Source organism: Gossypium raimondii, chromosome 7 (assembly GCF_025698545.1).
Source record: "Gossypium raimondii isolate GPD5lz chromosome 7, ASM2569854v1, whole genome shotgun sequence".
Lineage (NCBI taxonomy): Eukaryota > Viridiplantae > Streptophyta > Magnoliopsida > Malvales > Malvaceae > Gossypium > Gossypium raimondii.
In genome coordinates, this window is record NC_068571.1 from 4,110,946 (window position 1) to 4,255,124 (window position 144,179).

At 33.7% G+C, this 144,179-nt stretch overlaps 5 protein-coding genes and 2 long non-coding RNA genes across 9 annotated transcripts; 3 read left to right on the plus strand and 4 right to left on the minus strand.

The window, feature by feature from the left end:
- The first annotated feature begins 24,988 nt into the window (after positions 1-24,988).
- LOC128042432 (uncharacterized) lies at positions 24,989-28,468 on the plus strand. The gene is made up of 2 exons (XM_052633472.1): positions 24,989-25,089; positions 27,829-28,468. The coding sequence occupies exons 1-2, from the start codon at positions 24,989-24,991 to the stop codon at positions 28,466-28,468; spliced, it is 741 nt and encodes a 246-aa protein (XP_052489432.1).
- A 2,322-nt stretch (positions 28,469-30,790) lies between these two features.
- LOC128042457 (uncharacterized) lies at positions 30,791-31,629 on the minus strand. Its single transcript, XR_008197982.1, has 2 exons — positions 31,338-31,629; positions 30,791-31,230 (listed from the first exon to the last, which is right to left on the minus strand). It is a non-coding gene; the product is annotated as an uncharacterized LOC128042457 (long non-coding RNA).
- A 2,905-nt stretch (positions 31,630-34,534) lies between these two features.
- Positions 34,535-95,446, minus strand: LOC105766279 (desmethyl-deoxy-podophyllotoxin synthase). Of its 2 annotated transcripts, XM_052633470.1 has the most exons (3): positions 95,206-95,446; positions 35,372-36,132; positions 34,535-35,291 (listed from the first exon to the last, which is right to left on the minus strand). In XM_052633470.1, exons 1-3 carry the CDS (start codon positions 95,339-95,341, stop codon positions 34,668-34,670), a joined length of 1,521 nt encoding a protein of 506 aa, XP_052489430.1. In that variant the 5' UTR covers positions 95,342-95,446; the 3' UTR covers positions 34,535-34,667. The 2 variants fall into 2 exon arrangements, with proteins under 2 accessions (XP_052489430.1, XP_012441130.2); XM_012585676.2 differs by lacking the exon at positions 95,206-95,446 and having other exon boundaries at positions 35,372-36,310.
- Positions 89,497-91,083, minus strand: LOC105766296 (uncharacterized). The gene is made up of 2 exons (XR_008197827.1): positions 90,908-91,083; positions 89,497-89,580 (listed from the first exon to the last, which is right to left on the minus strand). It is a non-coding gene; the product is annotated as an uncharacterized LOC105766296 (long non-coding RNA).
- Positions 93,701-94,273, minus strand: LOC105766290 (cytochrome P450 71D10-like). The gene has a single exon (XM_052633471.1). The coding sequence runs from the start codon at positions 94,188-94,190 to the stop codon at positions 93,756-93,758; it is 435 nt and encodes a 144-aa protein (XP_052489431.1). The 5' UTR covers positions 94,191-94,273; the 3' UTR covers positions 93,701-93,755.
- A 5,608-nt stretch (positions 95,447-101,054) lies between the features above and the next one.
- LOC105764984 (protein MAINTENANCE OF MERISTEMS-like) lies at positions 101,055-103,977 on the plus strand. 2 transcript variants are annotated; one of them, XR_008198006.1, is made up of 5 exons: positions 101,055-101,165; positions 101,265-101,983; positions 102,073-102,154; positions 102,230-102,582; positions 103,298-103,977. XR_008198006.1 is itself a non-coding variant. In XM_012583841.2 (4 exons), coding segments are annotated over exons 1-3 (729 nt in total). In that variant the 5' UTR covers positions 101,055-101,156; the 3' UTR covers positions 102,074-102,154; positions 102,230-102,706. The 2 variants fall into 2 exon arrangements, 1 of the variants encoding a protein (XP_012439295.2); XM_012583841.2 differs by lacking the exon at positions 103,298-103,977 and having other exon boundaries at positions 102,230-102,706.
- A 27,243-nt stretch (positions 103,978-131,220) lies between these two features.
- Positions 131,221-134,263, plus strand: LOC105766267 (protein transport protein Sec61 subunit beta). The gene is made up of 2 exons (XM_012585666.2): positions 131,221-131,422; positions 133,792-134,263. Exon 2 carries the CDS (start codon positions 133,795-133,797, stop codon positions 134,038-134,040), a length of 246 nt encoding a protein of 81 aa, XP_012441120.1. The 5' UTR covers positions 131,221-131,422; positions 133,792-133,794; the 3' UTR covers positions 134,041-134,263.
- Positions 134,264-144,179: the final 9,916 nt, after the last annotated feature.

Sequence of the window (144,179 nt, forward strand, 5' to 3'; positions counted from 1 at the left end):
GGTTTGTTTGGAGTCGTGGGCATGACTTTTGCCACGACTTTCGACTTCTGATCACAAGTTAAACACGGAAGTTGATTATAACATTTAATCCATGTAGACTTAACCCTACTACCATTCTTTACTACTATTTACAATTATTTTGTAGAAATTAATTTTGATAGTTTCGGCGCTCATCAGTAAATTATTGATACGTGATGAGTTATCATATTACAGAAAACACAATCTATTCTTAACTTATACGCTTCCAATATTACGTTTAGATTGATGACAAAATATATATATTTAATTACCTAAATTAATACCAACAGAATCGTGAATTATTTTCCTTTTATTTTTACTCTACATTTTCTAATAAAGAAAAATATTTTAGCTTGACTAATAATGGAATTTATTACTGTTAAAGTAATTAAATTTAGGAAACAAATATTTAAAATCATTTAATAGTAATTAAGTTGATATTGTATCATTACTAGACTTCATTATGGGCTGGGTAACTCGAAAAGTGGGAGGATTTGGATAAAAATATAGGCTTGAAAAATAGGCTTGAACAAAAAGTAAGACCTTTTAAACAGGTCGAGCCTTGGGTAAGACTTTTTTAGCTCGGGTCTGGCCCAAATTTACCTAAATTTTTTCACTGTTGTTTTGTTGCTATTTACTATCATTTTGCTATTATATTAATACTATTTTGTTGTTATTATTTGGATATTAAATAACTTTTATTTTATTATTAATTTGCTACTAGTTTAGAGTTATTTGCTTGCTAAGTTACAACTATTTTAGTGTTATTTAAGTATAAAAACTTTTTTACATGTATTTTCAATTTTTTGAGAAACATTTATTTTAATGTTTTGAGTGTATTTGAAAATAATATAAAAAAATTTAATATGCGGGCCAAGTTGAGCTCGAGTTTAACATTTTTTTATTTGTGTTGGGCTTGGACAAAATTTTAGACCCATTTTTCGAACCGGACCTAAAAAACAGACAAAAAATTTTGCATTGACCCGACCTGAACTGTACCCAACTTGTGATCAAAATTAATCATTACTGCTCAAGAAATTAATTTAAAAAATATTAATAAAATATTACTTAAATTACTAGTATATATATTATCCGGACTAATAGTTAAATGACTTATAAATTAAAATATATTTATGCAGTTCTACAAAACAACAAAAAAAAAACATATCTCAAAGGAAAAAATAAATTAAAATTTTGATAAATCTTTCATACCAGAAAAAGATGATACCTTTCTAAAATTTTAAAATTTATTTTATATACTTTAATAGAAACAACATTAGAATATTGAAAATTATTTATGTTTGAAATGGATTTTAATATTACTCATGAAAAGAAAAGAAAAGGAATTTTATTTTTCTAATGCATGGCAAAATGAAAACTAAGGAAAGAAATTTCAAGTATTAAGGTTGAATGGAGGAAATTTTACAAACTAAATCCTCTGCACTTTTTTTTAAATTTTTGACATTTACTTTTGCAATTTAAAATTATTCATTTAGCCTCAAATTTCCTCCTTCTTTCAATGATTTAAAATTACAATAGTAGAATTAGTACATTAGTCATTATACATAATAAGTTTATGTTGGAGTTTTCTAATTTGACAAATTTTTTGAATTTATATGAAATTTATTTTAATAACCAATTTTAATATCACAAAACATATTAATAGTGATTATTGTACAAGTATATGTAATATGACAATTTAACTTATAAAATATTCATAAATTTAACAACTTTAAACATTTGACTACATTCATTTTAATTTTAATTTTAATGCAATTTATTTTCAGAAATTACATTGAATTTTAAATACAAAAATTATATATACACAATCGAGTCATGTATCACATGGGAATACAATCTAATTAAAAAAATATTTCACATGAATAAGACTTTTTCTTTTCAAAATAGAGCATATATAAGTCTAATTTGCATGCTAATGCTTCTTTACTTATAGATGTATTAAAAAAAAACAAATTCCACAACAACGGTAATTTAATAAAATGTGCTTTTAGATAATTATATATTCCGTTACTCAAACAACTAAATTTTATATTTCAATCAAATTAACCAAATAAAATAACCTAACATACCTCATAATTTGCTAAGTAATTTTACATTTCAATAATATATTACAAAAATAATCTTATATGTCGCAAACTAAATGTCGTACCAGGTAATTTGAAACAAAAGGCTTTTATTATTTCTTTAAAAGATTAAATCATTGTTTGGAACATGAATTTGACAAATTTTCTCACACTAGGGTTTGAATTATTATTATTTGTTCATGTTAGGTCCTAAACTTGACAATTGTTACTACATTGGGAGTTGGACTTGGCAACTTTTCACACATTGAGTCCTGAAATTTACTTTGGTCTAAGTGAGGCCCTGAATTTGGCAATTGTTCCTATGTTGAGGCATGAACTGTAACGCTCCAAAATTTTAATTTTGGGTATTGTGAATGTGTGACACAAACATCTGTCAGCTTTAGTGGTTATGTGTTCTGGGAGTGTTTGGGAAGTCCCAAGTTCAAGCTAGGACTTGGGCAAATTTTGGTATTTTTATGAATAAGCCCTATCTTTGGTCAATAGGCTTTTAAGTAAAAGTTGGCAAATAATTAATAGAATGGGCCCGCTAGTCTAGTGGATAAGTGGAGTGTTGGTGTGAGGGAGGTCATGGGTTTAAATCTTTGGGACGGCAAAGGTTATATTTTTGCTCCTAATTTCGGCAAGAGTTGTGTTGACCTAGGTTTCTGAGTGGTGGATGTGTAGTGGGAAGTGAGGGAGTGATTTTAGGAGTGAATTAGAGGATTATGGAGGAGAATATCTAAAATCTGATCACTTTTTCCTTTTTTGAAAAAAAAGAGAGTCGTTTTTCTCTCCATCTTTCTGACGTTTTCTCTCCCCCATCTCTACCAATTTTTTTCTTCCTTGCTTCTTACTCGATTATCTTTTCTTTTCTTTCCTCTATTGCCGAAATCCCTTGTTCCCCCTAAACCATTCTTTCCTCTTGATTTCATAGCGTTAAGCAGAACTTGTGCAAATTCAGTAAGTTGTTGGGTATCATTTTAAGAGATTATTTTGTGTTCAATAGTCTAATTCTAGGGTGTTGGCAGTAGCATTTCATGAGGATTAAGGCTCTCCTCGTGATTTTCGTAAACGTACCGATTTGAAGTTTTTGCGGTAAGTGTTCATCGTTTTATGAGTAAGTATTTTGGTTTCGAGACTTTGATTAATCACGAGATAAGACTGATTTGATTAATCACGAGATAAGACTGATTATGGTGTTATTTGTTCAATTATAGGCTTTGGAGTGCTCGAGGACTGTTTTAGCATCAAACAAAACCATGTGTGTACCTGAAACACAAAAATAAGGGATTCGGCGAAAAGCTGAAATTGCTTGTTGTTTAGACAACAGCAGTAGGCTAACTTTGAAAAATCACCATAAATTATGGAAATCGAATTAGAGGATGAAAAAAAAATATGGGATTAAAGATATTTGAGTCTAGTTTCTCATAGAAGAAATGAAGTAAGCAAAAAAATTTCATATTATGAGATATTTTAATTTTAGTGAGACAGGGACAAAATGATTTCGAAATCCCCTATCCTGACTTTGGAAAATTATTAAAAATTGCATAAAAACAATGGGTTAGAATTTATAAGTTTAAAATTCTGAATGAGTCTACTTTCAAGAGAAATAAACGGGAACATCATCCGTATTCTGTATGAGAAGATAATTAATTTTTAATGCAGAAAGGTTGAAACTATCAGACAGTAGAATAGGGGGAACTTTAAAGAATAAACTGTACTTATTGGCTAAACCAATAATTCTAAAAATTTTATGATAAGAAGATATGTGAGCCTGGTTTCAAGGAAAATTTACGGATCTTAATTCGAAATTCTGTAGCTTAAGATACAAATAATTTAGTAACAGTGACTCAAGTAGACAGCTTTGAAGGATCATATGAGTAAATAGTGGAAACACATATGAATAATTAACTAGCACGGGTTACATTAAAATGGATCACGAGGCTAAGGCCAATTTGGGTCATGTGGGCCACACGGGTGTGTTGGCTTACACGGGTGAACATCATGGGCTTGTAGGCCCATGTTCACTATTTGACTAATAAGGTTGCACGGGTCGCCCAAGTCGACTGTGAACCTACTGTAGGGTCGGTAAGCTTACCTAGACCCCTAATTGATTGAAATAACTGTATGACTGATATGATTAAGCATAATGATGTCCCACTGATTTGATACTGTATGCCCTGTTTACATGCATGATATTATGTTATAGCATGTCATATCTGTACATTGCATTACATTGGGTTGGGGGATTATAATGTTCGAATGAAGTGTACTGAAAGACCTCGAGCCTAATTTACTGGCAACTCAGCTGCAAACTACTGTCTAGTGCCGCATTCGGTACTACTTGGAGTGTAGGGATGGGTGAGTTGATTATATCCCCACATAGAGTGTAGGGTTGGACGGAGATGGTGTGTAGAGGCTGGATGGGTAGGATTTTGTAATCGCATATCATATCGCCATCGACATCGTGATGGGCTAAAGCCCTACTGCATGACTGTTTTTGTACTGAGATGGGTTATGGCCCAAACTAGACTGATACTGATACTGAAAAGGGCTTAAGCCCAAACCGTAATTATCTGTTTACTGTCTGTTCATTTGTATGGGGATTACAAATTGAGTTTACATAAACTCACCCCTTCTGTTTAATCTGTACAAGTAATCCCCAGATTTAGGCGGATAGGTGTGGCGGAGGACTCAGTGGTGGCCACACGACTTTTTTTACACTGTTTATTACCTATTTATGATCTTACTTTTATTTGGAAGTATTTTGCTGTAATTATGGCATTTACAGATTTTGGTTTAAATTTGGTTTTTATACGGTTTTATGATTTAAATATGTTAGTGTTAGGTAAAACTCGGGTTTTCAAATGAAATTAATGTTTTATAAAAAATACCACGAATACGCAAACTATTTAAAAGCTTCTGCAATAAGAAAACGTTTTGAAATTGAATAACGATTTGTAAATGAATAATGTTTTGAAAACGAGTGACACGATTTGAAGTTAACATAAGATAAAAAAAAGTTAAATAGAAAAGAGGATTTAGCGACAACATATTTTTCGAAAAGTACTACCATGTGACGTCGTCAGATTCAGCCATAGCGTCTAGGCCGGGTTTGGGGTGTTACATGAACTTGGCAATTATTAGACTGTACAAATCAAGAACTAACTTGGATAAAGAAAAGTTGAACTCCGAATATGGGAAAATTTACCAAATTCAGAGCCTAATTTAGACCAAAAAAAAATTCAGACTCTAATATATATGAGAACAATAATCAAGTTTAGGAACTAACTTGAAAAAAAGAATTGTAAAGTTTAAATTACGCTTTCTTTAAAACAAAACAATCAATATTGTAGCATTTATTAGACCATACAAATCAAGTCTTATCCATCTTTTATTTAATTAGTTGGTCTCTTAAATAATTATTTAATGAATAATTTTCATTTTGGAGAGGGGAGAATTTTTTTTAACAATTTCATTATAGGAAATAATCATATCTGGTTTTTTTTTTATACAAAGTTTAAAACTACTTATAGCCCTCCTCAACCTATAAATAAGAGAATAATAAGCTTCAGCACACTCGAACCTACATCCTCCTGCATTGACAACAATAATCATACCAATCAAACTAAGACTCAATTCACAGTGGAGAACATTCTTAGACTTTTGCTTTGATTTTGATTGAAATTTGAAAGTGAAAAAGAAAGCATTAACACTATACCTTGATGTTGTAAAGAAAATGCATTACAACAGAAAGCACGTTCTCTTGATCCAAACACTATTTGAAAGAATTTTTTTGTGAAATAAATTCAAGTACGTGAATTCTTCCTTTCCTTTCCAAATTATGTATAATCATTAAATCATTCACTCTAATATTTATATATTTTATTAATTTATCAAATTAAAAGAAATATATTTTATTGAAAGAATTACGAGAACAATATTATCAATCGTTATAATTATATTTGACAATGCGTAATTTTCGTAATTTACCTTATTTAAAGTTAATTATTTTTTTAACAAAATAGTTGTGTCATTATCTTTGATGTATGTTACCCCCATCATTGAAGATTGATTCTTAAGAAGGAACACATCCTTAAGATTGGGTCAAATTGAATTCCTTATTTTAAGGAGATTGGATTGAATGACTTGAAAATCTTATCTTGAAGATGCATGACTTAGACTCGATTAGAATGTTCTCAATATTTTTTTTTCTTTTTTGCTACTTTGATGGGGTTTGAGACAGAGTTGGCAAATAGTCGGGCTTAGGTAGGGTTTACTTCAGACTCGGATTTTTTTGAGCTCGAGCCCTTTCGAACTCAAATTTTTTCGAATTTGGACTCAGGTCATAATAATTCATTTTACTTTTATACAATGACAACACGTTCAAATTTTCCTTATAAAAAACATAAATTTTATATATTTAATAAAATTATTTTATCTAAAATAATTAAAATGCTTATTGTAGGTAAATTTTATTATTTTATGATATTATATGAATTAACGAAAATATCTTTTATTGTTCATTATTATATTATATTGACAATTGAATATATTTTTTATCTTTCAGATTAAATTTATAAACCTAATACTCATATTCTAAAATGTTTATTCTAAAATTCAAATATATTATACCAAACCCTTACCCAAATAATATATTCATTATTATCCAAACTCAAAATAAAATAGTTATAGCCCAAATACTAGGTCCAAAATAAAAAGAAATAAACCCAATTCAAAATCTAATTTTAAAAATAATATTTTATTAATATGTTAATTTTAATAATATTTTATGTATTGTTAGTTATAATCATAAATATTTATTTTAATATACTAAATTACATATGATTATTAATGCTATATCTTTTATTATAATCTATAATATAATAATAGTTATTATATTAATACTCGTAAAACATATTATTTCACTATATAATACTATATCACATACTATAATAGTAGAGTAATACATAGTATATTAATTATTATCATATATTATTGTTTATTATAATGGTTGAAATATGCTTTAAATCCTTATACTTTTCATACATTTGAAAGTTGACCTTCCTATAATGTTATATCATATCATATAGTATATAATATATTAATAGTTTATATATATGCATCAATGATTAAACATTATAATATGATGTAATATTATATATTTTAGTATAATCTATAATATAATAATAGTTATATATAATAGTAGTACATTATATATTATTGTTTATTATATATCATATTGTAAAAATAGAACGTCGGTAATGACAATATATTGCAAAGAAAAGAGAAATAAAAATAAAAAGCACACATATTTTTACATGGAAACCCTTTCGGGAAAAAAACGACAGGCGGAGGAGAAAAAAATTCACTATGTCAAATTCGAATGATTACAAGAGGAGTTTCGACTATATCTATTTATAGGTTGAAAAAACCTAATTCTAATCAAAGTCAAATATATTATGCTAATAAATGCTAAATATATTATACTCATAAATACTAAATCTTCTAGAAAGAAGATATATTTTATTTAACTTGACTTGCAAACAATCTCTTAGAAATTGGGTCACACAACTCTAACAATCTCTACATTGACACGAATTCTCAATGAACAAGTTTTTCACCTCTTCCATTTATAGGAAGTGACTTAGTCATCATATCTGCAGAATTTTCATGAGTACTAAATTTGCTCACAACAATATCACCACGAGCAATAATATCACGAACAAAATGATACCGAACATCAATGTGTTTTGCTCTCTAATGAAACATTTGATCTTTTGTAAGAAAGATGACACTCTGACTGTCACAAAATACTGTACTGATTTGAAGGTCTTTATTGAGTTCACTAGAGAGTCCCTTCAACCAAATAGGTTCTTTACAAGCCTCAGCAATTGCCATATACTTAGCTTCAGTGGTAGACAAAGCGACTGTAGTTTGCAAAGTGGCTTTCCAACTGATTGCACAACCTCCGATTGTAAAGACATAACTTATGAGAAATATTCTACTATCAAGGTCTCCAGCAAAATCAGCATCAACATACCCAATGACTCCATCTCTAGTTCTTCCAAACTGTAAGAAAACATTAGTAGTACCTCATAAGTATCTTAAAATCCACTGAACTGCCTTCCAATGTTCTTTACCGAGGTTCGTTATGTATCTGCTAACTGCACTGACTACATATGATAAATCTGGACATGAACAAATCATAGCATACATGAGAGATCCCATTGCACTAGAGTATGGAACATGTGACATGTACTCAATCTCATCATCTGATTATGGAGACAAAATCAATGAAAGTCTGAAATGGGCTGCTAAATGAGTACTAACAGACTTAGCACTCTGCATATTGAACCTGCAAAGAACTTTCTCAATGTACCCCTTCTAACTTAGGTACAATTTACTTGCTTTTCTATCTCAGAGAATCTCCATACCAAGTATCTTTTTTGCTGGACTCAAATCTTTTATCTCAAATTATTCACTTAGTTGGCTTTGACCTTTCTTATCTCTCTTTTATCTTTTGCTGCTATCAACATATCATCAACATAAAGGAGTAGATACACAAAAGAACTATCACTATTTTTCTTAAAGTAAACACAACTGTCAAAACTACTTCTTTTGAAATCATGAGAAGTCATAAAAGAATCAAACCTCTTGTACCATTATCTTGGTGATTGTTTCAAACAGTAAATGGACTTTTTTAGCAAGCAAACATAGTCTTCTTTTTCTGATATTGTAAAACCCTCTAGTTCTTGCATGTAAATATCCTCCTCAAGTTCTCCATGCAAAAATGCAGTTTTTACATCTAACTACTCAAGCTCCAAATCATGCATGGCCATAATACCAAGTAAAGTTCGAATCGAACTATGCTTCACAATTGGGGAGAACACATCTGTGAAGTCCACTCTTGGAATTTAACTGTAACCCTTTGCAACTAGCCTTGCTTTATATCTGAGTTCTTCAACTCATGGAGTCTCTTCTTTCTTTTTAAACACCCATTTACAACGAACAACCTTTTTACCTTTAGAAAGTTTTACAAGATCTTATGTTCTATTTTTGTGGAGTGATTCTATCTCCTCTTGCATATTAAGCATCCAATTTTCTGAGTCTTCACAGCTAACCGCCTCAGAATAATTAGATGACTCTTGGTTTGCATCTATATCTTCAGCCACATTTAAAGCATAAACAACTAGATCAGCCTCGGTATACTTATTTAGAGGTTTAATTTCCCTTCTAGTTCTGTTTTTGGCGATAGAGTATTGTGGTAAAAAAACAACTCTATTCTGAATTTTTGTACTGGCTTGAGGAGTCGACTCTGTTGTAGATTCTGGAATGATCTAATGCTTCACCTGCTTTTGATTTTCTTTATTGGAAGAGTCTTTAAGAGATAAGTTAGGTAGCATAGCAGTTTCATCAAAAACAACATCTTTGCTAATCACAACTTTTCTATTTTTCAGGACATCATAACTTATACCCTTTTACACTAGCTTTATAACCAAGAAAAACACATTTAATGGATCTTGATTCCAATTTTCCACTATCAACATGAGCATACGCAGGACACCTAAAGATCTTTAAATCAGAATAGTCAGCAGGATTACCAGACCATACCTCTTGTGGAGTCTTTTTCTCAATGGCAACTGATAGAGATTGGTTGATCAAAAAACATGCAGCAGAGGTTGCTTCGGCCCAAAACGACTTTGGTAAGTTGGCATTTGACAACATACATCAATCCTTCTCCATGATCATTCTGCAATGTCATTTTTCTGTGGAGTATGACGAACTATCAAGTGTCTCATGATCCCTTCTGACTTGCACAATTTATTAAACTCATCAGAATTGAACTCTAAGCCATTGTCTGTGCGGAGTTATTTTATTTGTTTTCCCGTCTATTTTTCAATCATAGTTTTCCAATATTTAAATGCGAAAAACACATCGCTTTTCTGCTTCAGGAAGAATGCCCAAACTTTTCTAGAAAAATCATTAATAAAAGTTAGCATATAATTAGCTCCACCTCTCGAAGGTACTCTGGATGGCCCCCATATATCAGAATAAATATACTCCAATATTCCCTTAGTGTTATGGATTCCTCCGGTAAATCTAACTCTCTTTTGATTCCCAAAAATGCAGTGCTCACAGAACTTCAATTTGCAAAATCCTTGCCCATCAAGAAGTCCTCTTTTGCTCAATTATGCCATGCCATTCTCACTCATATGCCTTAGGTGCATATGCCAAAGTTTAGTAATATTATCATCTAACAAGGAAGAGGATGCAACAATGCATCACCAAGAATGTGAGAACTCAGAAACATATAACTTGGCGCTTTTCTCGCCTTTCATTACAACGAGGGAACCTTTGGAAATCTTCAAAACCCCACTTTCAGCTACGTATTTGTACCTTTTTGAATCAAGAGTACTCAACGAAATTAAATTTCTCTTCAATTCTGAAACATGTCGCACGTCACTAAGTGTTCTGACAACTCCGTCAAACATCTTAACTTTAATCGTTCTAACACCTGTAATTTTACACGAAGCATTATTTACCATCAAAACAACACCTTTAGATACTGTTTCATAAGTTGTAAACCAATCCCAATTAGGAATCATGTGGAAGTTGTAGCCCGAATCAATGATCCACTTCTCGCTCACTTTAGAATTGTTGACAGAAGCGACTAGAAGTTCACCATCGTTATAGCCGTCTACAACATCAGCTTCACCGAAATTTCTAGTTGTTTTCGCTTTTGATTCGTAGCCTCCCTTTTGATCTTGTTTTGTAGCTTATAGGACTCAGATTTAATGTGCCCTTTCTTCTTACATAAGTTACAAATTTTACGTTTGTTTGAAGACTTCGATCTACCCTTAGATTTACCGCGAGGATTCCGTTCTTGTGTCCTTCCACGATCATCATCAGCATTCCGTTCTTGTCTCCCACGAACAATGTGACTCTCTTCTTAGAGTCGGGTTTAACCTCAAGGTGCTTCATCTTATCATACGAGGTCAAAGAATCATAAACCTCATCAATTGTGAGAGACTCGTGGCTATATAAAATCATGTCTCTAAAGTTTGAATAAGACAGGGGAAACGAACAAACTAGAATCAACCCTAGATCTTCCTTATTATACTGAACCTCCATGGTTCCCAAGTTTGAGAGAATTTCTTTACACACTATTAAGTGTTCGTGCACAGACGCACCTTCCTCCAAACGATGAGCATAAAGACGCTGCTTCATATGCAACTTGTTGGTTAAAGTTTTCAATGTACATATTTGTTCCAGCCTTTTCCATAATGATGCGGGGTCTTTTCCTTCATCAAATACTGCAAAATATCGTTAGACAAATGCAAATGTAATTGTGTTAACGCCTTTCGATCCTTACGCTTCTTTTCTTCATCTATTAATGTCGAAGGCATCTTATCTATCCCTAGCAAGTCATCCTCCAAATCCATCTGCGCAAGAACTACTTGCATCTTAATCTGCCACAACGCAAATCTGGTGTTGCGATCCAACAGCGAAATTTCATACTTCAAATACGCCATTACCGTGATCGTGATGAATAACCCAAAAACTCAGATACCAATTTGTAAAAATAGAACATCAGTAATAAGAATATATCGCAAAGAAAAGAGAAATAAAAATAAAGAACACACAAATTTTTAGGAGGAAACCCTTTCGGGGAAAAAAACCACGGGCAGAGGAGAAGAAAATTTACAATGTCAAATTCGAATGATTGCAAGAGGAGTTTCGACTACATTTATTTATAGGTTGAAAAAAAACCTAATTCTAATCAAAGTAAAATATATTATTCTAATAAATACTAAATATATTATACTCATAAATGCTAAATCTTCTAGAAAGAAGATATATTTTGTTTAACTTAACTTGCAAGCAATCTCTTAGAATTTGGGTCACACAACTCTAACACATATCATATCATATCATATCATATCATATCATATCATATCGTATATTAATAGTTTATATATATGCATAAATGATTAAAAATTATAATATCGTAATATTATATATTTTAGGGTAAAATACACAATTGGTCACCCAATTATAAAAATCCAGTTTAGGCACCCAAAATAAAAAAATTTTAATTTAGGCACCAATGTTACATAATTTTATTTTGATCACTCCGTTAAAATCTCAAATGAAAATCTGACTTGGAATTATTTCTAAAATTTGATTTTTTACATAATTTAAGTAAAATAAGAATTATCATTTCAGTTCCCAATATTTTAATATAAATGAGGTTTAACCCTTAAAAAATTGGGACATTTGCATTGCTAAGCCTCTTTTCTTTGGTGTACAAAAATCATTCTTAGCACGAAGTTGCTGATATGAAAGCTTTCATTTCAGAGGTTGGTGAGGGAATTTGCTCAAGATTTTAAGATCGATTTGAGGTTTCAAGGCAACCATACAATTTTAAAGATAACAGGGCTTTTTTCTTTTTATTTTCAAGGAACCACAATTTTACTATTGTGAACAAATAATCTTTTGCCAGAAAATAGTTGTAGAGGAATCAAAAGGAAACTAATTTTTTGAAAGAAAAGTTTGAAGAAAATAGGCTTTATTTAGAAAACTAGCCCTATAATATTAAAAAAAAATATGAAAATGACCCAAGTACCAAATTATTTAGGAAAATGACCTAAAATCTACAGTAAAATTGGATGCAGCCACTTTCCAAGACAGGACCACCCCAAAAATGCCCTCAATCATTTCCTCATAGTTAATTCAATCATTAGTTGAAAAAAGAAATAATTTTTTTGGTGTCGCCGCTTCCCAAGGCGAGACACCCATATCAGTTTTTTCAAATGCTATATTTTCATGGGTGTTCTCGGAGTAAAGAGATAAAAAAAATTAAAATTTTGATTAATTTTTGGTGTCGCCTCCTTCAAATAGATACACCAAATTGGAAATTTTTTTGGTTACATGTTTGTAAGTGGCGACACTAGTTTAGAATTTTCTTTTATTTGTTGGTGTCGCCTCTTTCAATGGAGGCACCAAATATTAGTAAAAAAAGTTTTTATTTTTATTTTTTTGGTGCCGCCTCCTCCAATGGAGGTACCCAATCCAGTTTAAAAATTTTTCTCTGGTGCCTACTCCAGATGTGGCGGCAACATCAACTATATATACCCTAGCACCAACTTAACAAGTAAAGGTTTTATTATTATTTTGTTGTTGTTGTTATGTTGAAAAAAAAAAAGAGAAATAGATTTGTTATATTGAAGGAATGGGGGATATTTATTATTATGGTGGTGTTTTATGGAGAAATTGTTACGTCATCACCCTTATAGATAAATGACTCGTAAAACATAATATCATTTTTAGGGTATTAATTACGCGGTTAAGAGTTTTTATTGGTAGTGGTTACGCGGTCAAGAGTTCCTATTGGCAGTGGTTACGCGGTCAAGAGTTCCTATTGGCAGTGGTTGCAAGGTCACGACTGTAAATTGGTTATGTTGTCAAGGGAGAAGTGTCTGTGTGGGAAGTACTCTCAAGCGAGGGAAATGCCAATAGAATGTTGTACCATGAGAGCAACCAAAGTTGAATATTATGGGGTTCTTGATTGACCTGGTGCAAATAAAAGTTGAGGGAACCGGGCAAAATATTGATTTAACTAGATTATCAACTCTGTAATGTGATAATTTTAATTGAATTATTATTATTGTAATATTTGAAATGTTATTGTGTTAAGCAATATTTAATCATTAGTTATGTATATAAAAATACGATCAATGAAAGGAAAAATATTTAGATGATGATAAAATAAATGTATTGTTCCATATAACCGAATACACAAATAAAAATATGTTTGCTTTTGCGTTATTTTTTGCTTTAAAAAATGCAATGTTTCATATAATCGGATGCAAAATAGTAAAAGAGAAAAAGTATACGGTATATGATGGGAGTTTAATAAAATAAATCCAGTGAAATAAAAAAATTTAGATAAAGATAAAAGAAATGAGGAAGAAAATAATATTTGAAGATAATAAGAATACAAAATTTAGGGTTTGTTTGTTTCATTGAAAATGACTTCAAAAATAATTTATGAAAATGACTTATTTTACTGAAAAAGTTAATATTTTCTAGTGTTTGGATGAATCCATGTAAAATATTTACCGTTGTTTGATGATTTCTTAAAAATATTTCATAAAGCTATTTTCAATTAAACAATCATACATTTACGATTTTCTTATATTTTCATTGTTTAATTGAGTTTATTTTATATCTATAAATTTATATTTTACATTGTTTTGCAAAGTGAGGATTTTTATTTAAGATTGTGACATCAACAAAATTAACAAAAAATTAACAATGTCAACAATTGGACTTGATTTTAAATATGAAAAGTAGAGGGACTAAATTCTTGAAAATAAAAGTATAGAGACTAAATTATAAATTTGTAAAGAGTACATAGACTTATGACATATTTTAACTTTTATACTACAAAACATTTATTATTAATATATTTATAATTGTTATAAAGATTTATTATTAAAATATTAACATTGAATATTTTCAATAATACGTGAAGAATATTATTTAAAATTATTATTTTTAAAATTTATTATTAAAATAAAATTGAAATATTAAATAATTTACTAAAATAATAAATTATATTAATTATATTAATTATATTAATAATTTATTATATGAAAAAATATAAATAGTTAACTATGCATGATTAATAATATTGAAAAATATAATATTTTATATTAATAATTTTATAATTTTAAATATTTTAAAATAAAATAAAATTCATAATTAATATAATAATATTAAGTTTGATTTAAGTTAATTTTATATAAAATAAAATTTCGAAGGGTAAATCATTTTACAAGAAAATAGCTTATTTTATGTTGACTTGTAAGTAATTTTCTATATATTAAGTCGTTGTTTTCGTGAAACAAACACGAAAAATGTAAAAATATTTTTGTAAAATATTTTACATGTAAACAAACGGATCCTTAAATAAAAAAATTGATGTATTAATAATTTTTCTTTAAGAAGAAACAAATAAAAAATAAGATATTAATGACTGAAAAAAATTACTTTTGTAAGGAAATCTGAAAAAAATGAATACAAAAAGAAGTAAAAAAAAAAGAGTGATGGGCTTGTGACCGACAAATAACATCGGTGCAAGGCTATTGAAAGAAAAAATAATTGGTTTCCCACTTGGCCACAGTTGAAAGACTTTTGAAAGGTAAAAGAGTTATTTTATTTTATTAAGTTTAAGTTTGTATTAAAAATATGATTTATTTGTTTTATTATCGCTTTTATGATATATTATATCAATTTTCTGTATTTAAGAGAAATAATATTTAAACTCGAACTCGACATTTAAATTCTCAAAACCTAAAAATCGTAAAAACTTCTCTTTTTTCTCCAAGTCGTTTATTTCTTATATTTTGTTTTGCCTAGCGACAATACCAACCTCTGGGTTGGCTATCGCCCGCCTTTATCTCCCTTCCACCAACCCTTTCTTTCTTTCTTTTTCTCATTCACTCTCCATGTCTTCTCTCTTTTCAGTTTACAGATATATTTTGTGAGTATCTTTATTGTCTTCACAAGTTGTGATGGGTAGATAACGATGCCTGTCGTTCGTAAAACTCCACCAGCCACCAGTAATTTTTCTTAGAAAGTGGGTGGCTATTAGTCAATTCTTAATATGTTTTTATTTTGAGAGTATTTCTGGATAATAAATGATTTCATAAGTCGATTTGGACCTGTGTTATCTTAAGTTTTATATGCTTTTTTTGTTTGTTTTTCCATTGTTTAATAAGTTTTAAGTTGAAAAAGTTTTTGTCTGCTCTTGTAGCACGTTTTTTAGTCTACTTATGCATGTAACATTAGTTTTACAAGTGATTTTAGGGATGGTTTTGTTGTCGTCCTCTCTAGTTTGGTAAATGCTCGATTCTTTTGTCGATTTTTGCTTGAAGCTTTGGACCATCTGGGGTTAATTTTCTTATCGTATTAAGTGCTTGCAATCATTCCAAATATATCATGCTTCAGTTGTGACAAAGCCAACCATCAACGTGTCACGATGTTCTATTGATGCTAAGGCTAAAGCCTTTGTTATGTTGATGGAGCTTTTCCTTCACCATCTACGACAAGTATTTGTTATTTCCCCTCCGTAAATTGTATGGTTCCATTAATTGAATCAATTAATGAATTTACCTTTCAATTAATGAATTTACCTTTAAAAAAAAAGTTTTTCTTTAGATTGGATTAATTATAGGATAATGATTGGGGGCATTTTTAGGTGGTGCCACATTAGGAAGTGGCTGCACCCAATTTTACTTTAGATTTTAAGTCTTTCTTCTAAATAATCTGATACTTAAGATAATTTTCATAAATTTTTTAATATTATAGAGTTAGTTTTCTAAAACAGCCAAAAAAAAAAAGTTGCAGTGTAGATTTCGTTACATACCCACATGTGTAGCATGTTGTATAAATTTAACACTAATAAATAGAAATCAACAAAGAAAACAAAACCATAGAAAAAACCAAAATAGAAGTTAAGTCTTCATTGCAAAAGCTTGAAGACAATAGCGAATATAGCATACCAAACTATTGGGGAGAGCGAGAGATATTGAAAGTGAAGCTTTTACGGCTAAGACAGCAAATAGCAAAGAGAGAAAAAAAAGACAAAAATGACGAGGATTTAAACTCAGCCAATAGAGTTGGAGCTAGGGGTGAGCATTCGATCGAATCGAATCGAAAATTTTCGAGTTAATCGAGTTTTCGAATCTCATTTTATCATCCTAACTTTATTTGAAGTTTTCTCGAATCGAGTCGAGTGTGATGGAATTCGAATCGAATTGAATCGAATATATTTGTTCGAGTTAAATTTTAAAAAAATAATTTTGGGTCTTTGTAACTATTGTCACCCATCGTAATAAAATTTGTCCACCTTAATTAAATTTTTTATTAACTTTCATCACCTCATAATTTATTTATTAATTTTTTATATACTGGTTAGCTTCTTTGCTTGCTTAGTTTTTTCAATTATCTTCATATTCTTGTCACTATGTATTTTGGAATTAAAAATATATTAAATGTAAAAATATATTTTTTAATAAAATTTATTTTAAAATAAAATGTGAAATTGATACCAATATAAAATTTTAACACGAATATTTTATGACATAAATAATAATTCAATTTTAATATAAATATTCAATACGACTAAACAATTCAATAATATAAATAATATAAAATGTGAAATTTAATTTAATAATATAAATTGTAGATATAAATAAAATTATTACTATTTATGTTTAGTGATTTTTTGGATAATTTTGATTTTTATTTGAGAGTAAAAGGTGAGAAGTAAAAGTTTAGGGGAAAATAAAAAGTTTTGGGGAATAAAAGTTTGAGGGAAAGTAAATAGGGAAGTAAAATTTTGGAGGGAAAATATTAAAAAAAATTGGAGGGGGGAGGGTTTGGGGTAGATGGGAGGTGGGATGGGAAGGAAATAAAAGTTTTAGGGGAAAAGTGGGAGGGAATAAAAATTTTGGGGGAAAATAAAAGGTTTTGGGAGTAAAATTTTGAGAAAAAGTAAATGGGAGAGTAAAATTTTGGTGGGAAATGGATTTTGGGTAGATTGGGGGGTTGGGAGGGGAGAAGAGTAAAAGTTTTGGGGGGAAAGTGGGAATGAGTAAAAGTTTTGAGGGAAAAGTAAAAAGGTTTGAGAGTTTGGGGTAAAAATGTAAAATATTATAGTTTGATATTTGAATTATTCGAATTATTCGAGTTATTCGAATTCGAAAACTCAACTCGATTCGAACTCGAAATTCGAAAAAAAATTCGAGTTGATTCGAATAACTCAATTCGTTTAACTTGAAATTCGAATTTTTTTCGATTTTTCCGAGTCGAATCGAGTTTTGCTCACCCCTAGTTGAAGCTTCCAGTCATCTCCTTCCAAATTCGGACGGTGGGTTCGACATGAAGACCAAGAAAAATAACATACCTCAGAATTGAGGCAATCAAACAGTTAAAAAGAAAGAGATTGAAAGACATTACCTCTTAATTTCAAGGCAAGATTTGAAGATTTTGTGGTCGATTCACACAAAACTAACCTGAGATTTGTTACGAGAGAGAAGAGAGGAGAGTTTTGGTGTGCTTAGCTGCAAGAGAAGGTGGCAAAGACAACAAGTTGGAAACGACATTTTTGTTTGGGAAGAAAACAAGCCCTTCTTTTTTTTTTTCCATTAAGAAATTATTATTTTTTGGAGAGGTGAAATTACAAGTTAGATTTCCATTTAAATTTTACTGGGAATGACCAAAATGAACAAGCCATGTAACATGAATGCCTAAATTGTAAAATTTTTTATTTTAAGTGCCTAAAATGAATTTTTTTATAACTGGGTGACTATCTGCGTAGTTTACCTTATATATATTATAATAATAGTTATATATAATAGTAGTACATTATATATTACTTATTTTATATATCTTTGTTTATTATTATACTAGTTGAAATATGTTCTAAATTACTTTTGTACATTTAAAAGATAGTCCTCTTACTATATTCTATAATGTTATATCATAAATATATTAATAATTTATATATATACATCGATGATTAAATATTATAATCTCTTGTAATATTATATCTTTTATTATAATCTATATTATAATAATTATATATGTATTAATATTTTTAGTAATAGTTATATATATTATATTATTAATAGCATATAGGGTAATTATTCTATCCACTTCCAGTAAAATAAAAAAACTTCACAAATGGGTTTAGGAATATACCAAATATCTTTTTAATTATTTTATTATTATTCTAATACACCCTAAAAAATGGCATTAACCCAAACCCGCTTGTGGAGGTTTTTGCTTCACTAATAGTGTATAGGATAATAATCCTAGTATATATTATATTACTATTTTATGTATTAGTAATATACTAATTTAGTATATTGATTTAAAGTCAGGTTAGGTAATTGGTTTAGGTTTCAAATTAGTTATATAATATGTTATTATATTATCAATAAAGTTTAATTTTATAGATTTGAATAATAATTAATTTTATATATTACTTATACATATAATTATAGTATTAAAAATATTTTATATTAAATTAACATTTTTAAAAATTTATTTCACTTTATAATTTAACATAAAAATAATTTTAACTACTTTCCCTATTAATAGAATTTTAATATAAATATGCAATCCTTATGAATACATTTTCAAAAAAAATAAAGAATCATTATTTATATTTTAAGTAATATCATAAAATTATATTAATTATTAATATTTATTATGGTTGTTCAGTTATAAAGTCAAACTTTTTCAGGCTTTGAGTTGGATTTATCTTGGGCTCGGGCTCAAGTGGTCTCGAGCTTTTTTAGACTCGAGTTCTTTTGGGCTCGAATTGTCTTGGGCTCAAGCTTTCTCGAACTCAGATTTTCTTAGACTTGAGCTTTTTTGGGCTTACATTTTCTCAAGCTCGGATCTATTCCCAAACTTAAATTGTTACAAGCTCAAATCGGCATGGGTAGGCTTTTGGGCTCGGGCCTATTTTTCTAGCTTTAGTTTGAGATTGTAATTAATCTAGTACTCTTAAGGAAGCAGATAGCCTACAATGTGAATCTTGTTTGGAAGGTAAGATAACTAAGGGATCTTTTAATGCAAAAGGTACGAGGGTTGTTCAACCCATTGAATTTGTACACATTGATGTATATGGCACCATGAACATTAGTGCATGGGGTGGTTACGGTTATTACATGACCTTTATAAATGATTACTCCCGATATGAGTATGTGTACCTAATGCACAACAAAAGCAAAACTTTCGATAAATTTCAAGAGTATTGTGTAGAAGTGGAGAAACAATTAGGTTTACCCATAAAGACACTTTGGTTTGACCAATGAGGGAATATTTATCAAATGAGTTCTTAGGATACCTCATAGAGAATGAGATATTATCCTAATTAATCATGTTAAGAACTGCACAATAGAATAGTGTGACAGGGAGAAAGAACATGCCCTTGTTAGACATGGTTCATTCAATGTTAAGTTATTCAAAATTGTCAATATCCTTTTGGGGATATGCATTACAAATGACTTACTATATTCAGAATGATATACCAAATAAAGTTGCACCTAAGACTCCATACGAATTGTAGCATGGTAGGAAGCTAAGCCTATATCATTTTAGGATTTGGGGATGTCCAACCCGCTTATTGGATAAGGATACGAAGAAGTTGGATTCATGAACAAAATAGTACATGTTTGTTGGTTAACCTAAAGGGGAGAAGGGGAGTTTGTTCTACAACGCAACTAATAAAAGTGTTGACTTATAATACTTTCCTTAAGGAAAGCTACATGAACAACTAATAAATGATAAAACTAACATATTTTAATATCATTCTTAATGCATTTTTAGATGATTATTCATGCAAATTGGTGAATTTGATGCTCATAATCCTTTTAATTCATGTTCTTAAACTTAGGTGAGCATTTGGGAGCAAAATAAGCAAAAATCAAAGAAAAAGAGCAGATTTTAGAGGCCACATGGGTGGGACACAAGCCCATGTGAGCTACACTGGCTGGACACATGCCCATGTGCCAACCCGTGTCGATTTCGCAACTTGCTTCCCAAACGCAAGAAAAATATAATTTTTAGGCTTTCTGAGCATTCTGAAGTCTATAAATACCAAAAAGAATAAGGGATATGAGGGCAATCAGAGAATATTGAAGAAACAGCTTGAAGAACACCATTGGAGCCAACTCTGAAACAAATTTCCATCAAAATCGAAGACCTCCTTTTAATTTCTTTTGAAGTTTTTATGAGTTTCTTTGTGTAACACCCCTTACCCGTATTCGACACCGAAATAGGGTACGAGGCATTACCGGAGTTTACTAATTAATTTACAGACATTTCATTTTTATCTAACGTTCATATTTATAACCAATCAAAATCAAAACATTAATGAGCTAACGTTAACCAATTTAACTTATACACGCCATTATAACCAGAATCAAATCATCCAAAATTACCGATAGAACCAATGGATAATGTGATATATCTCCAACAAGCTTCCGATAATCATTTCAAAGCATCTAATAATTATACATATTACCAATAATAATTCAGGCCCAATATAAAACACACATATATATAATATTCATTGCCAAATAGCATTCACTTCAATTGAAATTAAACAAAATATAGTTCATACGAACTTACTAGGCTAAATTGCGTAAATACCAAAATTTAGGGACATTTTAGAAATTTTCTATTTTCTCAATTTCTACCCAATCTTGATCTAAATTAATATTTCATTCAATTTACTAATTTAAATAATAAAACAATTCATTTCATGCAATTTAGTCACTTTTGACATTTTTACAAATTTACCCTTAAATTTTTACATTTGTTCAATTTAGTCCCCAAAACATATAAATTGGTCATTTTAATAAAAACTCATGCTAGTTGAATAATCATATATTTTCCTCCTCCTCCTCTCCATTCCACATCCTTAATATATGTAACATGCTTATATGTAACATTATCTATAATTTCACATTTATTTATATTCATTCAAAGCTGTCCACTTGAGTCATAGTCACTAAATTATTTATATATTGAGCTAAAAAATCCAAATTGAGATATGTTAATTTTATATAAAATTAGACTCACATATATTCTTACCATAAAATTTTCAGAATTTTGGTTTAGCAAATAAGTACAGTTTATTCTTTAAAGTTAACCCTATTCTGCTATCCGACAGTTCTGTCCCTTCTTTACTAAAAATTAATTATCTCCTCGTAAAAATTAAAATGATGTTACCATTTATTTATATTGAAAATAGACTCATTTAGTATTTAAACATATAAATTTAAGCCTCTAAGTATTTTTCTCCAATTTTTGATGATTTTCCAAAGTCAGAACAGGGGAACCAGAAATCATTCTGACCATATCTTGTAAAACCTATTATATCTCATAATCTACAATTCCATTGCTTACACCGTTTCTTCTATGAGAAGCTAGACTCAATAAAATTTAATTTCATATTTTTTCATTCTCTAATTCAATTTATACGATTTTTGGTAAATTTTCAAAGTCAGACTACTGCTGCTGTCTCAAAACTGTTTTAGTGTAAAATGTTGATAACTAAGTTTATAACACTTTCCTTTCCTTTCTCTTCAATATTTTCCATCACTTTCTCTTATTTCCCCTTACTAACATAACAAGAATATAGAACCTTATATAATAAAACTCTACCTTAACATTAATTTCCTACTTTTTCAATAATATCAAACTCAAAAGTATATAAAAATCTTGATGTTATTACCTTTGTGCTATTGATTTCAATCTTTAACTTGATTTTCTCTCTCCGCCAGCTTCTATTTCTTGAATCTAACTTGATATTCTAGCTTCCCATAGTCTCCTTGTTATCTTTCTCTCTTGATGGATATGGAAATTCTTTTGATTTCTAAGTGAAAATGGTGAATTTTTGGTAAAAGGACCAAATTGTAAAGAAAATAAAACTTTCTTTCCTCTCTTTACTTCAACGTGAGATGCATGAAAAAGATGATGATTTTCTCATCATCTTTCCTCCCTTTTATATTAATCACTTAATAATAAAATAATACTAAAATCTTAATAAAATATTAATTAAATAACATTTATCTAATTAATTAATTAAAATATCACAAACATCATCATTACCTTCTAGAATTCTCTCTCTTTCTAATTGACCATTTTTACCTTCATAATCTTTTGAAATTCCATCCTTGAATCATCATTTAATTTGGTAAAATTGCAATTTAGTCCCTCAAAATTTTCATCTTTTCAATTTGGTCCTAATTTATCCATTTTCCTTAGTTTCTAGATTATTCCACCCTTAAAATATTTACACTATTGGTCCTTCAAATTTTTCATATTTACACTTTAACCCTCAAATTTTGAGTATTTACTCTTGGGTAACAAAACTTTTCTCACTTTTGCAATTTAATATTTTCTTGAATTAATATGTCATAATATACTTTCCAATGTTGACATAACTCAATTACCCTTTTTATCAGTTTATTTCCTTATTTTACCATATCAGTATTTTCATGCAACCTTCCTATCATAATGCAACCCATGTCATAATTTTAAAATAAATTTTTCCTTGTCGGATTTGTGGTCCCGAAACCACTGTTCCATCTAGACCCAAAATCGGGCTGTTACACTTTGTTTCTTATGGTTTTTCTAACTTTGAGATGTTTTTATTCAGGATTATGAACTAATTTCCTAGAAACCTAGGAAAGATGAAACCTATAATGAATTTTATTATTTAATTTCTGCTTTACGCGATAAATACTTGATTCTTGTTCTCAATTATGTGTGCTTATTTCTTATTTTAATATTTTTGGGATATTAATTCATGTTTAATGTGCTTAATTTAGTGGAGAATAATTCTCTTTTTAAGAGTAGATCTAGCATAATTGAGTGGAGTTGCATGCAATCCTAGAAATAGGACAACATAAATCTACTAGATTAGAGCCAAATCTAATAAGGGAATTCATAGATCGAGTTAATACAACGATATGGGTTTTAATTAGAAAGAAATTTCAATTAATCAACCTAGAGTCAGTTGACTTACTCTTGAAAGAGATATTAACATAATTTAGGGATTTCTACGGATTAAGATACAACTGAATAAATCGTTTAATTTAGATTCATAATAATAGATGAAGTCTAGTCGGATTCTTTTCTGGGTATTATCTCTCTCATTGGTTATCTTTCGATTACTTTCCATATTCATTCTTTGTTGAGTCCTTAGTTAAATTAGTTTAGTAAATTTAGTTTAAAACACATCACTCCAATTTGTCGGCTATATAATAAGAAAATAGCAATTACTAATACTTTTAGTCCTCGTGGATATGATATCTCTACTCACCACAGCTGTACTATTCATTGATAGGTGCACTTGCCTTAGTTGTATTTTTAGTTAGTCATGTGAGAAACATCAACAACTTGAACCCTTGAAGTAAAATAGTACTAGAAGAACTTTCGCGAAATATAGGGTTTGAAAATATTCGTTACAACGAAGTCACAATTCCCATAGGCATATACAAATATTTTAGCATCTCATCAAGTTAAGATTCCATGCAAACTATTATGCATCATGCAAAAATTGAAAGAAAAAAAAAAGAACAAAATAAGAAAACATAAAAAAATTTGAACAAAATAAGAAAACATAAAAAAATTTGACTTAAAATCATGACTAAATTGATTTCACTCCACACTTGAACTGAACATTGTCCTCAATGTACCAAAAGCAAGCGAAAAATTAGTAAATTTTTCTATTTAAGTTCACAAAGTGTAGATCGACATAAATCAGTCATTTGCTCCTCTTGAAGCATCGAAAACTTGTTCTATCAAAGTATGATGGTACCTATAACATGAAAACACAAAGAAAAGAAAAACAATCAAAAATAACAAAAATAAAAACAACAAATTTGACTAAGTGTAGTTTAAGAATTTGGTGGCTTCTATCTCACATTTTCGTATGTTCAAAAAACAAGTCCAACAACAACGAGAATTTAACGAGGATAAAAATTAAATCATGGATTGGAACGGTCTCACTAGATTGCCGAAGTTGCTTCATTGATCTATTGTTGAAGCTTTTCTATTCTTACTTTTGAATTCAAAGAAAAATAAAAACAAACTAAAGCTAATAAAATGAATTTTAAGAGGTTAGATTTAGGGTTATATCATTAAATATAAAATTAAAAATAGTAATATATCTTTAAACCTCGAGTTTGGGTTGTCCATTTTGTAAATATATGGAGAAAATTTGAGCAAGGATGTCTTTGTGTGTCCACGACTTGCTAAGGGTGCTGCAGTGCGTGAGGAACTAACAAATGTTGGGTGCTGGGGTGCTTATGCCACGCTGGAGCTTGCAACTTGAGATTCCAGGGTGCAACAACCAGTGCAAGGGTGCTAGGAGGAAACAGGAAAGCGTGTAGGCGAGGAAGACCTAGAATGATCACACTAGGGCATAAGGGAGCTTGCATGGGGCACAACACTAGGACACAACTGTAGCTTTGAGGCACATGGACAAAAAGTAAGGTCTGATGCCATGTAGCTAATTAGGGTACAAGATTGCACAGTTGATTCGTGTCATGGTGCAAAGGTTGCATTGGGGTGCCAATGTTACACCCAGTTTGCATTTAAGTGTCGAACTTTAGGAAAGGTAGGGAGTTAATTGAATGAAATATTAAGTTGGCAAGCTCTACTGGAAAACTTGTAAATCTTTGTGGTTGATTAATACTTAATTGCATTTCAATTCTGGTTCGGTTAGGATAGAACCGACTGGTCCCTTGGCAGGGTACAAAATGATTGTCCCGACTGGTCCCTTGGCAGGGTACAAAATGATTGTCGATGGATGACTTAATTGGGCCTTTTGTGATCGTGTAATAAGGGTTATATATGTGGGAAACCTTAACTAGCTGAGGTAATTATTTTCAATTTTGTTCTGTATTTTATTATTCGGATGCATTGAAGGAAAAGAAGTTGATAAAAGCTTTGCATGGTGTATTGATCATAAGGATTGAGACTAGGAAGTGGAGAATCCGAGAATTGGTAAGCCCTTTTATCTTTCTGCATTCATGAAATTTGGGGAAAAGAGAAGTAAAGATTTTTTAAATTGTCAAAAAATTTTATAAGATACTGGATTTTTGGGTTTTAAAGTTAAATACCTTTGGTTTGACTTGAATATGGGTTGTTATGCCTAGCTAATGCCAAAATGAAGGAGGCTCTGGAAGTTGGGCCAAGCGAAGTTGGCGAGGAAGAAGAATTTCAAGTGAGTTTCTGCGCTTTGGGTGTTGTTGTTGATTGTATTGGAATGTTTACTTGTGTGTCTGTTATGGGTGAATGAGTAAGATATGCATGTATAATGTTGTGAAAATAAATGAATGATTGAGACATGTTATTAGAATGCAAGATGTGGATAAGTATGGATGTATTGATATATGGCGTACTACAAGTCATAGAAATAAGTGAATTGTTATGTTTGTTATGTATGCTCTTAAAATGCGGGGGTAGTTGAAGATAGGAAAAATTAGCTTGATGGAGGAATGAGCGGATTGTTATGGGATACAAAGAAGTTTGGTGACATCACGGAACGGATATCTACGAGTCCTTCGGGGCCACAACGTGACGACGGTATCTGCTGGTCCTTCAAGGCTACACTATGATGATGTTTATTTACTAGTGCTTAGGGGTAACACCGTGTAAATAGTGTATAGTTCATTCAGGGTGACATCGTGTAAACGATATGTAGGTCCTAAAGGGTAACACCTCGAAAGGGATTTACAGATTCTTCAGAACAAAAAGTCTATGTATAGCCATGACATGATCTAGTGGTGAACATGTATACTTATAGTGAATTGGAGATGCCAGATTAGTAAACATGGAATCATATAAGGGCATAAAAAAGGAAGTCACTGTATGACTCGCGCGATGAGCAGTTTGATGTATCGCTCAAGGTGTGGTTGAAAACGCGAGCAATCATGTTAATGAAAGGATCTACCAAATTAATAATATAAGAGAAATTGGTAGAAGCGTCTAAATGCGATGGAAGTGAAAAGAATGGGTATTTTCTTCAATGTACATAAGTATCTACCATTATGAGCCTGGCAGTGTTTGGGCATTAAACCAACATTGAATGTGATAAAATGAGACGATGGGTGGAAAGTCCATCGGGGATTTACACAAAGAAAATATGCCCGTCAAGACTATCTAGCACAGAAAAGTCCACTTGGGACTATCAAATGTGGAAGTCCATTAGGGACAATCTAAGAAAGGGGTAGTTGCCGGGAACCATCTGTTAATAGGAGTTCCAAGTAATTGTTCTAAAGTGGGAAAAGTCTTATGGCACTGTCTTATAACTACAAGTCTACAAAAGAAGGGGTGCCTAATCATCAACTAGCTCTCATATTTTGGGCCGAGAATGAGGTTATCATTAAATGAATTTCCTAAAATGAGAGTCTCATGCAACATATTAAGCTAAGAAGATAATTTCTAGGGTTATGCAGTAAGTCCATATTAAGTCAGTATGGAATGAAGAGGCTAAGGTAAGAATTTGCAGAATGGTGAGATATCTGCTAATCTACTAATAGTAGCTACCGACTAGTAGCATACATGGTCATTTTCAATGAGTCAAACTAGGAACGATAAATTGGGAATCTGAGATGAAGTAAGAGAAGGTTGAGTCCCAGAAGGAGTTGTTATTGGAAGAGCACGCCTATGTCTAAATCAGGGGATATGTCCACCATCAACTAGCTCAGAGAATGCAATACATCAGCTACGCCAGAAAGTCAGCAAAATTGCCTAAGATACTCAGGGAGTTTTAAATGTTGTGCTATTTTTTTTATTCTCGAAAAGATATAGAGCCTTTATGAATACTGTGTTACAGAATCTCACTACGTTCACCTGAACTTATATGAGTTTTACCTTGAATATAGGGTTAATGACTAACTCAAAGGTCATGTGGAGGGGTCAAGCCAGACATCGTAAGGCTCGTGCAAATGACGCTATATTTGTATCAAGCATATAGAGGGGCACCCCTAGAGGCTAAACACGAACTAATTTCCCCGAAAGCTTCTAATGGACATCGATTCATCTTTGTGGTTATAGATTACTTCACAAAATGGGTAGAAGCCACTTCGTTTTCTAATGTGACGAAGACTGCAGTCTGCAGGTTCCTAAAAAATGAGATCATATGTCGATATGGTCTACCTGAAAGAATCATTTCAGATAATGCTTTGAATCTGAACAACAAGATGATGAAAGAAGTATGTGAGCAATTTCAGATAAATCAACATAATTCCTCACCTGATTGCCCGAAAATGAACGGAGCAGTAGAAGAGGCTAACAAAAATATTAAGAGGATTATCGGGAAAATGACTGAGACATATGAAGACTGGTACGAAAAGTTACCATTCGCTTTGTATGCGTACCGTACCTCTGTGCGGACATCTACGGGAGCAACTCCTTTCTCTCTGGTCTACGGAATGGAAGCTGTTTTGCCTATCGAAGTTAAAATCCCATCCTTACGCGTTTTGATGGAATCAAAATTAGAAGAATTAGAGTGGGTTTTAGCTCGATATGATCAGCTAAACCTTATTGAAGGGAAACGCTTGAAGGCAATTTGTCATGGACAGATGTACCAGAAGAGAATGATCACGGCCCATGATAAAAAGGTGTGGCCAAGAGAATTTCGCGAATGGGAGCTCATTTTAAGAAAGATCCTCCCGATACAAAAGGACTTTCGAGGAAAATGGTCACCAAATTGGGAAGGGCCATATGTTGTAAAAAGGCATTCTCGGAAGGGGCTTTGATTCTCACTGAGATGGTCGGGAAAGAATTACCTAATCCAGTGAATTCAGATGTTGTGAAGAAATATTATGCCTAAAAACAAAAAAAAATAAAAACAAAAACAAAAAAAGATTAGGATGAAAAAAAAACAAAAAAAAAATAGAATCAAGATGAAAACCCGAAAATCGTGTCTTGATAAACAAAAGATTAGAATGAAAACCCGAAAGGGGATTCTAATGAAGCAGATTCGGACTTAAGGAGCAAGATATCTTGAACGGGGAGTCGAATGTCGAGGTTGCAACATTTGAAGCATTTTCAGAAGCTTGGAATCTTCTACACAAGAAGCCGTGCTCGAAAAGATCCAGGATGAAGAAACGTGGAGAAGTTCATGCATTGGATATCTAGAGCATTTGTGGCCATTGAATTCGCTTTCCTTTCTTTATGACGATTTATTTATTTGAACTTTTCCTTATCAATTTTCTTTGTTTGTTGCTTTTGAAAAATATTGAATGTGAGGTATTTCTTTCATGCCTACTTTGCCCTTTTGTTATGCATCTCGTGTTTGGTTCGTTTAAATGATAAATAGTAAAATGACATACTCTAAACAAAAGGAATATTGAACATTACCTGGATGAGAATTTGTCAAGTACAAAGGCCCCAAAGTAAGAATAAAGTTCAACAAGGGGGCAAGAAGGTGATATACGAAAATGTGGGTTATTCATAGAACTTGAGGATGAGTACAAAACTGGAGAGAAAAGTCAAGAATTGAGGAAATGAATGCGGACCCTCACGAAAATCAAAAAGTGAGGCACGTGACAAACAGCCCAGGGTGCATAGCATGATCATGTAGACACGAAAGCATTTAGGACAAACACATTCATATCATAATAACATCATACATGACATATACAGGTATACCAGTAGAGCAAGGAATACTAGGAGAAAGCTGCACAGAATCAATGAAGAATAAGGCTTTTGGTTTTAGCTGATTTTTTTGAAACCCTGTTTCATTCAAGAAATACTTTTCAATTTCGTTTTTTTCAAAAATCAACTCATATTGCGAGATGTGAGTTGAGCCTCGGGTCACATACCGAGGTATTTTTTAAATTCCTGTTTTTCAAAAATCGACTCATATTGCGAGAGGTGAGTTGAGCCTCGGACACATGCCGAGGTATTTTTTTGATTTTTTTCAAAAACAATCAACTCATATTGCGAGAGGTGAGTTGAGCATCGGGTTACATGCCGAGGTATTTTTTAATTTCTATTTTTCAAAAAAATCAACTCATAATGCGAGAGGTGAGTTGAGCCTCGGGTCACACGCTGAGGTATTTTCAATTTTTGTTTTTTTTAAATCAACTCATATTGCGAGAGGTGAGTTGAGCCTCTGACACATGTCGAGGTATTTCTTTTAAATTTCTATTTTTTAAAAATCAACTCATATTGCGAGAGGTGAGTTGAGCCTCGAGTCACACGCCGAGGTATTTTTTAATTTCTGTTTTTTCAAAAAAAAATCAACTCATATTGCGAGAGGTAAGTTGAGCCTCGGGTCACATACCGAGGTATCTTTAATTTCTGTTTTTTAAAAATCAACTCATATTGCTAGAGGTGAGTTGAGCCTCGAGTCACATATCGAGGTATCTTTAATTTCTGTTTTTCAAAAATCAACTCATATTGCAAGAAGCGAGTTGAGCCTTGGGTCATGCTGAGGTATTTTCAATTTCTGTTTTTCAAAAAAATCAACTCATAATGCGAGAGGTGAGTTGAGCCCCGGATCATGCCGAGGTATCTTTAATTTCTGTTTTCCAAATATCAACTCATAATGCCAGAGGTGAGTTGAGCCTTGGGCCGCATGCCGAGGTATTTTCAAGTCCTGTTTTTCAAGAATCAACTCATAATGCGTGAGGTGAGTTGAGCCTCGGGTCGTACGCTAGGGTGTTTTTCAATTTATGTTGAAAAAAGGAGTTTTTGGAGAATTGAACAAAATTCAGTGCTTTTAAGTCTTTGCTCTATCCCTATTTCACAACGATGAGCAAAGAGGGGCAGCTGTAATCACTGAATTTTGTTCGGTCTGAATTTCATGTTTTATTTTATTTTATTTTATTTTATATATATCATATGGGCCTAATGATTGGTCCCAATGGTTGGGCCTGTGGGGGTTGGATAATTGGGTTTTAAATAATTGGATTTTAGACTTGTTTGGGCTTTAGTCTATTTTTAATATTTATTTTTATAATAATTTTAAATATTAATAAAATAGTAATAATAAAATTTTGAAAAAAAACAATATATATATATATTACATTTTAGCCCCTAAACTTTTCAAAAATTACATTTTAACCCCTAACTTTTCCCAAATTTGCATCTTGACCCATTGTATTTTGTAAATTACATTCAAACCCCTAAAATTTCTAAAAATTACATTTTGGCCCTATATTTTTCTAAAATTGCATTTTTACCCCAGAAATTTTGCATCTTCTACAGTTTGGTCCTTCTAGACATGTCAAATTAGCCAATCGGCAGCCAAGCGTGCTCCTCCCACCCCCAGCTACTCCAGCAGCCTCCCTAGGCTATGATTGCTCCATTGCCACCTGAAAACAAAGAAGAAGAGGACAAATTGGTGAGATTAAAAAGAAAAAAAAATGAGAAAAAGGGGGATTCGGGTTTTGCAGCAAAGAAAATTTTTTTGAAAAAAATAGCAACAAGATATTTAAAAAACAGCAGCCCAAAGCCTCCTTCTGCAATCATCACTGTCGCACCGCCACCGTGACACCTCCACCACCATCACCTACAACCCAAACAAGCCAAACAACAAAGGAAAATATAAAAAAAACAGCAAGTAAAAGAAGGAAAAAATAGCAACCGAAAAGAAAAAAAGAAGGGAGAAAAGAGGACATGAAGAGGAGGAGAGGACCACCACGCCACTGTCGGCCGTTGCACCAGGCGGAGGAAGCGCCGTCGACTGCGCAAGGAAGAAAAAGAAGAAAAAGAAAGAAGAAAAAGAGAAAGAAAAAAGAAAAAGAGAAGAAAAAAGAAAAAAAATAATATCACAGTCGGGTCAACCCGACCCGACCCATCTTACCTGACCCGACCCGTTGCAGCAGCCCCCAGCAGCAACAGTAGCCCAGTAGTCTCAGCAGGCCAAATCTCCAGCAGCAGATCAGGCCCAAAACTGCAGCCCAATCTAGCACCCACAGCAAGCCTAGCGCAGTAGTCCAGCAAGCCTGTCCGGCAGCAGGCCCACGCTTCCAACAGCCCAGCAGACCGGTGCCAGCAGGCCAACAAATTCGGCCCAGTCCCTGGCAGCCCACTAAGGCCCAATCCGGAGCAAAAAAAGGGAAAAAGGGCCTATTCTTCAAGCCCATAACTTTGGGCTTTTGGTAATTTTTTAATCCATTTTAATTTAGCTCATGTATTTAAATGGTGTTTCAGTTAATTTAAATTAGCATTTTTAAAATAAATTTTTTAAATATTATTATGTCATTTTATTTGCATGTTTAAAATTAAAAAAATATTTTAATGCATAAGGCAACGAACGATTTAGCATCAAGCCATTGATTTCATCGCTATGTTGGGTGAATATCGATGGCTCGTGTTAAATACGGGACGCTCTTTTAGAAATCGAAAACAAACAAAAGGGGAAATTCTCGTGTTTTAGAAAAAATTCTCGTGTTTTAATAAGAATCACGATTAAATATTAAATTGAATCGATTTGACACTAATTTGTTGATTTCATCGCTACGTTGGGTGAATATCATCGGTTCGTGTTAAATACGATACTTCTTTTCAAAAATTTTCGTGTTTCAAAAAAAATCTCGTGTTTTAAAAAAATTTTCGCTCTTTCAAAAATTGTTCGTGTTTTAAAAATTTTCGTGTTTTCAAAAAAATTCTCATGTAAAAAAAAATTTCGCGTTTTCAAAAAAACTCGTGTTTCAAAAAATTTCATGTTTTCAAAAAAATTCTCGTGTTTCAAAAATTTCATGTTTTCAAAAATTATTATAGTGTTACAAAATTCTCGTGTTTAAAAAAATCTCGTGTTTTAATCGGATCACGATTGAATATTAAGTTGGACTCGTATTTTTGAAAATTAAGACAACGCGCGTTTAATGAGATACCAATTTTGGGTGTCGTGAGGGTGCTAATACCTTCCTCGCGCGTAACCGATTCCCGAACCCTAATTTTCTCTGGATTTTGACGTGGACCTAAAATCGACTCTTTTTTTTTTAGAAAATTTGAAAAATAATTTTTCTTTTAAAAAAGAGAATTTATTAGGTGTCCGATCACACCTAGAAAAAAGATCGGTGGCGACTCCCTTTTTAAATAAAATCGAAACTCCATTTTCAAATTTTCAATAATTACTTCGACTAGCGCCCGTGCCTAAATTTTTATGTCGCTACAGTATGTATTAACTTCGAAACAAAGACAACCCTTTTTATTTTCTCTTCTCTTCTCTTCGTCTCTTCTTCTATTTCAAAAGTTTGAGGGGGAACAACCCTACCCTCCTTTTTAAAAGAAAATCAGCCAACATCCTCCTTTTAAGTTTTATTTTTTCTTTTCTTTTTAAACATTAAAACCTAAAAAGTGACCATGACCATTCACGCCGCTGACGCGATGTGACCGATCAATATATTTATTTTTAGACTCTTTAGTTTTTTATTTCTTTTAAAAATGCCTCAATTTGTTTTTTTTACTAATCAACCATTTTTTTTCTTTTTTCAGTCAATTTCCTCTCCAACTTTCTTTTTTTTTCTTTCTCAAAATTTCCCAAACTATCTTTATTTTTTGGTCCTCTATTTCTTGATTTTTTATTAAAAATGCCCCTTATTAAATGATTAATTCACATTACATAAACGATTTACATGAAAATTATTTTACATTGTTAACATTTCAAATAACTATAAATTTACATAATTCAAAAATTTATTTTACAAAATATAATTTTACATTTGCAACATTCCAAAATAATTTCACTTAACTTACAATATATAATTTTACAACAACAGCAACTTTCTCAATACTAAAAAAAAGATTAAACGGTTTTGTTCAAAACCGACAATATTGTGTCTTACAAATTGAAAAAAAATACAATGTTTAACCGCAAAACGAGCAAATTTCTCGATGCTATTATCTTGTAGCTCAGATGTTATTGATATTGATGATTTCACCTGTGAGGTTCGATTTGGGATTCCTTAAAACCTTCAAACATCTTGTTGACCTAGAAAATCCTAGAGAATTCCAAATAATCTACCCGTTGGCTGCGTAACCAATTTAAATTCATTGTCGTCCTACCATAACCAACGAAAAGACTTACATAACCAATTTGAACCCATTACTGAATAAATAATTGGCAAACAAAATCACCATTAAACATAAAAACATAAAAAAACACTCATCTCTCTCACATTCATCCTCTAACATGATATAATTAAAAAAAATCTTCAACTTAAACTGATTTGTCATTGAGGTTATATATAGCTATTTGATCACGCTAAAAAGAATGAATCCACCAAATAAAACATCATTTTTAATTTTAAAATTTAAAAAAACCACATTTTAAAATAAAAAGTTGGCAGATTATACACTGGTGACACCATTCTCTTTGGCTTCACCACCATTATTTATTTTTTGACCTCCCAATGTTTTCTTAGCATTTATACAGGTGCCGCTATTTATTATAGCTCCACAAAAAAATTAATTTTTTAATCCCATGACTGACGTGACATGTTGGTGGGGCCAATCTCTTTTGCTATATCAACTTTTATTATTTATTTCAGGTCATTTATATACATAATCAAGAAAGTAGGTTATTGTCATAATTTATTAAAATTTTAGGATCAGCCTGCAAAATTTGATATTTACAAGCTAAAATTCTGGGAATGGAAAAGGTTTGACCCACGTGTCGGGCATTGCGTTGGCGCCAATGGTCCAACAAAGAGGCGAATAAAGTCAGTGTACCGCTTATTTTTTAATGGAAAAGACGAGGTTATGACTTATGATATAGCTTACGTAAACTTGAATACTTAGATTCAAAGAATATTACAGCTTTAATTCAAAAAAAAAAAAAACCATAGCTTTAAATAAGATCAAAGTCAGACGTTCAATTACATCATTAATTCATTATCTTGAAAATAAATTTATGGGAGCACCCATCATGAGTCAATAATAGATGATAAAATGAAAAAAAAAACATATTTATTTATATAACATTATACGGAAATAAAAATGTTAGTAGGCAGATAAATGACTATGAGTGGTCGGAATTAAGACAAGGTCGTCTTTCCTTCTAGCAGTCAAGCCAAATGTTTCAGACATATCCAAATTTTCATGCGGTAGTCCACTTGGAAGCTCCCAATCAAAATGGTAAAGCAATTTTGCGAGAGGCAACTCAATGTTCGGAAGCGCAAATGATATGCCTGGACACATCCTTCTTCCTGCACCAAATGGGATATACTCCAAATTTGTTCCTTTGAAATCACAGGAACTATTGAGGAACCTTTCAGGATAAAATGTCTCAACTTCACTCCAGTACTTAGGATCTCTTCCCATAGCCCATGCATTGATTATGACTCTGGTCTTGGTAGGTACTTGGTAGCCATTGATTTCGCAATTCTCTCGACTTTCTCTTGGAACTAACAGAGGAAACGGAGGGTGTAACCTCATGGTTTCTTTGATAACTAATGCCAAATATTTTAATTCTTTAAGACTTGCTTCATCCACATCTCTTTTTCCATGACAGACCTGTCTTACCTCATTTTGTGCCCTTTTTAGCACCTTTGGATTTCTCAACATTTCTGCCATTGCCCAGTCTACGGTTGTTGATGATGTTTCGCCCCCTCCACCGAAGATATCCTGAGATTATATGAGCCAACATTACTTCAAGCTGATGGTAGATTTGCTTTTCAATAAAGTTATAAGCTATGAATACTAACCCAAATGATTGCTTTGATCTCCATATCAGTAAGGGAAAATTCAAGATCACCATGTTGTTGAGCCTTTAAAAGAACAGTAACCAAGTCTTCCTTGGCTTCTCCTTCACCTATTCTTCCTCTCTTCAGGCTGGCTCTGTTTTCATTAATGATGCCTTGAAGTATCCCATCACTCTTCTCAAGGAGAGCCTCAGCTTTCTGTCTCACTCCACTAATTAGCTCAAGCAATCCAAAAGAAGGGTACAGATCTGCTAGACCGAATCCAGAAGACAACTTTATTATTTCATCCACAACTATTATGTAAGAGTCTCGGTCCTTGCATGTGTTACCGAATGCTGCTCTTGATGTAATATCATATGTTAACGAAAATATCTTCTTGGTGAGATTGATTGGCGACCCTTGGTTTGAAGATATATATTTCACAAGACCTGAGACTTCCTCTTGTCTGATTGATTCAAAGGATTGCACTCTTTTTGCTGTTAAAAGCTCCACTGTGCAAAATTTTCGTAGTTGTCTCCAATAGTTTCCATATGGTGCCATGACAATATCCCTGTAACCATAAGTAATCACATCTGCAGCAATCATATAAGGTCTATCAACGAAGATAGTGCCATGTGTTACCAAGACCTCTTTGGCAATTTCTGGTGATGAAACAACGATGGTGGAAATTTCACCAAGCTGTAGGTGGATTAAGGGTCCATGTTGATTGGCCAAATCTCTGAGAATTCGATGAGGTAGTGAGCCAACTAGCTGATGTAAGTTGCCTATAAAGGGTAATCTCCATGGCCCTGGTGGCAGTTTCTTGTTCGAATCAATGGCTTTGATTTTCTTTACTATTTTAACTATGACCGACAAGAAGAAAAAGGAAGGCAGCAAGATAAGCAAAGAGGGAAAAAGAAGCAGCTCCATTGATATTGGAGGATAGGATTTTTAAGGAGGTCTCTAGTTGTTTTAGAGGGATTTATAGAAAAGGATAAAGATTTGTGGTTGTAATAGTTGAGGGTTCTTTCTTACTCCAATAATAGTATGCTTGCCACGTAATCTGCTGTTCTAGAACATTTTGTGTTTTCTAGACACCAAAACAGGTTTTTAGCGGTGCTTTTTTAGGCCTTTAGCGGCGCTTTTTAGTGCCACTAAAGATGTTTGCGGCGCTTCCCCAAGCGCCGCGAAAAAAGCCGCTAACGACAACGTCGCTAACGTTTGCAGCGTTTACAGATAAAAACGCCGCTAAAGGTCATGTTCTTTAGCGGCGCTTAGAAAAAAACGCCGCTAAAGGTCATGTTCTTTAGCGGCGCTTTAAAATTAAACGCCACTAAAGATCATGTTCTTTAGCGGCGCTTGAATAAAAACGCCGCTAAAGAACATGTTCTTTAGCGGCGATTAAATATAAACGCAGCTATAGATCACAAACTTTAGCGGTGCTTTTTCACAAATGCCACTAAAAACATGACTTTTAAACTAATATTTTAATTAAATAATATTTATTTCTGTGATAAATATTATATTATGTTTTATTTTGAAATTTAAACTTTAAACTATATACTTTTAAGGATAAAAATATTAATTAAATTAAATTTTCTATTAAAATTTTAACTTTAAAGCTAAATATAAAATTAATGAATTTAAATTTAGAATTAAAATATTATGTTTAAATAATCGAACAATCTAACTCACAAGCTCATCGATATATATTAACTCGGCCAAATATAAAAGAAGCTACAAAACACGTAATAATTAACAATCATGGTTAAAGAAGCTAATACACAAGGTAGCTACAAAACCTGTTTCAATAACATCAAATTCAAGTTCACTAAGATAAACGACCATGGAATGCAACATTAAATAACACTCCTTTGAAAGAAGTGCTAAGCCTTGCAGATACCTATCTCCACCAACCACGGGGCTTGCATTCCATTTGTAACATCACATTCGGCAAATGCTAATTCACAAGCTTGCATGAGTAGTGGTTTCTTCATAACATGAGCTACCCCGAATAAAAGCGCCAGGAAGAACACAAAAGCAAAGACAATGAGCCACAACATTAAATAACATATGCAATATGAACAAAATAAAATATGTAATATGTGTAGGTGAAAACTTTTGTTTAATAATATTAATATGTACAAAAAATTTAAAATAAAGTCTAGATATTCAACCTACTTTATATGTACAAAAAATTAATATGTACAAAAAATTTAAAATAAACCACATCAATCTTATTTTGAGGAACAAACAATTATCCATTAAACCAGAACAACAAGAAACTGTAGCTCACACATTATAGATGGAGGTCTTTAGCAAACGGAAAAATCATTTATAGAAAGTCAAGAAAGGCAAATACTACCCAAATTTCATCCATCCATGCAGCAAGTAAATTATATATGGTAAACAACAACAATTTGTTTCAAAGACCAACTGTATTCAAAACAACAACAGTTGGTCCAAGTGCCCCAAAAATGAGGAGGTCAAATGGTATTGTTCTCTATCGATCTCTGCCGCCACAATCAAATTTACACAAGAAAATCACTAAAAAAGCTGATCCGAAATAGTAATAGAACTCACGATGGACAAGAAATAAGAAAAAGAGAACTGATTAGTAGGTTACCTCTTTAGTTGTCAAAATATTTGCACCCTTGATATCCCGATGGATAACACCCTATTCATGTAGATAAACCAAACCTTCCAAAACACATTCAACAAGTAATTAGCATATCGAAATGATACTTTAATAGGAAATGAAGCAATAAATTGCGGTAGAAACAAACACAGGCAATATAAACGACCACCAATGATTCGAAAAAGGCCCAAATTTATTTGGCTTGATAATGTTTGCAAGTGAACCATTCTCCACATACCTTCAAACATGTAAAGCAATAAGTACAAGTTTCAAACAGCTAAAAGTACACTACAGTCACAATGTAAGGTTTCTTACTCAAGAATTATATGCAGGTGAGCTTTCTATTAAGGACAATCTACTTTTTTCTTACTCAAAGTACACTACAGTCACAATGTAAGGTTTCTTACTCAAGAATTTTTTGCAATCTGTTAAAAGTAAGGGAGGTCACGCAAACCAACCTCACAGATGAGCTTTCTATTAAGGACAATCTACTTTTTCTAAGATACATGGACTGTGAGCGATAATAAAAATAAAGAAAATAATAACAATAAACATCTAAATCAAATGCATTATTCAATTTAAGGTAGTGCCTTTGCATCTACCTTTACCTGAAAAAGCAAGTGATGATTCCATATACTAATTTACTACATAACTAATTTAAACCTATAAGACATTAGGCAAGTTCATCCCACAAACAAATTATTTATCATCACCATAGAACTGCTTTTTATTTAAAATAGTCTCTGAATTTAAATAAGAAACGCACATTTATCATCCCACAAACAAATTATTTATCATCGACATAGAACTAACATAAACTTAAATTCAACTTCATTTCTTAACTAATTAGTAACAACAGAATCATAATAATAATAATAAAACTAGTGTACCTCACTAGAAAAGAAAAAGTGATCCAAAATGAGTGTATTGATGGTCCTTGTCATGATACCCAATGGGTGGCCAACCGATAACTCCTCCATTTGTAGGACCCACCACTCTTTCAATGGAAACCCTTTTGAGAAAGTAAGAGTTATCCAAAACTTCATGTAAGGGTCCAATTTTTCACTTACAGAAAGAGAGCAATAGTTTGGCCGAAAGAAATTCTAAAATATAGCTCATCTATTACATGCTAAAATAGCCAAAAACAAATCATGACGATTTCCATATTCCCCTTTCCTTTTATTTTATCTTCTTCCAGTTTAAGGCTAACTCATTTATCAAATCATTTTGCCACATATATTCTAATCTAATTTTAGTAATGACACAACATAGCATCAGTTTTGTGTAGGAGCTACTCAAGTAAGAAAAAAAATGGCACCACCGCTAATTGTATTGATCTATCATGCACGTAACAGTTCAAAAACATACCAACCAACACATTCAGGTTGCAAAATACAAACATGAGAAGTTGTATAAAGAAAAAAAGAAGAGGTAACATGCCTTTATAAATTACATCTGCAGTCAAAAACCATGGCCCATCTGCAAGGTTAGAATTTTAGCAGTCAAAAACCAAAATTACATCACGGAAAAGAGAACCGACATTATCCATCAAGTGGCTATAAAAATTCGGACATGCCTTTATAAATCATTTAACTATTTAAGCTAGTCGCTTAAAATTAATGCACCTTACAAGAAAATTTGTAACATAAAAGTTTTCAAGGTCATTGATTCCATGTGAACCATCTTAATAATGTTTGATATGCCTTCACTATTGACTGAATCAAAACAAATATTCAAGAAGGGTTAGCCAAGAATCAACTAACCCCTTCATTTGCCAGTTCCTAAAACACCTGCTGTAACCAAAACCTTCCTCCTATATCTTCTCCAAAGATCCCTATATGCAACAAGATAAAAAAAAGGACTAATTTATCAACAAACTATTGAAAAAACACTAAAAGAAAATCTGAAAGACCCAATATTAAAACTGAAGCAGAGCAAAGTATAAAGTAGTAATTAAATGACAACAACAGAAAATTAGCAATCAACGTATACGATGCATAATATTAACGAAAGCAACTTAGTAAAAAAAATGTAATTGAAGCACAAAACAAGCTACGTAGCAGAAAACCCAGAGATAAAATCGAAATAAACAAATAATAGGGGAAAAAACTGACCTTAAATAAAGCATATTTGCTACTATTGGCTATCGAAGCGAAACATCCATTTGGAGTAAGCAACTATGGAAGAGGAAAAAATAAAAAAGAGAAAACAAACCCTACCACTACACCAAAACAGGCTTTTAGCGGCGCTTTTTAGCGCCGCAGATACTTTTAGCGGCGCTTTGAAAAGCATTTAATGACGCCGCTAATGAATGCGCTTAACTTTAGCGGCGTTTTAAAAATCGCCGCTAAAGACCCTGATCTTTAGCGACGCTTCTAGCACAAACGCCGCTGAAGACTAAGACCCACTAAAGCGCCGCTAAAGATCAGGGTCTTTAGCGGCGTTTTTGGGACAAGCGCCGCTAAAGATCAGGGTCTTTAGCGGCGTTTTTTTCTCAAACGCCGCAATAGACCTTGATCTATAGCGGCACTTTGACCACAAACGCCACGAAAGAACCTAATCTTTAGCGGCGCTTTCCCCTCAAACGCCGCAATAGACCCTGATCTATAGCGGTAACTCGACAACAAAATGCCACTAAAGAACCTAATCTTTAGCGGCGCTTTCCCCAAACGCCGCTAAAGACCCTTATCTTTAGCGGCTTTGACCAAAAACGCCACTAAAGGCCAACACCTTTAGTGGCGTTTTTTAAAACGCCACAAAATTTGGCGATTTGTAAAATAAATTTTTTATATTTTCACCCTCTGTAAAAACAAATCAAGAAATCATATCTAAACCAACCAAAAGTAATAAATCTATATAGTAAACAAATAAAATAATAAATATCAAAAATAAAATAAAATTAGTATTATTCTTACAAAATGTTAAAAGTTAAAATGATAATTAAAAGTCAAAATCAAGTATATTTACACGATAGTTTAAGACGGCTATTGTTATCTCTTGAAACATCTTCATCATACTCAAGGCTGCTGGAGTTCATCGAACTTTTGACGCTGCTCGGCTTCCCTCGCCGCAGCCTCTACTTCCTCGCTTTAGCCTCTGCTTCCCTCGTTGCGACTGTACTTCTCTCATTGCCGCCTCTGCTTCTCTTCTTGCCAGATTGCTTTAAGCTCTTCTTGGAGTTCTTCATACTTTCGTTGAACCTCGCCTTCTCTCATTCTTGCATCGCTTTCGCTTGTAGCCGGAGTTCTTCATATCTTTTGAACCTCGACTTCTCTCGATGTTGCCTCCGCTTTAAGTTGTGTAATTTGTTCAATTGTTGTCGCTTGCATCTGAGCCATCTGGTCTCTTAACCTCTAAACTTCAGCTTCGGTTCGACTCCTCGAAGGCATATATTGTTGCGAGCTAGATCCAAAATATTGGGATGGGTTAACAAAAGATCCTTGAAATCGAACCCGACCATACCTTTCAGGACCCAAAACTTCAGTGATAATCCGATTATCAATGTCGTCAATATGAACAGAACTATCACTGGAAGCAATCGCTTCAGACTCGCCTTTTTATCCTTTAATTTTTCCTAAAAATAAATCAAATAGTTAGGAGCATAATATATATTAAAAACCCAATGCAACATAACTTAACAATATTTGCATTACAATAAATGAAATAAATCATTAGAAAATAAACACTATAAATTATTAAAACAAGTGAAATTGTATTAATTAAGCAAGCGTACCATAATTTACGCAACTTCAGAGTCATAGGGTTTCCATCTTTCTTCCTATGTGTAATGTCAAAAGTTGAAGGCGTCCAACTTTTGACCGGACGACGATTCCTACAATACAATAGTAAAAGTATTAATGTAAGTAAGTAATAAATATCGCCAATATTAAAAATTGAAAATACCTCTGCATGAGCTACACACGCAAAACTTTTCGACCCAGCTGTGTGAGTGAATTTTTGTTGCTGCCTACTTTTTTTTCCAACTTCTTCACGATCATACATTATGAAATTATTAGTACGTTAATTAGGAAATACTATACACCAAAATAATTATAAAATTTTATAAGTTACACATACCTCTCCTTTCTTCGAAGTCCAAAATCTAACGACCTCTTCCCACTGGTACCTCAGCATTCCCGACGGGACATTTTGTAATCTCTCGTCGAGTGTTGTTTTTGTCTTAAAATAGTCTTTCTTTAAAGTGCTCTTATGGTCTCTCCATCTTTTTCCCAATGCCTTCTTTACATAAGCATCGGAGACCTCTAGAGCAAATCTACCTACAAAAACACAACTTAAGAAAGTAAATGTAAACGAAACTTAAACCCAAGTATTATAAATGACATACACGTTTTGTTACCTTAATGTTATCGAGCTTGGTTCTTGTTACTCTCGGGCACTTTATGCCATGACTCGAAGTTAATTGGCAACATATTTGCATTCCGTGCTAGAATGCCCATGTATCCTGCTAAAAGGCGAGCTTCTGATCCAACAGGCTGACCAAAGCTATTACTGGATACTTGGACACGCTCGACTGGATCTAGGTCGTATAAATCGCTCAGTACCGTACGTCCGCGACCTCTCCGCGTCCCACCAGTTTCATCTGAAAAATAAAAGTATTGTAATATTTAACTAATTAAAAAAAAAGAAGTCAACACACATGTAAATTAAATGTTAAATTACTTTGAACTTCTATAGGTTCCTCAGGTGTAACCGGAACATTCGAAGATCCAATAGCAGTCTGTTGTTCAAGTCTTTGTTTGTTTCACGAGTTTGGAGTACCTTGAACAATGCGGTGCGATCGCACTTTTCTTCTAGGCATTTTATCTGCAATACAAATAAATTAGTTGAAAACTTAGTATACAATTACAACAATAATATCACATATAAAATAGTTGAAATATCATCATTCGTAGATGTAATTAGATAATCGTAAAAGCTTACTACATTATAATTCAGTAAATCTCTTCATCCGTATCTGGCGGACCCATTGAAATTGTGTACTAGTAGTAGGTATGTTTTCGTTTAAGTTACGCTCGAAATGGAAAAGTTTGTGTTCGTCGTCAATGTCATCTTTACTTCCACCGCCCATGTCAAAAAGTCTCTAGGGATGTTACGAAGTACAACGTACCAACCCTCATCAGTTGGGTCTTTTGAGTAAAAACTTGTTTGACTTGAGAAGAAAATACATCTGGCTCATCAATCAATTGTTGTCTGTGTGAATCAATCGGCGAAGTTTACCATTGTGAAACCAAATTGATCTTGCTTGATTCCACGTGCAGATTAACATCGCCCAATCACCTCGAAATAAGACAACTTTCCATTTGCCGTAGTAATCCAACTCAATTATGTCGAAGAAGTCCAAAATATTCCACATTTCCTCCACAGATTATTGTCCCTAGCACTAGCATAACTTGTAATTGAGGAATTAACCACTATTCCACAATTTTGCGTTCTCCTCAATCTCTCGCGATATTTTATATGAAATCGAATCCGTTTATGAGGAACGACTATATCTTTTAACCACCGATTTGGACCTTGGGAAAGCCATTTAACTTCGTCGGTGACGTTCTTCCCACTCAAACCTATTGAATGGAAAGTAAACCGAGTAATTAAAATGTTTTGAGTAAATATTATTATTTCTAGAACTTAAAGCTCTAATTACATACCGTTTGGCTTAACCATTCATGAAAAGATTCTGTAAACAACTTATTGATATCTCGATGTTGTGTTCTTCGAGAGCGTGAACGAGATCTCAATATTTGTTTGTACTCACTATGTTAAAAATATGTTCAGTTTGTTAGACTATAAACAATTTTTAAATGATGAATATTTATCAAATTTCTAGAACTTACTTGCGTAAAGGTTCAATTGATTCGTGGTGAAACAGAACATATCGATGTGCTTGAACCCACGATAAATCATCTAATTCTGCAATTTCAACTTTACCGATTGGTTCTCCAAAACTTTTAAACAAATAAGTCTCGGCAAAGTTATGATCCATGAGTCCAACATTTTTATTTGGTCTGTTCAACCTTGTTTCAACATCTTCCAAATATCTTGAACAGAATGTCATACATTCCTCTGCCAAGTAGCCTTCAGCAATCGATCCTTCTGGATAACGCTTGTTGCGGCAATAAGACTTTAATTTGGATAGGAACCTAAACACGGTATACAACATTATCAAAAGTTGTAACTAAAGGCATATAGGTGAATGAAGGAAAATTTTAAAAATTGAAATTAACACCTTTCTATGGGATACATCCATCGATAGAAAACGGTCCGCCAAGAATTGCTTCATGCGGAGATGGATTATCAAGTGAACCATAATAGTGAAGAAGGAAGGTGGGAAGATTTTCTCCATGTTGCATAAAGTTAAAGCGGCTCGATCCTGTACCTTCAAGTTCTTGAACATCCAAAACTTTGCCACAAATGGCTTTCATTATGTTGGATAGTTCAATGATACAAGACGTCACCTTCTTGGACATACAACATCGTGAAACAATCGGCATTAAATCTTGCATCAAGATGTGATAGTCATGTGATTTTAGTGAATATAATCTTGATCTTTAACACTAACACATCGAGATATATTTGACGCATACGCATCCGGAACCTTTATATCCTTCAACACCATGCAAAACAGTTCTTTCTCCGTCTTTGACATTGAGAAAATTGAAGGCGGTAACCGATATTTCCCATTCGGAAGTGGATTAGGATGAAGATCAGGCCGAATTCCCATTTGGACTAAATCAAGTCGACTCTGAAGATTGTCTTTTGATTTTCCGTCGACGTTCAAAATTGTACCGACAATGTTCTCGCAGACATTTTTCTCAATGTGCATAACATCAAGATTGTGTCGTAAAAGGTGATGCTCCCAATAAGGCAACTCAAAAAAAATACTTCTTTTTTTCCACAAGTCCGCCTCATTAGGATCGTCCTCTTCGTCAGAGCTTTCATCGGCTTCATCATTTGATCTTCTGTTTCTCTGCGTGTTTGGCGGTTGGTTCATCTTCCCATAAATGAAATTCATACCTTCCAACATGAATAAGATTTCAGAGCCACTGGTCTGGGAAGGAGCTTCTCTAAACTCTTCAGTGCCGTCAAATACAGAACTCTGAAATCTAAATCTATGATTTTTCGGCAACCACCGACGATGCCCCATGTAAGAGAACTTCTTCCCATTATACAACCATTGGGAGCATGTTTGTGCAGCACAACAAGGACACGCATAACGACCCTTAGTACTCCAACCGGATAAATTGGCATAAGCGGGAAAGTCATTAATGGTCCACATCAAAGCTGCACGTAAATTAAAGTTCTCCTTTCTCAGCACATCGTATGTCTCGACACCAACCCATAATTGTTTTAACTCTTCAATAAGTGGCTGTAAATAAATGTCGATATCATTCCCGGGCCCTTTCTCTCCAGGGATAATCATAGATAAGATAAGGGAAGATTGCTTCATGCAAATCCACGGAGGCAGATTGTAAGGAACAAGAACTACTAGCCAAGTACTGTAGGCAGTGCTCATGATCTTGAAAGGATTAAATCCATCAGATGCTAGCCCAAGCCTCACACTCCTAGGATCGCTTGCAAAGATTGGAAATTTATTGTCAAATGCTTTCCAAGCTAAAGAATCTGCCGGATGCCTTAGTAATCCATCATCGGTTTGTCCATCATGGTGCCACGTCATTGACTCCGCTGTCTTCGACGACATGAAAAGCCTTTGAAGCCTTGGTATCAACGGAAAATACCGCAAAATCTTAACTGGCTTCTTCCTCGACTGTGCATCATTTTCACCGTCATTCCCATCTTCTGTGTTTCTATTTATCCAACGGGATTGGCCGCATACATGACAAAGATTTGTTGGTTTTCCGATCGCCCCAATACAACATGCGATCATTTGGGCAACTATGGATTTTGTTGTACCCAAGGCCTAAATCTTTTATCATTTTCTTCATATCTTTGCATGGTGAGGATTTTTGCAAGCGAAACATTTCTCTCAAAACTCTAGTAGCATTGTCAACGAGTTTCGGTCCACCCTCCCAAACATTTTAATCGAAAAAGACGAACACGAATGCCATTTTGAAAATTTTGATCCTCATACAGTTCTTCGTTCATGTCATTAAGTAGGCGTAGAACTTCGCCGCTTCTCCATTTGGCTCTTCATGAGGTACACTACTTCCGGTTCGGTAAAAGCAGTTCCACCGCGTTACAATCATCATATGCCATAAAATCCCACGGAACGATTGCACACCATGATTGTGCATATTAAATGCATCCCAAACATACCTTCCATGTCATCCCTCTATCGGTGATGGTAAGCGGTCCCGGATAAGATACATCCATCGTTGAAGAGGAAGTACTTCTAGGGCATTCTCCATGAAAAGCCATTGCTTATAACCCTTAACAAACCCATCAACAATTAGATGCTCGTATACAACCTCACGATAATGCCAGTTTATGTTGACACACTTCATACACGGGCAAAGAATCATGTTCTCTTGGCTTGCATATTGAAACGCAATATTTAGAAAACTCGCACCCCATTTCAATAACCGTAAACTACCCTTGACAAATTCATCCAAGACCGGTCCATTTCTTAATTCTTGAAGTCGGCGTTGACAATAAATTGCACGGTTTTAGGATTTGACAACAAGGTATACATTATGTAAGTTATGTAAGTTGTGTAAGTTGCGTAAGATGTGTATTATGAAACTTATGTAAGTTATGTCTTATGTAAGTTATGTAAAATATGTATTATTTACACATGTAAGTTATGTCTTATGTAAGTTATGTAAGTTGTGTATTATGAAAGTTATGTCTTATGTAAGTTATGTAGGGTATGTATTATTATGTAACTTATTTAATTTATGTAACTTATTTAATTTATGTAGGGTATGCATTATTATGTAACTTATTTAATTTATGTAGGGTATGTATTATTATGTAACTTATTTAATTTATGTAGGGTATGTAAGTTATGTAAGCTCAGTATTATTTACGCATGTAAGTTGTGTATTATGTATTATTACGTAACTTATTTAAGTTATGCAAGTTATATATTAAGTAGGTTATGTAAGTTATGTGTTACGTAAATGAATATATGTATAATATTAAAAAATAGTAATACTTATTTAAGTTATAAATTTATTATTAATAAAATTTAAATATAGCTTACATAAATAAATGAATATATGTATAATATTAAAAAATAGTAATACTTATTTAAGTTATAAATTTATTATTAATAAAATTTAAATATAGCTTACATAATGTAAATGAATGCTTTTAAACTAATCTTCCACTTGAATTATTCGTGGAGAGGTATATGTGCTACTAATTTGACAACAATATATGTTTAAATTTGATGCACCATTTTTACTTTGACTTATTTAAAGTATTAAAATAACAGTTTAAAGAATTTCTTCATACAACATTTTAATTGACTTGACATTTTGAAAAGCGAGCATAACAACTTATGAATTCATGTTTTAAGTAAAGCAATTGTGAAGATTTATATAAATCATAAAAGGAGTATTTTGTAATATTTTAAAAAAAGGTGAATCACATGAAGAAATATTAAACAGATGAAGACAATACTAATGCCACTGTCAAAGTGCAATTCGCGTTTTGACTGGAAAATAGAAGCTAAAGGTAGCTTGGTTTCACACTTAAGTTTTCTCCAGCATTTCCAGGCAAACTAGGTCAAAACAGTAAGACATTTGCACATCAAAATATCCTACATAAAAATTTGCACATCAAATCCTTTGCTAAAAGCAGAGTAGCAAATGATTCCACCGACAGCATTTTTGCGCAAAAAACAGAAATTTTCCTACATATATACATTTGCACATCAAATTTTCGTAAATATATATTTGTACCTTTAGAACCTTGCAGCAAACAGAAATGAAGGCAATGAAATTGAATGGACTGAAACCCTATAAAAAAGCAGTATTAACATCAGTTTGTAAGAAATGAAACCATTCCAATCACTTTCGAACCATTACACTACCTTCAGGACGGTCCAAAAAAAATGAAGCGGAAGACCGAATAAAATTTACAACAGAGGATACAATTTTTTTTAATTTCAGGATCAACAAACAAATACAAACCAAGAATAAAATTAACAAGAGAAAACCCAAATGAATACGGATTGATAATGGGGAAAGCGAACCTTGAATACTTATTACCCCGACGATCGATTCCGACGATGCTTCGCGACGTTCTCCGTCAACTATGTGTGTTGACTGAATGTACGAACCGGAGATTTTAATGTTTTGCAAGAAATGTAAACACTTTTAACAATGAAAAACGGAACAGATGAAGATTGGGGATTTCGGTGACTTAGGGATTTCGGTGAAACACTTAGGGATTTCAGAAGTAAAAATTGGGGCTGGGGCTGGGTGAGAGCGGGGATATACCCCAAAACTGATCTGGTCAATGAAACGACGCCGTTTCACTAAATTAATTTGTGGCGCTTAATAAAAAACGCCACTAAAAATTAAATTCGTCAACGAAATGACGCCATTTTGTTTAAATTTTAATTGGATCCTTGCGGCGTTTTACACAGAAACGCCACTAATAATTCACTTCTTATAATTTTTTTTTCTTTTTATTTATAATTTTAATTTGTAATATATTTCTGATTTAATACATTATTTTAAATGATAAAATTTATTAAATTTTTTTAATTTTATACAGTATGAATAATGTATATATTAGCAACATTAAAATTTATAAATAATTGAAATTATAAAAAAATACATTTTCCAATTTTAAATTTTAATCAGAAAAACCTAAAATATAATTTATTTCCTTTGTGGCGTTTTTTTTAAAAACGCCGCTAATACCAATAAACAGTATAAAAACGATGTCGTATTGTCACACTTACAACCAAAAAATAAACGTAAACGACGTCGTATTACAGAAACATTTGCGGCGTTTATGTAAAACCGCTAAAGCCCGAACGTTCTATGCGTTTATTAAGAAGCGCCACTAAAGTTATTTCTCCCAATGAAAACGAAGTCGTTTTGGTTTAATTTTGCGCGTCGGCGTTTATACAATAAATGCCGCAAATTCAACTCTATAGCGGCGTGTTACAAAAAAAACGCCGCTAATTATTCAGTTTTTAAAAATGTTTTATTTCTCTTTATTTATAAGTTTAATGATTTTTAATAGATTTTTTATTTTGATAATTGTTATGAAATTATTATAAATTGACACATTAATATGATTGTTATGTAACTAACACAATATTAATATATATATATGTTTCATAATATATAATATATATCGTTGCATATATATCTTTTCTATAACCCTAATTATAATATTTAATTATAATCCTACTAATGACATATATAATAAGAAGTAAAAACACAAAGAATTTACATTTTTTTGGCTTTTGTTTTAGATGAGTAATTAAACCCTAAAACCCAAAGCTATTAATCCCTATAACCCGTAAATTTTAAAATTAAATTATAAACCCTAACTTGTATTCTTCATGCGAATCCAAACGCAAAAAACCATGCATTGCAACATTCAAATCATTAACGCTAAACCATAAACCATAAACAGTAAATTTGATCATTATCTTATAAGCGTAAACACCGACCTCACATTAACACTAACATGTAAACTGAAACTCTAAACCTTAAACCTCAATCCCCAAGCCATAATCTAAACTGAAAACCCTGAACTTAATACTGTAAACCTAAAATAACAAACATTATGTAATGAACCCTAAAACCCCAAACCGTACACGACAAAACTTAAATATTAATCCTGAAACCCTAAAATATAATTTATTCAATTTACGGCGTTTTCACAAAAAAATGCCGCTAATACCAATAAACAGTATAAAAACGATGTCGTTTTGTCTAACTTCCAACCAAATAATAAAAGTAAACGACGACGTATTAGGGAAATATTTGCGGCGTTTATGTAAAACCGCCGCTACTAAAGGTAAACATCATCAAAGCGACGTCGTTTACAATTTGGGCGCTATACCTACGACAAAACGTTGCGTTTCGGTTTCACATTTCTGGCTTTTCTCGGTTAAGCGCCGCTAATATGCGGATATAGCGGCGTTTTCCTCAAGCGCCACTATTGGCTCTATGCCTCAATACGAAACGCTGCGTTTTGGTCCACATATTTTGCGGTGCTTTTGCTTTAGCGCCGCTATTGATGTGCTTCAGCGGCGTTTTTGCAGAAGCGCCACCAACTCTACTATACCTCAATATTGTACGCTGCGTTTTGTTTAACATTTTTTGCGGCGCTTAGAAAAAACGCCGCTAATTGTGTTCTATAATGGCATTTCTATAATGCGCCGCTACTGCCAATATTCCTAAATATTAAACGATGCGTTTTGTCAGATTTATTACAGCGTTTTGTTTAAAAACGCCACTAATGATGCTCTTTTGCGGCGTTTTTGTATAAAACGCCACTATGTGTCTAACTATTTACGCCGTTTTTCCGGAAACGCCGCTATTTCCCAATTTTTACCGGCGTTTTAGTGTTAGCGCCGCTAATGCCTGATTTATAGCGGCGTTTTAAGATAAAACGCCGCAAGAAATGCCGCTGAAGCCCCCTTTTGGTGTAGTGTACCCTGTATTTTAAGATAAACAAGGGTAATCTTTTCCAGCACCTGATGGAATGCGAAATTGGAACTAAATTGAAATATTGCAGAAAATAAAATGCGAAAGTGAAAAATACCGAAGTACCTGAATATTTTTCAGTACTCTGAAGGGATCAGAAATTCAAAGGAAGAGATTTGAAAAATGGCGTTTGAAAAAAAAATACAAATATAAAAAGACAGTTTTTCATTTTCGTTGGAGTTGTTTTCAAGATGGCAAATATAAACTACATGGAATATGAACAAATAAAATGTCAAAATGGAAATTAGCATGGTCGGATGAATGGCCTGGGAAATCAACAAACTTGTAGGAGGAAACGACCATGAGTGATTGAGAGTCGGATGAATGGGGTGGATGCGGATCTGAAGTGGGAATGGGATCAGCAGAAGTGGTGGTAGAGAAGCACATGGACGGTGTCATCCTCCGAGGTGAAAGGCGCAAAAACCAGAGAGAGGAAATGGTGCGATTTTTTAAATGGGAAGATTAAGGATTTCAGGGGGGAAATTTTGGGGTAAATGGCGCGATTTTTTTAAATGCGATAAATGTTTGTGGCGTTTTTCATCAAAACGCCGATAATGTCTACCTTTTGCGGCGTTTTTATAAAAAACGCCACTAATAATTATCTATCCAAACGGTTCCATTTTTTTAAAGTGAAATTATTTTTGTGGCGTTTTTTATAAAAACGCCGCTATTTCTTACCTTTAGCGGCGTTTTTTGACAAACGTCGCAAATTTTTCATTTTGAACAAAACACGCCGCTTTTGTTATTCTAATTTTTTTATTTTTTATAAATTGATTTATTTTTTGCGGCGTTTTATAAAACGCGCTATTACTATCTTTTTTGGCGTTTTTATGAAAAACGCCGCAAATTTTTTTCATTTTGAACAAAACGACACCGTTTTGCCATTCTAAATTTTTTTTATTTTTTATAAATTGATTTATTTTTTGCAGCGTTTTTATAAAAAACGCCGCTATTTCATTTTGAACAAAATGACACCGTTTTGCTATGCTAAAAATTTTTTATTTTATTTTTTATAAATTGATTTATTTTTGCGGCGTTTTTATAAAAAAACGCCGCTATTGCTTATCTTTTGCGGCGTTTTTCATAAAAACGCCGCAAATTTTTTTCATTTTGAACAAAATGACGCCGTTTTGCAACTCTAAATTTTTTTTATTTTTTTAATAAATTGATTTATTTTTTGCGGCGTTTTGCGGCGTTTTTATAAAAAGCGCCGCTATTGCTTATCTTTTGCGGCGTTTTTATGAAAAAAGCCACAAATTTTTTTCATTTTGAGCAAACCGACGCCGTTTTGCTATTCTAAAATTTTTTTATTTTTTTATAAATTGATTTATTTTTTGCGGCGTTTTTTATAAAAACGCCGCTATTGCTTACCTTTTGCGGCGTTTTTATGAAAAACGCCGCAAAGGTTTTTCATTTTGAACAAAACGACGCCGTTTTGCTACTCTAAAATTTTTTTATTTTTTTAATAAATTGATTTATTTTTTGCGGCGTTTTTTATAAAAACGCCGCTATTGCTTATCTTTTGCGGCGTTTTTATGAAAAACGCCGTAATTTTTTTTCATTTTGAGCAAACCGACGCCGTTTTGCTATTCTAAATTTTTTTTATTTTTTTATAAATTAATTTATTTTTTGCGGCGTTTTTTATAAAAACATAAAAAACGCCGCTATTGCTTATCTTTTGCGGCGTTTTTATGAAAAACGCCCCAAATTTTTTTCATTTTGAACAGAATGACGTCGTTTTGCTATTTTGGTTTTTATTATTTGCGGCGTTTTCATAAAAATGCATAAAATATTATTTCATTTTGAACAAAATGACGCTTTTGCTATGCTAAAATTTTTATTTTGTTTTTATAAATTGATTTTTATAAAATAAAATAAAAAGTACTCTCAAAATAAATATTATATATTTTAATAAGAAAACAAATGATAAAATGGTTGTAATTAATTATTAAGTTAGAATTATCTAAATTAAATAATTACCTATATATCCATATCATTTTATTTTTGTATTTTTTCTTATAATTTGGTCCTCTCCAAAATAAATAATTATACATAAATATCCATATCAATCTATTACTTTTTTAACTTATTTATTAATTCTATTTAAACTAATATTTAAATGTATCAAATGGTTTAGATAACATTTTTTTAAATATAAAAGCATTAATTAATTGTATAAAATAATTAATCTAAACTCAAAACCTTAACTCGACCCCTGAATCCCTAAACCTTAAATTCCTAACTCTTAACCCCTAACATCTAACCCCTAAACCTTAAATCCCAACCCTTAAACCATAATCCCTAATTCATAATCCCTAAATTCATATATACTCCCTAAACCTTAAAATATGAACTCCTAAACCGGCTTTAAATCTTAAATTAATCATATACCCTAAACTAAAAACCCTAAACAAATTTATTATTATCTCTTTTACAATTATATAAGAACATATTTAAAATATAAATTAAAAAATAATTAATTTAAACCCAAAACCCTAACTCGACCCCTGAATCCCTAACTTTTAATCCTTAATCCTTAAACCCCTAACCCTCTAACCCCTAAACCTTAAATCCCAACCCCTAATCCATACTCCCTAAACCCATACTCCCTAAACCTTAAAATATGAACTCCTAAACCGGCCTTAAATATTAAATAAATCATGTACCCTAAACAAAAAACCCTAAACAAATTTATTATTATCTCTTTTATAATTATTTTAAATAATAATATTTTAATTTTTCCATGTGTTTTATTTCAAATTATTTATACGTGTCATTATTTTTTTCTAAATATTTTAAATATTCAATTAGAAATAAATTGAATTTTATTTAATATGAATAAACCAATTAAGATAAATTATTTTTAGCGGCGCTTTTCTAAAAACGCCGCTAAATCCCCGAAAGCTCAGAAAACGGTGTCGTTGGGCTTAGGTTTTCTTGCGGCGCTTTCTCAAAAACGCCGCTAAAGCCCTAAGCATTAGTGGCGCTTTCTTAAAAACGCCGCTAAATCCCCGAAAGCTCAGAAAACGGCGTCGTTGGACTTAGGTTTTTTTGCGGCGCTTTCCCAAAAACGCCGCTAAAGCCCTGAGCATTAGCGGCGCTTTCTTAAAAACGCCGCTAAATCCCCGAAAGCTCAGAAAACGACGTCGTTGGGCTTAGGATTTTTTGCGGCGCTTTTGCAAAAGCGCCGCTAAAGCCCTGAGCATTAGCGGCGCTTTTTTAAAACGCCGCTAAATCCCCGAAAGCTCAGAAAATGGCGTTGTTGGACTTAGGTTTTTTTGCGACGCTTTCCCAAAAACGCCGCTAAAGGCCTGAGCATTAGCGGCGCTTTCTTAAAAACGCTGCTAAAGCTTATTTTCAGCGGCGTTTTCCGTAATGCGCCGCTAATGATCGATCTTTAGAGGCGTTTTTTATCCAAACGCCGCTAAAAACGCCGCTAAAAGCCTGTTTTGGTGTAGTGGTTTTACGTTTGCTTTTTTCAAAGTTTTGACGGAGATTTTTTCATTTTTGTAATTTAGCTTTTTCGTTTCTGTTTTGACTGGGATTTTGGATATGGAAAACGATTTGGCTGGGCTATCGTTGGAAGATGAGGAGGATGGGATTTTGCAGGCGCGGAAGGAACCTGATTCTACGTTAGTGGAGTATGAGTTTTGCTTGGTGGGATATTTTCTTATTGCTAGTGTTACTCACTTCCAGCAATGAGAAGTATGATGGCGAATCTATGACATCTTATTAAAGGGGTCTAGATATCATATACGGGGGAAAAGAGGTTCCTATTTTGATTTCATATCGGGTTATTAATGGGGCTCCAAGAACTTTCAATAATCATCTAATGATTCATCGTTTGGAGGCCGGGGACGATCCGTTTAAGGTTCCGTTAATTTATACGATTTTTTGGGTTCAAGTGCATGATGTCCTGCTGGGGTTTTTCAACGAGTCGTTAGCAAAACAAATTGGTGATTTCCTTGGAAGTTTTCTAGAATATGATAGCAAGAATGTGGGAAGGGGCATATGTGCTTATTTACACATAAGGGTTCAACTGGATGTTAGGCGCTCCCTAAAAAGGAAAAAGAAGGTGACGTTTTCATTTGAAAAGTGTACTTATGTCAATTTTAAGTATGAGTGGTTGTAAACTCTAATTTATATAGGTTTTTTAATAGTTTATATAGAGGTGAGTAAAACTCGATCCGACTCGAAAAAATTGAAAAAAATTCGAATTTCGAGTTAAACGAATCGAGTTATTCGAATCAACTCGAATTTTTTTCGAATTTCGAGTTCGAATCGAGTTGAGTTTTCGAATTTGAATAATTCGAATAATTCGAATATCAAACTATAAAATTTTACATTTTTACCCCAAACTCCCAAATCTTTTTACTTTTCCTTCAAAACTTGTACTCCTTCCCACTTTCCCCCCAAAACTTTTACTCCCCTCCCCTCCCAACCCCCCAATCTACCCAAAATTCATTTCCCACCAAAATTTTACTCTCCCATTTATTTTTTCTCAAAATTTTACTCCCAAAAACCCTCAAAACCTTTTATTTTCCCCCAAAATTTTTACTCCCTCTCACTTTTTCCCTAAAACTTTTATTCCCTTCCCATCTCACCTCCCATCTATCCTAAACCCTCCTCCCTCCAATTTTTTTTAATATTTTTCCTCCAAAATTTTACTCCCCCTATTTACTTTCCCTCAAACTTTTATTCCCCAAAACTTTTTATTTTTCCTCTAAACTTTACTTCTCACCCTTTACTCTCAAATAAAAAATCAAAATTATCCCAAAAAAAATCACTAAACATAAATAGTAATAATTTTATTTATATCTACTATTTATATTATTAAATTAAATTTCACATTTTATATTATTTATATTATTGAATTGTTTAGTCATATTGAATATTTATATTAAAATTGAATTATTAATTATTCAATAAAATATTCATGTTAAAATTTTATATTGGCATCAATTTCACATTTTATTTTTAAAATAAATTTTATTAGAAAATCATATTTTTACATTTAATATATTTTTAATTCCAAAATACACAGTGACAAGAATCTGAAGATAATTGAAACAACTAAGCAAGCAAAGAAGCTAACCAGTAGAATAAAAATTAATAAATAAATTATGAGGTAATGAAAGTTAATAAAAATTTTGATTAAGGTGGACAAATTTTATTACGATGGGTGACAATGGTTACAAGAACCCAAAATTATTTTTTTTTAAATTTAACTCGAACAAATATATTCGATTCGAATTCCATCTCACTCGACTCGATTCGAGAAAAATTCAAATAAAGTTAGGATGATAAAATGAGATTCGAAAACTCGATTAACTCGAAAATTTTCGATTCGATTCGATCGAATGCTCACCCCTAGTTTATGACACCTTTTTACTTAAAAATAATATTAATCCCGAGTATTTGATTATTAATTAGGCGAATTTTATTTATATTTCAATAATGAGCATGATTTAATGAAGAATGTGATTTTATGCTATTTTTGCCTTAAATTTGTACATAACTTAATTATTTTATGCTACATATTGATCTTGACATTTTTTAATGTAGTTGGACCAAGGAAATTATGCATGATTTATTTATCAAATAAAGCTGCATGGATATGCCCAATTTCACTCCATATGGACGACAAACACATACAAAATGGGTCAAGAAGAAGTTGATTTGATCCAATTGAACAAAGGTCAATTGATGGACAAGTCTGGTAAACAATTAGGTCACTAAACTGTCCAAACAATGGAGAATAAGCCCAGTTCGGAAAAGGCATTTGGATTGATCACAAATTCATTTTTGGGAGATTTACTGGAGGTCCCTACACTTGCAAATAAATTAGAAAATAGCACATCAACTTTGCCCAAAAAACTGTCCACCCCTTGCTTGATTCAAGCATGATATCATGCATGAATTAAACAACCAAACAACACCTTTTTCACAAATTATGGCCGGCCATTGGAAGGAGAAACATAAGGGATTCATCATACTATTTTTAGTAAACAGGCCTACCATCCTTCACCATAAATACCCACCTTTATTTCTCATTTCAATCATCCCTTAATCATTTATTTGAACGATGTAACTATTTTCTATTTATATTGTAGTAAACATGTAACTGTTTTCTATTTATTTGAACGATGAATAAATAAAGTTAATTTCACATTTCACTATTATGTCTTTTGTATTTATGTCTTTTATATTTTGCATGCATATTGAAATTGTGACAAACAAATATTAGCTCATTGATTGTCTAAAGTTCAAATCGAAGATAAATGGCATTGTAAAGAACGTTTACATTGCCGTAAAGACAATTTACTTGATGAGATAATTTCATTATATAAATTCATCAACCAATCATTAATTCATAATATGATAGCATATCACATAACAATAATGATTCAATTTCACATTATAACATTATATTATACTTTCGCATATATTCAATTTACTCCTTATCACTATCAACTTTGTCTAAATTGAATCAAGTCACTCATGTCACCAAATCATCACTTCATCACATAACATATCCTATTTCAGTCCAATTTAATGTCAATTTTATAATTATTTCAATTTGCAATTTATCGTATTCAATTTAATTCTCTATCTCACATTTTGCAATGAATCGTAAACAATTAAAATTTCAATTAAACATAATTACAATTATAATTATAAATGCATAAAATTTAACACAAACATGTTTGTATGAACTTACCTAGTCAAGACAACAAATAAACAACTCTTTGAGGACTAATCAATAATTTTGGTCATTTCCTTGATTTTCTTCAATTTGGTCCAATTTCCGATCTATTCAATTATTCAATTCAATTTATCAATTCCAAACATTTTATATAATCCTATTATAAGTATATTTCTATTTAAATTTTATTATTCAAATGCCCCTAAACTTTTACATTTTATTCAATTTATTCCATAAACCGAACTTATTATATCTTCTAAATTTGAACTCCAAATTTTAAAACCACTTCAAATATGTCCATATAAAACCTCCTATTATCACAATTTATAGAAAAATCATACCAATTTCAAGATATTCACAATCTAATCCCTAAACTCAAAATTAACAAAATTTAGTTAACAAATTAATCCTATTCCATTTCTAAGCATCAAAATATACCATCAACATTCAAAAAATTCAATTAACATCAATGGAAAATTTAGAAATCTTTAACATTTTTGAAATTGAAGATACGAGTTAACTGGACCAAATTTGAACAATCTCAAAGACATAAAAATTACGAAAAACAGGCTTAGTAAACGTTACCATGCGAAGACCCTAAGTTGGTCGAACCTTTGATATTAAAAAATGGTGGCTTTGTGTTTTTGTTTCGGTGAGAAGACCCAAAATGAATATGATGACTTCATTTTTATGTCTTATCCATTTTTTTAACTTTAACAATAAAATTTAAGTAAAATTTTAATTGTAAAATTCGAATAAAACATATAAAAATCGACCACTAATCAAATAGAAGGGTAATTTGTAACTTAAAACCTTTAAAATTAATTAATTAAACCTTTTAAATAATAAAAATCAATACTGATTAATTTTTACTATGTTTACGATTTAGTCCTTTTTTAAATTAACCATCCAATCACTAAAATTTTTGGACCAAACTTCAATTTACCTGTATAAAAGCTCTGTAAATATTTAATAAAAATATTCACGTGCTTGATTTACAAAAACAATGTCTAAAAACCTCATTTTCCAAAACCACTTGGCTTTGAGTACGCACCACTTGTACATTGACTAATTGATCAATTAATAAAATATATTAAATCATGATTCAATATTACACTATATTTAACTCATAAATATTAATTAAATATATCTATGGACTCTCTCGTCAGAATTGTGGTTCCGAAACCATTATTTTCGACACCACCAAAAACGGATTGTTATGGGGTGTAGTGATCTATAAGAAGAAGAGAAATGCGGAAGGGAAAATGGAAACACATAAAGCTAGACTTGTAGGGAAAGACTACATACAGAAAGAAGGCATCGATTATGATGAGACCTTCTCTCCGGTAGCCATGCTCAAGTCTATCCAAATACTCTTATCCATTGTCACTACTCTCAATTACAAGATCTGACAAATGGATGTCAAGATAGCATTCTTGAATGACTGTCTTGATGAGACCATTTATATGGCTACTATGTTGTCAAAATGCAGGAGTAAAAATTTTGCAAATTACTAAGATCCATTTATGGACTTAAGTAGGCGTCCCACTCAAGGAATAAAAGATTTGATCAAACGATTAAGACTTTTGGGTTTGGGCAAAACGCTGATGAACCCTGTGTTTAAAAGCGTATAATATTGGAAAAACGGGTTTGGGAAATACAGTGGAAAATAAATTTAGGGAAAAATCAGAGTTTCAAAAAATTTTCCAAAACAAGATTTTGGTTGTGATATATAAAATAATAAACACTTAATCAAAATTGTACCTTTTCGATTTGTTTAGGATGAGTGCTTCGACCTAGTAGTCTTCTCCACTATCCTCAAGCTCACGTCTTCCGAGTGTGGGCTTGCTTCGAATCAAAATTTTTTTTTTACAAAAATTACCAGTGGGGTAATTTTACAATTTCTATAAACTTTTGGGTCAAGTTGTACATCTGAAAAATATCTTTAGAAATTTTCTCGAATAATCTCTTTAGAAAATTTTCTCTCTACAACTTTCTCTTAAATTCAAGTGTGTGTAAATAATGACCTGAGGCTCTCTTTATATAGGGAGAGCTTGAAGAGTTCAACTATGATTAAACTTAATCACTTCAATATTAAATTAATATAATATATAAATATTAGATTAAATTTAATATTAAATCATATTAAAATAATATATTATTTATCTATAAGATAAACAATAAATTATTTTAAATATTAAGATAATCATTTTAATATTAAACATTTAAAATAATATTATTTTTTGAATAATTAATCTGACACCAAATTTTTTGATAGAGTCCCAATAGGAATGTAACTCTTCCACTGCTCAACCATTGACGACCAACCGCTGCCAGCCACTGGGATGTTATCGTCATAGCCACCAGCACTGCCATGTCTAGTGATGCAGGTAGGACACTCTTTTGGTACCCGAGCCGGTTCGACTGCTGCCGATTCGATTCGGGTCAGTGACAAGACGACCGGTCCGTCTAGCCATCGGTTGGACCGTAGGCCCAGTTTCACATACCGAGCTTGATTCAACCAGTTTTTGGGTCTTGGTCTCGATTTTGGGCTCTCAGGCCCAATTTACTACCTCAAGTCCAACTTTCAAGTTCAATTACCCATTGAGCCTATTGTCTGACTTGAAAATTAATTTCTAGAAATATCATATTAATTTTAATTAATTTGATTAATTTAATTTTACTTGATCAAAATTAATTTTTTTAAATCACTTAAAATTTCAAAATTAATTTTTCAAGAAATTTCTTTAATCAAATTCTCTACTTGAACAATTCTCACGACCACCTAATTTAATTCCACATCGAATAAATTGACTCAATTAAATTATTCCCAAAGTCGTAGAATTTTCTTCTGATTCAAATATAGTTTGATCGAGCTATTTTTGAGCTACCGAAGGGACCAATCGAACATATACAATTAGGCTCTAATGATTGCAATTATGTCCAGAAGCACCATTCCAATAATTCGCAATTACTTAATCATGAAGTCACTCTACAAGAAGTACCATGATTGAAAACTCCTTATTGTATACTCTTTACGAAAGCAATTCATCCAACTGCTTTGTCCAATGATCTCGTCATGTGTGTGTTACCCTCATATGATATCATTGATTCCTTTGAGTTAAATTCGTTCACTTACTACAATTCTATTTTATCTCATTGTCACCATTGTGTTTTCATAATGATTAATATGACCACTGTCAACAAATAACTGTGATAAATTACTCGTTCAAGAACGAGCAACCCATGGCCATATTCCATATTTATCAATCTACACAATGCCAATGAGAGGATATCATTAACTCTTTAATTACGCTATGAATTCCACTGTTGCTAGTAAAACCATGCCATACACAAGTCATGTACCCAATATACCAGCTATAGGCTCGATCATCTTTAGAGCATAAGCCTCCACTTATATCAAAGCACATGAGTTGCATATGCATGGTTAGTGACTAACCCAGGATTTAGGTAAATCACACCATGAACGTTACAAGTGAATTAATTCGAAAATGGATTCAAGATTCATTCATCTTGGGTCTAGTCCAATGTATCATTCTACCAATGAATACATCTAGGTCTCTACTCGTGGAATCAACTACTCTGATAGCCAAGACTAGCCATCTCTCCAATTGGAATTGTAGACGACATAATAATCCTTCTTAGTATTTGAATCAAATGCTCACTTAGATTCTTTTAGGAGATTACAGACTCATTTAAATTATCTACTGAAGTAAGTTATCTTTCTCACAATATAAACATTCTTTACAATGCCACTTATCTTCAGTTTAAACTTTAGACAATCAATAAACTAATATTTTCTTGTCACAATTTCACTATGCATGCAAAATATAAAAGACATGAATACAAAATACTTAATAGTGAAATGTGAAATTAACTTTATTTATTTATTCATCGTTCAAATAAATAGAAAATAGTTACATGTTTACTACAATATGGGAAGATTTCCCAACATATAAAGGACATAAATATGGTCTTCCTCATTACGTATATTGATGATATTCTACTTATCGAAAATGATATAGAGGAATTATCATCAGTTAAACTATGGCTAATTCAACAATTTAGCATGAAGGACTTGGGTAAAGCTAGTTATATTTTTGGAATTTGAATCATTAGGGATCAAAAGAATAAAAAGATAGCTCTATCACAAGCTTTATATATTAATAAGGTACTAGAACGGTTTGCAATAACCGACGCAAAGCCAGGCACTCAGCCGACTGCATCAAGTTTTCATCTTTCTTTGAATGGCTGTCCTAAAATAGCAAAAGAAAGAAAGCATATGAGTAAGGTTCCATATGCTTCGACAGTTGGAAGCCTAATATATACAATGCTTTGCACACTTCCAGATATTTTTTTCCTAGTGGGAATGGTTAGTTGATATCAAGTGTATCATGGTCTTAGACATTGACGACCTGTAAAGCATATATTATAGTATCTTAAAAGAACCGGAGATTATATACTTGTGTATTATGGGGAGAACCTTACTTCTATTGGATACACAAACTCGGACTTCCAAACTTGTAAAGATTCGAGGAAATCGACATTGGGAAATTATTCGTCCTAAGCAGTGGATCCATTGCATGAAGAAGTGTAAAGAAAACTTGCACTACTGACTCTACTATGGAGGCTGAGTATGTGGTTGTTTTTAAGGCAACAAAAGAAATGATATAGCTTCGAAAGTTATTAACCGATCTTGAAGTCATTCTTGGTATAGAAAAAGCTATAACATTGTATTGTAATAACAGTATTACAATAGCTAGTACTAAGGAAATGAGAAGTCATAAGAGGAAAAAACATATTGATCAGAAGTATTACTTGATATGAAAGGCGGTAATCAAAAGAATTATAGATGTGGTGAAATTAGCTTTAGAAGATAACCTTGCGAATTTGTTTACTAAGACTCTTTTAACTAGAAGTTTTAACAAACACATCGAGGATATGAGAATGTGAAACATGACATATTTACTTCACTAAGGCAAGTGGGATATTGTTGGGAAATGTGCTCATATTGTAGTAAACATGTAATTGCTTTCTATGTATTTGAATGATGAATAAATAAATTCAATTTTACATTTCACTATTATGTCTTTTGTGTTTTTGTCTTTCATGTTTTGCATTCATAGCGAAATTGTGACAAGCAAATATTAGCTCATTGGTTGTCTAAATTTCAAATTGAAGATAAGTGACATTGTAAAGAACGTTTACATTGCGAGAAGATAACTTACTTCAGTAGATAATCTAAATGAGCCTATAATCTCGTAAAAGAATCAAAGTGAGCATTTGATTCAAATACTGAGAAAGATTATTATCTTGTCTACAATTTCAATAAGGGAGATGGCTAGTCTTGGCTATCAGAGTAGTTGACTCCACGAGTAGAGACATAAATGTATTCATTGGTAGAATGATACATTGGACTAGGCTCAAGATGAATTAATTCTGAACCCGTTTGCAAATTAATTCACTTATGACGTTCATGGTGTGATTTACCTAAATCCTGAGTTAGTCATTGACCATGTGTATACAACTCATGTGCTTTGATATAAGTGGAGGCTTATGCTATAAAGATGATCAAGCCCATAGCTGATATGTTAGGTACATGACTTGTGCATGACATGACTTTACTAGAAACAGTGGAATCCATAGCTCAATTAAAGAGTTAATGATATCCTCTCATTGACATTGTGTGGATTGCTAAATATGGAACTTGGCCAAGGGTTGTTTGTTTTCTAACAAACAATTTATCATAATCATTTGGTGATTGTGGTCATATTAATCATTAAGAAGACACAACAGTGACAATGATATAAAATAGAATTGTATTAAGTGAATGAATTTAACTCAAAAGAATTAAAGATATCATATGAGGGTAACACATATGTACGGGCTCAATTTTACCCAGGCCTTGAAATCAAAACACAAAATAATAAACTAAATTAAAACAAAATCCATGGCCCAAATAAAAACACAATAGAGGCCCAAAATGGCAAAACCCTAGCCCAATTCGGCACCACGACCAGCAGCCTCAGTGTGCCGTACATCTCCTCGTGCCTTCACAATACTTTCGACCTTGAAGCTTACGACAATTTTTTGCACCAAAATGGTCTGGGTTATCCTTCCAACACCCGTTGACCTTGCCCAAAACCTGCAAATATGACAAAATGATAGAAGAAAGGAGTGACAGAAGAACAGTAGAATACAGTAAAAAAGAAAAACAACGTAATCGGCTATAAAAGCCGAACCTAATGTAATTCAAAGGAGGTTTTTTTTTCCTCTGGAATATTTGTGAACAAGAAAACAGAAATCAAAAGGTTTAGATTTATCCATTTACACTCCTTTTTAATCTATTTATTTTTTTGAGTTCATTATTTACATGCGAAAGTAGAAACGGAAAGAAAAGGGGATAATCGGACAAAAGCAGATCTAAAAATCTAAGAAAAGGGGCTGATTCCATTTCTTTTCTATTCGTTTTTATTTTTATTTTCTTTTATTTTTTCTGTTGTTTTCATTACTCTTTTCAAACAAAAACTAGGAAAAGAACGAAAAGAAAAGGAGAGTACCTTCCGTTTGAAAGCCATGGGAGATCTTCTCGGTGTTGGAATCGGACCGAAGAGGGTACGAAAAATCCCTCCTTTTTTCGGCTTATTGGGTCTAAAGGACATTTTTTAAGGATCGAGAATGGGGCTTTAAAACCCGCTTTTGAGTGACTCGGCCACCGTCCCACGGGCGAGGTGGTGATCTCTCACGGATTCTGGACAGCTCTCGGAGAAGGCAGAGAGGAGGAGGGAGAGCCTTCTGAAATTTTTGTAAAAAATAAAGGGGAAGTGCTTTTTTTTTAGGTTTTTTTCCATTTATAGGGTATCAAAACGGTACCGTTTTGGGAGGGTTCAGAAGAGTCCCAAAACGACGTCGTTTCGGGGCCATCCGACCGACCCGACCCAGACCGCCTAGGATCCGCATGTTTCTGCGGTGAGGGGATATTTGTGCGCGAGATCCTTCCTATTTTGCGCCTAGTGCAATCTGGTTCCTTTTTGTTTTTTAATTTAGCCGTATAACTTTACTTTTGTTCCATTTTAGTCCCGCTCAAAGTGATGCGTTTTGGAAGGAGGGATATTTACTGTTCTGGTCCCCTACCCTTTGCGCGCGTCACAATTTGATCATTTTCTTTGTTTCCAATTTCGATTTCAGCCTTAAGGTTTCGCTTAGTTTCAATTTAATCCTCTGCTGGATATTTTAGTTATTTATCGTTAAATTGATCATTTTAATATATTATTATTAGTATTATTGCTTGTTATTGTTAGTTTTATTTTCTTTCCATTTATGTATTCATTATCTTATTATTTCATGAGTTAACATATTTATTTCATTTGTTTATTTTACATGTACATATCATTTTGATCATTTATTATTTATTTCAAGTTTTTTTATACTTTCAAACTTTTCTTACTATTATAATTACTATTATTATTATTATTATTATTATCATACTAATTTTTATATTTGTTTATCGTTTTCATATATTATTTTATTTTATTATGTGCTATTATTTAAACTCTTTTATTATATATTATATTCCATAATGTATTAATCTATGTTTTATATTACTCCATTACTGCTCTATATCTATATAAATTGTAATAAACTTTTATTCCAATACACGTTCTCGATATACGTATATTTATATCTTTTATATTACTTTATAATTTGTACATGCCCATATCTACATACATGCTACTTCCATGAATATACATACATCTATATATATATTCTTTACATTTTAAGATATACCCTTTTGCATACATAGTTTTTATGTCTTGTATATACATACATTTTTATAGATTTTATAATTGATATATGTATATATATCCACATACATATTTTATACTTCATAATTTTAACACGTATATATATATATATATGTTGTGCTTTATATTCCTATGAATTTTATTTTATTTGTTTATTTACTTTTATTTTAAAAGAATATTGCAATTTTATTTGTTTATACTTGCTATTTTGCAATTGTCTCTTTTATCTATTCATTTTGATTACTCGTATTATTTTACTATCGCATTCAATATCGCTTTCTATACATATTAACCTCGTGTTTTATTTCTACCGTTAATTTATTTCGATGCATAAGTTTCGACTTTCAAATAAGCAACATTTCGTGTTTAGATTCAAGAAGATCGTACCCTAACTTACTGGGTTTCGATTTTCACGATAAATCTAAATGCGTGAATCTCTTCAAACTCAAATTTTAATGATCTCGGATTTATAAAGGATCGTATCCTAACTTCTCGGTTGTGATCTCATTCTTAAACCCGAGATGATTAAATATCTTTAAATAAGCATTTCTCATTCGCGTCGAGAATTCGAGATATTGTGTTCTAACTTACTGGATATGATTCTCTTTCTCGAATAACGTGAAATATTCTCATTTTCTCAAAAATTTTCAACGTTTTAATACAAGGATCGTATTTTTTAAAAATTCTTTAAAGTTTTCAATCTTCGGCATTAAGACCTTAACTAATCAACTAGGTACCAATTTTGGGCGTTATGAGGGTGCTAATCCTTCCTCGTACGTAACCGACTCCCGAACCTGTTTTCTGAATTTTGTAGACCAAACTCGTTGTTTTAATAAAATTAAATTGTTTATTAAAAACAACCGCTTTTAAAGGTGACCCGATCACACCTCATAAAAAAGATTGGTGGCGACTCCCGTTTCATTTTTCAAAACCCAAGTCGACCCCGTTTTTCATCCAAAAAATGGTGTCAACAGCTTGGCGACTCCACTGGGGACTTAAATAAGAGAGTCAAGCCACGAGTTGATTATTTCTTGTCTTTTTGTCGAAAGTTAAAAATTTGGTTTAAATATACGATCCTCTCATTGCATTTCATTTGCTTTGTGTTATAGTTTTTATCATGTTTTGTATTTTAAACTTTTATATCTCTGCACATTGCATTGCATGACCGTTGGTCACACCTTTTAAGTGGGAGTGAGAAACTACGCCTTCGTGAGGTTTTCACCTCTGCATGGGATAGTGAATCGCTTCCGGGATACATCCGTACCTATGTCTTCGTGAGATTTTCATCTCCGCATGGCCATAGGGAAATGTATTCCCCTGAACTGAACTCGGTCCATATGAGCCTATAAGGGGTGAGGATCGAGGAATCTGCTGGTTTAGGTACCCTTACTTTAGAACCGAACCACATGTAGTGAGCCATAGGAACCCACCTAGATGGAACTCCGCCAAACCTTAGTTCTTACCCAAATGGATGCTTTATTTATCATCATTTACTCTAGATCTTGGTCTATGTTTAATACTGATTTGTTTGTTTTGCATGGCATTTTCATTCTAAAAGAGGTGTCGATTCACGTTCAGTATCTAGATAGAAAGCTTATCATGGAAAAGGGGTTTCTTGATAAAGTAGAAGATAATGCGGCTGTGCGAATATGGGCTGAGACGACACAACGAGAGAAAGGCGATAGTCTTACCAAGGGACACATGTCAAAATTGTGGGATTTCGCCCGTATCAGTGTAATCCAGAATGACCTTCGAGAAATGAAAGAAGTTTGGGATCAATGGGATGTCGAGACCAAGCAACTGTTCTATTGCAACTACGGTGACCTGCCTTATCTGCTCAGTGTCAAGGTGGAGAAGTATTTATTTCGGGCTCTTGCTCAATTTTGGAATCCCGCCTATGGTTGTTTCACTTTCGGAAAAGTGGACTTGACGCCTACTGTGGAGGAGTATACGACCTTGCTTCGGTGCCCAAAGATTCAAGTCGACAAGGCTTATTCCAGAGCTGCTGGGGCCCTTCCGTTATTAAAGAAATTAATGAACATTACTGGGATGAGTGAGCAGTGGGTTGCTGCCCGAATCCAGCAGAAAGGCGATAGTAAATGCGTTCCTTGGAAAAGCTTACGAAATTTGGTACTGGTACATCCTGATGTAAAGAAAAGGGTCGATGTCTTCGCTTTAGGTATCTACGGATTAGTGGTCTTCCCCAAAGCATTAGGACATATAGACGAGGCCGTTTCTGATCTGTTTGATCGACTTGGTAAAGGGGCTACTCCCGTTCCGGCAATACTGGCTGAAACTTTCAGATCTTTGAACGCATGCCGGAGAGCTGGAGAGGGAAGGTTCATTGGATGTGCTCAGCTCTTACTAGCATGGTTTCATAGCCACTTCTGGAAAGTAGAAAAGATCTCTTATCGGGTATTCTCTGATAGCTACTCTCCTCTAGAAGAATTGGTAACCACGCCAAGACGGGATGACGTTTCAGAAGAAAAGTGGATGGCGATACTCCAGAATCTCCGAGATGAAGATATTGAGTGGAGGGCCCTTGGCTAATTCCTGATGAGATTTTGACTGGGTTCCTCTGCTCGGAATATGGGGAGCTATCGGATATGCTCCTCTACTCGTATCACGATAGTTTAGATCACGACAATTCATATCAGCAACACAAGGGTTGGCCCATTGTGAATTTTCCTATAAGGGGGACAATTACAAGAAAAGGGTTCGAGAAATGTCTAATGCCTGGAACCAGACTAGCCGAATGAAAATCCTAGCTGTGGCACCGGTGATGACCCCCGAGTATAGTCAGTGGCGTGATCAAAGGGTCAACGATAATATCCCAGCATCAAATCCAGAAACTGCTCGATCTTTAGAGGAGCACCTACAAATATTGCCCTCAGAGATAGAAATCATCAAACAAGAATTTGAAAAGAGGAGTTTAGAGTTAGGGAAGAAGATAGAGCAACTAGAGGAAGAAAAACTACAGTTAGGACTGGATGTGGACATTCAAAGACTGGAGGCCGACAAATTGAGAAAGGGAAAGAACAAGGCAGAAGAAGATTTAGATAGCCTGAAGACGAACTACAAGAAGCTGCGTAGGTCTATAAGAACTGCTGGTTTGGGTAAAACGCCAGAACAATGGCGACAGGAAATTCAGGAGGAAAAAACGAAAGCTAATCAGTGGGAAAAGAAATTTCAAGATACTCGAGCTCGAGAAGTTACTTTGGGAGAGAGTCTACTAGTCTGCCAAAATGAGAAGACGGAGTTGAAGGTCCGAGTAACAGAACTAGAAAGATCGCTTTACCAATACCGTAGTCGTAATTCTACGGTTGAATTAAAGGCAAGCTTAGACAAAATTGAAGGATTAAAAGGACAAGTAGGAGAGCTCGAGGATGCGTTGCAAAATAGTGAACTCCGAATAGAGCTTCTGGAAAAAAGTAATGAGCAGTGGCAAGGGTAATTTCATCGATCTCAAGATCAGGTCAGAGAAAGAGATTATATTATGGGCGAAGCGGTGGCTCAAGTGCTAAGTAGTCGATCATTTGCGACCCTAGCGCTTCAGTGATTTATTAAGTTTGAAGTACAGTCTGAGTCGACCGGCCGTGAATTAGCTTGGCTTCTTAGAAAGGTTAAGGCTTTGAGTGTGAGAGCAAAGCCATATATGTAACTGCTTTATGTAAAGAAACTTCTTTTCTAGTAAAGTTTTCTAATGAAGTTGAATTAGAATCGAGGCCTCTTTTGCATTCTTTTCATGCATTGCATCACATCATATGCATTAATGACCATTAAAGAACCCTAATCGAATAAAATTATTTCAGCTTAACTCGAAAACCGACAAAGTTACTAAGACTCGAGCTAAGTCAAAAATTATGGACCAAAGGCTGGAAAAGCTAGAGCGACTTCAAAAGGAAATGCAAGACCAGTTGCAGGCGCAAATGAAGGAGCAGATAGAAAAGATTCAGCATGACATAGAACAAAAGATGCAGGAGTCTCAAAATGATCTGATAACTAAGATGACACAATTATTGAAGGGAGTAGATAAGGGGAAAGGACCTGTGATTATTAATGAGGAAGAAAACAATAGCGAACCACTTTATCCTCCAGGTTTCACGCCTCCGCACGCGCAGGTTCAAACTGAGTTGCATCCACGAAGACCCTCTGTGTCGGTTAGGCCTCAGCAGTTCCAAGGCGATGCTTCAATACCAATGAATTTTCAACCCGGAGTGGGCTCTAATCCTGGAGATAGCCCGAATAATATTGCTATCTCAGATCTTGATGAGATGGCTGAAAAGGACAAGGCGAAGGAGGAACTTCCAAAACAACTTGAGGAGAAATGGAAATGGATAGAAGAGAAGTTTAGGGCAATAGAAAGCATTGAAAGCTATCATGGGATAGACGCAAAAGACCTGAGCTTGGTTCCGGACTTGGTGCTACCTTACAAATTTAAAATGCAGGAATTTGAGAAATATAATGGGACCAGTTGCCCAGAAGCCCATATTACTATGTTTTGCAGAAGAATGACGGGGTATATTAATAATGATCAATTATTAATACATTACTTTAAGGAAAGTCTTACAGGAGCGGTGTCAAAGTGGTATAATCAGCTGAGCAGAACAAAAATTACTACTTGGAAGGATTTGGCACAGGCTTTTATGAGACAATACGATCATGTCTCGGAAATGATGCCTGACGGGATAACTCTGCAGAATTTAGAAAAAAAATCGAACGAAAGCTTCGAGACAAGACGCTGCAGAGGTGGAGAGAGGTGGCGCTTCAGTACAACCACCGCTTTTAGAAAAGAGATGACGACGCTTTTATTAATACATTGAAGGCCCCATTCATTACTCACATGTTGGGAAGCGCTTCAAAGAATTTCTCGGATATAATCATGAATGGTGAAATGATTGAGCATGCCATTAAAAGTGGAAGAATAGATGGAGGGAAAATAATAGAAGGGCAGCCCCGAGGAAAAGAGAAAATGAAGTGAATAATGTGAATGCCTACGGTAGGTCAATTACTGTGAATCAACCAAAGAAAGTGGTTGGTAATCAACCGGGATCGTCAAGACAAGAGTCGAGAGCTAGGCAAACTACTGAAAAGCCCCAATTCACGCCAATCCCAATGTCATACAAGGAATTGTATCAGACTTTATTCAATGCACATGTTGTTGCCCTTCGTTACTTGAGTCCTCTACAACCCTCGTATCCAAAATGGTATGACATGAATGCACAATGTGATTATCATGCGGGAATTTCAGGGCACTCAATAGAAAATTGTACAGCTTTCAAGAAGGTAGTGGAAGGACTTATCAAATTAGGTGTTGTTAAACTTGACGACTCACCTAACGCAGAAAATTCGTTACCTAATCACGCTGATAAGGGGGTGAATATGGTGAGCGAAGGTACGAGAGGAGAAGTCAAGTCTGACATTGCTGAAGTAAAAACTCCGTTGAAACGGGTCTGGAAAGAGATGGCAAAGAGAGGGTTAGTTATTTCAAATTTTGAGGAAGGGTACGAGCTGGGAAATTATTGTGAATTCCACCATAAAACAGGGCACGAAATCCAAGAATGTGAAGGATTCAGGGCTTTGGTTCAAAGCATGATGGATAACAAGGAGATGACGTTTTATGAAGAGGCGGAAGAAAGGAGGAGCATATGCGCGACAGAGTCAGGAACAGGAACTCCGAAAATAAATCATCCTGTGGTCGTTATCTCACGCCATAAGGGTAATGAAACTAGGGCTCAGGTAACACCAAAAGTTGTAATTCAAAAACCATCAAATTTCTTGTATAAGGATAGCAAAATGGTGCCATGGAATTATGGGTGCAATGTGACCATCTTGGGAAAAGAAGCAGAAGAAAGCCAGGAAATAGGTTCTTACACACGCAATAGGAAACGATATGACACTCAAGCAGAGTCGTCTAGGGAAGAGAATTAGAAGAAAGAACAGAGGAAAGGAAAAGCAGCAGGAGTTGAGCCATTGGTTAATGAACCAATAAAAGAAGAGGAGGCAAAAGAGTTTTGAAGTTTCAAGCACGTGAATACAAGTGTTGTGGAGCAATCGCACAAATAGCCGACTCAGCATTTACGATTAGCTTTACTTCTAAGCTCAAATACATCGAATGCGCTCAAGGTACTAAACGAAACATATGTGGCCGACGATATATCGGTAAACAAGCTAGATCGGTTGATCAACAACATAGGCGCCGACAATTTTATCTTCTTCAATGATGACGAAATACCATCCGGAGGAAGGGTTCTACTAAAGCCACACGCGTTCGTCTCCGATGCAAAGGATACACACTCCGGAGCCCTGGTTGATAATGGATCTGCATGAATGTATTGCCTCTATCCACTGGGTCGATTCTGGGTGGATGTTCGCACATGAAAGCATGCCAGAGTATAGTAAGGGCATTTGATGGAACAGAAAAGAAGGTTATGGGGAGAATTGAGGTACCATTAAGGATTGGGCCAATCACTTATGAGGTGGACTTCTTGGTAATGGATATTAGGCCTTCCTACAACTGCCTATTGGGAAGACCGTGGATACACTCATCGGGGGCAGTACCTTCATCATTACATCAGAAGGTGAAGTTGGTATCGGAGGGTCGGTTGGTAACAATAGATGCAGAGGAAGATATTATCGCAATGATGACCAGTGATGCACCTTATGTGGACATCAACGATGAGGCACTGGAATGTTCTTTTCGGTCGTTAGAATTTGTGAACGCGATGTTTATTACGGAGGGAAGCAGAATTCCAATACCGAAAATATCCAGGACTACCAAAATGGGGTTGCGATTGATGGTAGGAAGAGGAGCCTCACCAGGGAAAGGACTGGGAAAATATCTTCAGGGAAGGATTGAAGCTCCAATGCTGAAGGAAAAGTTCGATAGTTTTGGCTTAGGATACAAGCTAGACATGAAGCAGAAAAAGAAAGAAATAGAGAAGAGACAAGAGAAAAGAAGGGCGCGTTTGAGCGGATATGAAGCTAAGTGGGAGCCTTTAACCTTTCCCCACATATCTACATCCTTTGTGTCGGGAGGATTTATTCATTCTGAGTGCGGTGTGTCCGGTAGCAAAGGCATTGAAGGAATGCTGGAAAATGTTCATGTCAACACTGTGGAAGCAGCGAAAAGAAGGGCCTTGTTGGAGATCCGCCCTTATGAGCCGGGGAGCGAGCTAAACAATTGGACTGCTGAAGAAATTCCTGTAGTCTTTAGGGCTTATTCAGAGTAATGCTCAAAACATTCCTGTTGTTTTGGCCTAGGAACGATATGAAATCCTTTGTGAAATAGGCTTTGGGCCTAAATATCATCATTTTAATGAAATACATATCTACATTCATCTCGATCAGTCACTTTTTTCCTTTACATATAAATAAATATTTTACATTTGATTAATTGTCTTACAAATAATTCTTTCATTTGTAACTCTTTTGCACAAATATTCATTCATAAATTTATATATTCTTGGTATATTCTTTGGTATGCCTTCATAGGTCTTCAGATATCAACGACATGAGTGATGCTGCTTCAAACACGGAGCCTATTTTTGAGCAAGAAATGTGTTTGGAGGGATCTCACGACTTTGAAAATGACGAAGATTATGGTGTGTCTCCGGACTTGCTAAGAATGGTGGAAGAAGAGGATAAACGGATCCTACCTCATGGGGAATTATTAAAAATCGTGAGCCTAGATGATGGAAAGGAGGTGAAAATTGGTACTGAAATCACTGCAAAGACAAAACAAGACCTCATTAATTTGCTCCGAAAGTTCAAAGATGTTTTCGCGTGGTCGTACCAAGATATGTCCGGGCTAAGCACTAACATTGTGGTGCATCGTCTGCCCATAAAAGAAGATTGTAAACCTGTTCAGCAGAAGCTCAGGAGAATGAGACCTGATATTGTGTTGAAAATAAAAGAAGAAGTCAAAAGGCAATTCGACGTCGGATTCTTACAAGAGGTCAAGTATTCGGATTGGGTAGCAAACATCGTCCCTGTTCCCAAAAAAGATGGAAAGGTACGAATGTGTGTGGATTATAGGGATTTGAACAATGCGAGTCCAAAAGATAATTTTCCACTGCCTCACATTGATACTTTGGTAGATAACACGGCGGGTTATTCATTGTTTTCTTTCATGGATGGCTTCTCTGGGTACAATCAAATAAAGATGCATCCTGAAGACATGAGGAAAACCACATTCATTACCTTATGGGGAACATTTTGTTACAAGGTAATGCCTTTCGGATTGAAAAATGCGGGAGCAACAATTCAAAGAGCTATGGTGACTTTGTTTCACGACATGATGCACAAGGAGATCGAAGTCTATGTGGATGATATGATTGCGAAGTCTAGAACGGAAGAAGAGCATGTTCAAGTCTTGAAAAAGTTATTTTTGAAATTGAGGAAATTTCAGCTCAAGCTTAACCCGGTAAAAGCACATTTGGAGCCAGATCAGGGAAGTTATTAGGCTTCATAGTTAGCAAAAAAGGGATTGAGGTTGACCCAGACAAAGTAAAAGCAATACGAGATTTACCTCCCCCACGCACGTAGAAGGAAGTTCGAGGTTTCCTAAGGAGATTGAATTACATTACTCGATTCATCTCACAACTGACGGAGAAATGTGATCCAGTATTTCGTCTCTTAAAGAAGCATAATCCGAGTGTATGGGATGAAGAATGCGAGAGAGCTTTCGATAAGATAAAGCAGTACTTAGTTAATACTCCAGTCTTATCACCACCAAGTCCAGATAGGCCATTGATATTATATCTAACAGTGTTGGAGAATTCCATGGGATGCGTATTAGGCCAACATGATGAGACGGGAAAGAAAGAAAAGGCAATATACTATCTCAAAGAAGAAATTTATCGATTGCGAAATGAGATACTCATCAATTGAGAAGTTGTGTTGCGCTTTAATGGGCAACCCAAGACTAAGGCAGTATATGTTGTATCATACGACTTGGCTGATTTCAAAGTTGGATCCTTTAAAGTATATGATGGAATCTACTGCTTTAAACGGGAGAATGGCTAGATGGCAGATCCTGCTCTCGGAATTTGACATAGTATATGTAAGTCAGAAGGCCATAAAAGGAAGTGCGATAGCTGACTTCTTAGCTAGTAGAGCCTTGGAAGACTATGAGTTTTTGAACTTCGATTTACCAAATGAGGACTTAAAGTATGTGGCAAACACTGAAGAGAAGCCTCAAATGGGTAGCGTATGGAAGTTAAATTTTGATGGAGCTTCGAATGCTACGGGTAATGGAATTGGGGCAATCTTGGTATCCCCAAATGGAGATCATTATCCTGTTGCTAGCAAGTTGGACTTCGATTGTACTAATAATATGGCAGAATATGAAGCATGTATTATGGGCATTCGTGCAGCCATTGAACGAAACATCAAAGTGCTAAGAGTATATGGGGATTCTGCATTGGTGATATACCAACTAAAAGGGGAATGAGAAACTAGGGACCCTAAGCTAATTGATTATAGAAAACTAGTTCTCGAATTGGCTGGTGAGTTTGATGATATCACCTTCTGTTATCTCCCACGAGAGGAAAACTAGATGGCTGACGCATTAGCTACTCTAGCTTCGATGATTCAGGTGAATAGACTCGAGGCAATGAGGCCTATTCAGATGAGTATCTATGAGACCCCAGCTCATTGCTGCAATATTGAAGAGGAAGGAAAAGATGATTGTCCTTGGTATCAGAATATCCTACAGTACGTGAAGGATCGGGAGTACCCCAATCAAGCGACAGAGAATGACAAAAGAACTCTGAGAAGAATAGCCATCGAATATGTCCTAGATGGGGAAGTGTTATACAAAAGAAGGAAGGATCAAGTATTATTAAGATGTGTGGATACCGTGGAAGCCAAGAAAATATTGGAGGAAGTACATGAGGGTATTTGTGGGACGCACGCCAATGGTTTTACGATGGCCAGACAAATCATGAGATTTGGGTACTATTGGCCCACCCTGGAAGGAGATTGCATAGATTACGCCAAGAAATGCCACAAATGCCAAATTTACGGAGACAAAATACATGCGCCTCCTTCATCTCTTCACGTCATGACCTCTCCTTGGCCGTTTTCCATGTGGGGTATGGATGTTATTGGGCCATTATCACCAAAGGCTTCTAATGGGCATCGCTTCATCTTTGTGGTCATTGATTACTTTACCAAATGGGTAGAGGCTGCTTCATATGCAAATGTCACGAAGTCAGCAGTTAGCAAATTCTTGAAGAAGGAGATTATTTGTCGATATGGAATGCCTGAGAAAATAATATCCGACAATGCGTTAAATTTGAATAATAGCACAATAGCTGAGGTTTGCAGCCAATTTAAAATCAAACATCATAACTCATCCCCATATCGTCCAAAAATGAATGGTGCAGTGGAGGCGGCTAATAAGAACATCAAAAGGATCATGGGGAAAATGACTGAAACTTACAAGGATTGGCATGAGAAGTTATCATTTGCTCTCCTTGCCTATCGAACATCTGTTAGAACTTCTACCGGAGCAACACCTTTTTCTCCGGTATATGGAATGGAGGCGATACCCATTGAAGTTGAAATCCCTCTCTACGGGTACTATCTCAACTACAGCTTGGACGAAGCCGATTGGGTCCAATCTCGGTACGATCAGTTGAACCTAATAGAAGAAAAGAGGCTTAGAGCTATTCGTCATGGGCAAATGTACCAGAAACGAATGATGCGAGCCTATAATAAAAAGGTCAGCCCCAGAGAGTTTTGTGAAGGAGACTTGGTGCTAAAAAAGATTCTCCCCATGCAAAAGGATTCGAGAGGAAAATGGATGCCAAATTGGGAAGGTCCCTATGTTGTAAAGAAGGCCTTTTCCGGTGGGGCTTTAATCCTATGTGAGATGGATGGCAAAAGTTTGCCAAACCCTGTAAACGCAGACTCCGTCAAGAAATATTTCGCTTGAAAGAAAAGAGAACCAAATTGAAAACCCGCAAAGGGCGCTTTGCTTCCCAAAAAAAAAAACTTTGGAGAGGCCAATGTGAAAACCCGCAAAAGGCACCTTGAGACCAAAGGGGGCTTGAGTCGAAAACCTGAAAGGGGCGGCTCAAATATTGATCGGATTGGGCCATGAGGTGATTTGAGCAGATCAAATTTTGATCAGGGGTATATGATGGTTTTGCTTTACCTGAACCAACAAGAAAGGATATGCGGCGTCTTGGAGCATTGACAGAGTATTGCAGATCTCCTAAACACATGTCAAACTCAGAATGGTCTTTAGAAAGTTTGTACAGAGAAATTCAAGCTGCGATAACTGGGGCACCTAGTTCTTATTCTATTTATATGTGTATTCTTGAAAATACATTTTTTATTTTCTTTCTTTTGTTTCTTCTTCTCGCTAAGATACACATTCTCGATCCACTTCTTTGTTATCCTTCTTTCACTATCTTCGATGTTTTATTTCTTTTGAGTTATGATCAGAACCAGTTTTATTCTTGTCCATTGTTATGATCTTTTTGCAAACATGTTGCATTGGAATAATGATTAATGGACTAATAAAACTTTCACGAAAGAAGTTTTGCATATTACTCTGAAAAGTTTCTAAATAATATAGGAACCCGAGACAAGACAATTGTTTAGAGCACCAAATTTAGGAGTTGAAAATTTGAGAAGGAAGAGTCTAAATTTAGACTTTCTCCTTGGATTATGCTGTCAAGTGCATTGATTGAACAAAATGACAAGATGTAGCATTAAAAAAAAGCTTAAATAAACAAGCAAGCAATGATCACCAGGCAATAGGAAGAAGTTTCCTTGGAGAAGGAATTTTTTATGAGCGTTTGGTGCGACATCATTAGAATGGTATAAAGGACCAAAAAAATTTCACATCATGTATCCTCAAATAGTGAAGGAGAAGATCGAGGAAAAGCCACATATTTTTACCCTTAGATTACAGTGAGAAAGTGATGGTACAAATTCTGGCGTCCCAGTGGATATAACTTTGAGGTTTACAGTGGGGGAGCCTGGCTAAATGTTTCTTCAGAAAACGCCAGTCGAGAAGGAAGGTGTTATAGTACTTCGATGGCAAAGCCTTAATAAACTTCGAGTAATGATAGCCTAAGCGAGATCATTCACGAAAAATAAAATTCTGCATTCATGCGAACACCATTCACACATGTCTAGTTAGGAGCATTTGATTCGTTTTGATCATGTCATCCTAATAATTAGGCATAATTAGGCTCATTATACAGGTCGTGTTCTCCGGGGAATAGACCGAAGAATTTCAGATCTTATCTCCCTGAGGTTACAGTGGAGCAGATTGAAGCCAGAGATCTTATCTCCCTGAGATTACAGCGGAGCAGATTCAAGACAATATCTTATCTCTCTGAAGTTACAGTAGAGTAGATCACATCAGATTGAAGCTGATAATCCTATCTCCCTGAGGTTACAGTGGAGCGGATTAAAATAGGATCTTATCTCCCTGAGATTACAGCGGAGCAGATTGAAGATAGTAATCCTATCTCCCTGAAATTACAGTGGAGCGGGTTAAAATAAAGGATCTTATCTCTCTGAAGTTACAGTAGAGTAGATCACATCAGATTGAAGCTGATAATCCTATCTCCCTGAGGTTACAGTGGAGCGAATTAAAATTTAGGATCTTATCTCCCTGAGATTACAGCGGAGCAGATTGGAGACACTATCCTATCCCCCTAAGATTTCAGTAGAATAGATTAAAATAAAGGATCTTATCTCTCTGAAGTTACAGTAGAGTAGATCGTGTCAGTTATTCTCTCCCTAAGCAGTAGTAGAGCAGATCGAAGGTGGCGATTTTACCTCCCTGTGGTTACAGTGGAATAAATTGAAGCCAGTAATTCTACCTTCCCGACGTGGCGGAGTGGGCCGAAGCGCCAAAGCCTATACCTCTGAAGTTGCGGCAAAGAAGATTGAAGCTACAAGTTAGAACTCGCTGCAGTGCGGTGCTGTGGATTGAAGCAACAAGACGCAATGGACTGGAACGAAGTTATTTGAAGAAAAGAAGCACCGAAAGAAGTCAGGACTCAATAAGACCGGGCAAAATTGCCCCTTTTGAAGTCTTTGCTCTGTTTTCGTTACACGACAACAAGCAAAGAGGGCAAATCAGACGGGCTCAATTTTACCCAGGCCTTGAACTCAAAACACAAAATAATAAACTAAATTAAAACAAAATCCATGGCCCAAATAAAAACACAACAGAGGCCCAAAATGGCAAAACCCTAGCCCAATTCGGCACCACGACCAAAGACCTCGCAGTGTCAGACATCTCCTTGTGCCTTCACAACAAGACTCGACGCTTGAAGCACACGGCGGTTTTGCACCAAAATGGTCAGGTTATCCTTCCAACACCGTTGACCTTGCCCAAAACCTGCAAATATGACAAAATGATAGAAGAAAGCAGGGACAGAAGAACAGTAGAATACAGTAAAAAAGAAAAACAACGTAATCGGCTATAAAAGCCGAACCTAATGTAATTCAAAGGAGGTTTTTTTTTCCTCTGGAATATTTGTGAACAAGAAAACAGAAATCAAAAGGTTTAGATTTATCCATTTACACTCCTTTTTAATCTATTTATTTTTTTGAGTTCATTATTTACATGCGAAAGTAGAAACGGAAAGAAAAGGGGATAATCGGACAAAAGCAGATCTAAAAATCTAAGAAAAGGGGCTGATTCCATTTCTTTTTCTATTCGTTTTTTATTTTTTATTTTTCTTTTTATTTTTTTTCTGTTGTTTTCATTACTCTTTTCAAACAAAAAACTAGGAAAAGAACAAAAAAGAAAAGGGAGAGTACCTTCCGGTTTCGAAAGCTCGTCGCCGGAGATCTTCTCGGTGTTGGAATCGGACCGAAGAGGGTACGAAAACTCCCTCCTTTTTTCGGCTTATTGGGTCTAAAGGACATTTTTTTAAGGATCGAGAATGGGGATTTAAAACCCGCCTTTTGAGTGACTCCGGCCACCGGCCACCGTCCACGGCGAGGCCGGTGACGGTCTCTCTCCGGATTCTGGACAGTTCTCGGAGAAGGCAGAGAGGAGGAGGGAGAGCCTTCTGAAATTTTTGTAAAAAATAAAGGGGAAGTGTTTTAGGTTTTTTTTCTATTTATAGGGTATCAAAACGGTACCGTTTTGGGAGGGTTTAAAAGAGTCCCAAAACGACGTCGTTTCGGGGCCATCCGACCGACCCGACCCAGACCGCCTAGGATCCGCGTGTTTCTGCGGTGAGGGGATATTTGTGCGCGAGATCCTTCCTCTTTTGCGCCTAGTGCAATCTGGTTCCTTTTTGTTTTTTAATTTAGCCGTATAACTTTACTTTTGTTCCATTTTAGTCCCGCTCAAAGTGTTGCGTTTTGGAGGGAGGGATATTTACTGTTCTGGTCCCCTACCCTTTAAGCGCGTCACAATTTGATCATTTTCTTTGTTTCCAATTTCGATTTCAGCCTTAAGGTTTCGCTTAGTTTCAATTTAATCCTCTGCTGGATATTTTAGTTATTTATCGTTAAATTGATCATTTTAATATATTATTATTAGTATTATTGCTTGTTATTGTTAGTTTTGTTTTCTTTCCATTTATGTATTCATTATCTTATTATTTCATGAGTTAACATATTTATTTCATTTGTTTATTTTACATGTATATATCATTTTGATCATTTATTATTTATTTCAAGTTTTTTATACTTTCAAACTTTTCTTACTATTATAATTACTATTATTATTATTATCATACTAATTTTTATATTTGTTTATCGTTTTCATATATTATTTTATTTTATTATGTGCTATTATTTAAACTCTTTTATTATATCTTATATTCCATAATGTATTAATCTATGTTTTATATTACTCCAATACTGTCTATATCTATATAAATTGTAATAAACTTTTATTCCAATACACGTTCCTGATATACGTATATTTATATCTTTTATATTACTTTATAATTTGTACATGCCCATATCTACATACATGCTACTTCCGTGAATATACATACATCTATATATATATTCTTTACATTTTAAGATATACCCTTTTTGCATACATAGTTTTTATGTCTTGTATATACATACATTTTTATAGATTTTATAATTGATATACGTGTATATATATCCACATACATATTTTATACTTCATAATTTTAACACGTATATATATATATATATATATATATATATATATATATATATATATGTGCTTTATATTCCTATGAATTTTATTTTATTTGTTTATTTACTTTTATTTTAAAAGAATATTGCAATTTTATTTGTTTATACTTGCTATTTTGCAATTGTCTCTTTTATCTATTCATTTTGATTACTCGTATTATTTTACTATCGCATTCAATATAGCTTTCTATACATATTAACCTCGTGTTTTATTTCTACCGTTAATTTATTTCGATGCATAAGTTTCGACTTTCAAATAAGCAACATTTCGTGTTTAGATTCAAGAAGATCGTACCCTAACTTACTGGGTTTCGATTTTCACGATAAATCTAAATGCGTGAATCTCTTCAAACTCAAATTTTTAATGATCTCGGGATTTATAAAGGATCGTATCCTAACTTACTGGTTGTGATCTCATTCTTAAACCTGAGATGATTAAATATCTTTTAAATAAGCATTTCTCATTCGCATATCGGGAATTCGAGATATTGTGTTCTAACTTACTGGATATGATTCTCTTTCTCGAATAACGTGAAATATTCCCATTTTCTCAAAAATTTTCAACGTTTTAATACAAGGATCGTATTTTTTAAAAATTCTTTAAAGTTTTCAATCTTCGGCATTAAGACCTTAACTAATCAACTAGGTACCAATTTTGGGCGTTATGAGGGTGCTAATCCTTCCTCGTACGTAACCGACTCCCGAACCCGTTTTCTGAATTTTGTAGACCAAACTCGTTGTTTTAATAAAATTAAATTGTTTATTAAAAACAACCGCTTTTAAAGGTGACCCGATCACACCTCATAAAAAAGATTGGTGGCGACTCCCATTTCATTTTTCAAAACCCAAGTCGACCCCGTTTTTCATCCAAAAAATGGTGTCAACAACATACATGACGAGGTCATTAGATAAAGTAGTTGGATGAATTGTTTTTGTAAAGAGTATACAATAAGGAGTTTTCAATTATGGTACTTCTTATGGACTGACTCCATGATTAAGTAAATTGTGAATTATCAGAACGATGCTTCTGGGTATAATTGCAGTTACTCAAGCATAGTTGTATATGTTCAGTTGGTCCCTTCGCTAGCTCACTAAAAGCTCGATCGAACTGCAGCTGAATCAGAAGAAAATTCTACGACTTTGGGAATAATTTAATTGAGTCGATTTATTCGATGTGAAATTAAATTATGCAGTCATGAAAATTGTCCTTAATGCATATGATGTCATGTAATGCAAATGCATGAAATAAATGCAAAAAGAGACGTTGATTCTGATTCAATTTCATTTAGAAAACTTTACTAGAAAACAAACTTCTTTACATAAAATAGATACTCCAACAGTCAACATTGATTTTTCTCTTCATCTGGATGTTTGAGAGAAATTTCACAAATTTCCAATGGATGCCACTACTAGCTCATTTTTCTTGATCCTGGTCGTGATCCATCGTCCACTCATCCTTGTAATGCTCATCAGCTTCTTTAAGGAAGTTAGAATGTCGAAGGCTCTTGAATAATCAGCTTGAATCCTCAGGCCACAAAGTAAAGTCATGTAGTCCTCCATCACCCTTCTTGTGTTTCTCAGGATATATTTGGGCAACCGTATTATCCTCCACTTTATCAAGAAATTTGTTTCCCATGACAACCTCTCTAATTTAGTAATCAAACTTGAATCAACACCTCTTTTCTAAGATGAAAATGCAATGCAATCATAATCAAAACCAAACAAAACAGGTTAGTACAAAGCAAACAAGAAACTAAATAGAGTACCTATTCGGGTGACCTCTAGGGGTTTGGAGTAATTCTACCTAGGGTGGGCTCCTAAGGTCTTCTACATGCGGTTTGATTCTAAAGTTGAGGTACCCGAACCAGCAGATTCCTCGATCATCACCCATTATAAGCTCATACGAATCGAGTTCGATTCAGGGGAATACATTTCCCTATGGCTACACGGAGATGAAAATCTCACGAAGACATAGGTACAGATGTATCCTGAAAGCGATCCACTATCCTATGCGGAGGTGAAAACCTCACGAAGGAATAGTTTCACACTCCCACATAGAGGGATAAAATCGTCCAACTTATGTAATGCAAAATACAAATACACTAAACGAACTTAGACCAACCAAATAAGCATACCATGATAAAAATAGTAAATGTAAAGGGGAATCGTGAATTTTAAAACAAAATTTGATTTTTCAACCATAAGACACAAATTAATCAATTCATGGCTCGACTCTTAAAATCAGTCCCCAGCGGAGTCGCCAAGCTATCGAAACCACTTTTTGAAAAGAAAAAGTTTGTTGCCGACTTATTTTAAAAAATGAAAATTGGAGTCACCACCGATCTTTATTGAGGTGTGATCGGATCACCTTGAAAATGATTTTGGTCTACGAATTCTGAAAAAATGAGTTCGGGAGTTAGTTACACATGAGGAAGGATTAACACCCTCGTATCACCTAAAATTGGTACCTAATTGATCATTTAATGTCTCAAGGTCGAATGTTTAAAAAAAGATTAAAATGCAATTCCCCTTTTAAAAAATCCTTACTGAAATTTATTATTTTGAAAACTAAAAAATTTGGTCATCTTGCTTCAATGAAGAAATCGAAACCCTGTAAGTTAGGGTGCAATTCTTTGAAGTTCCAATGACAACACACGAATTTGCTTTTATTGAAAACCTCGTCTCGAGATAACAAAATATCGTATCCAGTAAGTTAGGACACAACATTTCGAACTCCCGAGGTAAGCTTTGGTTTGAAATTTTTATGCTTTAATTTAAAAAGGAAGATTCGTTTACTTTAATTCAACGAGGAAAATTTGAGCCCAGTGAGTTGGGGCACAATCTTCTCGAGAATCTTGGATACCGAATATTTTGAAAACTTATGGATAAAACGATTTCAGTATTTTAAATCAAATGCAACCTTTTAAACAAACGTAATGCAATTGAATGATGGCGTACAACGCAAAAGGATAATTCAAAAATAAAATGTATACTAAATTACTAATGAATAAGGAATAATCAACAGACAAATACAAACAAGCATAGCAACATAAATCTCAATCATACATTATATAAATACCAATGTCAATATTCAAATGAAGTTAAATGAATTAATAATCAAATTTAAAAGATATACCAAAAAGTCAATAACAAGAGGAGAAATCACAATCGATAAATTATACATACAAAAGTCTCAAAATAAACTATATATATATGAATTTGGAATTGATTCAAAATAGATTTTTGAAAAACAAACACTACATAAAATAATAGTATTGTATAGGAAATATTATCAAAATATAATGTACAAAGTAATACATATATATTAATCTACATAAGTAGTATATGTAAATTGAAAAAACTTTATAATAATATATATACAAAAGTTTAAATGAACAAACTATGATAAAATAGAGTTTTTTAAAAATAAAAATAAAATAAACCACGTATATATAAAGGTAGCTAAAATATAATAATACAAAACCCACAATATATTATGTATGTATGTACAATGAATATAGTTTAATATAAATTATGTATATAAAATAGATTTTAATATATATATATACATTTAAAAGAAAACTCACAATTAATAATTATTATAATATGAAATCAAAAATAGATATAAAGTAAACATAATTCAATATCAATTATATATGCATATATATAAAATAGTATTATATTATATAAAAAATTTCATACAAAAAGATAGTAGTATATCAAAAAGTAAATTTAAAAAAAACTATACTAGAAAAATAAAAATAAAATAAAAAAAAGAAAGTATATAAACATATCAAATTTATATAAAGATATAAAAATGCAATAAATTTAAATAATAGTAATTAATAATAGTAATAATAATAATAATAATAATAATAATAATAATAATAAAGAATATTAAACTAATTAACAATAAAAAACAAATAACAAAGAGGATTAAATCGCAATTAAAACAGGTTTAATAGGAAATAAATCAAATCAAAACAAAATGAGGGATCAAAATGCAATATACGGATTATATGGGGGTTGGATCAGAAATAATTCCTTGCCCCCAAAACGTTGCACTGCATTGGACTAAAATGCCATAAGAATCAAAATACTTGGTGCAATTTAAAAATAAAATAAAATAAAAGATGATTTTGAAACATATTATAAAATCAAAGGGACTGTCTGTGAAAATAGACCAAATGACAAAAATGCGCGGATCTCCTTCGGGTCGGGTTCGAGCGCGAGTCAAAGGCTGATAAACGGTGCCGTTTTGGAGTCAATGAAACAGATCCAAACGACACCATTTTGTGAGTGCCATAAAACCCCCCAAAACCTAAGATATCAGCCCCACCTCCCTGTTTTCCTTCGCCACCGCGCAAGCCTGAAACCTCTACTCTCAACCCCGATTTGGAACGGAAAAAGCAGAGATTCCGACGGCGCACTCACCAAGGTATGGCTTACTCTATTTGTTTTTCTCTTTTCTCAATAAATAAACAAACAAAGAAAAAGAATCAAAAGATTGGAAACGAAAATAATCGAAAAGGAAAAAAAACTCAAATCACCTTGAAACTGCTATTCGATTCTCTTTTATTTCTTTTTTTTTTAAATCCCCATTTTACAGATTTTTTATGGCTTTTTATAGCCAAATAAAAGGAAAATAACATAATAAAAATCTATTCTACTTTCCTATTCTGTTTTTATTATTTGCTGTCAAATAGAGGTGTCCATGGGCCGGGCCATTGGGCCACAAAAAATTTCAGCCTGCCCGGCCCAAATATGGGCTCGAGATTTTGCCTGTGCCCGCCCGGGAAAAAATATGGGGCCGAGCCTGCACTGCCCGACCCATTTTAATTTTAATTTTTAAATAAAATTAAAACTAATTATTATTAAAATTAATTGTTAGTAAAATTATCAAATTATTAATTGTTAATTGTATTAATTGTTGTAATAAAATCTAACATTTGATTAGTAAAACAAACTTGATGTTTTATTATTATTATTTTGTAACACTATCAACTTGTTATTTTCGCATGTTTTATTATTATCATTTGATTAGTAAAGTTTGGTTATTGATATTTTGTTGTGATTTTATTTATTCCGATCAATGACGGGAATTGCAACTAGAATCGCAGATGAAAGAAACCTTCTTGACTCAAGTCGATCCTCTTCTTCACATTCATTGATTTTTTTAAAATCAGTGTATATGTTGATTAATTCTTAGGTTAAGGTAGTGAGTAGTGACTACTTGCAGAAGGCCCTCCATCTTTTTACTCTTTTTGTAGATTACAAAGCGCTATCTTTAATTTGATTTTGGGTTCCATTTTTATGTTTTGTTTGATGCTCCATATTGGTTAAAGTAGTGCGATGATTGCATTTTGGACTTTTCTTTGCCAAAGATGTTGTCAATCCTCAAATTAAATTAGGCAACAAAATATAATGAATTGCCATAACTCATAATAATCTATTCAAACTTGACAATACAATACGGGTTTAAATAATCATAACCAAATATTCATGCTTGCTACATCATATAATTACATCATAGTCTTGAACAAACCTTTGTAATATTAGTAACAATACTCTCAAATCTCCCATAGGTAGTTCATTGCTATAAGTCTAATTTTATCACTTGCCAATTCTATCCTGTCACCTAAATTTTATAACAAAATATTTAAACATACTTAATTTCATAGCAATAAACAACAAACCATACTATTCATACATTAATCCATCAACATATTTAATTTTATAACAAAATATAAATTGTTAGCTAAATTAAAATTAAAACATTTAGAAAGAAAATATCTTAAAAAGCAATGAAGAAACCTCGTCGTCATAAATCGTCATCGTCGTCATCTTCGTCATCGTCGTCATCGTCCTTTTTGCAACCAATTTCTAACATGAAATAAGAATGAATAATTAGATAATCAAATTGATGAAAAAATAATATTCATCATTACAACAATAAAACGAGAATAATAATTACCTGCTGAAAATCCCTTAGCTCTCATCCAATCATCCAAGCAAACAACGGCTTGAACCGTTTTTGGCTTAAGTGAACTCCTGATAGGTGTGATAACTTTCTTACCCATGCTAAAAGCTGATTCGGAAGCTACAGTCGATATTGGAATTGCCAAAAGATCACGAGCCAATAATGAAAGCTCATTGTATCGAACTGAACTTTTGCTCCAATAATCTAAAACATCTATTTGACTATTCAACTCAAGCTCCGGTTCTTCCAAATAAATGTCCAACTGTGACTTTTCACTCCTAGTGCTAGATTCACTTAAATACTGTTTATAATCATCACTCTCATCAAAATATCCCCCAAAATCAGCACTATTATCATCGTGTTCATCCAAACCAGAATCAACAGGATTTTTATCCGAAACATTAGAACTCCCAGCCAAAGAGGAAGACATGGATTTGGATTTCTTAACATACTCATCAAACAAGAGTCTAAGATTGCTAAGAATGGTCTCAACAAAATCTGAAGCATGAACACCATAGATTGTTTTAAAGCAATACTGCACATAATTCAACTTGTAACGAGGATCTAAAATTGCAGCACATGACAATATCAACGAATACTCAGCCCAATACTTATTAAATTTCTCTTGCATTTGCTTAACCATTGGAGTTAAAAACGAATAAGGGCCTTTAACTATATCAAGCAAGAGCTTGTGAACCTTCCAAACCCCTCTAAAATAAAGATTAGCCGTTGGATAATTAGAACCAGAAAAAACACAAGTCACATCATAAAATACTTTCAAAAATTTGCAAAGAATAGCAACATTTCTCCACTCCTCGCTAGAAAGTGCAAACATTTGATAATCTTTATCCCGTTGGCCCCAATAATGTAGCACATCTTTATAGTAAAGAGAAGATTCAAGCATCAAATAAGTAGAATTCCATCTCACACACACATCTTGACGCAACTTTTTGGTCACATTCAAATGAAAACTTTTGTCGGCCACATCATAAAATCTTTTTCTACGAATTCCTGACCTTTTTATGTACCTAATCCCATTTCGAATCTTACAAACAACATCATCGGCAAGCTCCAAACTAGCTTTAACTATAAGATTCAATATATGTGCACAACATCTAACTTGAAAAAAAGCACCATCACACAAAATAGCTCGGTTTGCACGAAAACGATTTTTAAGACAAGAAACCATAACATCATTATAAGAAGCATTATCCAAAGTGATGCTAAAAATTTTCTTATATATACCCCATTGAGATAAACATAAAACAAGTTCATCCGCTATGTTCAAACCATCATACGGAGGAAATAAAGCTCTAAACCTTATGATTCTCTTTTGTAGCTTCCAATCTTTGTCAACCCAATGAGCAGTAATGCAAATATATTCATCATTAGTGTGCTCCGAATTCCAATTATCAGAAGTTAGACAAATTAAACCAGGTGCTTTACCCAACTCTTCTTTAACATGATCTCTCTCTTTTGCATAATACTTTAGGACATCCCTAGTAGCTATTTGTCTACTTATATTCTTAAAATTAGGACTAGCAATTCTCATCATGTATCTAAATCCCGGTTCTTCAACTGTCCTAAATGAATGCTTGCCACACACAAGAAAAGTAGAAATAGCTTGACGACACTCATCAGCATCAAACTTGTAGTTTTTTATAGATGGAACACCTTCTGGTGATGGTTGAGTGGCTATGGTGTATTGAGTGATGTCCTTATTAACTTTTTTCAAACAGCTATTTAGATGACGTCTTAAATGAGAGGTTCCACTAGAAGATTTAACAGAGAAGATAGTCTTACAGTGATTACATTGTGCCTTCAATTCATTTTTGTTCTCGCATTCAAGCTTTGTCATTTCATCCCACACCTTTGAAGTGGTAGACTTTTGACGTTTGACAGCACTTTCGTACTCATTAAACCCATCGTCCACAGGTATAGGAGTGTTCGAACTAGCCATAGTCATAAAAATTGAAGTCTTGAAATCGAAAAATAATCTTATTTATAACTCGGTTACTGAATATATATATACAAATATTTTATTAAATATACAAATAGGTTAAAACAAAATGCATACTTGCTGTCTAAATTGTAACTTATATGCATACTTTGATACAAATAGGTTTATATTTTATTAAATATAAAAATAGGTTCAAACAAAATGCATACTTGCTATTTAAATTGTAGCTTATATGCATACTTTAATACAAATAGGTTTATATTTTATTAAATATAAGAATAGGTTCAAACAAAATGCATACTTGCTGTTTAAATTGTAGCTTATATGCATACTTTGATACAAATAGGTTTATATTTTATTAAATATAAAAACAAGTTCAAACAAAATGCATACTTGCTGTCTAAATTGTTGCTTATATGCATACTTTGATACAAATAGGTTCATATTTTATTAAATATACAAATAGGTTAAAATTGTAGCTTAGATGCTTACTTTGAAGTTTGAACTCTTTAAATGCTTACTTTTATAAAAATTAATTTAATCTTTTAAAACTTACAAATATATAATTTGTTATTAAATATTTTTAATAAAATTAATACTAACTTTTGAAATAATTTTAAGCTACAATCAATTATCTTTAAAATTACCTTGTATAAAAAAATTTTGAAATAATTTTAAAAGGATATCATGGTCTACAAATGAAAACTAGATAAAATAGTTTAACTTTGAAAGTTCGTTACCGTTATGTAGAGGAAAACATAAACAAAATTAAAATGCAAACAAAAAATGAATAGGAATTGAAATATTGAATGGAACAAAAACATTTATTAAATTTCAAATTTATATATAAACCATAGGCAAATTATTAAATATATAATATAAACCTAAACTAGAAAACATCCTTTGCGTTTAAACAATTGAGATATTCATACTTATTCTATAAGCTAAATTACATATGTACCAAAAAAGAAATTAATGAAATCTATTACAGTGAATAAAAATCTATTAGCAGTAAAAATCTATTACAAGAAAAATCTATGAGGAGCGAAACCTCATATACCAATACATCTAGCAGTAAAAAATCTATTACAGTGAATAAAAATGAACATGTGCCAATAAAAGCATCAGGCAACCATAAAGAGAAAAGCAGAAATGAACAAATTAACCTAAATTGCTTATTAGAAGAGAAATAAAAGTCAAATTGATAAACACCTTAGCCAATTGTTGAGTCTGGATGATATTTATGCACCTCTGAAATACAGGCTGTACAAATTGAGTGAATCTGGTACCTAATGCCTGAAAAAGTAAAAAACATTAATCTTAATGTTTACTAAAATCATGTACTGCAGATTAAAAAATCATGCGGATTGGACTGGTTCCAAAACTAATAAGAACTAGTAGTTTGTACACACTCCCATTTTCCAAGTTATTGCACAGAAGAAGAAAAAGGCAAAAATCATTAAGCCAAAAACAATACTCTGAAGAGACTTCAGATCTCAATGGGTAAAATAAAAGTAAAACCAGCAACAATTTAGGTCCAATTTAGTTACAGTACGCATTAAAACTCCTGTCAAAGGATAAAACAGTTTAGGTCCAATTTAGTTACAGCCAACTCTATAGCAGCTTGAAGTCTCTTTCCAAAATACTGCTAGATGTATTCCCTATTCAATTACTTGCTGACCTCAGAGTAAAATAAAAAACATGAAACTAAATACAAACCAATACATGCAAATTAGCTCATAGGACCGAAACCTCATATACCATATCAGACCATAGCAAATTACTTTGAGGACCAAAACAACAAGGTTAATGAGGACAATATAGTTCCATAACTGGAGAGGAAAAAAAACAACCATTTAGTCTAAACGTTCAATCAACTCAAACAATTTCGCTTTAGGCTTTTGTAAAAAAAAATGATTTAATGAGTGTTGACAGTTGAGACGCGTTTCACATCTATGGAATAGAGTGGGACTGAACGTGGCTGGCCATCTAATCTAAAGTTCCTAGCCCCACGCAATGGGGCGTTGAGTTTGATTATTCTTTTCATCTAATCTGTTGACTAAACAACAATCAATTTCCTTACAGACCCCTTCTTCATCATTTCAATGTTTCACCCAGTTTTCTTATGGGCTTTTTTAATTTTAAAAAAAGTTTCATACTTCTAATTAAAGTGTTCATAGGCTCTTCTTTTAAAAGAGCAAGTCTAACAGACATCCATCAAAATTGGAAGTTGGTATCGAAATATCAGGATTACCAATAAGTGGAGACAAATTCTATTCCTAGGTTTTTTGCATCTTCTAAGGCATTGCAAAAAAAATAAAAAAGAACAGTTGATGAGACATCATTAGGTTCGGACCATCAAGCAAAGCAGCTATTACGCATGGCATCAATGAACCCTGAAACGTCATCTTAGAATCTCAAAACACAAAAGGCGTTTATTATATTTCAGGCTAGCATTTTTATGTAACACAGAAAAATGAAGAAACAAGAAAAGAAATGACAAACAAAGAAGATTAGCAGGCAAACAAAGAAAAGAGTAACCTGAAGAAGAATAATCAGAAGAAATGAAGTATCTTAAAGAGAATGAAAACGAGGAAATCGAAGAAGATGAGCAAACTCGTACCTGTACCAAACTCCCTTGTATGCTTGCTTCTACTTGGCGATTCGGGAAGAAACGAACCCTTAAACGCTTGATTCTGGAAGTGGGTGGAGGACCGGAGGTGGATTGGTGGAGGTCTTGACGGTGGAGGTGGATCGACAGTCAAGGAAGAGAAGGTTAGGGATTTGGAATTGGAAGACAGACGGTGGATTGGGAAATGAAAACTAAAACTAAAAAGTAAAAAACTTAAACATAAAAATAAATATATATTTTTTAAACATAAAAAATTTAAACTATTATATTTTAAACATAAAAACTATATAATATATTTAATATATTTTGGTAAGGGGGCAAGTTGCAAAAATTACTGCCGAGGCCAGCCCATTTTTAAATGAGACCTCTTTTACGCAAGCCCATATTTCAGGCGGTTCGTCCGGGCCGGGCCGCCCGGCCCATGGACAGGTCTACTGTCAAATATCACTGTTATTGCTGCTGTTATCCATTTCGTTCTTCTGTTTGTACTTGCTCGTTTGTTTTGTTGTAGGAGCTAGCTGGCGTGGAGATGCACACGCGCTTGGGCTACTATTGCGGCGCTGGAACAGAAGGCTAGGGTTTCGGTCTAGTTTAGGTTGAGCTAAGAATTTTGGGTTTATAATGAATGTAAATGAACTAGACTTTTTTTGGTATTAATTTATTAGCATATGGGGCTCGAGGCAAAATTGGGTATTACAACAGTCTTACTACAGTGTTCAGTTTTGCTACTATTTTTAGTATACACTATCTACAGTGTTCTCAGTACTGTGTACTACCTATAGTAGTTTCAGAATATACTACTCATATTTTTAAAAACTTATCAGAGTTTTTAGAACACTTACAGAATTGGCGCCGGAGACTCGGTGTACCACATACTCAGTCAAAAATATTTCAAACCATTTAAAAAAATAATTTCTTTAAAACCAAATTTTAAAACCCAAATTCATAGCTGAGTTTTGCAACCTACTCTGATACCACTAAATGTAACACCCTAAACTCGGCCTAGACACTATGGCCGAATCTGGCGATATTACATGGAATAGGATTTGAAGACAAGATTGTCTAGATAAAACCGTTACAGTTAGTTAGCTTTTATTTAATTCAGAAAAAGGTACTAATTGATTTGCTTTAAAACTTGTCTCTTAGCGGAAGCTTTTGTAACCAATTAATTTAGGGAAAATTGTTTCTATTTACGAAAACCTTAGTTTCTAGAAAAACCGTGTTTTGTTGAGTTGTAGTTTTTTAAAAAATCAATAAAAACAGTATAAAGTCTCAAATTTAAAGCCAACCAGTCCATAGTAGAGGTGCTCATGGGTCGTCGGGCCGGGACCGAAATATGGGAGGGTTCGGATAAAAATATAGGTCCGAAATATGGGTTTGGGCAAAAAATGAGGCCCGTTTAGAAAACGGGCCAGGCCTCGAGAACCACTTTTTTGGCTCAGGCCTGGCCCGAATATAAAATAAATAAATATTTTTTATTTTTTAATTTTAAAATATTTTTTAAATACTTTTTTTTTATTTTTTTATCTTTAAAATAAATTTTTGGTGTTTATTTAAAAATGGGCCGGGCCGGGCCCGAGCTTAGGATGCAGGATGAACTTTTTGGGGCCCGACCCGGCCCATGAGCACCTCTAGTCCATAGTCCAAAAGTCACATCAAAAACCCCAAATAAGTAATAAATTCTAGACATTAACGGAAAACAGTCTAAAATTTACGTGTGGCCACCATCGAGTCATTTGCTGCACCGACCTGTCAAGTCTAAAATAGAGTTTTAATATAAATATGCAATCCTTATGAATAAATTTTCAAAAAAATAAAGAATCATTTATTTATATTCTAAGTAATATCATAAAATTATATTAATTATTTATATTTGTTATGGTTGTTCAGTTATTAGTCAGGCTTTGACCCCATTACCGAATAAATAATTGGCCACCAAAATCACCATTAAACATTAAAACATAAAAAGACACTCCTCATCTATCTCACATTCATCCTCTAACATGATATAATTTAAAATAAAAATCTTTAACTTAAACTGATTTGTCATTGAAGTTATATATAGTTATTTGATCACACCAAAGAGAATGACTACCAAATAAAATATTATTTTTAATTTTAAAATTTAAAAAAACCACATTTTAAAATAAAAAGTTGACAGATTACACACTGGTGGCACCATTCTCTATGGCTTCACCACCATTATTCATTTTTTGACCCCCCAATTATTGAGAAATACCAATATTTTCTTAGTATTTATATAGGTGTCGCTATTCATTATAGCTCCACACAAAAAAAATTGATTTTTTTAATCTCATGATTGACGTGACATGTTGGTGGCACTAACCTCTTTCGTTCTATCAACTTTTATTATTTATTTCAGGTCAGTTACGTACATAATCAAGAAAGTAGGTTATTTTCGTAATTTATTAAAATTTTAGGATCAGCCTGCAAAATTTGATATTTACAAGCTAAAAATTCCGGGAATGGAAAAGGTTTGACCCATGTGCCGGGCACTGCGTTGGCGCCAATGGTCCCACAAAGAGGCGAATAAAGTCAGTCTTGTACCGCTTGTTTTTTTAATGGAAAAGATAAGGTTTTGATATAGCTTACGTAAACTTGAATACTTAGATTCAAAGAATATAACAGCTTTAATTCTAAAAAAAAAATCCATAGCTTTAAATAAGATCAAGGTCAGACGTTCAATTACATCATTAATTCATTATCTTTAAGAAACTGACCTTGAAAATAAATTTATGGGAGCACCCATCATGAGTCAATAGATGATAAAATGAAAAAAACATATTTATTTATATAACATTATACAGAAATAAAAATGTTAGTAGGCAGATAAATGACTATGAGTGGTCGGAATTAAGATTAGGTCGTCTTTCCTTCTCGCAGTCATGCCAAATGTTTCAGACATATCCAAATTTTCATGCGGTAGTCCACTTGGAAGCTCCCAATCAAAATGGTAAAGCAATTTTGCGAGAGGCAACTCAATGTTCGGAAGCGCAAATGATATGCCTGGACACATCCTTCTTCCTGCACCAAATGGGATATACTCCAAATTTGTTCCTTTGAAATCACAGGAACTATTGAGGAACCTTTCAGGATAAAATGTCTCAACTTCACTCCAGTACTTAGGATCTCTTCCCATAGCCCATGCATTGATTATGACTCTGGTCTTGGTAGGTACTTGGTAGCCATTGATTTCGCAATTCTCTCGACTTTCTCTTGGAACTAACAGAGGAAACGGAGGGTGTAACCTCATGGTTTCTTTGATAACTAATGCCAAATATTTTAATTCTTTAAGACTTGCTTCATCCACATCTCTTTTCCATGACAGACCTGTCTTACCTCATTTTGTGCCCTTTTAGCACCTTTGGATTTCTCAACATTTCTGCCATTGCCCAGTCTACGGTTGTTGATGATGTTTCGCCCCCTCCACCGAAGATATCCTGAGATTATATGAGCCAACATTACTTCAAGCTGATGGTAGATTTGCTTTTCAATAAAGTTATAAGCTATGAATACTAACCCAAATGATTGCTTTGATCTCCATATCAGTAAGGGAAAATTCAAGATCACCATGTTGTTGAGCCTTTAAAAGAACAGTAACCAAGTCTTCCTTGGCTTCTCCTTCACCTATTCTTCCTCTCTTCAGGCTGGCTCTGTTTTCATTAATGATGCCTTGAAGTATCCCATCACTCTTCTCAAGGAGAGCCTCAGCTTTCTGTCTCACTCCACTAATTAGCTCAAGCAATCCAAAAGAAGGGTACAGATCTGCTAGACCGAATCCAGAAGACAACTTTATTATTTCATCCACAACTATTATATAAGAGTCTCGGTCCTTGCATGTGTTACCGAATGCTGCTCTTGATGTAATATCATATGTTAACGAAAATATCTTCTTGGTGAGATTGATTGGCGACCCTTGGTTTGAAGATATATATTTCACAAGACCTGAGACTTCCTCTTGTCTGATTGATTCAAAGGATTGCACTCTTTTTGCTGTTAAAAGCTCCACTGTGCAAAATTTTCGTAGTTGTCATATGGTGCCATGACAATATCCCTGTAACCATAAGTAATCACATCTGCAGCAATCATATAAGGTCTATCAACGAAGATAGTGCCATGTGTTACCAAGACCTCTTTGGCAATTTCTGGTGATGAAACAACGATGGTGGAAATTTCACCAAGCTGTAGGTGGATTAAGGGTCCATGTTGATTGGCCAAATCTCTGAGAATTCGATGAGGTAGTGAGCCAACTATTTGATGTAAGTTGCCTATAAAGGGTAATCTCCATGGCCCTGGTGGCAGTTTCTTGTTCGCTTTGATTTTCTTTACTATTTTAACTATGACCGACAAGAAGAAAAAGGAAGGCAGCAAGATAAGCAAAGAGGGAAAAAGAAGCAGCTCCATTGATATTGGAGGATAGGATTTTTAAGGAGGTCTCTAGTTGTTTTAGAGGGATTTACAGAAAAGGATAAAGATTGTAGCTAACTTCTGAAGAAAGTGGTAATAGTTGAGGGTTGTTAGTTCCGGACTAGATAAATTATAATTTAAACCCCACGTTGCAGGGGTGGGGCTGTTTTACCCAAATAATCCAAAAAAATATTATATTTACAAAAATAACTCAAGTTTAAAAACAATCACCAAAATAACCTAAAATGAACAGTACCTACTCTTTTTTTGCATCAATGATTGGCTAATCATTGTGTCAGACTTAAAAAAATTATTTTTTTGGGTTCTAGCCTGTCAACGGCCGGAACCCATGTAATTTTTTTTTAAAATTGTGTAATACTGAAATACGGATATACGAAAAAGAAAAAAACAAAAATTTACGGTCTTTGGCTGTCAATGGCGGCACCCAAGATCATAATACAAAAAAATTTATTTTTTTTTGTATCAGAATCAAATAAAAAAATACGAAAAAAATAAAAAAAAATTTTGGGTGTTGGCACATCAATGGTAGGCACCCGATACAATACAAAGAAAAAAAAAATTATTTTTTCGTGTCGAATCGAGATAAAAATACGAAAAAATAAAAAAATTTTGGGTCTTGGCACATCAATGGCGGCACCCAAGACACAAAGAAAAGAAAAAAATTTTAATTTTTTGTGTCGAATCGAGATAAAAATACCAAAAATTTTGGTCTTTGGCACATCAATGGCGGCACCCAAAGATCTGATACAAAGAAAATTTTTTTATTTTTTCGTGTCGAATCGAGATAAAAATCTGAAAAAACAAAAAAAATTTTGGGTCTTTGGCACATCAATGGCGGCACCCGAGACATAATAAAAAAAATTTATTTTTCATATCGAATCGAGATAAAAAATACGAAAAAATAAAAAAAATTTTGGGTGTTGGCACATCAATGGCGGCACCCAGATACAAAGACAAAGAAAAAAAATTTATTTTTTAGTGTCGAATCAGATAAAAATACGAAAAAATAAAAAAATTTTGGGTCTTGGCTTTGTCAATGGTGGCACCAATTCACATACAAAGAAAAAAAATTTTAATTTTTTTGTGTCGAATCGAGATAAAAATACCAAAAAATTTTGGTCTTTGGCACATCAATGGCGGCACCCAAGACTGATACAAAAGAAATTTTTTTTTTTTTTCGTGTCGAAATCGAGATAAAAATACTGAAAAAATAAAAAAAAACTTTTTGGGTGCTGGCTGTCAATGGTCGGCACCAATTACACAATCTACAAAGAAAAAATTTATTATTTTTTCGTGTCGAATCAAATAAAAAATACAAAAAATAAAAAAATTTGGGTCTTTGGCTGTCAATGGCGGCACCAGACACATATAAAAGAAAAAAAAAAATTATTTTTTTAGTGTCGAATCGATAAAAAATACGAAAAAATAAAAAATTTGGTCTTTGGCACATCAATGGTCGCACCCAATCTGATACAAAGAAAATTTTTTTTCTTGTCGAATCGATAAAAAATACGAATAAAAAAAATTTGGATCTTTGGCTTGTCAATGGTAGGCACCCAATCTGATACAAAGAAAATTTTTTTTAATGTCGAATCATATAAAAAATACGAAAAAATAAAAAAATTTGGGTCTTTGGCACATCAATAGCAGGCACCAGATTACAAGATACAAAGGAAAAAAAATTTATATTTTTTTTGTGTCGAATCAAATAAAAATACGAAAAAATAAATAAAAATTTTTTGGGTCTTTGGCTTCAAATGGCGGCACCCAATCTAATCATATATATATATATATAGGTGGGATACTTTAAATTGTCTAGTTTGAAAAGTTTTTCTCCCTCTGTTTAAAGGAAAGCAATTTTTTTTGAAAATGAGTTCTCAAATACTTTTTGTTTATGTTCATTTCGATGGTGAAATGATAAATACAAATGAAGAAGGATGTGTATTCCAAAGCCGGAAAAAAATAGGAATGAGGTTCAACAAACAGATTTCGCTGTCGGATTTGAAACGGAAAATCAGTACAAAGATAGCAAGCCGTTGCGGAAAGCAAATGTCGAGACTGTTTTATAGATTTCCGATTTCAACTGATCCGCTAAAGTTCTCAGAAATGGAGCTTGAAGATGATGATGATTTAGGTACAATGATAGCAATTTATTGCCCCCCTGGTATAGAAAATCCCAGTCCAGTTGAGTTGTTCGCGGAGATAACTGAACCGGATCCCATTCAAATGGTAATTCCAGCAAGCCAGCGCTTCGAAATTGATTTTGATCTTAACGTCCCTTGGGAAGATCAGTCAGGCTTTGTATTGTCGGCGCCAACTCTCAAAAATCCAAACACTGGTGGATGTTCGTATAACACCCCATACTCGAGTCATTGTCTAGAGATCCATCCAGAGGTGTTGGCCACCATAGAAGATTGTGATGAAGGGTTCGATAATGATGATCAGTCCCACCGTGATCCCAATGATGATTTTAGTGACCCTGATTTGGATGATATCCCTGAAGACATAGACGAGGAAGGGCCGGTAGAGGATGAAAATGCGATCCCCCATCCGGTTGGAAACACGGGCCCTGGTATAATTATAAGAAATAATCCAAGAACCTTCATGAGCGACGTGGATCTTGATGCAGCTCTTGCACGCGAGTTCTCGGAATACCCAGATATTGTGCCAGCTCACTTAGTTCACAATGAATTTGACGAAGAAAAGTTGTTTATTGGGCAACAATTTGATAACAAAAAAGACTGTTTACATGCTATAAAAAAACTTAGCTTGAAGTTAGGTGTGGATTATAAAGTAACGAAGTCGACGCAGTCTTTGTACGCAGGAGAATGTTGGAAAGCGTCAAGTGGTTGTAAATGGCGTATCCGGGCCGCGTTAATGCAGCGGACACAGATGTGGATGATAAGGAAACTAGAAGGTCCACACACATGCACGTCTGCTCGTGTGTCGCAAGACCATAGAAAGTTAGATGCAAAAAACTATATGCAACTGCATCATCCCTTTGGTGAAAGAGTCACCCACCATTCCAGTGTCGGTCCTTATTGCGGATATGCAAGCTCGATTCAAGTACAAAGTGTCATATCGAAGGCATGGTGGGCAAAGCAAATGGCGATCGCGAGAGTTGTATGGTGGTGGATGTGTCATACAACGAGCTTCAAGGGTGGATAGTGGAATGCATGAGTATGTCTTGGGGGCGATCAGCGATTTGCAAACACTGCCATATCAAAGCCCTGACGGGGAGATACAACCGGGGAAACGAGTTTTTCACCGGTTGTTTTGGACGTTCGAGCCGTGCGTTAGGGCCTTCCCTTATTGCAAGCCAATGGTGCATGTGGATGGGACGTGATTGTATGGCAAATACACACAAATCCTCCTGATTGCTGTTGCACAAGACGGCAATCGAAATGTACTTCCGATCGCTTTTGCCATCGTCGAGCGTGAGTGCTTCGAGTCTTAGGAATTTTTCCTCACAAATCTACGGAGGCACGTTGTCAGAGAAGACAATATTTGTCTTATATCAGATAGATCGAAAGGATTACTTGCTGCGATAAGGCGATCGGGGGTTCCGTGGAGGTCTGTTTATTGCATCCGGCACATCGCGGCAAACTTTCATAGAGATTACAAGAATAAAGATTGGAAAAAAGAACTCGTGAACATGGGTACAATAATTTGTTTATGTTTATTTAAAAAATTACTTTCCAAATATTGTATTGTTTTTAATTTGGTGGAGTAAAATTAAATATGCAGCCTATGAGTTAGAACCGAGAAGATTCAGGCAGAGGTTCGCAAGGCTTGAATCTCAGATGTCATCTTTACCAACAAATCTCCGGACATGGTTGGGGAGCATGGAAAACTGGCAATGGACTCAAAGTTACGATGAAGGGTTTCGGTATGGGCAGATGACGACTAACCTTGTGGAGGCGGTCAACTCTGTATTGAGGCGCACACGCCATCTCCCGATTTCTGCTGTATTCTCGGCAACATTCTATAGGTTGGCAACATTGATGCCTAAGATGGGGTCGAAACAAGCTAAGCAGATCGAGGCCGGGCACGTGTACGTAAAGGGCGTCCGAAAGGCCATGGCGGTATATAGTCGAAGGGCACAAACAATGAACGTAGAATTGTATTCACGTGACTTGGAGACTTTCCGAGTACAGGAGTACATCGGTCGCCGTTCGGGTCTTCCACCTAGGTCGTATGCAGTTGATCTGCGAAACAGGCGATGCGAGTGCGGGATATTTCAGACTCTGCGATATCCGTGTGCGCATGTTCATGCAGCGTGTGCGAGAGCAAACTTAAATGTTGAACAATTCATAGACGAGATCTACACGTTGCAACGCGCATTACGTATATGGGGGAATGAATTTCCTGTAATGCCCGATGTCTCAAACTGGGAAGTTCCACCGCCTGATTTCGAGATGCTGCCTGACCGTAGTCTCCGCCGGCATCCCAGAGGTCGACCTCAATCGACAAGAATTCGAAATGACATGGACGTTTGGGAGACGGGTGAACCGAAATTGTGCACTGTGTGTCGAACATCCGGACACAACCGATCAACATGCCCACATCGTGTCTATGTTTCTGGTCAATCGTCTCGTAATGCTGGACTCGAAGATAACGACTGATATATTATTAAGCGCATATTCTTGTAAAATTAAATTTACATTGGAAATAAATTTGAAAAACAATTTGAAAAAAAGGGTGTTAGATGTAGGAAAAACAATTGAAATAAATGAGATTGAATGAAAAAAAAAGTTTTAGTTGTAGGAAAAACAGTTGAAATAAATGTTAGATGTAAAAAATTAGATGTACGAAATAAATGTTAGATGTAATAAAAACATTTGAAATAGATGTAGGAAATAAATTAGATGTAATAAATTAGATGTAATAAATGAGATTGAATGAAAAAAAGTATTATATGTAGGAAAAACATTTGAAATAAATGAGATTGAATGAAAAAAAGGTATTATATGTAGGAAAAACATTTGAAATAAATGAGATTGAATGAAAAATAGGTATTATATGTAGGAAAAACATTTGAAATAAATGAGATTGAATGAAAAAAAGTATTATATGTAGGAAAAACATTTGAAATAAATGAGATTGAATGAAAAAAGGTATTATATGTAGGAAAAACATTTGAAATAAATGAGATTGAATGAAAAAAGGTATTATATGTAGGAAAAACATTTGAAATAAATGAGATTGAATGAAAAAAAGTATTATATGTAGGAAAAACATTTGAAATAAATGAGATTGAATGAAAAAAGGTATTATATGTAGGAAAAACATTTGAAATAAATGAGATTGAATGAAAAAAGGTATTATATGTAGGAAAAAAATTGAAACAAATGAGATTGAATGAAAAAAAAGTTTTAGGTGTAGGAAAACTGTTGAAATAAATGTTAGATGTATGTAAAAAGTTAGATGTAGGAAATAAATGTTAGATGTATTAAAAGTTTTACGTGTAGGAAATAAATGTGATAAATTAGATTTAATAAATTAGATGTATTAAATGAGATTGAATGAAATAAAGGATATTCAATGGAAAAAAATAAATGAGATTCAATGAAATTTGGTGCGTTGGAGAGAACATTTAACCACAACCTTATTTTTTTTTCCACTTTTGCCCTCATTTCAAAATGGTCCCCCACTATAAATAGGTCACTACCCCTACCACTTTCAACCACAGCTGCTCTTCACAAATTTGAAATCAATCACCGACGACTGCCGATCACTACATGGATCCCAATCCGAATAGTCTTTTAAATGTGACCATATTGCAAGCATTATGCACCAGGTAATCAAGAAATAAAATGTCTTCTTTAATTTAAAATGTGCTTTTCAATTATTTTTAAAACGATAAACATAACATTATATGTTTGCATAATAAATGTAGGATTTGTACAGACTTGTTAGACCCCGGTTGCATGATCCCGGTTATTTTCCCGACCAAAGAGTTATACTGTATTTGAATGTTGCGGGTTTTGGGGTTGCCGCGTACATTCAAACATCTGAGCTACGGGCCGATTTAATAACGGCATTAGTTGAAAGATGGAGCCCGGAGACACATACATTCCACCTCCCATGTGGGGAGGTAACCATTACGCTGCAAGACGTAGCAGTCCAACTAGGGCTGTCTATTGATGGAGAACCAGTGACCGAACTTGGAAAATTACGCGATCCGTGGGGCACTTGCGAGCGGTTACTTGGAAGGGTGCCCCCGAGCAGCGAAGATGAACGTTTAACATATATTAAATTTAGTTGGTTGAAAGAAAACTTCGAGCATCTTCCAAGCAGTCCAACGCAGATGGACATTATGTACGCTGCAAGAGCGTTCATTCTGCAACTTATTGGTGGGATACTTTTGCCTGAGGTAAATCAAAATAAAGTCTCGATAATGTATCTCTCATTGTTAAAGGATCTCGAGCATGCTGGAAGATTTAGTTGGGGCTCGGCAGTGTTGGCAGCCTTATACCGCGAGCTTTGTCGAGCGACAAAGCCGACTACGAAAACAATGGGCGGTTGCTGCCTTCTACTACAGTCTTGGGCATTATACCGAATGCCATTTCTTGCATCAGTGGGCCATCAACCCTATGTCTGGCCATTTGTTAATTGGTAAATATGTAGTTAAATATGTCTGGCCATTTGCGGATATTCTTTATTTTTTGCATGACAAAAATATTTTGCTAATTTCTTTTTTTTAGATGGGCAACTGTACCGGGAATTGGACGATCCAAGCCACTAACTATGTACCATATGATGATAGAGACTCATTCCGGCGATGGGGTAAATTACAATTCCAAATATAATTTTTAAAATCTAAATAAAAATATAGAGTAACGTGTTGTCTTTATTTTGCAGTTTATATGGATGCCATATACTCAAGAAGATCTCGCGGCACTCATACCGTCATGGGTGGTCGAGCAGCAACACGTGTTCGTGGCTAATGTGCCGTTGATTAATTTTCGTATGGTGGAGTGGCACGATGGAGGTCGGGTTTTGAGGCAATTCGGTTGCGCACAGCCTATCCCGAACCCTCCCGTTGACATCTCAGATGTCCACGGAATGGATAAAAAGGGACCGACTCGGGAGTCTTTAAATTGGGCAGAGAAACATGAACCATATATCTTTCTGTGGAATCAGCGACATTTGAGGCGCCCTCCCTTGTATGTCTTAGAGGGAGGGTTCTCTCCTACGCCCGAGTACGCAGCATGGTATATGGCCATTGACAGGCCAGCACCCAAAATTTTTTTTTCTTTGTACTGTGTATTGGGTGCCGGCCATTGACAGGCCAGCACCCAAATTTTTTTATTATTTTTTTCGTATTTTTTATCTGATTCTGACACGAAAAAAATAATTTTTTTATTATGTCTTGGGTGCCGGCCATTGATGTGCCAAAGACACCAAAATTTTTTTTTTTTTTTTCTTTTTCAGATATCCGTATTTCAAGATTACACAATTTTAAAAAAATACATGAGTTAGGCCATTGATGAGCCGAACCCAAAAAATAATTTTTAAGTCGACACAATGATTAGCCAATCATTGGTGCAAAAAAAGAGTGGGTACTGTTCATTTTAGGTTATTTTAGTGATTGTTTTTAAACTTAGGTTATTTTTGTAAATATAATATTTTTTTGGGTTATTTGGGTAAAACAGCCCAGGGGTGGTTTATAAAGTATTCATAATTTTGACATTAATTTAAATTTATTAAATAATACTAATAATGGAGGGTTCTTTCTTATTTCAATAATAGTATGCTTGCCTAACACGTAATCTGCTGTCCTAGCACATTCTGTGGTTTCCAGGTTTTGCGTTTGCTTTTTCAAAATTTTATCGGCGATTATTTCATTATTGTAATTTGGCTTTTTCGTTTCTGTTTTGACTGGGATTTTGGATGTGGAAAACGATTTGGCTGGGCTATCGTTGGAAGATGAGGAGGCTGGGATTTTGCAGGCGCAGAAGGAACTTGATTCTACGTTAGTGGAGTATGAGTTTTGCTTGGTGGGATATTTTCTTATTGCAAGTGTTACTCACTTCCAGCAATGAGAAGTATGATGGCGAATCTATGACATCTTGTTAAAGGGGTCTAGATATCAGATACGGGGAAAAGAGGTTCCTATTTTGATTTCATATCGGGTTATTAATGGGGCTCCAAGAACTTTCAATAATCATCTAATGATTCATCGTTTGGAGGCCGGGGACGATCTGTTTAAGGTTCCGTTAATTTATACGATTTTTTGGGTTCAAGTGCATGATGTCCTGCTGGGGTTTTTCAACGAGTCGTTAGCAAAACAAATTGGTGATTTCCTTGGAAGTTTTCTACAATATGATAGCAAGAATGTGGGAAGGGGCATATGTGCTTATTTACGCATAAGGGTTCAACTGGATATTAGGAGTTCCCTAAAAAGGAAAAACAAGGTGATGTTTCGTTTGGAAAGTGTACTTATGTCAATTTTAAGTATGAGTGGCTGTAAACTCTAATTTATATAGGTTTTTTTAATAGTTTATGTCACCTTTTTACTTAAAAATAATATTAAACCCGAGTATTTGTTTACTAATTAGGCAAATTTTATTTATATTTCAATAACGAGCATGATTTAATGAAGAATGTGATTTTATGCTATTTTTGCATTAAATTTGTGCATAACTTAATTATTTTATGCTACATATTGATCTTGACATTTTTTAATGTAGTTGGACCAAGGAAATTATGCATGATTTATTTATCAAATAAAGCTGTATGGATATGCTCAATTCACTCCATATGGACGACAAACACATACAAAATGGGTCAAGAAGAAGTTGATTTGATCCAATTGAACAAGGGTCAATTGATGGACAAGTCTAGTAAACAATTGGGTCACCAAACCGTCCAAACAACGGAGAACAAGCCCAATTCGGCAAAGGCATTTGGATTGATCACAAATTCACTTTTGGGAGATTTACTAGAGGTCCCTACACTTGCAAATAAATTAGAAAATAGCACACCAACTTTGCCCCATAAATTGTCCAGCCCTTGCTTGATTCAAGCATGATATCATGCATGAATTAAACAACCAAACAACTCTCTTTTTCACAAATTATGGCCTGTCATGGGAAGGAGAAATGTAACAGCCCGATTTTGACTCTAATCGGACAAAGTGGTTTCGGCACCACAAATCTGAGTCAAAAAAATATTTTAATATTATTTTGTGTGTTTATTATGTGTGAATTTTCTTGTGTGAAAGTTTCATGAATTAATTTTATTGTTTGTGTGCTTAATTTGAGTAAAAGGCTTAATCGCGTAAAATGAAAATTTGATGGTTAAAATAAGAAAGTGCCTAATTGTTGTTGTCTTTATAATTTGAAGGCCTTATGTTGAAATTTAGCCAATATTATAAGGTAGTGGACCGTATATTGTTTTATTATATGGTTTTTATACATTAAAAATAAAAGTTAAAATAATAATATTATAATATATGTTATAATCAAATAAAAGAAAAACATAGCCATTATCATATCATCTTCTTCCATTGTCGAAACTAGAGAAAGAATAAAAGATAAAAGCTTGTGTAGGGTTCGGCCATTGTTGAGTTAGATTAAGGTTAGTCTTTTGTTCGGTTTTTGATAATTTTTACGTTTTTGTAATCGTTGCTTCGTGTTCTAGCTAGCCAATGCTTTAATTTTAGAATTTGATGGTGATTTTGAGATATGTCATTGATGAATGTTTGAGCTTTTTGTTAGTTGATGATGAAATGTGAAAGATAGGTGAAAGATTAACATGTTTTGTCTTTAAATTTTGGGTGCAATTGAGTAATTAGGGCCAAATTGTAAAATTAAAATATTGAGGGACTAAAATGTAAAATAAATGAAATGTTTGGACTTGTATGAGCACTGTGAATATTCGGCCCTTGTGTGGTGTGGCCAAATTTTGTGTATTTTGTGTTTTATGCAATAGTGACTAAATTGCAAAAAGTGCAAATGTCAGGGGCAAAATGGTAAATTACCCATTTATGTGTTTTTGGACTAAATTGAATGTAATTATATTTAAACTAGCTTATTTTGAATATAGTTAGATCAAGAACCGAAAAAATCGGAGTTGGATCAGGGAAAAACTAAAGTTGTCGATTAATCGTCTGGTTTCGACTTTTGACCGTCCGAGGTAAGTCTATTAGCTATTTAATGTCATAAAATTAGTATAGCTATGTATATGTGCTGTATTTTTATGAATTATAATTTAAAATCTGTTGGTTGAAATAATTAAAAGTATGAGTGAATTATATGTATTATTGTTACATGTTGAATCATAGGTATATACTTATATAGTCATTTGAATTTAGTTAAAGTATGAAGGTTTATTAGGATATACAATTATAAAAGTTATCAAATTTAGTTGCAGTATAAAAGTTTTATATTTTATATTTACAAGCTTCAATTTATACATGTATATACAAGTATAAAGTATTGGTTTAATAAAAGGTATATATATGTGTGTGTACTTAAGATTCGAATTAAACGTAGGTTTATATTGGTATAAAACTTTGTATTGGATCTATAATATGTAAATATACATGTATATGTTCTTGTATTGAATTGGTATGCCATTTATACAAGTTTATATGAGGTTCGATTATGCAAATATGCATGTATATGTTCTTGTAATGAGTTTAAGTATGAAATTCATATATGTATAAGGGAGGTTTGATTATGTATGTACATTCATGTAAAAGTTCTTGAATGGAATTGAAGATATGAAATTATTAGCTTGGATTATCATAAGGTGTTCGAATGCATGATATTTGTAATAGGCTTTAATGTATTAAGTTATATATATATGTTCGGATGTATAATTAAGTTATTGAGCTAGATTTGATGTCTGAACTTTATATACCTATATGGTTTAACGATATTGTTTATAAATTATTGAGCTGAATTTTTATGTGGATAATATATACAAATATGAGATATAAATTCTGTGAATTGAGATTTTAGGCTCAGTGTCTATCAGGTTTATTGCTAGTGAAACATTTCAGACTTTACGTCTAGCAGGCTTGATGCCGGTGAAACATTTCAAACTTTACATCTAGTAGGCTTGACGTCGGTAAAACATTTCAGACTTTGCGTCTAGTAGGCTTGATGCCGGTGAAACATTCAGACTTTATGTCTAGCAGGCTTGACGCCGGTGAAACATTTCAGACTTTATGTCTAGCAGGCTAAGTGCCAGTGTATTGAATCAGGCTTTAAGCCTAGCAGGCTTTGTGCTGGTGAATCTGTTCATATTATGTGTTTACATGTATTGGATATGTATATGATTTAGTCATATGGATTTGAAGAAAATGTATATACATTCGGTCATTGTGTTTGATGAGCATATAAACATTCGTTTATATGTATTTGATGAGTATGTATCTATATATATTCAGTTTTATGAACTTGTTAAGTATATTCACATTCGGATAGATGTATGTGATAAATCTATATATGCATTCGGTATATTCATTTAATAAGTATCTATGTATTTGATGATATGCATTTTGGTAAGTATAATTGTATTCGGTTATATTCGTTTGATGTGTATATATATATATATTCGGTTATAAAATTTGTTAAATATATATATGCTTCGGTTATACTCATATGAAGTGTATATGCATTCGGTTTTAGGTATTTGATAATGATGTATGCATTTGTTTATATGTAATTGATATATAAAAGTATTAGGTTGTAAGTTTTCTATAAGTATTTAAATATACAATTGGTGGTATGCATATTGTATATATATATATTTAAATATTCATTGGTAAGCATTCTACAGTACATATATTTGATTATAAATAAGATGATTATGAGCAACAAATATTCAAATAGTAACATATGTGGTATTTGCGATTTCAATAAGTTTAATTAGGAATTTATATGATTCTTCTTTTTATATATATTTTAGTTATGCTATAGACTTACTAAGCTATGTAAGCTTACTTTGTTTGTTTACGTCTATCTGTTTTATAGATAAAAAATCAAGCTTCAAGCTCAAGGATCGTCAGCAAGTTCATCACCCTATCTATTGTCTCGGTATTTAAAATATTTAAATTCTAACTATGGCATGTACAGACTAGATATATAAATGTTTTGAAGGTCGTACTTTGTTATATTGTATATGAATATAATAGCCATACGAAAATGGTATATTTCTTTATGGATTTGTTAGTTTGTAATGTCTTTATTAGTTGGATTATAATGTATTTGTTTATTAAAAATGGTTAGAAGAGAAGTTTACATATAAAATGTATATGTTTTGATTTTGAGATGGTTGTGTTTTGTTCAGTAATGTCTCGTAACCCTAATTCGGTGACGGATATGGGTTAGGGGTGTTACAAGAAACATAAGGGATTCATCATACTATTTTTAGTAAACAGGCCTACCATCCTTCACTATAAATACCCACTTTCATTCGTTATTTCAATCATCCCTTAATCATTTATTTGAACGATGTAACTATTTTCTATTTATATTGTAGTAAACATGTAACCATTTTCTATTTATTTGAACGATGAATAAATAAATAAAGTTAATTTCACATTTCACTATTATGTCTTTTGTATTTATGTCTTTTATATTTTGCATGCATATTGAAATTGTGACAAGCAAATATTAGTTCATTGATTGTCTAAAGTTCAAACTAAAGATAAGTGGCATTGTAAAGAACGTTTACATTGCGAGAAAGGCAATTTACATCAATAGATAACTTCATTATATAAATTCATCAACCAATCATTAATTCATAATATGATAGCATATCACATAACAATATTGATTCAATTTCACATTATAACATTATATTATACTTCTATATAAATTCAATTTACTCCTTATCACTATCAACCTATCTAAATTGAATCAAGTCAGCTCATGTCACCAAATCATCACTTCATCACATAAAATATCCTATTTCAGTCCAATTTAAGGTCAATTTCATAATTATTTCAATTTGCAATTCATCGTATTCAATTTAATTCTCTATCTCACCTTTTTGTACCGAATCGTAAACAATTAAAAATTTTCAATTAAACATAATTACAATTATAATTATAAATGCATAAAACTTTAACACAAAAATTTTGTATGAACTTACTTGGTCAAGAAAACAAATAAACAACTCTCGAGGACTAATCAATTATTTTGGTCATTTTCCGATTTTCTTCAATTTGGTCCAATTTTCGATCTATTCAGTAATTCAATTCAATTTATCAATTCCAAACATTTTATATAATCCTATTATAAGTATATATCTATTTAAATTTTATTATTCAAATGCCCTAAACTTTTACATTTTATTCAATTTAGTCCATAAAACCGAACTTATTATATCTTCCAAATTTGAACTCCAAATTTTAAAACCACTTCAATTATGTCCATATACAGCCTCCTATTATCACAATTTACAAAAAAATATACCAATTTCAAGATATTCACGAACTAATCCTAAACTCAAATTAACAAAATTTAGTTAACAAATTAATCCTATTCCATTTCTAAGCTTCAAAATATACCATCAACATTCAAAAATTCAATTAAAATCAATGAAAATTTTAGAAATATTTAAAAATTTTGAAATCGAAGATACGAGTTAACTGGACCTAATTTCAACAATTTCAAAAACATAAAAATTACGAAAAATAGACTTAGTAAATGTTACCATGTGAAGACTCTAAGTTGGTCGAACCTTTGATATTAAAAAATGGTGGCTTTGTGTTTTTGTTTCGGTGAAAAGACCCAAAATGAATATGATGACTTCATTTTTATGTTTTATCCCTTTTTTTTAAACTTTAACAATAAAATTTAAGTAAAATTTTAATTGTAAAATTCGAATAAAACATCTAATAATCGACCACAATCAAATAGAAGGGTAATTTGTAACTTAAAACCTTTAACATTAATTAATTTGATTTTTAAATAATAAAACCAATACCGATTAATTTTTATTATGTTTACGATTTAGTTCTTTTTCTTAATTAATCATCCAATCACTAAAATTTTTAGACCAAACTTCAATTTACCTATATAAAAGCTCTGTAAATATTTAATAAAAACATTCACGTGCTTGATTTACAAAAACGAGGTCTCAAAACCTTATTTTCCAAAACCATTTGGCTTTGAGCACGCACCACTTGTATATTGACTAATTGATCAATTAATAAAATCTATTAAATCATGATTCTATGTTACACTATATTTGAATCATAAATATTAATTAAATATATCTATGAACTCTCTCGTCAGAATTGTGGTTCCGAAACCATTATTTTCAACACCACTAAAAACAGATTGTTATAGGGTGTAGTGATCTACAAGAAGAAGAGAAATGCGGAAGGGAAAATGGAAACATATAAAGCTAGACTTGTAGGGAAAGACTACATACAGAAAGAAGGCATCGATTATGATGAGACCTTCTGTCCGGTAGCCATGCTCAAGTCTATCCAAATACTCTTATCCATTGTCGCTGCTCTCAATTACAAGATCTGGCAAATGGATGTCAAGATAGCATTCTTGAATGACTATCTTGATGAGGACATTTACATGGCTACTATGTTGTCAAAATACAGGAGTAGAAAGTTTGTAAATTACTAAGATCCATTTATGGACTTAAGTAGGCATGCCGCTCATGGAATAAAAGATTTGATAAAACGATCAAGACTTTTGGGTTTGGGCAAAACGTTGATGAACCATGTGTTTATAAGCGTATAATGTTGGAAAAACGGGTTTGAAAAATACAGTGGAAAATAAATTTAGGGAAAAATTAGAGTTTCAAAAAATTTTCCAAACCAAGATCTTGGTTATGATATATAAAATAATAAACATTTAATCAAAATTGTACCTTTCCGATTTGTCTAGGATAAGCGCTTCGACCAAGTAGTCTTCCCCGGTATCCTCAAGCTCACATCTGCTGAGTGTGGGCTTGCTTCGAATTAGATTTTTTTTTTAAATTACCAGTGGGGTAATTTTAATTTCTATAAACTTTTGGGTCAAGTTGTACATCAGAAAAATATCTCTAGAAATTTTCTCAAATAATCTTTTCAGAGAATTTTCTTTCTACAACTTTCTCTTAAATTCAAGTGTGTGTAAATAATGACCCAATGCTCTCTTTATATAGGAAGAGCTTAAAGAGTTTAACTATGATTAAACTTAATCACTTTAATATTAAATTAATATAATATATAAATATTAAATTTAATTTAATATTAAATCTTATTAAAATAATATATTATTTATCTATAAGATAAACATTAAATTAAATTAAATATTAAGATAATCACTTTAATATTAAACTATAAAAATAATATTATTTTTTGAATAATTAATCCGAAACCAAATTCTTTGATAGAGTCCCAGTAAGAGTATAAAGTCCCAGTAGGAGTGTAACTCTTTCACTGCTCAACCACCAATGACCAACCGCCCCCAGCCACTGGAATGTTGTCGTCCCAGCCACCAGCACTGCCATGTCCGGTGGTGTAGGTAGGACACTCTTACGGCACCCCGAGCCGGTTCAACTGTTGCCGGTTCGATCCGGGTCAGTAACAACCCGGTCGGTCTGGTCTAGCCACCAGTTGAACCGTCAGTCCGGTTTCACATACCGGGCTCGATTCAACCAGTTTTTGGGTCTTGGTCTCGATTTTGGGCTCCTGGGCCCAATTTACACCTTAGGTCCAACTTTCAAGTTCAATTACCCATTGAGCCAATTGTCTGACTTGAAAATTAATTTCTAAAAATATCATATTAATTTTAATTAATTTGTTTAATTTAATTTTACTTGATCAAAATTAATTTTTTTCAAAAATCATTTAAATTTTCCAAATTAATTTTTCAAGAAAATTCTTTAATCAAATTCTTTAGTTGAACAATTCTCACGACCACCTAATTTAATTTCACATCGAATAAATTGACTCAATTAAATTATTCCCAAAGTCGTAGAATTTTCTTTTGATTCAATTGTAGTTCGATCGAGCTTTTTTTGAGCTAGCGAATGGACCAATCGGACATATACAATTAGGCTCTAATGATTGCAATTAAGTTCAGAAGCACCATTCCAATAATTCGCAATTACTTAATCATGAAGTCAGTCTACAAGAAGTACCATGATTGAAAACTCCTTATTGTATACTCTTTACGAAAGTAATTCATCCAACTACTTTGTCCAATGATCTCATCATGTGTGTGTTACCCTCATATGATATCATTGATTCCTTTGAGTTAAATTCGTTCACTTACTACAATTCTATTTTATCTCATTGTCACCATTGTATCTTCATAATGATTAATATGACCACTGTCAACAAATGACTGTGATAAATTACTCGTTCAAGAACGAGCAACCCATGGCCACATTCCATATTTATCAGTCTACACAATGCCAATGAGAGGATATCATTAACTCTTTAATTACGCTATGAATTCCACTGTTGCTAGTAAAACCATGCCATACAGAAGTCATGTACCCAATATACCGGCTATAGGCTCGATCATCTTTAGAGCATAAGCCTTCACTTATATCAAAGCACATGAGTTTCATACGCATGGGTAGTGACTAACTCAGGATTTAGGTAAATCACACCATGAACGTCACAAGTGAATTAATTCAAAAACTGATCCAGGATTCATTCATCTTGGGTCTAGTCCAATGTATCATCCTACCAATGAATACATCTAGGTCTCTACTCGTGGAATCAACTACTCCGATAGCCAAGACTAGCCATCTCTCCAATTGGAATTGTAGACGACATAATAATCCTTCTTAGTATTTGAATCAAATGCTCACTTAGATTCTTTTAGGGGATTACAGACTCATTTAAATTATCTACTGAAGTAAGTTATCTTTCTCATAATATAAACATTCTTTACAATGCTACTTATCTTCAGCTTGAACTTTAGACAATCAATAAACTAGTATTTGCTTGTCACAATTTCACTATGCATGCAAAATATAAAAGACTTAAATACAAAATACATAATAGTGAAATGTGAATTTAACTTTATTTATTTATTCATCGTTCAAATAAATAGAAAATAGTTACATGTTTACTACAATATGGACACATTTCCCAACATAGAAAGGACATAAATATGGTATTCCTTGTTCTGTATATCGACGTTATTCTACTTATCGAAAATGATATAGGGGAATCATCATCAATTAAACATGGTTAGTTTAACAGTTTAGCATAAAGGACTTGGGTGAAGCTAGTTATATTCTTAGAATTTGAATCATTAGGGATCAAAAGAATAAAACGATAGCTCTATCACAAGCTTCATACATTGATAAGATACTGGAACGGTTTGCAATGACTGATGCGAAGTCAGGTACTCAACCGACTGCATCGGGTTTTCATATTTCTTTGGATGACTATCCTAAAATAGCAAAAGAAAGAAAATATATGAGTAAGGTTCCATATGTTTCAACAGTTGGAAGCTTAATGTATGCGATGCTTTGCACACGTCCAGATATTTGTTTCACAGTGGAAATGGTTAGTCAGTATCAAGTGTATCATGGTTTCAGACATTGGCAACCTATAAAGCATTTATTAAGGTATCTTAAAAGAACCGAAGATTATATACTTTTATATACTTGTGTATTCTGGGGAGAACCTTACTTCTATTGGATACACAGACTCGAACTTCCAAACTTGTAAAGATTACAGGAAATCGACATGGGGAAATGTATTCATCCTAGGAAGTGGATCCATTGCATTGAGAAGTGTAAAGAAAACTTGCACTACTAAATCTACTATGGAGGCTGAGTATGTGGCTGTTTTTAAGGTAACAAAAGAAACGATATGACCTCGAAAGTTCTTAATCGATCTTGAAGTCATTCTTGGTATAGAAAAAGCTATAACAATGTATTGTAATAACATTATTACAATAGCTAATACTAAGGAAATGAGAAGTCACAAGAGGAAAAAACACATTGATCGGAAGTATTACTTGATATGAAAGGCAGTAACCGAAGGAATTATAGATGTTGTGAAAGTAGCTTCAGAAGATAACCTTGTGGATATATTTACTAAGACTCTTTTAACTAGAAGTTTTAACAAACACATCGAGGATATGAGAATGTGAAACGTGACACATTTACTTCACTAACGCAAGTGGGATATTGTTGGGAAATGTGCCCATCTTGTAGTAAACATGTAATTATTTTCTATGTATTTGAATGATGAATAAATAAATAAATTCAGTTTCACATTTCACTATTATTTCTTTTGTGTTTTTGTCTTTCATGTTTTGCATGCATAGCGAAATTGTGACAAGAAAATATTAGCTCACTGATTGTCTAAAGTTCAAACTGAAGATAAGTGACATTGTAAAGAACGTTTACATTGCAAGAAGATAACTTACTTCAGTAGATAATCTATATGATCCTGTAATCTCGTAAAAGAATCAAAGTGAGAATTTGATTCAAATACTGAGAAAGATTATTATGTTGTCTACAATTTTAATTAGGGAGATGGCTAGTCTTGGCTATCAGAGCAGTTGACTCCACGAGTAGAGGCATAAATGTATTCATTGGTAGAATGATACATTGGACTGGACTTAAAATGAATTAATTCTGAATCCGTTTGCAAATTAATTCACTTGCGGCGTTCATGGTGTGATTTACCTAAATCATAAGTTAGTCATTGACCATGTATATGCAACTCATGTACTTTGATATAAGTGGACGTTAATGCTCTAAAGATGATCTAGCCCATAGCTGGTTTATTGGGTACATGACTTGTGTATGGCATGGCTTTACTAGAAATAGTGGAATTCATAGCGCAATTAAAGAGTTAATGATATCCTCTCATTGGCATTGTGTGGATTGATAAATATGAAACGTGGCCACAGGTTGTTTGTTCTCTAACAAACAATTTATCATAGTCATTTGTTGACTGTGGTCATATTAATCATTAAGAAGACACAGTGGTGACAATGAGATAAAATAGGATTGTATTGAGTGAACGAATTTAACTAAAAAGAATTAAAGATATCATATGAGGGTAACACATACATGACGAGGTCATTGGACAAAGTAGTTGGATGAATTGTTTCCGTAAAGAGTATACAATAAGGAGTTTTCAATCATGGTACTTCTTATGGACTTACTCCATGATTAAGTAAATTGTAAATTATCAGAACGATGATTCTGGGCATATTGCAGTTACTCAAGCCTAGTTGTATATGTTCGGTTGGTCCCTTAGCTAGCTCACCAAAAGCTCAATCGAATTGCATCTAAATCAGAAGTAAGTTCTATGACTTTGAAAATAATTTAATTGAGTTGATTTATTCGATGTGAAATTAAATTAGGCAGTCGTGAAAATTGTTCAACTAGATCATTTGATTAAAGAATTTTCTTGAAAAATTAATTTAGAAAATCTTGGTGATTTTTGGGAAATTAATTTTGATAAAGTAAAATTAAATTAATCAAATTAATATGATATTATATTTTTGGAAATTAATTTTCAAGTCAGACAATTGACCCAATGGGTAATTGAACTTGAAAATTGGACCTGAGATCTAAAATTGGGTCTGAGAACCCTAAACCGAGATTGAGACCTGAAAATTGGTCGAAATTGACCTGGTATGTAAAACTCTTTAATTGATATATGAATCCACACAATGCCAATGAAAGGATAAAGATTACTTTAAAATTGAAAGGGATCTCAAATTCATAAAAATTACAAGAAAAATACTTGAAATTACCATAAAATTTAAGGTCGGATGCTTTTTGGACTAAAAACCTTTCTCCTTATATTTCAATGGCTTTGGACGGTTGAAGAGGTGATAAAGATGACAAGCTTCCACTATTCTAACCATTTATACCTTGATTAATATTTAATTAACCTAGATTAATTAATTTAACATAACTTAATTAGCATAATTAATCTTTTAGTTATCAATAGTGGAAGAAGCTGTAACACCTTCAACTCGATTCGATTAATCGAATCTAGATTTTGGGTATCCCACACAAATACAGACACAAACTTAATCTACTTTTAGAATTAACAGATAATTACAACTTTCTTAATTACAAAATTCCCAACTAAAATACATAAGTAAATACAATGAGTAAATATAACTACAACTCTAGTTAATTAAATTCCAACAATATTTAACTTGGAATCCTAATCTATTATAGACACCTCAAGGTATGGGATTCTCAATGACAAGTCAGACTTGAACACGCCACCAACACACTCTGTATGCATAATAACTTGATATGCCACTTATTGGTGTAGTCCTGGCATCGCCCATCCTTGCACAGACCCACATCAACATACATGTAACATATCACACCACACACGGGTAAGTTCAAGAGAACTTAGTGAGGAAAATGTCATTTTCCTTTTTCATTTTTGCACATTTCAACTGATAATTCATTTAGATGTTATCATCGTTCTAAACCTTCAAATTAATCAATAGCAAATACTCTCTCAATTCCTATCCTTGTTTGCACATCAGTTACCTTACCTTGCTCAGAACTTATCTCTCCCCCTCGATGCCTTCAATGCACCACTTACACTCTTGAATATGAACTTTTGTTAACCTTTATTCATTTCCTTACCAGAGGTCCATACCATCGAAACATTGTTACTCTTGTACACATAACTCCCAACCATTGTTTCATCATAATTCCCAAATCATCATGTACTCAGATAGCAGATACCTTCTTCAAATATAGAATGTAGATTCCTTATTTAGAATACACTTTCTAAAATTTCTTCAATCCTCATCATTCACAATCGAATTATAGTATTGTATAATACTTTACCATAGTCTTTAGATACACTGTGCCGTACTGGTCTTACCAATCACAACTTATGAACCATACTGAACACGCCAAACAATTTGATACAGAATCCGCCACAAAGGACATTCCTTATAGTACACCATTAAGAGCCTTATCATTACACACCAAGAGCATTTCCTTTCAAAGACCACCACAAATACTTTCATTTCGTGATTTCCCACAGAGGCTTTCTTTTCATAGTTTGCAACAAAGGCTTTCTTTTATATTACACCACAAAGTCTTCTTTTATCTGTCATATTTTTGTGATATGGATTTGCCTAAACTGACTTATGTGAGGTTTACCTATCATCGACTGGGACACGTAGAAATCCCCTATGGGTAATAACCTTTCTTTAAATTCCTTTAGAGAATGCCATGGCCATGGACTTTTCCTTTCAGAATTTGTGTTTAAAGTCCTGACGGACCCCTTTAAAAAATACCACGGAGATAAACACAGACTCACTTCACAAACCATTTGTTCACTAACACAAACCACGTTCTTCTTTTAACAGATCATACCCCATAGCATACATTTGAGACACACACATGTGACGGAACCTAAACTTCTCAGATTCTATATCATAACATGCATTTTATTCTCAACAATCACTCATACAATTACATAACCGTCATACCACACTTTTCTAGCTTTGGTTTCATTATTCAATCAATTTCTACAAAAATATTTCATATAAACAGTATCCATACAAGAGTCAGCTTGGAGACTCGCCGGATTCTTACCTGTTGCAATCCAAAACTCTAGATCAAGATTTCCATCACTCAAATCAGTAACAACTACATCTATAGAACATGGAAACCTATCAAAATCTATTAATATACCATTTTTTCCATCATTTCTAACACTGGAAATCCCCAAGTAAGGCCTTATTTATTTATCTTACTGATTTACCAGATCTAATAGACTTACTCTTTCATAACATAACAAGTAGAGTCATAAATCTTACCTTGACATGGAGTAGTCACTAGTGAAGATCTAGATCTACAACTCTAGCTTGAAGGAGAAAGAAATATTATAGATTCTTTAAGTTTCAGGTAACAATACTTCTTGAAGAAGGAAGAACTAAAACTTCTTCTTTTCTAACTTGAATATCTAAATATTTAACCTAAGCCCTTATTGGAAGCTGACACGTGTCACAAACTATCACCACTGCTTTTATAAATGGTTAACAACTATGAAAACCCAATATTTTTATATTTTTTTGTTCACCTAGTCAGTTAGTTCCTAAGCAATTCATTTACAATGTAACTAGCAAAATAACTCAATGAACTGAACGTACAATACCTTCGACGATTTTTAACACTCTAAACAATCTCTTCTTTTTTATGACTTAATACATTTTGAGAACAATCTTTATGTAATATTCTAATGTCTACTATGCGTCCGATCTATACGCCAAAGCAAAAATTGAGCGGATAGGCTGCGCCACACAGATATCTCTCATACTATTCACCTGCACATAGGACCTACCAAATTGGGTATTATAGATGCCATCATCAATCACTAACTCCTATTGAAAATAGTTAATTTACCATTTTGAACCTTTGGTTAATTGCAATTTAATTCTCTAAGTCTTTGGCCAATTAAAAACCTATAGTGATTGGATTGTATGATTTAGTCTCTAAGCTTTAATTAACAATTAATTCGACAAAATTTCTTGACCAAACTTTGATGTAACAATATATCATACACATAAATATTAATATTTAATATTTACAAACTCAATTTATGAAAATGGAGTTCAAATTGCACTTTTGGTACCACTAAAAATTGGGTCGTTGCATCTATATTTATAGATCTAAAAGTATAAATGAAATAAAACTCTACTTCTAATGAATATTAGAGTCCTAAAGTACATCAAACTTACCTTCATTTTGATAGATGTTCACTTAATAATAAAATATTCATAACATGAAATTGTAAGAATTAAAAACAAGTAAGTTATTTATTATGTAACATGAGAAAGTAGAAGTGTAAATTGTTGGAAAAAATCTGGTTTGAAAAAGGTTTTCTTACACAATGTAAAATTAAAATTTTGAAAACTGAATTGATTTATGATATTTATAGCAATAAACCTTTTACCAAAATCACACATGTGTTTTTGGAGAGAAGGATTCTTGTCATTCCCGGCTTTCAACAAAACAACCTTCTCCGTTATTCTCGTACAATGAGCTGCATCGAGTGTCGGCTCAAAAAAATTCGAATCAAACATAAAATCAAAAATATTTTCTTTACTTTTAGTGGGAAATAAAATCTCTCTTGAATAGAAACTGGTAGAATTGTTATTTTGGAAAATATAATTTATACTTAGAAAATAAGTTCTCATTATTTTTAGGCAGAATAACAATATTTCAAAGTTTTGTATTTAGCCCTCCTACCAGTGCCACTTATTCATAAAGAGAATAAGTGAAACTATTGTTGAATTAGTAGAAGTCTATTTCAATAGAAAAATAAAACCTTGTTCAACTAGGAGAGAGAGCGACAACCCTAGTTAAATAAAATAAGGTTTGTTGTCCTATGTATTAACATGAGGGGCTATTGGTATAAATAATTCTTTTGGTATAAATAATTACATATTTATTATTATTTGATTTTATAAATAAAGAAGTTATTGATTAAAAATAAAAAAATTAAAAACAATATATTTATTAATTATAAGAATTAATTAAAAATAAAAAATTGAAACAACATGAAGTAAAATGCCACGCCCTGAAATGAGGGTTAAATTTTCCAAGTTAAGTTTATAACTATTGAAGTTCTTTTAATTTTCTGATTGAGTGTGCAATTGAGCTTTTGTTTGGGCTTGATCTATCATACTGCCAAAAACCGTATCGATATTTATGCAAGTATTGATACCTTTCTAACGAGGATCGATACCTTCATAATTTTTAGTGCAGTAAACCCTAGTGTGCCACCCAACCTTAGGTATTTAAGCCTAATTTTGCTATGGTCGGCCCCCTTTGTAACGCCCCAAAATTTCTAATTTCGTTATTGTGAAAATATGACATAAATATTTGTCTGCTTTAGTGGTTATGTGTTCTAGGAGTGTTTGGGAGGTCTCAAGTTCAAGCCTTCACTTTGGCAAATTTTGGTATTTTGAATGAATTAGGCCTTACTCTTGTTTAGTAGGCTTCTATTTGATTGTTGGGTAAATTACATCAGAATGGGTCTACTGGTCTGGTAGTTAAATGGTGTGTTATTATGGTGGAGGTCTTGTGTTCAAATCCTTATGCAGACAAGAGTATTATTTTTTTGCTCAGATTTCGGGATAGAGTTGTATAATAGGGGGATTCTAAGTAGTGGATGTGTAGTGGGAATTAGGGGAAAAGATTAAGGGATTTTTGGGGTTATCGGGATTTTCTTTTTTCCCATAACCGAATTTTAACTCTCTTTTCTAAAAAAATTCTGTCGTTTATCTTCTCCCTCTCCTCTTACCAAAATTCTCTGAGTTTTTCCATCTTTCTATTCTTTTTCTTCTTCTTGATTTTTCATTAATCCATTTATTTTCCTTCCTTTTCTCATGCGGTTAGTGCTCGCTTAATTTTGGTAAGTGTTTCTCTCCGTTTCTGTCATGAATCTCCTAGCGACTGAAGTGGTAATGTTTTTCTCTGCAATTTGGGAGTAGGGGGAGGCTCGGACTAGTGAATTTAGTGTTCTCGTCTTAACAATAGTTAAATGGAGGGTTATTGTTGGTGGTAAGTTGGGTTTCTGTTCGTTCTTGGTTTTCAATTTGCTTGTAAATCCATTAAATTGATGTTGAGTATCTTGATTATAGGCTTTGGAGTGCTCGGGAACTGTTTTAGCATAAAACAAAACCAAGTGTGTACTCGAAACGCAAAAAAATGGATTCGGCGAAAAGCCAAAATTGCTTGTTGTTTGGACAGTAGTAGTAGGCTAAATTTGAAAAATCGCCATAAATTGTGGAAATCGAATTAGAGGATGAAATATGGAATTAAATCTTATTGAGCCTAGATTCTCATAGAAGAAACAGTATAAGTAATGGAATTGTAAGTCGTGATATATAATAGACTTTGTGATACAAGGTCAGAATGAATTCGGCTTCCCCTATTTTGATTTTGGAAAATCATTAAAAATTAGAAAAAATAATTAGGGGTTAAAATTTACATGTTTAAATTATTAATGAGTTTATTTTTAATAGAAACAAATGGGAATTTCATCCAAATTTTGTACTCAGAGATATTAATTTTTAGCAAAAAAGGGTCGAAGCTGTCAAATAGTAGAACAGGGGTAAGTTTTAAGATTTTACTGTACTTATTGGCTAAATAAAAAATTCTAAAAATTTTATGGTAAAAAGGTATTTGAGTCTAGTTTCAAAGACATCAAGCGGATTTTAATTCAGAATTCTGTAGCACAAGATATAAATAATTTAGTAATAGTGACTCAAGTAGATAGCTTTGAAGGAACACATAAGTAAATAGTGGAAACACATATATGAATATTTAGCTAGCACAGGTTACATTAAAAATGGATTACGCGGCCAAGGCCAATTTGGGCTGAGTGGGCCACATGGGCGTGTGAGCTCATTTTTCTGAAAAGTTCTGTAAGGTTGCACGGGTCGCCTAATTCGACTGTGGACCTACTGTAGCATTGGTAAACTTTACTTAGACCCCTATATGTGTGATCTATCTGACTGATTTCTTTACCGAGCATGACTTATGATATTTGAATGTATATGCTATTAATTGCATAATGGCATGACATATTTTGTATGTTGCATTGCATCGAGGTAGGTTGATGATATTTTGAGGAAGTGTCTGAAAGGCTATTAAGCTTATTATCTACTAGCTCAGCTGCAACCTTCTGATTATGTATCGCATTTCGGTACAGCACGGTGTGTAGGGATGGGTGGGTTGATTTAATCCCCACATGGTGTGTAAGGTTAGACGGAGATGGTGTGTAGAGGTTGGTAGGTAGGATTCTGGTTTACTGTACCTGCATTCTATATCTGATATGGGCCAAGGCCCTAATGTATTTCTAAGACTGTATCTGAACGGGCTAAGACTTAAACTGATTTTGTGATGGGCCTAAGCCCTAGACTGTATCTAACTGAACTCTGTTGATTATCTGTATGCATGTTTTTTGTAGGGATTACACACTGAGTTTGCAAAAACTCACCATTTCTCTGTTTAATCTATACAGGTAATCTCCAGACTTGACAGGTCGGTGCAGCGGAGGACTCGACGATGGCCACACGTAAATTTCAGGCTGTTTTCTGTTAATACCTAGAATTTATTACTTATTTGGGGTTTTTTGATGTATCTTCTAAACTATGGATTGGTTGGCTTTAAATTTGGGATTTTATACTATTTTTTATGGTTTTTTTAAAACTACAACACCACAAAACACGGTGCATGGTTTTTTATGGCCGAGTTTCTGAGATTGAGCCGCTATGCGCGAGGCATGGTGGCGATTGAATATGAGCATTGTGTCTGCTTCGAGGATGGACTCAGCGATAGTTTGAGAGTTCTTATAGCTCCATAGAGGGAGCGTGACTTTTCAGCACTGGTAGAGAATGTGAAGATTGCCGATGAGGTGAAGCGCGCTGAGCGTCAAAATCGGGATAAGAGGGATTCAGAGCCCTCAAGTTCTGCGATGAGGCCTAAGAAAAAGTTCAGATCTTGTGGGCCAGTTAGAGTTGGGGCTCTTGTTGCACCTACTGGGATCACCCTTTGTGGGTATTGTAGAAGACGCCATCCGGGAGAATGTTGGAGGACGATTGGGGCTTATTTAAGATGTGGGTCTACTAAGCACCGTGTTCGAGAGTGTCCATTAAGGGTCGATCAAGTGCAAGTTATGGGTTCTGGTACTGCATAACCATCGAGGGTAGCTCAGCAGCCGCTTAGGGGCCGTGGTCAGGCTAAGGGCGATAATGGTATGGGTCGTGGGCAGAGAACACTAGGTAGATGTGATGGATAAGCTGAGGCGAGACAGTCAGTTCTAGTTTATGCAGCTCGTCGCCGAGAGGATAGAGATGCTCCAGACGTCATCACTGGTACGTTTCTTATTTTTGATGTACGCATTCCTATGTTACCTGTTCTGTTTCTAAAAATCTAGGGGTTCTAGTTTAGAGTACTTCCAGTGAGGTGAATGTGCTGTGCCCGATAAGGCAATCTGTTAGAGTTAGCAAATTATACAGAGATGTTCCTTTAAAGGTTCAAGGGACGATATTTCTGGCTGATTTGATGGAGCTTTCATTTGAGGAGTTTGATATGATATTGGGGATGAACTGGTTGGTCAAGCATCGTGTAAATTTGGACTGAGCAACTAAGAAGGTCGTATTGAGAACTGAAGGGGTAATGAAGTAGTTGTGATTGGAGACCGTCGAAATTACTTGGCTAACATGGTCTCTAAACTGGTAGCTGAGAAACTGGTTCGCAAGGGATGTAAGGCGTATTTGGCCTACGTAAGTGTTTCTGCTTCTAAGGACTCTACTGTTAAGGACATAAGAACTGTGAGGGATTTTTCGGACGTCTTTCCTGAGGAGCTACTGGGTTTACCTTCGAATTTGGAAGTGGAGTTTTGGATTGAGCTTTTCCCTGGTACAACTCCGGTGTCTATCGCTCCCTATGGAATGGCACCGAAGGAGCTTACGGAGCTTAAGGCTCAAATTCAAGAGTTATTAGATCGTGGGTTCATCCACCCTAGTGTGTCCCCGTTGGGGGCACCAGTACTGTTTATTAAGAAAAAAGATGGATCCATGAGGATGTGTATTGACTACCGACATCAGTTTTGAGGGGCGTTTGTGTTCTCCAAAATTGACTTGCGTTCTGGGTATCATCAGTCGAAGGTTAAGGAGGTTGATGTGCATAAGACGGTATTTAAGACTCGTTATGGTCACTACGAGTTCCTTATGATGCCATTTGGACTGACTAATACACCGGTAGCTTTTATGGATCTAATGAACCGAGTGTTTCAGCCCTACTTAGATCGGTTTGTAGTGGTGTTCATCGATGACATATTGGTTTATTCGAGGACTGAGAATGAGTATGACGAGCACCTTAGAATTGTTCTTCAGATTTTGAGGGAAAAGCAGCTCTATGCTAAGTTCAGCAAGTGCGAGTTTTGGTTACGTGAAGTAACATTTCTGGGTTATGTGGTGTCTGCTGAGGGGATTCGAGTCGATCCTCAAAAAATTGAGGCTGTTTTGGACTGGATGCAGCCTAAGATTGTGTCTGAAATCCGCAGCTTTTTGGGGTTGGCAGGTTATTGCCGACGGTTTGTGAAATGATTTTCACTGATCGCAGCACCCTTGACTAAGCTGTTACGTAAATGTGTACCATTTGACTGGACTAATGCACAGTAAGAAAGCTTTGAGAAGCTTAAGACTGTACTGACTGAGGCTCCTGTTTTGGTACAGCCTGAACCTAGAAAGAAGTTCACGGTTTATAGTGATGTATCACATGTCAGTTTGGGATGTGTGTTGATGCAGGATAGTAAGGTGGTTGCATATGCGTCTCATCAGCTTAAGACATACAAGGCGAACTATCCGATGCACGATTTGGAGTTGGTCGCCATAGTTTTTGCATGGAAAATCTGGAGGCATTATGATTGTATCTCCTCAATCAGAAGGAGTTAAATATTAGGCAGCGTAGATGAGTTGAGCTACTTAAGGATTATGATTGTACCATTAAGTACCATCCCGGCAAGGCCAATGTGGTAGCCGATGCGTTGAGCCGTAGGGCTATGACTGATTTTAGAGCGATATTTGCTCGGCTTAGCCTATTCGATGATGGAAGTCTATTAGCAGAACTTTAGGTCAAACCGACGTGGATTGAACAGATTTGAGGTAAACAGTTGGGGGATATGTCTCTCAGGTTGTATTTTTGTCAGGTTGAGAATGGTGGCATTACTGATTTTAGGATAAACAGTGATGGGGTACTTTTTTTCTACGGTCGGATTTGTGTACCGAATGATGAGGATTTAAGACAGTTGATTCTGATAGAGGTGCATGGTAGTCCCTATACTATGCATCCCGGTAAAAATAAGATGTACCGAGATCTTCGGGAATTGTATTGGTGGCCAGTGTTGAAGTGTGAGGTTACCGACTTTGTTACTCGTTGTTTGACTTGTCAACAGTTTAAGGTTGAGCATCAATTACCTCGGGTTTGCTGTAGCTAGTTAAGATACCGCTATGGAAATGGGAGTGAGTAATGATGGACTTCGTTAGTGGGTTGCCTCTAACACCCACTAAGAAGGTTTGTGTTTGGGTCATCGTGGATCGATTGACCAAGTCTGCTCACTTTATCCTGGTAATGACAGACTTTTCTCTTCAGAAATTAGCTAAGCTCTACATATCGGAAATAGTGAGACTGCATGGGGTACCTATCTCGATCATTTCTGATAGGGATCTTCGTTTCACGTCTCAATTCTAGAAGAAGCTTCATGAGGCTCTGGGTTCAAGATTAGACTTCAGTATTGCTTTCTATCCTCAGACAGATGGTCAGTTGGAGAGGGTGATTCAGATTCTAGAGAACATGTTGAGGAGTTGTGTTATTGATTTTCGAGGCAGTTGAGAGGAGTACTTTCCGTTAGCGGAGTTTGCCTACAATAATAGCTTTCAGTCTAACATCCAAATGACACCTTATGAGGCACTATACGGTCGTAAGTGTCGCACTCCTTTATGTTAGACTAAGTGGGGCGAGCGAGTGTTATGGGTCCTGAGTTGGTCTCTGAGATAGAGGATAAGGTTAGATTGATTCAGGATCGTTTGAAAGTGATTTTTGACAGGTAGAAATCTTATGCAGATTTGAAGAGGCGTGAGATTGAGTATTCTGTGGGGACTTAGTTTTTCTCAGGATCTCGCCATGAAAAAAGGTTCTGAGGTTCGGCCGTAAGGGCAAGCTGAGCCCTCAGTTTATTAGACCTTACCGCAGTCTGAAACGTGTGGGACTTGTCGCTTATCAGTTGGAGTTACCTCCGGAGTTAGACTGGATTAATGATATTTTTCACGTCTCGACGTTGAAGCGTTACCGCTCTAATCCCACGCATGTTGTTTCTGTTGAGAAGATTGAGTTTAGGCCAGACTTGACCTTCAAGGAGGAGCTGGTTCAGATTCTGGAGCGTGATGTAAAGGTCATTCAAAAAAAGTCTATTCCCTTAGTGAAGGTTCTGTGATGTAATCATAGCACTTAGGAGGCCACGTGGGAGCCTGAGGATGCGGTGCGTCAGTAATATCCTCATTTGTTCTGATTAGGTAAAATTTTGAGGACGAAATTTTCTTTTAGGGGGTAGAGTTGTAACGCCCCAAAATTTTTAATTTCGTTATTATGAAAATATGACACAAATACATGTCTGCTTTAGTAGTTATGTGTTTTGGGAGTGTTTGGGAGGTTCCAAGTTCAAACCTTCGCTTGGGCAAATTTTGGTATTTTGAATGAATTAGGCCTTACTCTTGTTCAGTAGGCTTTTATTTGATTGTTGGGTAAATTACATTAGAATGGGCCTGATGGTCTGGTAGTTAAATGATGTGTTATTATGGTGGAGGTCTTGTGTTCGAATCCCTATGCAGGCAAGGGTATTATTATTATTTTTGCTCAGATTTTGGGATAGAGTTATGTAATAGGGGGATTCTAAGTAGTGGATGTGTAGTGGGAATTAGGGGAGAAGATTAAGGGATTTTGGGGGTAATCAGGATTTTATTTTATTTTTTCCCATAACTGAATTTTAACTTTCTTTTCTAGAAAAATTATGCCGTCTATTCTTCTCCCTGAGTTTTTCCATCTTTCTATTCTTTTTCTTCTTCTTGAATTTTTCTAATCCATTTATTTTCCTTCGTTTTCGCACGCGGTTAGTGCTCGCTTAGTTTTGGTAAGTGTTTTTCTTCGTTTTTATCATGAATCTCCCAATGACTGAAGTGGTAATATTTTTCTCTACAATTTGGGCGTAGAGGGAGGCTCGGACTAGTGAATTCAGTGTTCTCGTTTAATAATAATTAAACGGACGGTTATCGTTGGTGGTAAGTTAGGTTTCTGTTCGTTCCTGGTTGTCAATTCTCTTGTAAATCCGTTAAATTGATGTTGAGTATCTTGATTATAGGCTTTGGAGTGCTTGGGGACTATTTTAGCATCAAACAAAACCAGGTGTGTACCCGAAGCGAAAAAAAAAAAGATTCGGTGAAAAGCTGAAATTGCTTACTGTTTGGATAGCAGCAGTAGGCTAAATTTGAAAAATCTCCATAAATTGTGGAAATTGAATTTGAGGATGAACAAAATATAAAATCAAAGCCTATTGAGTCTAGTTTTTCATAGAAGAAACGATGTAAGTAATGGAATTGTAAATCGTGAGATATAATAAACTTTGTGAGACAAGGTCAGAATGAATTCAGCTTCCCCTGTTCTAACTTTGGAAAATCATCAAAAATTGGAGAAAAATAATTAGGGGTTAAAATTTACATTTTTAAATTATTAATGAGTCTATTTTCAATAGAAAGAAATGAGAACTTAATCCAAATTTTGTACTAAGAGATAATTAATTTTTAGCAAAGAAGGGTCGAAGTTGTCAGACAGTAGAATAGGGGTAAGTTTGAAGATTTTACTGTACTTATTGGCTGAATCAAAAATTTTGAAAATTTTATGGTAGAAATTTTTTGAGTCTAGTTTCAAAGACATCAAGCGGATTTTAATTTGGAATTCTGTAGCACAAGATATAAATAATTTAGTAATAGTGAGTCAAGTAGACAACTTTGAAGGAACACATAAGTAAATAGTGAAAACACATATATGAATATTTAGCTAGCACGAGTTACATTAAAAATGGATCATGCGGCCAAGGCCAATTTGGGCCGAGTGGGCCACATGGGCGTGTGAACCTATTTTTTTTGAAAAGTTCTGTAAGGTAGCACGGGTCGCCCAAGTCGACTATGGACCTACTGTAGGGTCGATAAGCTTTACTTAGACCCCTATATGTGTTATTTGTCTGACTGATTTATATACCGAGCATGACTTATGATATCTAAATGTATGTACTATTAATTGCTTAATGGCATGACATATTTTGTATGTTACATTGCATCGAGGTGGGTTGATGATATTTTGAGGAAGTGTCTAAAAGGCTATTAAGCTTATTATCCGCCAGCTCAGTTGCAACCTTCTGATTATGTGCCGCATTTCGGTATAGTATGGTGTGTAGGGTTGGACAGAGATGGTGTGTAGAGGCTGGTGGGTAGGATTCTGATTTACTATATTTGCATTCTATATCTGATATGGGCCAATGCCCTAATGTATTTCTGAGATTGTATCTAAACGGGCTAAGACCCAAACTGATTTTGTGATGGGCCTAGGCCCCAGACTGTATCTAATTGAATTTTGTTGATTATCTGTATGCATGTTTTCTGTAGAGATTACACACTGAGTTTACGAAAACTCACCCTTTCTCTGTTTAATCTGTACAGGTAATCCCTAGATTTGACGGGTCAGTGTAGCGGAGGACTTGATGGTGGCCACACAGGAATTTTAGACTGTTTTCCATTAATGCCTAGAATTTATTACTTATTTGGGGTTTTTGATGTATCTTCTGGACTATGGACTGGTTGGCTTTAAATTTGAGATTTTATACTATTTTTTTATGATTTTTTTTAAAACTGCAACTCCACAAAACATAGTTTTTTTCTAAAAACTAAGGATTTTCGTAAATAGAAACGATTTTTCCTAAATTAATTGGTTACAAAAGTTTCTACTAAGAGACAAGTTTTAAAGCAAATCAACTAGTTTTTTTTTCGGATTAAATAAAAGCTAACTTACTGTAACGGTTTTTAAACTCGACAATCTTGTCTTCAAATCCCTTTCCATGTGACATCGCCAGATTCGGCCATAACGTCTAGGTCAGGTTTGGGGTGTTACACCCCTCTTCTTCTTTTTCATTTTCCCTTTCTCTCTTTTCCCTTCCATTTTCTCCATTACACTGCCCCCTCCCTTTTCCTTTATTTTCTCTTCCCTTTCTCCCTCTTTTATTTTTTTCCTCTTCCTCTCGTTTTTACCACAGTCATCTTATCCATTGTCCTCGTTTTCGCCGCACCTTGCACTCCTTGAGCCGTCAATTTTTTTGTCTTGCTAATTCACCCTCTATTTGTTCGGATTCCATTGCTGTTTAGATCCATCAACAAAAAATATATGTTATCCTTTGCTGTAGGTTGGTAAGTGTGAATTATTCTAATGGTTAGATCTTGTTTTCTTATTGTGCAATTAACTTACGTTTATTTCTTTTCGTCATGCCTAATCAGTCTCTTTCGGATCTTACCGAAATCCATATCTCGATTTCTGACATCATGTGTTTTGTGTGTATTTGTCAATTGAATGGCCAAATCTGGGAGAATCAGATCAAATTTGAACTGAACTGGGAGAGCACTAGAGGAGTGAAGGAATTTGCACGGGCTTGTTGTGAATGTGTGTGTCTTAACCGCAATTTGTCGTGTGCGTACATGGTTTGGTTGAATTTTTAAGTATTCATTCTGGTGTTTTAGTTTCTGATTTTATCTATTATTGTTAGTGATGTTATTCTAATGGTTTCGATTGTGTTAAGTCACTTCAGATCTGGTTTGAAAATAATCTTTGATGCAGTACTGAGAAGCCGACGATTCGACTCAGTTGGTAACGAAACCATGTTTGGTAGATCTAATTGTGGCACGCTGCCATTTTTTGAGATGTTAATGTTGATTATGTGTGTGACGTTATTTTTGTATTAAGTATGCATATATTATTGATGCATGCCTACTGTTACTGTTTAATTAACAAATCTATACCGTTTGCATGATAATACTGCTATTGTTACCGTTACCACTATTGTTCTCTGACATTGATAACATGTCATATTATTGCATGAGATTTTGGATTTTGAAGGAGGAAGTGCAGACAATTAATGCTGGATCAACTTATCGATCAATTTACTATTTTACTAGCGGTTTATCCACGATCTACTGATATACTAGCAATTCATCTGCATATTTACTGGCGGTTCATTCGCAAAATATTGTTTGGTGTATAGGGTTGGACGAGTTTTAGGGAACTTTTAGTATAGAATGTAGCGGATGGTTGGGTAGGAAAACTGCACTGTCTTCCATGCATACTATATACTTACTGAAAATTATCGTGAGGTTGTTATTATGATATGATCTATTTTTTTGTGAGCTTGTATGCTATAATTTTTGTTTATGTGTTTATCTATTTTTGTGTTAAGACCATACTGAGCCTCATAGTTCACTCTTTAGTTTTTTCCAACTTTTCAGATAACTCGTGAGGTTAGGGTTCGAACTCGATATTCGGAGCACTGTCACTAGTTTTGATTAAACGTACTTTTTAAACTTTATTTTATAAACTTTGTTAGCTTTTGCATTGTTTTAAACGAACTGTAGCATGGACTTGGTTTTTCGTATGGATGTTTTACTTGGGATTTAGTAGTACATGTTTTAACATCAAACTCGAACATTGTCAAATTATCTTAAAACTATTTAAATATGATTTTTCTAACAACTTTAGAACTAAAATTAAAAGAACAAGATAACTTAATTAAATTGATATTTTTCTTAAAATGGGTTAAATTATTAAGTGTTTTTAAAACTAATTCAAAACAATTTTCTAAAAAGTGAATTTTACTAGCTCTGGCAAAAAGTATCGACACCCTAGCTTCAAGTATCGATACTCAGCCATATAAACGATTTTCGAAACAAACAGAATACCAAATTGGTGTTGATACTTATAAAAGTATTGATATCGATTGAATATGTTTTATAAACAAAAGGCTAAATTGGTATCGAAACTTATAAAAGTATCAATATCGATTGATAAAGTTTTTAGTTTTTAAAATCGGAAGAATGCCTAAACCATATTGATACTTAAATAAGTATCGATAATTTTCTAATTGGTATCAATACCCTCTGTGAAAACTTGAATAGTTTTATGAAAAGGGTTTTTCTAGATTTTCCAAAATCGGAACGTTTTATTGGGTCATTTCGGTGGCTAGTGTGACTTCCATGATTTGGCCATAATGTTTGAGCGGAGTTGAGGTGGTTACATAAAAAATACATATTAAAATGTTTATAAGAGGAACCAAACCTGAGACTTAAAAATAAAATCACAATTATCTAACCAAAAAAAGTTAATGTGTTAAAAATATCAATTAAAAATAAAAATAGCTTGAAACAACATGAAATAAAAAAGATACAAATGTGAGTAAGAGAGGAATTAAAGCTGAGATTTAAAGATAAAAAAACTAACATTTAACCATCTAACTAAAAAAGCTAAATTATTAATTTACCAACTGAAGACATATTAAAAATATTACCTATTCCGCTTGACACAGTGACGACACCAGAATTAAAAAAAAAAGACACTAATGATTGTGACATGATTGGGGGGAAGTGGGGGTGGCGTCGTCGATTGGTCAGGCGACACCGTTGGGGTACTGTAGCAAATGCCTATTTCAGTAATTAATTTTTTACCTATCCTATTTCAATATTTATTTATTTTATATTATCAGGGTAAAAAAGTCGGCTTATACAAAAATTAGAGAACTATTTCATAAGTAAACCTGATAATGGTGGCTTGGCTCGAAGGCCCACCCAAAAAGTGGAAGGATTTGGGCAAAAATATAGGCTCAAAAAATAGGTTTGTGCAAAAAAACGAGACCTATTTTTTAAATGGGTTAGGCCTTGAGTAAGCTTTTTTGAGCTCAGGCTTCGCCCAAATTTGCAAAAAGAAATTGCTGCTTTTTGCTGGTATTTTCACTATTGTTTTGTCATTGTTTTTGTGGCGTTTCACTATTATGTTGCTATTATTTTGTTGTTATTGTTTGGATATTGTATAACTCTTGTTTTATTGTTAATTTTACTACTATTATTTTAATATTTTTAGTGCATTTAATATATTATATTTTTAAAATTATTTTTATATAAAAATAATAATATAAAAAAAATTTACTACCAGCGAGCTGAACTTAAATAAAATTTTAAACTTATTTTGCAAGTGGAAACTAAACCTAAAAAACATACTTAAAATTCTATTAAAGCCAGAACTAAATTCAACCCGAACAATGATCAACTAGTGGGTATTGAAAACATACTCGACGAAAATGAAAAAAGAAAAAAGTTGATACCTTTACCGAAACGCCATCATATAAGTTTGTTTTCAAAAACGCTATAACCTCCGTTCATAAAAGCTCCAGTCTTCTTCACCTTCACAGATCCAAACCCTTTAAACCAACAGATCCGTTGTTGAATTTCAAAGGTACCCTTTTAGCCCCTTAATTTACTTTTTGTACCATTGATGTTCTTCAGTTTTTCCCCCTGCCTATTTCTTTTAGCTGTTCTTTTCTTATCTACTATACAATCCTTTTTCTTGATCTATGGTGGAACTTTTTTGACTTAAAAACCACTTTTTTCAATCTGGGTTTTTCTTGTTCTATTGAAATCCATTTTTTTTCTACCAAATCTAGCTCTGCATAACTCCGATATTACTTTTTTTTTTCCCTTTGACTATCTTGTTGGGTTCATTATAAAGTTTTTATCTTTTATGTTTCTTTGTCGGAAAGAGAATAAGTTTAATTTTATGTTAGCTCATTGTTATTAAGATTTGTGAGTTGTTTGCTTTGTTTTACATGTTGGGATTTGAAAGATCTGTGTGATTAGTATGATGTTCTGTATCTGATGCTTGTTCCTAATTATGAACTTCTAACCCTAGCTGAGTTAATATGGAATTCAACCATGTAATTCAGAACCAAGCATACTTTGACAATTCCAAATGCTCATGCTTAGCTCAAATGTAATGTTGAGGTAAAAAATCTGGTGCTACTTTCAATCATGTTGCTTAATTAGTGACCTGCAAGATAAATAGTGACAATGGATTGAATATCTGCAATTTTTCAAATCCGCTCCATTTATCCAATATCCAACTAAGTTTATTATCCGCTTGTTGTTCAAATATTACTATTCGAATCCACATCTGATTTACATAGCAATATCTACTGCATATCCAAATCTGAATATGCACCATGCGCACCAAAACCAAACAGATTTGAATGAAGGATATCCAAAGGTTCATGTCCAAATTCCCTTTGAATTTGTTGTGGATAGTGAATCTAATATCCAAAATTTATTTGAATCTGCTGAACATGAATTGGATAATGTTGGATATCTGGTTTTTTTACTATCCATGCCCATCCCTATATAAGGTTTAGTTGAGAAACATCATAGACTAAGATTTGTTTGCCTTTTTCTTTGGGGGGAGCAATTTATGTCCAGTTGAGGTGCCATGTCAAAAGATTCTTAAGGTTGGAAATCTTGGTTGATGCTTAGCAAAAATTGGTGCTAACCTATCTTTAAGCTAGTTTATATAGGTTTTTTAGCTGGACATGGTATAAAGTTTTTCCTTTCAAGGACCTTCCAAGTACATGTTAAAACTTTAGATATACCCTTTTCCGACAATTAATGGAGTCTGATTAACAAAACTAGCTACAGCAATAGGAAACGACATTAGTGATCAACCCTTTTAAATGCTGAATGCTAAAGTATATAAGGGTAATATTTTATAGGTAAGCTTGTCTGTGTAAAGTGGACCTGCACTTTACTACTACTAGACTCTCATTTTCTACATTCTCTATCTGTTCTCACTCGTTACTAAGAGAGTTGCAGTAGAGTTGAACTCCGACTTCCTTCCCCTTCTCTTTCGGCATTTTATTGATGCTACCCGATCCCTTTCCTAGACTGGAATTCCTCTATTAAGATATATAGACATCAGTTTAAATTAAATAAGTTAGCCGTTAGGCTTCGAAGGGAATCTGGTTCATAAGTCCGCATTCAGCGATGGTATTGAACTTTAACGAGCTCGAGTCAACCTTTCTTATAAAAAGCTTTGTCTACACCCACCGGCTTCCTTCCCTATTTGCTGGAAAAGCGACTACATTACATTAACAGTAAATATGACATTTGGTTACCTGGTATAACTCTTGGTTTTTCATAGCATTTGGATTCCCCATGCATTTCACCAGCATCGAAGCTAGCTATTTAAACAAGTTTTATATTTTTGCCGGTGAAAGCATCATGGAGGCCGTTAAATTAGGAGTCGGATTGAATTTTGCCCTCTTTACTCAAAAAATTGGTAAATTAATCCCTGTACATTAGATCAAAGAGCAAAAGTCCTTCTATTAGAAATTTCATCAATTTCTACTATTAAATTGGCCCTTGTATACCAAAATGAGGTACATGTGGCACGCCACGTGTAACATGTTCTATCAGCCATGCTAGGTTTTAATCATAAAAATGGATGAATTTTTTAGTTTGCTCTTAGTAAAGGGAGCAAAACGTAATCTGGCTCCTAATACAGGGGCCCTCCATTGTACTTTTACCTAATTTTGTTTTTAAGCCACCAATGCATAGCAATATGTTTTTGGAGAAGCTTCTTGGGGATAGACTTTGAATACATGGCTCGGAGAGGAAATTTGTCTCCTGAAGTTGTATCCATAAAGCCTAACAGTTAGCATTATCTCGGACTGGAAAAATTGTGAAAAGGAACAGAATCTATATTTCATTTGGAAAAGCTGTCATATCTGTGTTTTCTGGAAGTATTTACTGGAATTCCTTTGATGTTGTTTGTTACAGGAAATGGCTGGTGGAACAGCTCCCCCTAGAGGAAGTGCAGCAGCAGCCGCAAGCATGCGTAGGCGGAGAACCACAAGTGGTGCAGCCTCAGGAGGGGCTGCTGGGACCATGCTTCAATTTTACACGGATGATGCACCAGGTCTCAAGATCTCGCCGAATGTTGTGCTTGTCATGAGCATCGGTTTCATTGCTTTTGTTGCCGTTCTACATGTTATGGGCAAGCTGTATTTTGTTCGTAGAGAGGCTTGAAAGGAATTTGTTGGCCTGAAAAAGAAAATATCAACAGGATTTATTTAGGAGTCTGAGTTGCAAAGCAAAACTGTTTTTTTTATTATTATTAAAAACAAGTCTATTGTCAAAGGTGCAATTTTGTTTCAATGGTTAAAATTGGTTTACATTGTTCTACTTGTTTGAGGAAGATGGTGCAAACTCAATTTCATATAATGTTAGGTTTTAGACTATGTTATTTCTACTCTTCCTTTATCTTGAATTATTTGTATTCAGCATTTATTTTGACTAATATTTGAACATGATACAAGGATATTCCAACTTTAGGTATCAATCCTACCATGTTGTCAAATATTTTGAATCATTAGCGTTAGGTACCAAATTAAATTATATATATAAAAAATACAAATGTTAAATTAAAAATTGATAAGGTACAAAAGTCAAATATGTCATTATTCTAAAGAAAAATAACACCAGAAGGTTAAAGACTCTTCTTCATGAGCTAGTTTGGCCAAGCTTAAGCATTACACAAACCTTCATTTTATGTTTGTTCAAGCTTCGAAAGGTTTTAAATCATGTCAAAATTAGCTCATATTTATAAATGGCTAACATTAACCCATTTTAGCTCTACTTGTTTTTTAAAAAATATTTATATTATTTTTAATTTAATATTTAATAATTATATATATATTTCATTTATTAATATTTTATTATAAGCATTTTAACCATTTTTAATATTTACATTATAATATAATATATTATTATTGATTTAATTTTTTTGTGTTATAAATTAAATAATATATAAATATAATATATTATATTATAAACAGGTCGATCTAGACTTCAGCCTTAAATGCTCGAGCTCAAACCGTGGATTTAATTGTTGTGATTGTTGTTTGTAGATTCTTGTTGTTTGCAATTGAAATTGATTAAATTTATTGGAGCTACCTTTTATTTGGTTAAAGAGGAAATTATAAGAACTCCGTTGATATATGGATCTATTGGATTGGGTTTCTCTTCTGCCACAGTAACTACTTGGATCATGCTTCTTCGTACAAGTAGGAAATGCATGAACCTTAATTGCAAAGGACTAAGGAATGCGTCAAGAATTCAAGCACTTTGGTTAAAGATGGTGTTAAAATATGAATCTTTGAATTGCCACCTAATCCTCCTATGGAATTGGAAGTTGAACTAAAGAAGATGGCACCGGTTAATGGCCAAGTCGTGCTACTGTTTCGAGCTTAGTATGGATGTTGTGTTGGCAGATTGGAGGTTCTAGTGTTACGGGGCTAGAACTTTAGTCTCATGTTCTGTACGGCCTTAGGCGATCCTTTCTATCAAATATGCTTAAGTCAACCTAACCACCACAAAGTGAGGATTCAACTAGAATTCCTCCAAGACACCAATTTATATAGTGGAAACAATTCTAGCCAAAAGAAAGCACAAAAGAACAGAAAGAACAAAAGAACAGAAAGCCACAGAAAATAATCCACTAGAGGTGTTTGAATAAATGCTCTCAAAAAATTCTATTACTTTTAATAATTCAAGATACAATGGATGATTTACAAGTGAGGGGGAGGCTTTCTATTTATAATTGAGCTCTCCTAAAATCAACGGTCTAGATCAAGTTACATCGACGGACGAGATCAATCCATCCCTTAAATCTAGGGATTTACAAGATTACATAATCAATTTACATAATCAAATCCAATATAATCTTATGAGATATGATTCACCTAAATCTTCTAAGATTAGTTCCCATATTTACCAAGGTAGCCTATCTTTCTAAATCTACATCATTGGACCACCCAGGCTTCAATCTGACAGGCTTCTCCAACAACTCTTTGAATCAGGCCAGTTCTTGTAGGCTAAATGAACCCCATATAATTGATAAACCTCAATGGGATGCACTTGGTGCGATGGTCACGAGCTTTGCACTTTGGCTCGTGACATTCTCCCTTATCCATTCTTACAACACCCTCGTTGCGCCTTTAGAATGACACTGACTTGATTCGCCTTGGAACTCTCTTGTCGACTTGGCTCATTCTCGACTAGTCTTGCAATCGGGTTGTCCCTTCATTCGAAACCTTCTCATTGGCTTTCGTCACCTCTTAATTTGAACCATTATACTCGTTGGTACATTTCGTTGGCAAGAAGTCTCCGCTCTAACTGGTCCCAATTTTGACTTGCTTCGATTGGAATCCTCTTGATTCACACTACTTGGCTTCGAATTGCCCACAGTCCTTCGACCTCTTTGCTTAAGAACTTTGAAAGGGTCCCTATAATCTTGCTAAGCCAACAAGTCAGAATTCAAAATACTACCAAAGTGTTCGAAATGTACATGTAAAAATAGAATGTCGGTAATGATAATATATCGCAAAGAAAAGATAAATAAAAATAAAGAACACATAGATTTTACATGGAAACCCTTTCGGGAAAAAAAACCACGGGCAGAGGAGAAGAAAATTCACTATGTCGTCGAAATAATTACAAGAGGAGTAGATTATGTTTATTTATAGGCTTGTAAAACCATATTCTAATAGGATTGTAGTAAGATTGAAACACCTTATTCTAATCAATATCAAATAGATGGAGTTTAATAAGGTTTAAAAAACCTTATTCTAAAATAAAATAAAAGAAGTGTAGTTCTATAGGGATTTTACTTTTATTTTATTTTACCACTGTATTTTATTTAAATAAGGATTCAGCTCACTTAATTCTAACAATCTCCACCTTGACACGAATTCTCAATGAACAAGTTCTTCATCGCGAACTCTCAACGAACAAGTTCTCCACCTCTTCCATAAAACCCCTTAAGGGTTTAACTTCAACAATGAACACCAACCAAGTCTAAGAAATGCTCAAACTTGGTTATAAGAAGTGACTTACTCATCATATCTATAGGATTTTCATGAGTACTAATTTTACTCACAACAATATCACCACGAGCAATAATATCACGAACAAAATGATATCGAACATCAATGTGTTTTGTTCTCTCATGAAACATTTGATCTTTTGTAAGAAAGATGGCACTCTGATTGTCACAAAATACTGTATTGATTTGAAGATCTTCATTGAGTTTACTAAAGAGTCCCTTCAACCAAATAGCTTCTTTACAAGCCTCAGTAATCGCCGTGTACTCAGGTTCAGTGGTAGACAAAGCAACTGTAGTTTGCAAAGTGGCTTTCCAACTGATTGCACAACCTCCAATTGTAAATACATAACCTGTAAGAGATCTTCTTCTATTAAGGTCTCCAAGAAAATTAGCATCAACATACCCAATGATTCCATCTCTAGTTCTTCCAAACTGTAAGCAAACATCAATAGTACCTCGTAAGTACTTTAAAATTCATTGAACTGCTTTCCAATGTTCTTTACCGGGATTTGCCATATCTATGCTAACTGCACTGACTGCATATGATGAATCTGGACGTGAACAAACCATAGCATACATGAGAGATCTCACTACACTAGAGTATGGAACATGTGACATGTACTCAATCTCATCATCTGATTGTGGAGACAAAGCTGATGAAAGTTTGAAATGGCTACTAAAGGAGTACTAACAGGCTTAACACTCTGCATATTGAACCTATAAAGAACTTTCTAAATGTACCCTTTCTGAATTAGGTACAATTTACTTGCTTTTCTATATCTGAGAATCTTCATACCAAGTATCTTCTTTGCTAGTCTCAAATCTTTCATATCAAATTCTTCACTTAGTTGGGCTTTGACCTTTCTTATCTCTCCTTTATCTTTCAATGTTATCAACATGTCATTAACATAAAGGAGTAGATACACAAAAGAACCATCACCATTTTTCTTAAAGTAAAACAACTGTCAAAGCTACTTCTTTTGAAATCATGAGAAGTCATAAAGGAATCAAACCTCTTGTACCACTGTCTTGGTGATTGTTTCAAACCGTAAAGAGACTTTTTCAGCAAGCAAACATAGTCTTCTTTTTTTGAGACTGTAAAATCTTCTGGTTGTTGTATGTAAATATCTTCATCAAGTTCTCCATGCAAACATGTAGTTTTTACATCTAACTGCTTAAGCTCTAAATCATGCATGGCCATAATACCAAGCAAAGCTCGAATCGAACTATGCTTCACAACTGGAGAGAACACATCTGTGAAGTCCACTCTTGGAATTTGACTGTAACCCTTTGCAACAAACCTTGCTTTATATCTGGGTTCTTCAACCCTTAGAGTCATCTCTTTCTTTTTAAACACCCATTTACAACGAACAACCTTTTTACCTTTAGGAAGTTTCACAAGATCCCATGTTTTGTTTTTGTGAAGTGATTTCATCTTCTCTTACATAGCAAACATCCACTTTTCTAAGTCTTCACAACTAATAGCCTCAGAATAATTAGAAGGCTATTGGTTTGCATCAATATCTTCAGCCACATTTAAAGTATAAGTAACTAGATCAGCCTCGACATACTTTTTTGGAGGTTTAATTTCTTTTCTAGTTCTGTTTTTGGCGATAGAGTATTGTGGTGAAGAAGTAACTCTATTCTGAATATTTGTACTGGCTTGAGGAGTCGACTCTGTTGTAAATTCTAGATTAATCTGATGTTCCACCTGCTTTTGATTTTTTTTATTGGAAGAACCTTTAAGAGATAAGTTAGGTAGCATAGCCGTTTCATCAAAAACAACATCTCTACTAATCACAACTTTTCTATTTTCAGGACACCATAACTTATACCCTTTTATACCAGCTTTATAGCCAAGAAAAACACATTTAATGGATCTTGGTTCTAATTTTTCATTATCAACATGAGCATATGCAGGACACCCAAAGATCTTTAAATCAGAATAGTCAACAGGATTACCAAACCATACTTCGTGTGGAGTCTTTTCTCAATGGCAACGAGTGGAGATCGGTTGATCAAAAAGTAGAGGCTGCTTCAGCCCAAAATAACTTTGGTAAGTTGGCATTTGACAACATACATCGAACCTTCTCTATGATCATTCTGTTCATTTGTTCTGCAACCCCGTTTTGCTGTGAAGTAAGACGAACTGTTAAATGTCTCACAATCCTTCCTAACTTGCATAGTTTATTAAACTCATCAGAACAGAACTCTAAGCCATTGTCTGTGTGGAGGTACTATATTTGTTTTCCCGTCTATTTTTCAAGCATAGTTTTTCAAGACTTAAATGGGGAAAACACATCCCTTTTCTACTTTAGGAAAAACGCCCAAACTTTTCTGGAAAAATCATCAATAAAAGTTAGCATGTAATTAGCTCCACCTCTCGAAGGCACTTTGGATGACCCACACAGATCAGAATGAATATACTCCAACGTTCCCTTCGTGTTATGGATTCCTTTGGTAAATCGAACTCTCTTTTGCTTTCCAAAAACACAGTGTTCACAGAACTTCAGTTTGCAAATTCCTTACCCATTAAGAAGTCCTCTTTTGCTCAATTCTGCTATGTCATTCTCACTCATATGCCCTAGGTGCATATACCAAAGTTTAAAAATATCATCATCTAACAAGGAAAAGAAAGTGACAGCTACATCACCAGTAACAATAGAACCCTGCAGAATATATAAATTGGCAGTCTTTCTCTGCCCTTTCATCACAACGAGATAACCTTTGAAAATCTTCAAAACCCCACTTTTAACTATGTATTTGTATCCTTTTAAATCGAGAGTACTCATCGAAATTAAATTTCTCTTCAAGTCTGGAACATGTCATACGTCACTAAGTGTTCTGACAACTCTATCAAACATCTTAACTTTAATTGTTCCAACACCTGTGATTTTACAAGAAGCATTATTTTCCATCAAAACAACACTTTCAGACACTATTTTGTAAGTTGTAAACTAATCCTGATAGGGACTCATGTATAAGGTGCAGCTTGAATCAATGATCTACTCCTTGCTCACTTTAAAATTGTTGACAGAAGCGACTAGAAGTTCACCATCACTCTAGTCTTCTACAACATTAGCTTCACCAGAATTTTTTGGTTGTTTTCCCTTTTAATTCGCAGCCTCTCTTTTGAACTTATTCTGTAGCTTATAGCACTCAGATTTAATATGCCCTTTCTTCTTGCAGAAATTACAAGTTTTACCTCTGTTTGAAGACTTCGATCTACCTTTAGATTTACTGCGAGAATTCTATTCTTGTGTCCTTCCACGATCATCATCAACATTCCGATCTTATCTTTCACGAACAATGAGACCCTCTCCTTGAGAGTCAGTTTTAACCACAACATGCTTCATCTTATCATACGAGGTCAAAGAATCATAAACCTCATCAACTGTGAGAGACTCACTGTAATACCCCGAAAATTACTACAGTAAGAAAGTAAGATAATATCCTTGATATAGTAAAATAAGGAAATAAAGTGATAAAAAGGGTAATATTGAGTTATGTCAACATTGGGAAGTATATTATGACATATTAATTCAAGAAAAGATTAAATTGCAAAAGTGAGAAAAGTTTTGTTGCCCAAGAGTAAATATTCAAAATTTGAGGGGTTAAAGTGTAAATACAAAAATTTGAAGGACCAATAGTGTAAATATTTAAGGGTGGAATAATTTAGAAACTAAGGAAAATGGATAAATTAGGACTAAATTGAAAAGATGAAGAATTTTGAGGACTAAATTGTAATTTTACCAAATTAAGTGAGAACTCAATGATGGAATTTCAAAAGATTATGAAGGGAAAAATGGTCAAATAGAGAGAGAATTCTAGAAGGTAATGATGATGTTTGTGATATTTTAATTAATTAATTAGATAAATGTTATTTAATTAATATTTTATTAAGATTTTAGTATTATTTTATTATTAAATGATCAATATAAAAGGGAGGAATGATGATGAAAAATCATCATATTTCCATGCAACCAACGTTAGAAGAGAAGAGAAGAAAGAAAGTTTTGTTTTCTTTACAATTTGGTCCTTTCACCAAAAATTCACTATTTTCACCTAGAAATAAAAAGAATTTTCATAGCTTCCAAGAGAGAAAAATAATAAGGAGACAATGGGAAGCTATAATGTCAAGTTAGATTCAAGAAATAGAAGCTGGAGGAGAGAGAAAATCAAGTTAAAGATTGAAATCAATAGCATAAGGTAAGAACATCAAGATTTCAATATATTTTTAAGTTTGTTATTGTTGAAAAAGTATGGAAATGATGTTATAGTAGATTTTTCTTAAATCAAGTCTTATATTATTTATATATTAGTGAAGGGAAATAAGTGAAAATGATGGGAAATATTATAGAGAAAGGGAATAACGGAGTTATAAATTTAGTAATCAACATCTTGCACTAAAACAGTTTTGGTCGGCAGCAGTAGGTTAAATTTGAAAAATCACCATAAATTGTGGAAATCAAATTAGAGGATAAAAAACAATATGAAATTAAATCTTGTTAGGTCTAGTTTCTCATAGAAGAAATGGTGTATGTAATGAAATTGTAAATCATGAGATATAATAAATTTTGTAAGACAATGTCAGAATGAATTCGGGTTCCCCTATTCTGAATTTGGAAAATCATAAAAAATTGAATAAAAAAATTAGAGGCTTAAATTTATATGTCTAAAATTCTGAATGAGTCTATTTTCAATAGAAACAAACGGAAACATCATCCAAATTCTGTACAAAGAGATAATTAATTTTTAGTGAAGAGGGGTCAGAACTGTCAAACAGTGAAATAGGGGAAAATTTAAAGAATAAACTGTACTTATTGGCTGAACCAAAAATTCTAAAAATTTTATGGTAAGAAGATATGTGAGTCTAGTTTCATAGGAATGTAGCGGATCTTGATTCGGAGTTCCATAGCTCAAGATATAAATAATTTAGTGACTATGAGTGAAGGTTTACCGGGGTAAAAGGTTAGACATTTTGTCAGCACGAATGCTGTGGCAATTCTAAAAAGATCGAGTCAACACTCAACGCATACCAGTTTCGGCCCAACTATACTTGTACCAGAAAAATCTGCCTAAAAAAGAGGGAAGAAAATCCTGGGCTGTTGGTTTTTCTTATAAAAAAAAGACTTTAAAAAGAAGATAATCTTGGGTTGTTAAAAAAAGAATTAAAAAAAAAAGGAGAAGATAATCTTGGGTTGTTGAAAAAAAGAATTTAAAAAGAGAAGAAGATAAACATGAGTTGTTGGATTTATCCTAGGACAAAAAACTATAAAAAGCCAAAGAAGAAAACCCAAAAAGACAAACAAAAGGAAGAGATCCTTAGGCAAAAATAGAGGGTAGCGACTGAGTAGAGACGAAAAGAGAAAGACGAAAGCAGTCCCTCTCAGCCATCACAAGACACTGTGCTCCTGGAGTATGAACTGGACAGGCGAAAGTTGTCTTCCCAAAGCCTTCCGTATTTCTTACTTTGTTCTTCCGTGAATTGAATGATGAAAATAGTGTTAGATGTTATTTTCATTTTGAATTTTATGTGCCAACCCACGAGCTAAATCTCATTGGATTGGGATTACATTATGAAACATTTATTTTCTTTAATGGTTGAAGCATAGATCCGAATCAATTTACTATTTCATTCAATTGTTTTTATTTTTAATTGTATGCGTGCAATCCCTAGACATAGATGACTATTCAACATGCCCATAAACTAAATCTAATTTTGAAAAGATTGGATTAGTTGGACCGAAATTTAATGATATGAGCAAGTACTCAATAGATACTTGCAGTATACTCTAGACATAGAGCAACATTCATACAGAAGGAAAACAGTGCTGGGTACCGTATTAAAGGCCTATAGACACGGGCAAGGTAACTTGAGGTTTTTGCTCTCGAAAGAAGCAAACCATTTTAGAACTTTTCTGAGCAGTAAACTGAGTATGATTTTGCCAAGACATTATTGACAGTAATGGTAGATTTTTAGTAATCCCGACCTTCCAAATCAACATCATATATCATTTATTCTTTGTCATCGTATCTTTTTCATATAATTCTTAGTTATTTATTTGTTTATTTACGTAATATTCATGTAGTAATTCTCACAATTGCCATTACATTTCTATTCTTGTTTTGCCATAACATTTCCAAGTATTCATTAATTCTATATATTGCATACATCATTATTCCTTTTAATTGCCATTGCATACTTACCATAGCTTTACCATAGCATTAATCGTATTTTATTATAATAACTTGGTCACTTTTGTGTCTCAATCCGATCCTCGTGGGAACAATACTCTCTCATCACTTTATTACTTGATTCGCCGTGTATACTTGCACAAATCGCATATCATTTCACACTTGACAAATCCCTTTTTACTTCTGAGAGTAAAAATGATGCCAATCGAATGTCTTTCCTTCCAAGTGCATCATCACTATCCTTACCTTGGCACTATCGACAACACTCTCAGCTTCAAAATTTGCTCCAGTTTGGATCACCATCCCTGGAAATCAGTGCCATCAAACTTTGGACACTGTAAATAAGAGTATAGAGGTCCTTCTGTGTTGCTCACACGTGAAGGTGTTCCCGTACATCCTAGATCCATTATGGGAGAAACAATCATGGTGTCTTTTAGGGAAAAATCAAATGGAAGGCCACCTAAAATTCCCTTCCCTTTGTCTTGAGAAGACCCAACAACAGTAACAAAGGGTGGATGACCCAAGTATTGTTCAAACAAGTTTTATAACTCAGATTTGATCTCACCGTAGAAATCATCTTGGAGTTCTTTTAAATGGTTGTCAAGCTTAGTGTCCCACTGAGATAACTCAATTCGGAGCTGAGCAACTTCCTGTTAAAAATGACCTATCTAGTTGTCACTCCTTCACCGGTCATAGAGGATCGATAGGCTCTGATACATTTATTACAATAGATTTAGAAAAGAAGAAAGCAAAAAATAAAAGAGAGAGAGATGAAGAAGAAATAGAATTCATTCACTGAAAATGCATAAACGTTCCATACATTCTCCTTCTGCTTAAAATGGAAACAAAACAACAATTATAGGCTATGTAAGTTGTTATTCGACAGTTGTAACCTCCTCTCTAACGCATCATTTCATTAACTAACAATACCCTAAAACTCACTATTTAACTTGACATAGAGGACTGACTAAAAATACATCGTTTTGTTAATTGTTTTCAGCCAAAACACGGCGCAACAATAACGGTTTTAACTAATTGAATTTTCCTCCATAACACCTTTCTTTCATTTATTTATGTCTTAAAG

Coding starts and splice junctions, on each gene's coding strand:
- LOC128042432 (XM_052633472.1), top strand. CDS start 24,989: ATGTTGGGTGCTGGGGTGCTTATGCCACGCTGGAGCTTGCAACTTGAG. Junction 25,090..27,828: donor AGGAGGAAACAGGAAAGCGT/GTAGGCGAGGAA, acceptor TGCAGTCTGCAG/GTTCCTAAAAAATGAGATCA.
- LOC105766279 (XM_012585676.2), bottom strand. CDS start 36,277: ATGGAGCTGCTTCTTTTTCCCTCTTTGCTTATCTTGCTGCCTTCCTTT. Junction 35,292..35,371: donor AGATCAAAGCAATCATTTGG/GTTAGTATTCAT, acceptor ATATAATCTCAG/GATATCTTCGGTGGAGGGGG.
- LOC105766290 (XM_052633471.1), bottom strand. CDS start 94,190: ATGAGGTTACACCCTCCGTTTCCTCTGTTAGTTCCAAGAGAAAGTCGA.
- LOC105766267 (XM_012585666.2), top strand. CDS start 133,795: ATGGCTGGTGGAACAGCTCCCCCTAGAGGAAGTGCAGCAGCAGCCGCA.